General features: G+C 43.6%; 4 protein-coding genes and 1 non-coding gene across 7 annotated transcripts; 4 read left to right on the top strand and 1 right to left on the bottom strand.

Annotated features, from left to right (window-relative positions):
* The first annotated feature begins 7,806 nt into the window (after positions 1-7,806).
* On the top strand, positions 7,807-12,776 carry FRS3 (fibroblast growth factor receptor substrate 3). Of its 3 annotated transcripts, none has more exons than XM_033919330.1 (7): positions 7,807-7,921; positions 8,325-8,447; positions 9,877-10,054; positions 10,203-10,389; positions 10,613-10,774; positions 10,937-11,094; positions 11,253-12,776. In XM_033919330.1, the coding sequence occupies exons 3-7, from the start codon at positions 9,995-9,997 to the stop codon at positions 12,177-12,179; spliced, it is 1,494 nt and encodes a 497-aa protein (XP_033775221.1). In that variant the 5' UTR covers positions 7,807-7,921; positions 8,325-8,447; positions 9,877-9,994; the 3' UTR covers positions 12,180-12,776. The 3 variants fall into 3 exon arrangements, with proteins under 3 accessions (XP_033775221.1, XP_033775219.1, XP_033775220.1); XM_033919328.1 differs by having other exon boundaries at positions 9,874-10,054; XM_033919329.1 differs by having other exon boundaries at positions 7,890-8,009; positions 9,874-10,054.
* Positions 12,777-25,920: 13,144 nt separating this feature from the next.
* Positions 25,921-36,009, top strand: PGC (progastricsin). Its single transcript, XM_033918596.1, has 9 exons — positions 25,921-25,976; positions 26,895-27,033; positions 29,237-29,354; positions 30,376-30,494; positions 32,211-32,410; positions 34,380-34,502; positions 35,095-35,242; positions 35,374-35,472; positions 35,697-36,009. Exons 1-9 carry the CDS (start codon positions 25,921-25,923, stop codon positions 35,847-35,849), a joined length of 1,155 nt encoding a protein of 384 aa, XP_033774487.1. The 3' UTR covers positions 35,850-36,009.
* Positions 36,010-43,327: 7,318 nt separating this feature from the next.
* On the bottom strand, positions 43,328-58,023 carry LOC117347675 (gastricsin-like). Its single transcript, XM_033918894.1, has 9 exons — positions 57,971-58,023; positions 56,844-56,982; positions 55,198-55,315; positions 53,414-53,532; positions 51,049-51,248; positions 47,566-47,688; positions 45,395-45,538; positions 45,172-45,274; positions 43,328-43,480 (listed from the first exon to the last, which is right to left on the bottom strand). Exons 1-9 carry the CDS (start codon positions 58,021-58,023, stop codon positions 43,328-43,330), a joined length of 1,152 nt encoding a protein of 383 aa, XP_033774785.1.
* A 7,556-nt stretch (positions 58,024-65,579) lies between these two features.
* TFEB (transcription factor EB) lies at positions 65,580-97,607 on the top strand. Its single transcript, XM_033918389.1, has 9 exons — positions 65,580-65,696; positions 78,475-78,695; positions 79,114-79,374; positions 80,611-80,691; positions 84,374-84,494; positions 85,752-85,808; positions 87,542-87,617; positions 90,068-90,215; positions 92,270-97,607. The coding sequence occupies exons 2-9, from the start codon at positions 78,504-78,506 to the stop codon at positions 92,663-92,665; spliced, it is 1,332 nt and encodes a 443-aa protein (XP_033774280.1). The 5' UTR covers positions 65,580-65,696; positions 78,475-78,503; the 3' UTR covers positions 92,666-97,607.
* TRNAK-UUU lies at positions 97,402-97,474 on the top strand. The gene has a single exon. It is a non-coding gene; the product is annotated as a tRNA-Lys (tRNA).
* Positions 97,608-118,456: the final 20,849 nt, after the last annotated feature.

Genomic DNA, 118,456 nt, shown 5'->3' with positions numbered 1-118,456 from the left:
TGTAATGTATACTTAAGGTTCCTTCTATCACACCAATTAGTTCTCCATATTCTGTTTTTGTAAGTCACCTTGAACCTATATAGGCATAGCGCGAGCCATAAATCCCAGATTAGATTAGTAATTCTGTTTTTGGTGAGGGTTTCTCTATGTTTTGTATATGTGACCTGGGTCAAGTTTTCTGAAGCTTGTTGTATTTTCCAATTTGGGCCTCTCAATGTTAAGAACATAAGAAGCGCCATCTCCGGATCAGACCTTCAGTCCATCAAGTCCGGGGATCCGCATACACATATTTTTTTGGCTCCACTGTTGACACTATGCCAATCCATTGGATTTCATGTTTTTGCCTATGCCGATGATATACAATTATTGCACCCATTAGTTAATAACAACATAAATGAAATTTCGGCTATAAATAAGAAACTAGATCAAGTGCATCATTGGCTGGACAAAAACAGACTAGCTCTTAATATTAAAAAAACTAATGTCATGCTTTTTCCCTGGAAGGATAGTTTTTCTCTTGTTACTCCTATTTCAATTTTAAACGTTCCCCTTCAATTAGTTAAAAATATAAAAATTTTAGGAGTAATCTTTGATAATAAACTTAACTACCATGACCATATCAGTAGCATTGTGAAAACTACCTTTTACAGATTGCGGAAAATTCGTTCTATTTCTAAATTTCTCTGTCCTAAAGCACTTAATATACTTATTCATTCTCTGGTGATATCTAAAATCGATTATTGTAATTCCCTATTTAAAGGAATTGCTTTACAAGAAATAAAACGACTACAAATTATTCAGAATGCATCAATTAAATTAATAACTAAATCCAAAAAGTTTGATCATGTAACACCACTCCTTAAAAAGGCTCATTGGCTTCCTGTTATATATAGAATTACTCATAAATTATGTAGTTATTTTTAAAACCTTATATAATAAGACCCCAGCATTTTTATTTAGATTACTTATCCCTTATTCTGCAAAGAGAACCTTACGATCTAGCGAACAAAATCTTTTATCTATTCCCTCCCTAAAAATCATTAATACAAGGAGACAATTTATCTTCTCTTGTACAGCACCGCAGACATGGAACGCCCTCCCTATGTTTTTACGGGAGGAGAGTTTGTAAAATTTAAAAACGAGTTCAAAGCCCTAACAATTGCCCACAAGAGAATCTACTCTACCACCCCCTCCTACATAAAATCCAAACTTCCCATCTACAACCCCACTCGCACCCTCCGCTCAAAGTCAGAGACACGCCTATGCGTCCCCCCCGGAAGATCCCTGCTCACAGAAACTGCCCACAAACGATCCTACAGCCACTTCATTCCACACCTCTGGAACCAACTTCCCCCCCAACTTAGACAACAGAACTCATTATTAGCATTCCGTAAATCGGTAAAGACCCTCCTCTTCAATTAAAGATTCCCTCTGTCTCTCCCCCCCTTAAGCCCCACCCTCCACTCTCCTATCTCCTTCCCGAAATTCCAGTATTACCCTCTCTTACTCTTTCCACTAAAAAATTGCACCTATACGCTTATAACTTTCCTTACATGAAACTACTGTATTTCCCCCCTCTCTCTCTCTGCTCAATCCCCCTGTATTTAATTCTCTCCAAAAACTATAAATCCAACCACTAAACCTGTTGTACTACTTATATGTCTAGTTACTCCGCATTGTGTATGTTCAATTGTAAACCGTCCTGAGCTACTGGGAGGACGGGATAAAAATCTAAATAAATAAATAAATAAATAATAAATAAAAAAACTTTCCTTTTTAGAGATGCATTTGCAAGTTAATCTTTTAACTAATTGCTTTGTTTATTTTATTCCCCCTTAATGTCTTATTATCCTTTTGTATTTTCCTTTGATGTCTCCTCTTTTCTTTACAAATTGTATTTCATCCCTCCTTACCTTGTGTTTAACAATGTAAATTTTTAGCACAATAAGTTTATTTATTAATTGTATGGACTGTTTTGTTACCCAACATATGTAACTTTTTAAGTGTACACCGCTTAGAAACTTGGTTTAAGCGGTTAATCAAGCCATCTAATAAACTTGAAACTTGGCGTAATTTTAGTCACCCATATCCCTCTATGCCTCTCGTAAGGAGATGTGCATCCAGTTTGCTTTTGAATCCTAGGACGGTCGATTCCGCAACAACCTCCTCTGGGAGAGCATTCCAGGTGTCCACCACTCGTTGCGTGAAGCAGAATTTCCTGATATTTGTCCTGAACCTGTCCCCCCTTAGCTTCATTCCATGTCCTCTTGTTCGTGTCAAATTGGACCATGTAAATAATTTTTTCTGCTCTATTTTGTCGATTCCTTTCAGTATTTTGAAGGTTTCGATCATATCCCCTCGCAGTCTCCTTTTCTCAAGGGAGAACAATCCCAGTCTCTTGAGTCGATCCTCGTATTCCAGTTTCTCCATACCCCTTACTAGCTTCGTTGCTCGTCTCTGCACCCTCTCCAGCAGTTTTATATCCTTCTTTAGGTTGGGAGACCAATGTTGGACGCAGTATTCCAAGTGGGGTCTGACCATTGCTCTATAAAGCGGCATTATGACTCTTCGATCTACTCGTGATTCCCTTCTTTTTTTTTTAATCATTGAGGGTGTAATTCCCTTCTTTATCATGCCCAACATTCTATTTCCTTTCTTTGCCACCACCGCACATTGTGCTGATGGTTTCAGGGTCCTATCTATCAGTACACCCAGGTCCTTTTCTTGTTCGTTCTTACCCACTGTGGTGTGTGGATTGTCTGCTTTTCATAGATCAGTTTATAGCTACCGTATTTGCATTTTGGTCGTTAATGTTGTTTTTTTTTGGTACAGATGTTTGTTTAGGGTTTTGTGTTATTTAAACATTTGTAGTCCATTTAGTAGAATAAAATATATTTAATACAATCAATCCATAACAGCAATACTTAAGAAATAAAAGAAGCCACACTGCAAAAAGCAGACATTCTGCCACCAAAGTCCAACCTGTGTTGCAAGCCGGTCGTTTGCAGGAGTGAGCATTGCTCCTGCAACTACTGCCCACCAAAGGCCTGCTAGAGCTGGAAGGTGGTTGTTACGTGGATGGTGGGTCTGAGAGGAGCCTAGTTTCGGTTCCAGCCAAACATGGACAGGCATTTTAGGCCAAAACCGAACTTAGACTGATCACATAGTCATAGTAACATAGTAAATGATGGACCTGAACAGTCCATTAGTTATTCTCATTAAAACTACATGATTCAATTAAATTTCAGGCCGCTTTCAGTGCTAAAGACAAAATTCAGTCAGCCTCTAATTGAAAACAGGCATCTTCTGGTTTCTGAAAAGTGAACTTTCCAGATACTTCACAGTGTTCCTGGTGGTGGAAGAAATCTCGGTCCCTGTTGTTGAGATGATGCAGGTGAGGCTGGACTCATTTAGAGTTCTGGTCTTTGACCTGGGGGCTGCCGCGTGAGCTGGACCACTGGTCTGACCCAGCAGCGGAAATTCCTATGTTCTTATTTATATAACCCGTCTTCCCAAAGGAGCCCAGAATGGGTTACAGGAGTACACTTCTCCCTCCATATTTGCGGTTTCAGCAATCGAGGTTTCGATTATTTGCGGTTTTTAGCTTGCTGGCTCCTCCCCCCAAATTTCGTCAGCTTGCATAGAGAAATCGCTGATTCCAAGTGTTTACAGAGAAAATCACCGATTCCCAGAGCTTTCTTCACTGTGTTTTGCCTCTCCTTAAGAACAGGCCAGGTTTCCCACCATGTTATTTACGGTTTCACCATATTCACAATGGTTTTTAATAGAAAACAGCAAATAACATATGAAAAAGTTATTTGCGGTTCTGTTAATCCCCTATCACAGCGAATAGGGAAGGAGAAGTGTACATTCATAGCTTGGGTAGGACAAACTTTAGCGAGACCTAGACTCTTCATCATTTACAGCATGGACAAGGGGTTTAGATTATAGCAATTACAGTACAGACTTAGTGGACATAGGGTGGTTTCAATTGCATATTCTTTTTCCTACAGCAAGTAGCATAAGAAAGATGTTTCAGTGAACAGGGAGCATCTGTAGTCATGAAGGTGCATGCTTTCTTTTGGGAGCTAATGTCAGGCCCTGGCCTAACATGTTGCTATGAAATCATTTTCTCATTGTGTTTGGGGGTATTTATCTAGAAATTTTTCTGTTTCATATAGGGGTCACCATAGCTTTTTCTTTTAGTGCATTTTATAGCCAGATTAGCATTCCTAGAGGTATTTAATTTCTTTCCAAGGACCTGTATATTATTGTTTGACTATGGAGAATTTGAAATTGTATTGAGAGGTTTTGGGGCCTTTTCCAGGTTTATTTGCAGGTCTCCAGCTTTGCAGTAGGTTCGAGTGGATTTAGATTATAGACCTCATGAGGTAGGGAACAAAATGACCAGATCATCTGCATACAGCAAGCATTTGATTTCTGTTTTAGCTCTGGAGCTCAGGATCTGTCCACTGAAAAATAACTGGAAATCAATAACCACAAACACTTGCAGTCTGAGATGGATAACCTGGACATACTGGACTAACTTGTGTATGCTGGACATTATAGACACTTTAATGCATATCTTCCCACAGCCTTCCTTTACAAGCTACCCAGATAGAACCTTGCTATCTGTAAACACATGTATCCTTTGAAATGCTAACCTCGCAGCCTTTTGCTACAAAGTTCTTGTCTCCATTCCCTGCTGGGAGGATACTTCTCCAAGGTTCTGTGGCCATTGTTCATTTGTGCTGAGCTGTTATCAGTGCTGTATGACAAATGCAAGGCATCCTGAAAAGCCATAAAACACCCATAGCAAGTAACAACCCCTGAAGGACGAAGGGGGAGTAGAGACGTAGGGGCCTGGTACCAAGACAGAACTTTTAAACCACAGGCTGGACATTTTTTGCCTGTCTCTGAAGCAAGCCATGGGAACCAGGCATGGCTGGGGTGCTGGAATGTCACCCTTGCAACTTTGTTTCAACTTCTGCATAAGACTGTCTACATTAAAGGACGCCATCCTGAAGATGTAGAGTTGTAAAACCACAAATCAGCATCTGCAAGGTGATAAGGATTCCAGACATAGAGGAAGAAAGTTCACGAAGTGCCCTCTGTTTCTACTCGGGCCCCCCTCCTGGGGGGGAGTGAGAGAGGCGTGGACTGGGGGGGGGTGAAATAGTTAGGTATACATTTTTGTACCAATAGGGAGGTACATGACCAGAGTTCGGGGATGTGCTTTTTGGAACAAAGAAAGAATTTCTCTCTATAAAAATCCATGCATCACAGGTAAAACCAGAGAGATTTACTTGCGTATGCCAGCGGGGATGTGCTAGCCCCCTTCTTCCTTGATGGCTTATTACAGTGACGAATCTTGACGTCGCTCATACTTTGCTGCCACTATACAGTTTTTTTGTGATTTTTTGTTTTTTCCCTCTATTTTTACCATGGACCCCTGACGAAGGTTTGTCCGAAACACGGACCGTGTCGGGTCCCCTGATTGGTAAAAGGGTTTGCATATAATAATTTTTTGTCACAAATAAATTGAGCCTACGTCTTGTACAGATCTGCAGTTTTGCCCCCTGTTCGGCATATCAGTGTAAGTTCTACTCTCCACTGCATAGTCTGAACTGGCAATATAATATTTCTTCTGCTAATGTCTTTGCTGATGTGATTTTGGAAAATACAAAGCCGTCTCGTAGTCATTCCAAGTCTAAGCAACAAAGTTCATGATCTGCAAGCCCTGATGTTAGAGGCAGACCTGGATATTGTTGCTATCACAGAGACGTGGTTCAGTGACTCTCATGGATGGGATGTAAACATACCAGGATATAATCTTTTTAGGTAAGGACAGAGATGGTCAAAAAGGTGGAGGGGTAGCTCTCTATGTAAAGATTGATATCCAAGTGACTGAAATGCAGGGGACCTAGGGAGAGGAAGAAGCGATATGGATCACTCTGAAAAGAGAAGATGGAACTTCTATCTATGTGGGTGTAGTCTACAGCAGTGGTTCCCAACCCTGTACTGGAGGACCATCAGGCCAGTTGAGTTTTTGGGATAGCCCTAATGAATATGCATGAGAGAGATTTGCATATAATGGAGGTGAAAGGCATGCAAATCTGCCCCATGCAAATTCATTAGGGCTATCCCAAAAACCTGACTGGCCTGGTGGTCCTCAAGGACAGGGTTGGGAACCACTGGTCTACAGACCTCAGACTCAATTGCAAGAAATTGATAAAGATCTGATTGTAGTATCCTGTTTCCAACAATGGCCAACCCAGATCACAAGTACCCGGCAAAATAAATTTTATGCTGCGTATCCTAGGAATAAGCACTGAATTTCCCCAAGCCATCTGCTGATGAATGTATGACATGTGTGCTGATATTTGTACTTAATAGCTTTAACATTTCAAGAATCCTGAAGAAATACTGTTGGATTTTAGGAACAGGGGTGGTGTTCCAAGGAAAAGTTTTGCGAATAGCCTGTCGGAGAAGTCAAAATTTAAAAGAAATCCTGTGCCTGTCCATATTACCTACCTTATACCCACTTAGGATAATTGCGGTGGGAGGACATAGGACTAGATACATAGATTTTGCGATGATCGTTTTTACCGACCCGATGCACAAAACAGCTCACTGCAAGTTTTTCCCCTTGCTTGCCCATTTTCTGATTCGGCCTTGCAAATGAGCTAAAACCCCATGGAAAGTAGCCAAGCGACTGATGCACTAACAACGCTTGGCTATATAAAAAAAAACCCAAAAACACAACAAACCCTGGAGTTTTAACTTTCGGAAAAAAAAATGACAGGTCTAGCTAGTAACTGTATTACCGACAGGTCTGTCTGTTTTTTTTCAAAGGCAAAGAAAAAGTCCCCCACAGCTGATAGCCCACCCTCAACAACTCCCTCATGAACTGGCACTGCGACCCCCCCCCCCAAGGAAGCAAAAATGGCAGGGGGATGCCTACTCCCTCTTGCCTGGCCAAATACCCTGTGCCATGCCCCACCCAGGCCTGGACTCCCCCAACCATCCCCTACCCTCTCACCTTCCTCTCAAAAGAAAAGGCACTGGATGCTCCTTACAACCCCCCCTTCCCCCACCCGGTCAGACCAAGGATCCATCTAACCTAGTCTCCTGTTTCCATAGTGGCTAATTCTGGTCACAAGTGCCTGGCAGGAACCCAAATAGTAGCAACATTCTGGATTTCCAAATAATAATAAGATTCCGGAATTTCAAACACAATCCCAAAGAGTGACAAGATTCTGGAATCCCAAAGAAAATTCTAGAACTCCAAATAGTAGCAGCATTCCAAACAGAATCCCAAAGAGTGACAAGATTCCATATAGAATCCCAAAGAAAATTCTAGAACTACAAATAGTAGCAACATTCCAAACAGAATCCCAAAGAGTGACAAGATTCTGGAATCCCAAAGAAAATTCTAGAACTACAAATAGTAGCAACATTCCAAACAGAATCCCAAAGAGTGACAAGATTCCATAAAGAATCCCAAATAGTAGCAACGTTCTAGATTCCCAAAGAAGAGCAGCGGTTTCCTCCCACGTCTGTCTCAATAGCAGCCAACGGACTTTTCCTCCAGGAACTTCGGCCAACCTTTCTTAAGCTGCTTAAAGGCCTCTTTAGGGCAACTGCGGCTAATGGCGTTTCACCCGCCAGCTTTCAAGTTTTCCTCGCGAGACGGCGGCGCGTGCAACGAAGCCCCTGGCAGCGCCCCGCCCCCTCGCCGCTCAGTGGCCAATCGGGAGCGGCTGGCTCTGGCGCGCGCTCCTCCACGCCTCGAGGCGCGTTTCCCGTGCGTCACTTCCGGTCGACGGGCCAAGTCCGCCCGCAGAGGACGCTCTATCTGGCGGCCGCCGTCTCTGCTCCCCGTCTGCGACCTCTGACCCCGGCGAGGAGGCCCCGAGATGTGAGTGCACCGTGCGCGAGCGAGGAAACCCGCGTCTCCGGCGGCCGGACCCGATAGAAGCCTGCTCCCCCTCCCCCCCCCCGTGCAGGTCAGATGCAGCTCTCTGGGCACCTGAAGAGATTCCTCCCCCTCCCCCTCCCGAGGACCCAGAGCTTGCCCAGCCCCTCCCCCCATCTGCATTGAGCCTAGAGCTGAAGGGCCCCCCCTCACCTGACCAGCTGTTTTCTACCTGGGGCTCCCTGTCCTGGAGTTTTCTAATGAATATGCATGCAGCAGATTTGCATGGCTGTCACCTCTCTCATGCATATTCATTAGGGCTAGCCTGAAACCCCCATTGGCTTGGGGTTGGGAAGCACTGAGCTCAGCTTCTTGCTTATGCTGACTTTGCTCTTTCTGCTTGCAGGTGAAATGTGGGACCTGGATCCCGGGAGCCTTAGCAGACCTTGTCACCGTGGCTGCCATGACGCCCAGCAGAGGGGTTGGATGTGGCTGGGTAATAACTGCCACCCTTGATGGCCATGAGCAGGTGAGATTGTGCTTTGACTCCCATCATGGTCTTTTCATGCTGACGAACTAGGAAAGTGTTTGAGGAAACTTTGACAAATGGGAAGAATTAGGAAATATTTTTTAGCTGATTTTATTTAAACTTTTGGTCTTCCACACACTGTTGCAATTTACTGTATAGTGGTGATTAAAAAAACGAACACAGAAATATCTGCAACCTTTACAAAATACGGAGCTAAATTGGTTTTCTGTTCTTGCAGATTTGACCAGGTAACTGCTATGTCAGAGGTTACCTTGACTGTCTTTGAAGGGCAGAATAACCTTTAAATTATGTACTATGATATTCCAAATTGTATGTGAATTACCCTATTACATATTGACTTTCTCCCTGAAGGAGAACATTGCACAGAACAACTGTTTACTCGTAACTTTCCAACTGTGAGTAATGTTAAATATAAACTTCTTTTCCTCTTTGTTTTTGTATCAGGCAGCTGCAATTTGGACTTTGCTCCCTAAGGACATTAGACTTCAGTCACACTAAGGGCTCCTTTTACAAAGCTCTGCTAGCAATTCTCTCACAGCAAATGCAGTGAAGCCCATTCGGTTCCTATGGGATTCGCCACATTTGCTGCATGGGAATCTACTATGGCTTTGTGAAAGGAGCTTTAAATGAGCTTCTGGAAGAAATTGAAAACTTTTTTTTGTTTTCTAAAACTTTGGAAGTTTAGTTCAGCCTTTTCTTTTGGGTTCTCTAAGTCAGAATCTTCCAGTAACTGAATGGACTCTTTGCTGTAATCTGTGATGAATCAGAATTCTGGAAATCACAGAATATAAAAAATGTATTTTACTTTATCAACTGCTTTGTCCAAAGTACTAAAGAGGTTTACAATCAAAAACAGTGATAGGAGCAAAATATGGTAATATTACAATGCAACCTACAATACAGAGCACAGACTCTAAACACAAATGAATTAAAACATTGCTGGAACAACCACGTTTAAAAAAACATTTCAAAAATGAACGCGGTGTCCTTAAGTAATTCTGGCATCCAATGGGAGCCAATGTAACCGATAAAGAACAGGTGTGAGATGATCATTCCTTTTGGTCCCAATTATCATCCTAGCCACTGTATTTTGCACAAGCTGTTGGCTGCTGTTACTCCATTAAAAAAGGAGTTGTAATGAGCCTGCTGTTAATGAATGAACTATCTTCACCAAAGTACATCTAGTCAGAATCGATTTTAATTGGCGTATCATGTGAAGACAGTAAAAACATGATCTTAGAGTTTTACAAATTTGCAGATCAAACTTCAATGCACTGTCACAGTAAAAATGTAAAGTAATAAAATCAGGCAACATCAATAAAAATGTGTCACAAATTTCAGTCCACATTTTGTATTGTATTGACATTACAGTGGTTGAGTCTACTGTCTTTGTGTGTTCTTCCAGCAGTGAGTTATCAGGATTCGTCTATAACTGGAAGGATCCACAAGAGAGGTAATGGAGATGGAAAGACAGATGAAACATGAGCTGTGAGTAATGCTTGGGCCTGCAGGGACTTGCTGACATCATGGGGAGCTGCTGCAGCTGTGGAGAAAGCATCCCAGACCAGCATCCCACCAAATTCAAGGTAATTCAGCCTGTTGCTTGTACTGCTTTTTTTTTCACTCGCTGAACCTATTGGCTCTTTTTGGCCCCTTTAGCTGCATGTCTCGATGGGGTCTCAGTGACCACCTCTGTAGATCCCTGGTAATGCCACGGTCATTTTGGCTTTCCAGGTAACAAATGTGGACGATGAAGGTAACGAGCTAGGCTCAGGATTGATGGAACTGACCCAGACTGAACTTGTGTTACACACTCGGAAGCGGGATGCAGTAAGGTGGCCATACCTCTGCCTGCGACGCTATGGTTATGATTCCAATCTTTTCTCCTTTGAGAGTGGGCGGCGCTGTCAGACTGGACAAGGTGAGTCCTGCCATTTTGTGTAAGGGGAGACTGGCCTGATGGAAGCTGAGGCCATTGGCCCCAGTCACTGAAAACAATATCGTGGAAATGGAGGGCAGTAGCATTCCGTTTCAGTGGTAGGTTTGCCAGTATTCTTAGTGGAGTGGGAGGGGTCTGTGATTGGTATGCACTGAGGGTCATGTGATTGTTGTTATCCTGTTTTCCTCTTGCATCCTCCCTGCAGGGATCTTTGCATTCAAGTGTTCACGAGCAGAAGAGATCTTTAACTTGCTGCAAGAGTTGATGCAGTGTAACAGTATTAATGTGGTCGAGGAGCCTGTAATCCTAACCAGAAGCAGTCACCACTCTGAACTAGACATCCCTCGCACCCCACAGACACCAAATGGTAAGAGGCTTCTCTCTGGGATACTTCCAAATAACAGACAATAAGAACATAAGACCGATTGAAGTGTGCAGAAAACACTAACGCCATGCATGCTCTCTCTTATCTGTCTACGTTGCTACATCTATACTTTGCTATGTAAGTTTTTCCTGCTAACATCCTCAGCTCTGGGCTACACCATCACAGGATTCCCAAATGGATTCCACAGCTTTGTCCGGGAAGGAGGCACTTACTCCACTGCTCGCCCCCCTTCTCTGGGCAGCCTGCGGCATTCATCAGCTGGTCAGGAGCCTGTGCACAGCCTCATAACACCCGAGGAACAGGTACATGTGCTTTGCCCACTGTTTGCTCTGTCCGATACTCTCTTTTCCAGTGCTGTGACCTGGCTAAGGGTTTTCTCATGGTGCTGTCTATAAACCATTCTGTACCATACTTTTATGGGAAAACATATAGCTACCATCTGTTCATTTTTTCCTTGCAGTCCCACACATATGTGAACACAACCAACATGGAGGAGGAAATGAGAAGCCGACGTTGTATGCATTCGCTGCCTGAGGCTACGGTACATCACGGGACCCCCAGTTGCTCTTTGGAAGACCGTAACCCACAGGTCTTTCTGCAACCAGGGGAGGTGAAATTTGTGCTGGGACCAGCCCCCATTTACAGGCGAATACCAATGCAAGCCAACAGCTTCTGCAGACACCACCAGGAGTGCGGGGGTCATGTGTGTGGTTTGAAGAGAGAAGCATCCCACAACAATAACAATGAGTGTAAGAGGGATTACCACCTTCCCCAGTATGCCTACGAGAACATCAATGGTTTGCTCCCCACCAGCAGTCATGCACTGAAACGTGGAAGCAGCCGTGTGAACATTTCCACCAATAGCTGTTCCCACCGTCGCACAGCCCTTCTGCATTATGAGAACCTGCCCTCGCTTCCTCCAGTCTGGGAGTGCCAACCCCTTCATTCTGGTGAGGAAGAAGATGAAGAAGAGGATGAGGATATGATCAGCCCTTCCCTGAATGGCTGTCGTGATGATAACCCCATGCAGAATTACTTGAACACAGAGAGTGGTATGCTGCATGCTGGCCTGCAGCGAGGCAGGGCTCCATCCCACAGCAGCTGTGGACCAAACGTTTTCAGCTTTGATTTCCAGAGACCTTACTCTGAGCCAAGACAGCTAAACTACATTCAGGTGGAATTAGAAGGAAAGAGTGACCTGAAGGGGCAACAGAACCCTCGTATCCCATGCACACCTACCCCCATCAACCCTGTCCGCCAGGCAGACTCGTACGCAATCATTGACCTCAAAAAGACGGCAGCCATGTCTAGCCTGCAGAGGGCACTCCCGAGAGATGATGGAACCTCAAGAAAGACCCGGCATAACAGTACCGATCTGCCCCTGTGAGGCCCCTGGGATTAGACTTTTGTGGCCAGCATATATTCCGTTCTGTAAAGTCATTTCCTTTTCCTTCCCAGTTTCTGTCTCTCTTTCCCACTTGTAGCAGCTCCTAACTGCCAGTGCTCCACCTGTACAAATGCATTTTTTTTGCTGAAAGAGAAACCTTTCAGACTTTTTAGAGAACGTGAAAGGGGGACGCTTTGGTGCATCATCTCCTGCTGCTGACTGCCAAATGTGGGGGAGAGGACATTCAAAGGCCAGGAGCAGTGAACTTTGAAATTAGGGACTGGCGGGGGAGGGTTCCATCAGTGCATCTCTTTGTCTGACCGTCTGCTTTGTTGGGTTTCTCAGTGTTTTATAGATGCTCAAAGTGCTTTTCATTTGTTGTTTAACTTATTAATTTATTTTTTTAATTTATTTTATTTTTGTAAACATTCTGTAGTTGATAACTATTTTTTAAAGTTACAGGCTCATGTCAAAATAAGAATATTTTTGTCTTAAAATTGCTCACAAAGGCAGAAGGGGAGTTTCTCATGAGTAAGATGTTGGTGTAAATGTTTGTTTCCCTTTTGCTCAGGCCTTGAAAAAATGGATTTTCATGAACTGAAGACCCTCCTTCTGATTTGGGATTCACAGGGTCCTCTTAGATTGAGGGAGTTGGGGGTTCATTGGACGTTTTTCTCTTGTTTTGGGTTTGGTGGAGAATAGCAGATTGTTTGCCTACAATTGCAAAAGGTGATTATTCCAACAAAACAAATACATAGAGATGATTCGGCCACAGGTTTTGTAAGATTTTCCCAATGGCCTGTGACTGGTTCCTAAATGTCTGATTTAGGAGATTTTCTCTGTTAGATTTTACATTACGTACTTGACTGAGAAGTGGCAACGTTGCATATAACATAGTCACATGGGCGATGTCAGTCAGTCCAGCAAGGTGGCCAGATGTGTATCTGATGATCGGTGCAGATTCCATTTCTTCAGGATCAGACAACCTCATCTGGGCAATTGGAACATAATACCACAAAAATGTTGCTTTCAACCCTAAGCCTATCTTCCCCTTCCCAGCCAGTAATTTTCAAGCCCTTCCCCCATGGAGGTACGCAGCACCTTTAATCACAGCTCAGGTTTTGAATGTGATGTAATAGACAAGACTTAATTTTTCTCTCTCCCTGCCAGTTTTGGGGCACAAATGTCTGTCTGTCGCTGGTCCCACCTCCAGCCTGTGCAAATGCTGTGGAAAACTGGTGTACACTCTTTACAGGGCCTGGGTTGTGCTTGTGGAAGGTTGAGCTGTCAGTGTTTTTCTTGTCTGGCCAGTGTTTACCAATGTCGATTATGCTTATAATCTTATTTGTCCCAAAGCTATCGCAATGTGGGTATGTGCTGACTTGTCAGCAATGAATCCTGAAAGTTTAGTCTGTTGGATCTGCTGACACCTTTCAGAGTGGCTGGTGGACACAACGAGCCAGTTAGGTTTTCAGGATACCCACAATGACTATGTCTGAGATAAATTTGTACACAGTGGACGTAGAGCATGCAAATTTATCTAATGCATATTCACAGTGGGCATTCTGAAAACCTGGCTGACTGGATTGAGGAACCCTGCCCTATGAAAAATGTATCCTTCTATCCCCCCATCCTCAACCATGGAACTAGACTCTTCTCCTGCCTTCCCTGGAAAGGATTCCTACCATTTACAGAAACGATTCACACTAATTCCCCTGGATGAATGGAAAGGAATTTGACCATTCCTCATGTGTGCACACAAAGGAATGATGTGCCAGTGGATGACATGGAGCCACATTTTCCCCATCATATCATTGCAAAGGAAGTATGTCAATTGCCTTAATTCACAGAAAGGATCTAATATAATCAAACAGCCTGCCTGCCAAATCCCCTGTAGAGTTCAAAGCAGGTACAGAAGCAGTAACAAAGCCAGCAAGTAATTGGCAAATTCAATAACAAATCATAAAAAATAATCAGACAAAACACTCACTTATCAAATAAATGTTTTCAAACTGAAAAATAAGAATCCTGCTGAATTGGATTGAAGAATGTGTAATTGGACACTTTATAGGAAACCTAAGGAACAAATGATACACTCAGGGTCACAGTCCCGAGACAAAGTTTCAGCAATTCTTTACACATTTCTTGTATCTTAGGAGAGAAATCCAGCTGGAAGAGTGGCCGAGTGATTAGGTTTTAGGTTCAAGCCCAGCATTGCTCCTTGTGACCCTGGAACATTTGATAGATTGTAAGCCCACCAGGACAGATAGGGAGAAATACTTGAGTACCTGAATGTAAACCACTTAGGCTATAAGTGGTCTCTGAATATTAAAAAGGAAACCACTTGCTGTGGTCCCTAAACCCACCTCCATGAAATAAGGGAAAGCAAACACTGAGGCTCATTTTCAAAGCACTTAGACACCCAAAGTGGCATAGGTTTGGTACTTTGTGTGTCTAAAGTGCTTTGAAAATGAGCCCCTCTGTTGCCTTCAGACACTGCTGAAAAGAACTTGAGCACAACACCTGACTGAATGCCGGATTTATCTCCCATAAGTTTCTGAATAGCATTTGAAACCTAACCCTTTGCAAAATGTGGTAAAGATGCAACCACAAAATGCAGAAATGTCCAAAATATATTGTTTAACTATGTCTTTGGCCAATATAATTGAATAATAAGGAAAATTCTGAAACCTTAAAATAGCTAAGGCTGACTTTTACAAAGCTTTCTACTGCAAACCATCAAATGCTACGATGCTCACAGACCGCCTCTGGTAGAAACCTCTACTGTGACTTTGTAAACGCAGCCCTAAATGAAATGCATTCCCAGCTTCTATTCTAAAGTCCTATTTCTTTTAACAGTCACAGCCTCAAGTGTTTCTGTTCTTCCAGCATGAGCTAATGATGTCTCCTTGTTACCTAATTCCTATAATAGTGGACAAGTTATGAACTGTTTCTCCAGTAAATCTACAAAGCTATGTCACACAGCCAGAAAGAGTAGTTTAACCATAACCTGCCAAAGTTCCACAGTAGACAACAAATCCATACTTATAACTGTAGAAAATAACCCTGAGGTGTACAGATGGTATAGCAGATGCACCACTACCGACTGTAAGAAGGACTTTAACAGAGGCCTCAGTAGTCACATAGAAACATGATGGCAGATAAAGGTCGAATGGCCCATCCAGTCTGCCCATCCACAGTAACCATTATCTCTTCCTCTCTCTAAGAGATCCCATGTGCCTATCCCAGGCTTTCTTGAATTTGGACACAGTCTCTATCTCCACCACCTCTTCCGGGAGACTGTTCCACACATCTATCACTCTTTCTGTAAAAAAGTATTTCCTTAGATTACTAGTCCTGAGCCCATCACCTCTTAACTTCATCCTATGCCCTCTCATTCCAGAGCTTTCTTTCAAATGAAAGAGACTCGACTCATGCATTTACATCAAATAGATATCATATCTTCCCTCTCCCGCCTTTCCTCCAAAGTATACACACCATTTTAGTAGCCTTCCTCTGGACCAATTCCATCCTTTTTATATCTTTTTGATGGTGTGGTCTCCACAGTTGCACACAATATTCTAAATGAGGTCTCGCCAGAGTCTTATATAGGGGCATCAATACTGTTAGAAGAGACTGTTAAGGCCCTGAGGGCCTCACCAGTGTTTCCTTTTTGGACTACCTCTTACCCATCACTTTTACACCAACATTAATCTTAAAAAAGTAACAGAGAAGTCATAGCTCTTCAAAAGCCCCCCCCCCCCCCCCTGAATTGCAGCACTGCTGCTCAGCTGTAGTTACTGTGCAAGAGCTCCACCTTTTGGTCATGCCACATACCACAGTGTTGCTAACCTTATGTAAGGAAATGTCTAGAGTTGATGGGACTCAATATGACCATGTTTCTGTGGTTGCAATCAAAGTGGTTTACATTTATATATTTAATTAAAAGATTTCTTAACTGCCTATTCCTAGGTGGTTTTACAAGTAGAAACACATAAAATACAAAAAAAACCCAAAATTTATACAAACAACAAATATTTCAAATCGTTCAAAAAGAGCAATTATTTACAGTGTTCAATTGTATGCCTATACAGAAACCATTATAATCTAGAATCGTCATTCATCGAAATGCTTCCATAAAGAGTGTAGTCTTAAGCATTTTCTTAAACTTTTAAAGGTCTATGCAGACTAGTTAATTTATTCCACAGAGTCACTCCTATGTTGGAAATAGCAGAGGATCTTGTATTCTCATAGCGCACTTTTGAGAAGTCTGTCAATGACAACCGTATCACGCCCTCAAATCGCAAGACTCTAAGCAGTTGTTTAGATTGCCATAGCCTGTGATAGATACCAGGGAATCCCTTGGTAAATGACTTTGAACACCAGCACTAATGTCTTAAATACACAGGTAGCCAATGGAGTTTCTTTAGCCACAGTGATATATGTTCAAATTTCCTTACACTACAAATTAACCTCACAGCAGTATTTTGAATCATCTGCAGGGCTTTACATGTACTTATTGTGAACCTAGAGTAATGGAGGGTGAAGTGATCTGCCCAGAATCATAAGGGGCTACAGTAGGAACTGGACCTGGTGCTCTAGGTCCTTGGCCACTGCACTAACCATTGAGCTTCTCCCTCATTCCACCAGTGCCATCAACCGCTTCTCCTTCCCTCTTTTGGTGCTCCAGCTGCAGGTCACATACTCGTATGAAAGAAATATGGTTTCAAACAGCGATGAAACAGAAAATAAGAATATTGCATCCTAATCCCCTTTGGTAAATTGTTCCAAACATTGGCAAACTGATAAGACAATAAGCTAGCCTTAATCTTTCTATATTGGAGACCATTAGCTAACAGAAAATACAAAATTAACAATTTTTTAATGGATATCTTGGACATAGGAAAAACAAAACATGAAAATTCACCAAATAGTCTGGAACTAAATCCATTAGACACTTATAAACTTAAAAAGCATTTAATTCTGATCTCCTTATCTCAAGAAAGATATAGCAGCGCTAGAAAAGGTTCAAAGAAAAGCGACCAAGATGGTAAAGGGGATGGAGCTCCTCTCGTATGAGGAAAGACTAAAATAGTTAGGGCTCTTCAGCTTGGAAAAGAAACGGCTGAAGGAGATATGATTGACATCTACAAAATCTTGAGTGGAGTAGAACAGGTACAAGTGGATCGATTTTTCACTCCGTCAAAAATTACAAAGACTAGGAGACACTCGATGAAGTTACAGGGAAATACTTTTACAACCAATAAGGAAATTTTTTTTCACTCAGAGAATAGTTAAGCTCTGTAACGCGTTGCCAGAGGTTGTGGTAAGAGCGGATAGCGTAGATGGTTTTAAGAAAGGTTTGGACAAGTCCTGGAGGAAAAATCCATAGTCTGTTATTGAGAAAGACATGGGGGAAGCCACTGCTTTCCCTGGATTGGTAGCATGGAATATTGCTACTCCTTGAGCTTTGTCCAATGTATAGAACAATGTGACCTGGATTGGCCATCGTGAGAATGGGCTACTGGGCTTGATAGACCTTTGATCTGACCCAGGAAGGCTATCTAGAAGATTTAAAACTAATTTGGCTGCAGTATTTTGTAGCAGTTGGAGTAATTTCTATTAGAGAATGACACAGGGACCAATTTGACCCCACCCCACAGGAACTCAATTTCTCCGTCCCATCCCCATGAGTTTTGTTCCTGTCCCTGCCCCATTCCTGTAAGCTCTGCCCTAACTACACAAGTCTTGAACACTTATGATTTTAAAGTGGTTGAGGCTTGTACAGATGAGGACGGAGCTTGCAGGAATGGGACAGGGACAGGAAAATTAGTTTCCGTGGGGACAGGGAAAAATTTGACCCCGCGTCTTTCTCTAATTTCCATGATGTCCCATTGATACCTGAATAGAGTTTCCAAGTTTATTTATGATTTGATATCTAAACTAAACTAAACCTTGGGTTTGTATACCGCACCATCTCCATAGTTGTGGAGCTCGGCACGGTTTACAGGAATTGTAATGAGAAAGGATATGCCTTAGAAACATAGAATATGATGGCAGAAATGGGCCATCGATCCAACAAGTCTGCCCACTCGAATAACCCTGCCCCCTAAACACTCCCTCGAAGTGACCCCACATGTTTGTCCCATTTTTTTCTTAAAATCGAGCACATTGTTGGCCTCTACCTGAAGTGGTAGATCATTCCAACAATCAACCACCCTTTCAGTGAAGAAATACTTCCTGATGTCAACATGAAATCTCCCATTCTTGATTTTTAACGGATGCCCTCTTGTAGTCGTAGGTCCTGTGAGGAAAAAGATGTCTTCTTCTACCTCAATACGGCCAGTAACATATTTGAACGTCTCTATCATGTCACCCTTCTCTCTGCGTTCCTCGAGAGTGTATAGCTGCAACTTACCTAGCGTTCTTCATATGAGAGATCCTTGAGTCCTGAGACCATCCTAGTGGCCATTCGCTGAACCGATTCCATTCTCAGCACATCCTTTTGATAGCGTGGCCTCCAAAATTGAACACAATATTCCAGATGGGGTCTCACTATGGACCTGTACAACGGCATTATAACTTCAGGCTTTTGGTTGACAAAACCTCTTTGGATGCAACCCAGCATTTGTCTACCCTTGGATGAAGCTTTCTCCACTTGATTGGCAGTCTTCATATCTTCACTAATGATTACTCCCAGGTCCCGTTCTGCAACAGTTCTTGCTAAGGTGTCATCATTTAGGGTGTAAGTTCTGCATGGGTTTCCACTACCAAGGTGCATAACTTTGCACTTTTTGGCCTTAAAACTCAGTTGCCAAATATTAGACCATTTTTCCAGTAAAAGTAGGTCCTGCGTCATAGTGTCGGGCACAGTTTCTCTGCCCACTACGTTGCACAGTTTAGCGTCATCGGCAAATAACGCAATTTTGCCTTGAAGTCCCTGGGCAGGTCTTGTACAAAGATATTAAATAGGATTGGACCCAAGACCGAGCCCTGCGGCACTCCACTGATCACTTCCGACGTTTCGGAGGGAGTACCATTTACCACAACCCTTTGAAGTCTGCCACTGAGCCAGTCTTTAACCCATGCAATCAATGTTTCTCCTAATCCCAACGAACTCATCTTGTTCAATAACCTACACTATCAAAAGCCTTACTGAAGTCCAAATACACATCATCCAGGGACTCTCCCTTATCTAGCTTTTTCGTTACCCAGTCAAAGAAGCTAATTAGATTGGATTGGCAGGACCTTCCCTTTGTAAATCTGTGCTGGTGGGGATCCCTCATCCTCTCGTTTAGAATCGTATCTAATTTGTGTTTAATCAATGTTTTCATAAGTTTAAAATACAGCTAAAAAATATTAAAAAGGTAATAAAGGCAAAAATTAGCTAAAAAGAAAAAGGGGATTCCAAGACAGATGAAAATGAACACGACTAGAAGGGAAGGCCATTGAGATAAAATTAAAAGAAAAATGGAAAGGGGGATGGGGAAGTACAGGAAGGAAGGGGACGCTTCTAAAGATGCGTTTTTGTTCTGTTTGTGAGATGAGGTCCTTGGTTTGAGGAGGTGTCTCAGAAATCATAGGTGGCTTTAAAGAGGAAAGTTTTAACTTTGGATTGAACATTAAGGGGTCCTTTTCCTAAGGCACGCTAGACGTTTTAATGTGCGCTAAATGCTAACATGTCCATAGGCTGTGTTAGCGTCTAGCGTGCGCTTAAACGGCTTTCGTGCCTTATGAAAAGGACCCCTAAGTAAGGGAATGTCAGCAAAAGCTTCATGAAAGTAAAGCTAATTGCTCATAACTGATGAATTTTATGTCCAACCCAAAACCTTTTTAATGACGGAGTTCATCTGACAATTGTAAGCCAAGAATCCAGGACAGCTGCCATTTTAGATGTCTGCTTTTTTGGCAAATAAAACCCAAACTTTTCAAGGTATGCCGTTAACACAAATCGCCATAACGCCTGGTTTTTCCACAGTTTTAATAAGTGAGATGAACTCCATCTTCAAGAAATTTTGTGAACCAATATGACTCAAATGATTTTCTCCCCTGTCCTTCCAAAGGAGCTCACAAAGGCTAATCTAGGGCAGTGGAGGATTAAGTGACTTACTCAGGGTCACAGGGAGCAGTGTGGGGTTGAACCCACAACCTCAGGGTGCTGTGGCTGTACTTCCAACCACTGTGCCACGCTCTCCTCCAATACAGAAGTAAGCCGAGTATAGAACAATGAAGCCATTGTGGCATCACTGATGAGGTTGGCTCTTATTGGCGGAATGAGGCATTATGACATCAGGGAAAGGGGTTGGGACCTGTATACCGCCTTTTTGTAGTTCTGCAACCACACTCAGTAGTTTACGTACAGGTGGGCTCACAATCTAATGTATCTGGGGCAGCGGAGGATTAAGTGATTTGCTCAGGGTCACAGGGAGCAGTGCAGGGTTTGAACCCACAACCTCAGGGTGCTGAGGCTCTAGCTCTAACCACAACTCAACACTCTCCCAACTCCTTCAAACAGTTGCCATTAAAAAGTGCTGGAGATCAAGAAGAGCCCTGTGGAGCCTCCCCTTCAGTTCCTATGGGCTTTGGTGTGTGTTCCACTGCAGCATCGCTACCATGGCTTTGAAAAGACCCTCTTAGCCTGCCAATATGAAGACAATGTCACCCCTCTTTTTTTAGAAATTTCTCAAACCAAATTTGCAAATGTTACATTTTAAGAGAACAATTTGGCCAGAATTCACTGCAATCCCCCTCAGCCAAAGAAACCCTCCCCTAATGTTGCTTCCTAGTAGAATCTGCACGCATTGCTCTTCACCCATCAAGAACACCATTTATACCCTCACCCACAATCCCACGAGTTGAGATGCCATGGAGTATTTTGCACCCTGAGAACCGAAATGCTGAAAGTTTTATATATGGCTATTTTTATACTCTTAAACTGGGAAAATTTTTGATTTAAATTAAATCACAAGTAGTTATTCTATGAGAAGATAACTTTCCATTATTAAACAATCAAGTTATTCTACGAGTAGGTAACTTTCTGGTTATTCTACAGGTGTTTATTCTGTGAATAGGTAACTGCCCGGTTATTCTCTCTTTTTAGTTTTCTAGATTTCCTGTCAAATTGTTCACTTGACTGCATCTGTAAAATTGATTTTAAAAATTTCCCCCACAATGAACAGGGACCATTTAAAGAATGGGAAAGTTTAATAAGCCAAGAAGGACAGAAGTCTGATTTTCAAAGCCAATTACCAACATAAATTGGCTCTTTGGAATTTCATTTCCCCCTTCCAACCTAGTAAGAGTTCATTCCTACACTTTGTGACATGAGTGTGGAGTTGCTGGCTGTGACTATCTGCTTCAGAATACTTTGTGGTTGAATCATACAGAAAGGAATCCCTTTACTAGTGGTACAAAAATGCTTTTTTACATTGTGGAAATTAAGAACCATAAAAAAATATTTTGATCCTTTATCGTTCAGACTATTGGTACAGGCATTAGTTTTATCTATTTTAGACTATTGTAACATCAACTATTTAGGAGCACCCAAAAAAATTCTAAGGAAATTAAGGATAATTCAGAATACAGCTGTTCGATTGATTTTTGGTTTAAAAAAGAACGACCATATTAGTCCTTATTATCGTTTACTTCATTGGCTGCCTTTGGAGGCAAGAGATTTATTCAAATTTTCCTGTATCTGCTTTAAGCTGATATCGGGATTGTCTCCAGCTTACCTTTTCCTCATTTTGTGTTGCATAGACCATCAAGAGAAACTAGAAACTTCTACTTATTTGCTTATCCAAAAATTAATGGGTATAGATATAAAACCTTCTTAAATAGGATCCTAGCATTTCAAGTGGTAGGCAACAATCTTGGTTAGGTAAATGTATTCAGTAAGCTATGTTATCCTATTGCAGTTCCATGTATATACCACCTGTTCTGTAAAAAAGTATTTCCTTAGATTACTCCTGAGTCTATTACCTCTTAACTTCATCCTATGTCCTCTCATTCCAGAGCTTCCTTTCAAATGAAAGAGACTCGACTCATGCACATTTACGCCACGTAGGTATTTAAACGTCTCTATCATATCTCCCCTCTCCCGCCTTTCCTCCAAAGTATATAGATTGAGATCTTTAAGTCTGTCCTCATACGCCTTATGAGAAAATTTTAAAGGGCTTCGCCTCTTTTTCTTCCATTTACATACAGGGTTAAGTTTAAGGTATCATGTATGAGTATAATAGGCTTTATATGGTGTTGCTCCAAAACAATTAACATCTCTTTTATATATTCCAGCTAATTTTATTGTTACATGGAGTTACCTGTCTGATATCTGCAGGTTCATGAAAATAATAAAGAATGGAGAGGTTGATCCCCAATAACTACTATGACACTATCATGTGCCTTTCCAGGGACCTGTGCCTGTTTCACAGAAAGCAAACATGTATGAGGGAAATTATCACTTGGCAGGAAAGCAAAAGATTACAAGGAACAAGTGTACTTTTTTTAATCACAACTTGTGCCCACTACTCTGCTTTTCTTTCCATGTTGCCTTATCAGTTCCTTTTGGTTCTTCCAGCTGTTGGTTCCAAAAGATATTGTTGGTTAATTACAGTAGATTAAGCACAATTTTGGATCAGAGGGCAGCCCTGGTTTATTGCTTATCTCCCCCCACAATGTCAAATAATTTACCCTCAGTCAGGCTGTCCTTGTTATGTGACCAGTGGCTGTTATTTAGGCAGGCGGTATTTCACTAGAACATTTGAGTCCAACACGAGAGCATCAGTACCACCATCCTCCCTATATTCCCAACATGATGGCATCAGTGAAAATGTGAAATGGAGTACGGAAAAGGCGAAATTAAGACATGATATAGTTGAGCTGAGAACTGGAGAGAAGATGAGAGGCATTGAAAAGGGATGGGGGCAGTGGAGGAGTGAAAAGAGGGGGAAAGGATTTGGGCTTTTGCCAAGTACTAGTGACCTGAGTTGGCCACCGTGAAGATGGGGCTACTGGGCTAGATGGACCATTGGTCTGACCCAGTATGGAAGTTGGATGGATGGTGAAAGAGAAGCCAGTGAAAATGGAGTCGACACAAAAATAAGGTGTAGAAAAGAAAAAATGTTCAAATTTTTTAGGGATTGGAATGTTCCCCATTTTGGAAATGTACGTATTTCTGTTTCTAGAATCAGGCTTCCTCAGGGGTCTCCATGACTCCCTATTCTATATCTAGGGCTGGTATAACATATATTGGGGTCCAAGGCAGAAACATCTGCCACCCTCTCCTCCTCCTCCATTCCAATTCCTGGTCACCTACTCAGTACTTTCTCTCCCTCCTGTCTGTCACATCCTCAACTTATCGTTCTCCACTGCAACTGTCCCTCATGCCTTCAAACTTTCTATTATCATACCTCTCCTCAAAAAACCCTCACTAGACCCCCATCTCTCTCCTTCCCTTCTTATCCAAGTTACTTATGGAGGAGTGTGTGGTGCGGTGGTTGAAGCTACAGCCTTAGCACCCTGGGGTTGTGGGTTCAAACCCTGCGCTACTCCTTGTGACCCTGGGCAAGTCACTCAGTCCTCCTTAGCCCCAGGTACATTAGATAGATTGTGAGCCCACCGGGACAGAGAGGGAAAATGCTTGAGTACCTGATTGTAAAACCGCTTAGATAACCTTGATAGGAGGTATATAAAATCCTAATAAACTTGAAACTTACTTGAATGTGCTGTTCACTGCCGTTGCCTGAACTTCATCTTATCCCATGCTATTCTGGATCCGCTTCAGTCAGGCTTTTGCCTGCTGCACTCCACAGAATCTGCCCTTACTAAATCTTCCCATGACCTGTTCCTGGCCAAATCCAAAGGCCTCTACTCTCTCCTCATCTTTCTCAATCTGTTTGCCGCCTTTCATACTGTTGACCATCATCTACCTCGCTGGGATTCCAGGTTCTGCCCTCTCCTGGTTTTCTTCCTATCTCTCCCATCACACCTTCATTGTATGTAATGATGGTTCCTCCTCCAAAACAGTTCAGTTTTGAATAACTCAAAGTTGTTGAAGGGTTTTCTTAAAAGTTCCCAAGTAAATGATGTTACAGTAATCAAGCATGCTTAGAATAGAAGATTGAACCAATAAGCTGATACCGCATCAAAATATTTTCTGATGGATCTAAGTCTCCATAATACCGAGAAGCATTTTCTAACCAATGCATCCATATGTTCCTCTAAAGTCAGGGATCGATCCAATGTCACTTCCAAAATTGGAAAGACCTGACCATTCAAAAAAAATTGATAAATCTTTGATTTTGTCATAATTCTAGCTTTCCTCCTGTTATGGTGGCTAGGTGGGAAGGTTACCTTTTTCCTGTGGCCTATGATTACTTCAAGTGCTGGGTATGAGGTGTTACTAGTGGTTTGTGGGCTGACTTCGGAAGGAAATGTCATGGTGCAAGCATAATCTGAGTGGTCTAGGACTGAGAGGCAATCTTGTGCCTGGCGTGAAGCTTTTTCTATAGTGGGATACAAGTTAGTGTGTAGTGCGCTCAAGTACAGGAACCAGTTCATCATGGTTTAGCCCCCTTTTTTGGCTTAAGGTCTGGAACTAGTCTGGTGTTATTTTAAATTAGTTCCTGTTTTCCCTGGTTCCCTTGATCCTTCTCGGCCAAAGAGGAGCTGGTGTGTCCAATGGGCAGGACCATGCAGGGCAGCGGGGCAGCAGCGAGAAGAAGGAGGGAAGATGGTGGTATAAGAAAGAGACGATGTCTAAGTTCACATTTATGCTCCACTAGGGATGTGAACTCTTTATGTTGGATTTTTTTCCTTGTGGCCAAAAGAGCAAATTATTTTGAAAGCAATAAAAAAAATAAAATGGCAGATCTATAGGGAATCATATCCTGCATTTTATGTATAGTTCAGGTCAACCCATCTCAATAAAGTTTGGTGATTGTTGGAAACAGGATCTTGGGTTTAATGGACTGGTGCTTTGTCCCAGCCTGGCACTTAGATCTTAATAAGAAGATAAGAATTGCCATACTAGGCCAGACCAAAGTAGCCAACCCAGATCCCAAGTACCTAGCTAGATCCCAAGTAGGAATATATTTGTGACTAGCCGTTGAGAGGTACGCTTTTTTTATCACATCAAAGTAAGATGATCAGCTTTGGCTGGACTCTAGCCAAAAGAAGAACAGTTCAGGGCTCCTCACCTCTGTTTATGGTAGTTCCTTTCATTTTCTCTTCTTTCTGGGGTGGGGGGGGGTTGTTTTCACATGCAAGCAAGCTTGGGGACAATTATTTAGAGTCATCCATCCTCTGTATTTATTGCTTTATTCAAAATTCAGAAAATAGTGCAGTGGGTACAACATTGGTTCATTGGAGCATGACTCTCAGAAAGTCGCCAAAAATGTCGTAAGTTAGGGCCAGTGCAGAGGTCTGACCTAGAACTTGTTGACCTTTATTTAAAGAATCAAAAAATCAACAGATTTCTGACAGGGTAAATAATGTTTAATAGATAGAGGTGTTTGAGCTCATAAAGTCAAACATGTCACTGGAACATTGAAAAAATGTGTCTTTGAATTGATATGTATGTTGACAATAGATAGCACAGTTTGAATATCATCAGCCCAGGAGTGTAAATGCCAATACTGGGATATATAAACCAGTACCTCAACATCCATCTACAACCCAGTTCCCAGGAGTCCACAGTGGTGTCTGAATCTTTTCTCTGGAGAGACAGAGTGGAAAATCTGCTACAATGAAGTGGCTGATCCTTGCAATGGTTTGTCTCCACCTCTCTGAGGGGCTGATCAGGTACGTTGGTTCAACGAGATTGGTGTGCTGTTGAAAAGTGCTAGGGCTGTACATGGCAGCCTAGTTTTAGCTTTTTACACTTCAGAGAACGTGTCTGCCAATGGAGTTAGTCACTTTAATATACACCAATATACCATTGCAATGTGGGTGAAAGAGAACCTCATGCTTGGTATGATCCAGTCTGAAAGCTCAGTGCCTATTAGAAAATACTTTCATCTGCCAGAGAATGTGGTGAAATCAGTTAGCTTAGCGGGGTTTAAAAAAGGCTTGGATAATTTCCTAAATGAGACGTCTATAGGCCATTCTTGAGATGGTTTGGGGAAATCCACTGCTTGTTCCTAGGACGAGAAGCATAAAATCAGTTTTATTACTTGGGATCTAGCTAGGTACTTGGCCACTTTTGGAAACAGAATACTGGGCTTGATGGTCTGTCCCAGTATGTCTACTCTTATGTTATTATTTATTTATTTATTGTAAAAATTTCTATCCTGCTTATCAGCTAAGTGGGTAACAGTCGGTACATACACAAAAGTGACAAACCTTACATATCCATTAATACATTATCAAATAAAACACTTATTAAAACCACCATCTTATCTTCAAATTATCTAGGAGTGCTCTGTTAGCTACTAGTATCTAAACGATCAAGTAAGGGAGAATCTCACAAATAGGGAGGTCTTTGACAATTTCTTGAAAGATTTAACATCTGTATATACTCTTAGTGACCCTTTCATTGAGTTCCAAAGTCTCAGGCCCAGCTATACTGGTTCTTTTCCTCAATTAATCTCATAAGTTTCGATTTGGGATATATCTTCTCCAAATTGGAATCGGATACCATGTGATAGATCTGTAAGAAAGAGAACGAGGGAGTGGTGGAGTGTTAGAAAAGAGGGATCTCAAACTTTCCGATCTCTGCAGGGTTCCTCTGAAAAAGTTCAAATCCATGAGGGAAGTGATGCATGACCATGGAATTAAAGCTCCCAGAGTTGATCCAGGAACCAAATTCCATTTCAATAATTTTGGTGTTGCTTATGAACCACTGGCTAACTACATGGATGTGAGTATTATCACAGTTCTCCATCTCTGTCTCATGTTCACTTTCTCCTCTTGCAAAAATAACTCGCCCTGAAGAGGGCTTTAAACTAGGAGCCATTGGAGATGGAAGAACAAAGCCCCCAGGTAAGTAGAACATTAAGGGCTCCTTTTACTAAACCGTGGGCTGGTGAGATAAATGCTCCAATGCTCATTCAATTCCAATGAGCATCGGAGCATTTGCCTTGCCGGCCCATGGTATAGTAAAAGCTAGCATACATACCTCTATAAAAATGGGAGAAAGGGGCAACATCTGGAAAGCAGTGTATACCAATGCCTGTAGTAAGGGAAATAAGTTTCTGGATCTAGAGGCTGACTTGGATATAGCGGCAGTCAAGGAGAACCATGACTGGGTTATAGATGTACCAGGCTCTAATCAGAAAGGACAGCATAGGAAGAAAGGGAGAAGGAGGGATGACACAGTATTAACGCAACAAAATTGCAAGGCTTATGGGGTAAGGAAGAGGCACTGTGGACTTGAGAGTGGTCATATTGATAATCTTAGGGTGGCCAAACGGAGAGAAAAGGCAATGGCAAAAGCCAGAAGGATGCTTGGGCACATAGAGAGAGGAGGTGATAACGTCTTTGGTGGGATTTCATTTAGAATATTGTCCGCACCTTCAAAAACATTCAAAAAGGATGGAACAGTCCAGATGGTTGGTGGTTTTCCTCATAAAGCCTATGGGGATGGACACTTTGGAGGACAGGTAGGACTGGGGAGATATGAGAGAAGATATTTAAATACCTCTGCGGCATAAATGCACAGGAGGTGAGTCACTCTCATTTGAAAGGAAGCTCTGGAATGAGGGGTCATAGGATGAAGGAGAAAGGGGACAGACTAAGCTGAGGAAATACTTTTTGGAAAGGGTGGTGGATGCACAGAACAGTCTCCTGGTGGAAGTGGGGGGAGACTAAAACTGTATCCGAGTTCAAGAAAGCTTGGGAGAAGCACAGAGGATCTCTGAGGCAGAGTTCGGAAGTTGGTGTGGATGGGCTTTCTCTGTATTTTGAAGTTCCTTCCTTTTAGATTGTAAACCTTGTTCATCTGCAACAGGGCAGTTAAAGGCAGTATAGAAAGTACCAATCAATCAATCAATCCTCGTTTCTGAGTAACTAGTCAGCTATGAGGTTAGTGTGTTTTCTTAAATGCCAGCCTTGGCAGGCACGAAATATCCAGCTAGAGGCTGATTCTGAATATCTGGATAATGCAGTCAGTGCCAGAACTTATCCGGATACTGACAATTCATCTGTTTGCTATCCTGTCAACTCATTTGGACAATTGAGGGTGGCTCATGCTCTATCCCGGCAATGTTGAGATGGTTTGAAAGGCTCCTGCTTCTGAATAACCTGGTCAGTGGTACAGACAATTTTCCCAAATTGTGGTAATCAACTGTTCTAGTACCCAGAAACACCTAATAATGGGGCCAATTCAGAACTTAAGACTGTGTAAGACATCGGTTTCTTTCCAGCCACCCTGCAGAGCTCAGGAGCACAAGAGAACCTGAAAGGTGCTTCGGGTGAGCAGAGGTGGAATGTACCAAGCATCAGTGGCTTGATTGGACTCTACCACTACTAATCACTTCTATACGCAGGAACTTTTTCTGTCCCTAGTGGGCTCACATTCAAAGCTGTTTTTTGTACCTGTGGCAACAGAGGGTGAACTGACTTTCACAAGGAGCTGCAGTGGGAATCAAACCCACCGCATTAAGCTCTCCTCTAGGTCTAGGGTAACAGGTCAACTCCTCTGCTCTTTCCCTGAGGCTCCACCAAATGCCCTTCAGGTAGTTAATCATACTGGGTTCAATATTTAGCACTAGTTGACTAGCGCTGGCTAAATCTTCAACGGGACTTAACTGGATAGTTCTGCTGAATATTGGCTCTGTCCAGGGTGGAGCTGGGAGTTACCTGGGCACTGCCGAGGTTCAGTGGCAATACCCGGACAACTATCCAGTTAACTCAGGAAAGCAAAAAGACTGAATGTCAGTGATTCCCAAGTAACTGCCAGCAGGCTGCTCAGTACCCAGGCAGTACTTGGAAAGGGGCTAGCTCCAGATATCTCACCACTTGAATACTGATGTGAGGCCCCTCCTCCTGCTCCTTCTACCTGCTATTGAGAAATAAAAAAGGTGACAGTGATGGTGATGGACTTTTTCTTGGCTCCTGTCTAGATGTCCTACTACGGAGAGATCAGCATTGGAACTCCTCCCCAGAACTTCCTGGTTCTCTTTGACACCGGATCCTCCAACCTGTGGGTGGCCTCCACCTACTGCCAGAGCCAGGCCTGCAGTAAGTAGCACATAGTGACCGGGAAAGGGGAAAGCAGCTTTACAGTGCTCACAGAACCGCTGCTGCTCCATCTCCTTGTGTACGATGGGTGTTGGTTAGTTGAAGTCAAAGTTATGACATGTACCAGGTGTGAAGTAATTTGCTTCTTCTGATGTCACTTGTTTACTCTTTCCCAAAATTCTCATTTTCAAAGAATGTGCTGAAATCAGTTAGCTTAGCAGGGTTTAAAAAAAGGTTTGGATAATTTCCTAAAAGAGAAGTCCATAGACTATTATTGAGAGGGTTTGGGGAAATCCACTGTTTATTCCTAGGATAAGAAGCATAAAATCTGTTTTATTACTTGGAATCTAGCTAGGTACTTGGGACCTGGGTTAGCCACTGTTGGAAACAGGATCCTGGGTTTGATAGATCTTTGGTCTATCCCACTAGGGCAGCGTCTCAAACTCAACATAAGAACATAAGAAGTTGCCTCCGCTGAGGCAGACCAGAGGTCCATCTCGCCCAGCGGTCCGCTCCCGCGGTGGCCCATCAGGCCCATTGCCTGAGCAATGGTCCCAGACTATCCCTATAACTTACCGCTACTCTTATCTGTACCCCTCAATTCCTTTATCCTCTAGGAACCTATCCAAACCTTCTTTGAAGCCTTGTAACGTGCTCCGGCCTATCACAGCCTCCGGAAGCGCGTTCCATGTTCCCTTTGCAGGGCCATATTTTGGAGTTGGAGGTAGTTGGAGGGCCGCAGAAAAAAATAGTTAATGTCTTATTAAAGAAATGACAACTTTGCATATTTATTGTTTATAAATCTTTCCTTAATTGCTTCTGATAATTTCAGCTATACACAGCTGAAAGCAGTACAACATGCAGAAAGATGCAGGAAAGTGCTTGTGTGAGGCGGGAAACGTTCCAGAACAATGGTAACATATCGAGGGCCTCAAAATAGTACCTGGCGGGCTGCGAGTTTGAGACCAACTCTTAAGTTCTAATGTAGTAGAAACCTAAGTTTGTCCCATTTTCTTTCTAGCAAACCACCCACTGTACAATCCCAGCCAGTCCTCCACCTACACCTCCAACCAGCAGCAGTTCTCCATTGCATACGGAACTGGCAGCCTCTCTGGGATCCTCGGCTATGACACCGTGACAGTAAGTGACAGTTGTGGTGTACTGGAGGAGGTGGACAATGGTCACTTGGGAGTAGAATATTAGGTCAGAGTTCAGACTAATATTATCATATTCTAATGTTAACGGATTTTTTCTTTGATTGCAAACTTTGTATTTATCTAATATTTTTTATTGTGAACCACTTTGGACATATTTTGGGGATTAATTCCAAATTTAAAAAAGTGTCTTTGCTTATTTCTAAATTAGTCTGTACCACAGCCTTAAGGGGAAGGGCAGGGATGAGTTTGATTTCTGTCCCTGCCCAACTCTCTAGACCAGTGGTTCCCAACCATGACCTGGAGGACCACCAGGCCAATCGGGTTTTCAGGCTAGCCCTAATGAATATGCATGGGGCAGATTTGCATGCCTATCACTTCCATTATATGCAAATCTCTCTCATGCATATTCATTAGGGCTAGCCTGAAAACCCGATTGGCCTGGTGGTCCTCCAGGACAGGGTTGGGAACCACTGCTCTAGACTGAAGCCAAAGAATGAGACCTTCCAGGTAGAACTTTAGAAATATTTACGTGTAATGGGGGTTTTCAGATGAAAAAAGCAGCATAAAATATTTGCTTTTCTTTGGAGCCTCCTAAGTTAAACGCCTCTTAGGTGCCTAACTTAAAAGGAAAAATACCCTTAATAGCCTCAATAATCACCCCCCCAAAAAGAAAATTCTATGGAAGATAGCTGCCTATCGCATGGCGCTCAGTTTCTTCTAAAGCCTAAGTGGCCATTTCTATGGGCAGAGCGTGATTCTCCAAAATCGTAGGCGCCTGAAATGTAGTCTTTTAAAACCCTCACCTACATTTCAGGTGCCTAAATTTTCACATGAGCACCACTAGCCGCGATTCTGTAAATGGTGCCTAAGTGTGACTGACACACGGCTGGCGCCATTTTTTCAGCCCCTAAAAGTAAAGTCTCTGAGCTCAAGTATGTGGAGGGTTTCACATCACATCGAACGTTGGAGTTGCGAGAGGGGGAGGCAAAGGGCACAGGAGGGGCTACTCACCTTTCTTCCTAGTGCTGGGGCCTCCTGGCTTTTCCTCTTGAAAGCAGTGATCAATTTCAATGCGGTGGTAGAGAGGCTCTACTGAGTGAGGGAAGGGGCTCAGAGCGTGTGAGACTAGCGATAGAGCTTTCCAACGAGCGTGACACACTCTGAATGAATGAGAAAAGGGGCTCAGAGCGTGTGAGACTAGCGATAGAGCTTTCCAACGAGCGTGACACACTCCGAATGAATGAGAAAAGGGGCTCAGAGCGTGTGAGAGTGAGAAAGTGACACCACATTGAAATGATCTTGAACTGCAGCATATCAAGCAAGATTTAAACTTGAAAACTTGGCCTCATATGCTAAGAATAATAGGGGTCACATTTTGTATTTAAACCTCCATTTCTGATCAGATTAGTGAGTACCAAGGATGTTGTGACTGTTGAGTGATGTTAAGAGGGCTCAGAGTGCCTGACCCAGTGTAGACTAGGTCTCGTGCTTCTAAATGTGGATGGAGGTGACAGCAAAGAGGTTTAATGAACAGGAGACAGTGAAACTGCTGCTCATAAGATTAACCTTACTGGGTCAGACCAGTAGCCAATCTAGGTCACTAGTACCAGTCTCTTGTCAATTAAACCTCTTTGGGTGACAGAACAATTTTTCATGTTGTATCCAGTTCTACAGCCTGGGCTCCTTGATTGCTTTTCAGATCCAGAACATCGCAATCACACAACAGGAATTTGGCCTGAGCGTGAATGAGCCTGGCACCAACTTTGTCTATGCTCAGTTTGATGGCATCCTGGGACTGGCCTACCCTTCCATTTCAGTAGAGGGTGCCACTACCGTTATGCAGGGTCTGATTCAACACAATCTGATTAACCAACCAGTCTTCGGCTTCTACCTGAGCGGGTGAGGTCCTTCTATCCCTTTTCTTTCCACTTCCCACCTGAAGTTTGAGCATCTACATCCATTGTTTGACCTCAAGTCAAGATGAGAACTTGTGTTGCCGTCAAGGAAAGCCACTGATTATTCGAGTTAGGTGTGGCAACTTGATGACACTTGAAATTGTCATCATAAAAATGATATATCCATTGATTAAGTGGGTCTAATCCAGAAAATCACTAACACACAACCAGACAGAGCTGCTGAAAATGTGGCTGGGTCACTGCAGTACTGTCTGGCTTGTACCAAGATGGAAAAGGGTGGAGCTGGGGGGGTCACCAGGCAGCAGTGGCATAGTAAGAGGGGGGTGGACTGCCCCAGGTGCCGTCTTGGTGAGGGCACTGGCACCTCTTCTCCTCTCTGCCCCCCGCCGCATGCATGCCTTCACCCCCGCCCACCATACCTCTAGCTGTTTGCCGGTGTGAGCAGAAGCTCCAACTTATTGCTTGCTCCATCCTTGGCGCCTCCCCTCTGATGTCACTTCCGGGTCCCACGACTAGGAAATGATGTGAGAGGGAGAGCCAACACTGGCTTCGGTAGCAAATTGGAGATGCTGCTTGTGTCAGGGAAGCTAAGCAGGTCCGGTGGAAGGGAAGGGGCGTGCACGGGTGGGGAAGAAGAGGGCAAGGGGGGGGGCGCCTCCCACCTTCGCTACTCCAGTGCCAGGCAGTCTTGATACTCAGTGGTGGTACCTGGATGACTTTCCTGTTAACGCAGAACAGCAAAAAGGCTGCAGAAGTCAAGTGGTAGCTCTCTGGTGATGGTCTCAAACAAGATCATGTTTGATGGCCCTCTTAAAGTTGAGGCGTCCCTTAATTTATTGTATCAAACACAGTAATCTACCATCTCACATGTGTGGATCAAGGGGAAAAAAAGCCTCAGAAACTGGAGCCATATGTACAGAAAATTCTCCAAAGCGCACTGTTTTAGCGTATTTGAAGGGAATAGACTTAGCAAATAAAGACAGGTTGTTCACCCTCTCCAAGGCAGAGAGAACGAGAGGGCACTCTCTAAAGTTGAAAGGGGATAGATTCCGTACAAACGTAAGGAAATTCTTCTTTACCCAGAGAGTGGTGGAAAACTGGAACGCTCTTCCGGAGGCTGTTGTAGGGGAAAACACCCTCCAGGGATTCAAGACAAAGTTGGACAGGTTCCTGCTAAACTGGGACGTACGCAGGTGAGGCTGGACTCATTTAGAGCACTGGTCTTTGACCTTAGGTCCGCCGCGTGACCAGACTGCTGGCCACTGGTCTGACCCAGCAGCGGCAATTCTTATGTTCTTATGTTCTGCTCCTCAATGCAGTCATCGGCAAAAAAACCCTGTGGAATGTTTCTTTTTTTGTTTTGTTTTTTTATAAAGGGTTTTCTTTTTGCCAATGACTGCATTGGTCAAATACGCTTTGGAGAATTTTCTGTATATATGGCTCCAGTTTCTGAGGCTTTTTTCCCCCTTGATCCACACCACAGGTGTCAAAGTCGGTCCTCGAGGGCCGGAATCCAGTCGGGTTTTCAGGATTTCCCCAATGAATATGCATGAGATCTATTTGCATGCACTGCTTTCAATGCATATTCATTGGGGAAATCCTGAAAACCCGACTGGATTACGGCCCTTGAGGAGGGACTTTGACACCCCTGATCCACAGGGGTAGATGGTAGATTACTGTGCTTGATACGATAAATTAAGGGAAGCCTCAACTTTAAGGGCCATCGAATATGATCTAGTTGTATTTGGACCACTTGGCCAGACAACATTTTTTGAATCTTGATGGAGCTCAGGTCAAACTTTGTACCCGGATAGTCAGGGCCAGCTGAGTATTAGCCCCAAGTTTTATTCTTAGGGAGGACAGTTTTGAAACTGATGCGGCTGCCTGAGAGGCTCCCTCCCCCGTGTGTGTATTACGATCACTCAGAATAATAATACACTTGTTGTTCCCAGCCAAGAGAACAGTCAGAATGGGGGAGAACTTGTCCTCGGAGGCGTTGATCCAAACCATTACACTGGACAGATCTACTGGACCCCAGTTACCCAGCAAACCTATTGGCAGATCGGCATTGAAGGGTATGTTGCATTGCCTTTTCAAATATCTCTCCATGAGGGGCCACAATTCTGCCGCCCAGTGTGTATCAATGACATCCATCCCCACCAGCTGACCTTCAACCTTTAATGGGGGGTATCATCAAGCATTTCCAAATGCATTCCCTTTTGTCCTTCAAGCGTGCGGCTCTTCCCCTTATCCACTTTCACCTTTCTGTCTTGAGCCTGGGCAGAGAGGCAGAGTAGTAAGAAAGAAAATGGAAAGACGATGGGGACCATCCCAGAGGTTTCTGGGGGCTGCCATTGGCCCCTGGGCCTCGCATTGAAAAACACTGCACTAGTCTTAGAAACACCCCCCCACACACACACACACACACACACACATACACAAATTATTATCATTTATTGACTTGATATGCCGCAAGGTACCACCAAGATGTCTCCATGAGGTTTACAATAAAACAGCTGCAAAGAGGAAGAGCGGAGAATAAGAGTAGAAAGAAAAGAGAATCAGGAGAAAACTAGTCTGAAAAGGTGGTTTTGAGAGCTGCCTTGAAGACAGAGAGGGAGCTTTCATGTGGCTGGAGCACCGAATTGTACAGCACTTTCTTTGCAGGTTCTCTGTGAACGGACAGGAGACAGGCTGGTGCCGACAGGGCTGTCAGGGGGTTGTGGACACTGGGACCTCTCTCCTCACTGTCCCTCAGCAGATGTTTTCCTCTCTGATGCAGGACATTGGAGCTCAGCTGGACCAAAATGGTGGGGTGAGTTTAGCAGACAATATTTGGAAGGGTTGGAGAAAATACGAAAGGCTTGTAAGAAAGAGTCACAGGGGCTTCAGGATGTGTCTGGGACATTCTTCTGCTTATGGCTTATCTTCTCTGCTCTTTAACAGTATGTGGTAAACTGTAACAACATCCCGAACATGCCGACCTTGAGCTTCACCATCAGTGGGGTCCCCTTCCCTCTGCCCCCCACCGCCTACATTCTCCAGGTATCGTACTTAGAGTCAGGTCTGATCAACGGTGCACTAGGACATGTGTTTGCAAATCAAAATTTGCTTTCTAGGCTCTCATGCTGAGCAGTTACATTTGTGTGTGTAGATCCTTCCCTGATGTCGGGGCTTTTGTGCCTGTTCCTTTCACTGAAAGAAAGCTCCTGCTTTGCTCTGTGCTCGGATTATCCTTTTAAAGTACTTGCTTGGTTTTCCTTTTCCAGAGCAATGGTTACTGTTCCTTGGGTATTATGCCCACCTATATGCCCTCTCAGAATGGACAACCCGTCTGGATCCTTGGCGACGTCTTCCTCAGGGGGTACTACTCGGTCTACGATGTTGGCAACAACCAGGTCGGCTTTGCCACAGCAGCTTAGATTAACCAACCATCTTGTGTCTAAACTGCATGGTTCATTGTCTCCTATCATGCTCTCAGTTCTGTCTGTTCTCCTGTATCATTGCTTGATTTCACAGCTTTAGACGAGTTGATGTCGCACATTTAAATTCTCTTCTGCCAATTCTGGACTCCTGAACATTGTTGGAAATAAAGAAACAGGTCTATATCAAATGACTCCTGTTAGTGTTATTATTGGAGAGATGAATTGGGCGTGCTTTGTCTTCAGCTGGTGAAAGCCTTGGGCAGGGGATTAATATATTATATTACATTTCATCTGGGACTGAGCCTCCATCTTTCTGAGTTTGTCATTTTAGAAGACACTGACTTCTACAGATGAACCTGAAAATGCCTAAGTGTTCCTGACATACAGCATAGTAGATTAATCTTGAAAGAACACAGCATTAAGAGAAAGAGGCCACCGGGATGTGCTCTTTGGGGAGGTGGGAAGACTTAAGGCAGGTTTTAAGGTTCATTGGAGTTTTAGGGATCAAGTGAGGTCTTGTAGATGTTATTCCACTTGGGTATGTAGAAGTGTGGAGGGATTGTCAAAACGTTTTGATGGACAAACTGTTGAACATTTAAGAGCTGTCCATCCGACAGCAAAGTTACACGGGGTTTAAGAAATTGAAGGTCATATCACTGGCTAAATGTTCAGTGAAGAGAATGGGGGACAGGCAAAGATAAAGGGGACGGACTTGATATACTGGTTTTTCTGTGTGATTTACACAATCAAAGCAGTTTACATGGGGCAATTAAGTGTTAAGTGACTTACCCAGAGTCAAATGACACAGGGACAGATTTGTCCCCATCCCCTTGAATCCTGTCGCTGTCCCTGCAAGCTCTGTCCTCATCTGCACAAGCCTCAAACGCTTCAGAGTCTGAGGCTTGTGCAGACGCATTGAGGGGCATAATCAAAACATACGCCTAAGTCTGATTGGGACGTATCGTACTAGATGCCCAAAGTTGGCAGTAGAAAAATGCCCATTCTCAAAAAATACATCTAAAAAAATTTTTTCCCCCCCCAAAAAACGTCTATCTGGACGTACAGGCCATTGTTTGTCCAGACTGCCAGTACATCTATCTTTATACCACATTCTCAACCAAAAATTTGTCCAAGTCCCAAATGCCCAGAACAATACCATTTGGACATCCAGCATTGTGATGGACTGGCCACCCATACATGGCAACACAGCAGTGGGGCACCTTACAGGGCACTGCTGTGAACTTCACAAAAAGGGTGCCACATAAACATCTCACCAGAACTCCCTTATAGGTTATGGTGAGTCCCCCCCCAAACCCACTATACCCACCTGTCTACAACCCAAATAGCCCTTATGGCTGCAGGTGACACCTATATGGCAGAAGAGTAGGGTTTTAGGAGGTTTTGATGGGTACTACAGATATTCCACCATGAATGTAGTGGTTAGAGTGGCTTCTCCTCTCTAGGTTCACTAGCCCACCTCCCAGGCTATTTAAGACATCTGTGTGCAGCTCTACTAGGCTTTCCTAGACCAGGTGCTGATGTTCTGGAGACAGTTATGTACATTGCATCAATTCTTATATACCACAGCTCCCTTGTAGTTCAGTGCGGTTAACAGCCAACTGTGGTATGATCATAACAAATTAATTAAAATATTTACCAAACAAGTGAGTTTTCAACAATTTTCTAAAGACTAGGTAAGAGGTTGAGACTGATATATAAGGACTAACTTGTTTGTCCCACAGAGCTGCCAAAGTTTTACTAAGAATTCATTTGTAAACACATCTCTTTGCAGATGGAAAATCAAAAAGTCGTATCACATTCAAGTGTTTTCTAGTAGCAAAATTGAAGCAATCTAAAAGATAGCTGGGTAAAATCCATTCAAGGCCTTAAAACCTACACAACCAAATCTGAAAACTATTCTAGCCTCTATTGTCAACCAATGCAGTCTATAATAATCCTGTAAAGACTCAATGATATGCCCTGGGACATTAAAGGCAATATGATTCCACGGCCTCCCCACTTAAAAACAGCAAATAAGCTTAAATTTAAATTTTTGGATGAAGGAGCACCCTCAGCGTGGGTTTGAGTAGCTCCTCTGGGGCATTTTTGTACTATAATAATACTGTGACACATGATCTGATCTTTTCAATCTGAAAATCAGTCGTAAGAACATCAGAATAGGCTTACTGGGTCAGAGCAATGGTCCATCAAGCCTGTTGTCACGGTGGCCAATCCAGGACACTAGTACCTGGCCAAAACCCCAAAATACTGCAAGACGACTAAGTCTAGGTTGGCCCGCATCCCGCCCTAAGCACTCCTCCAGATACACCCCTTTCAGCTCTGGGCGCAAAGTCCCGTGATATGTTCAGAAAGTCGGTTTGATTATCAGCACTTGGAAGCCATTTTGTGGAGGCTTCGATACAGATGTCCATTTACAGAATTGTATGTCGCCCAGCGTTCTTATCTGGAGACATGATTGAAACGTTTAAATATATCACGGGCCGTATCGAGGTGGAAGATGATATCTTTTTTTCTTAAAGGTCCCTCGGCCACAAGAGGGCACCTGCTGAAAATCAGGGGTGGGAAATTTCATGGTGACACCAGGAAGTATTTCTTCACTGAAAGGGTGGTTGATCATTGGAATGAACTTCCACTTCAGGTGATTGAGGCCAGCAGCGTGCCAGATTTTAAAAGGAAATGGGATACACACGTGGGATCTCTGGGGGGGGGGGGGGGTGGGTCATTAGAGTGGGCAGACTTGATGGGCTATGGCCCTTTTCTGCCATCATCTTCTATGTTTCTATGTTACCTAATGCCTAAAATGTAGGCATTGCAAATGTAGATCTACTTTTGGGCGTTAGCTGGACATGACTTAGGTGTCGCTTAGGCGTTCCGGAGGCATCCACATATAGGTGAATGGGGCTTTATTTTGGGGGGGGGGGGGTAAAAAGGATTCCAGTTTGGTATAAATGTCAAAAGATATTTAATAATACATTAGTTAAACAAAGCACATGAAAAAAACATATTGCATACTAAACTTTCTAGTTTTGGGGGGTAAAGAGGACTTCTATTTGATCATAATAGAAAAAGATGTTTAATAATGCATTATTCAAGCAATATATATGAAATATATATAGCATACTAAACCTCATTCCCAAAAGATTAAGAAAATAAAAAGAGAATCCCTACTCACAATGGCTGTGGTTCAGAGTAGAGAACGATACGGTGACATATTTCATCACTGTACCCTTCCCTGCAGATAACTATGGGAAACCATCTCCATGTCATTCTTTAAGGAGCGAGGGTAGAATCGGAGTTTGAATGGCCCAGCCACTGACCCTCAAGCCTTGCATTGAAGAATGCTGGTGTAGAAGGACTGAGGTTGAGATAGACACTAAAGAATGGCAAGGGATTATTATCTACGAGAATGGTGATGAATTTTGTCACTGTGTCATTCTCTAGTTCAGAGCAAGTGGACGAGTTTGATGCACAATCTTGACATCATTATGACATCATCAATATACACCTAGATGGCAGAATGTCACTAAAAATAATAGGAACCTCTGCCTGTAAGAAAGCACCTGTGGCTCAGTGGTTAAAGGTACTTCTTCCATCTTCCACTTGTCATGGGTTCAAATCCAGCCCCCCCCCTCCAGTACCTTAACAGTTTATTTTTGGTCTCATAAGAGCGTATGAGTTGTGGACTTTGCCATTTACATTTGCACTCTGTTGTTTCCAGGATGCATCTCACAATGCAGGAACCCCACCTAAAAGGAATCTTCTGTGGCTCAATTGTTAAAGGCACTTCTTCCATTTCCCCAATGTGGTAGGTTCAAGTCCCTAATATGGTCAGAACTATTACTATTATTTTGTAGTGACATTCTGTGATCTAGGTGCATATTGATCGAGGTGGAAGATGTCTTCCTCTTGCCCAGGGGACCCTCGACCACAAGAGGGCATCCGCTTAAACTCAGAGGAGGAAAGTTTAATAGTGACACCAGGAAGTATTTTTTCACGGAAAGGGTGGTAGATCACTGGAATAAGCTTCCGGTGCAGGTGGTCGAGGCCACCGGCGTGCTTGACTTTAAAAGTAAATGGGACATGTACGTGGGATCCCTACATAGCACGAATCACTAGCATCTAGACTTATCGGGGTGGGTCAGTAGAGTGGGCAGACTTGATGGGCTATAGCCCTTTTCTGCCGTCATCTTTCTATGTTTCTATGTTTCTATGATGTCAAGATTGTGCATCAGACACGCCCATTTGCTCTGAACCACAGCCATTGTGAGCAGGGATCCTCTTCTTATTTTCTTAGCCTTTTGGGAATGAGGTTTAGTATACAATATATATATTTTTTGCATGTGCTTTGCATAAGTAATGCATTATTAAACATCTTATGACCTTAATTCAAATTGGAGTCCTCTATACCCCAAAAAAGAAGCCCTGTTCACCTATATGCGGACACCTCAAGCATGCCTAGGTAACACCTAAGTCACATCCACCTAACTCAAGCCTATCTAGCGCCCAACTCACGCTCAAGCGTAGACCTGATTTTGCAAGCAGTCCTCTTTATACCAAAAAATAGAGGATTTAGTATGCAATATTGTATATATATTATTTTTTTTCATGTACTTTGAGGAACATAGAGGCCAAAAGAGGAATTGGACAAGTGTTGAAGGTACTGTACATATTTCATATTTATCCTAGAGAAATGATTGTTTGTGAATCAAGAGGATATAAGCTTGGCTTTGGAATTGACATGTGGTTTAATGGCTGAGTGTGTGGCGCAGTGGTTGGAGCTCAGCACCCTGACGTTTTTGGTTCAAATCCCCCACTGCTCCTTGTGACCCTGGGCAACCGGAACAGAAGAGAAATGTGATAAAGGAGCCAAATGTAAATAGCACATGGGATATAAGCGGTATATAAAGAATTAAAAAATAAATAAATTACTGCATACAATTTTAATGTAAAAAAAAACAGCATAAATCTCCATTCTCACACAATAACATTATAGACATTATTAGGACATCTATGTAATGCCTAAAAGGCGATTCTGCAAAGGACTTCTAACACTATAGACACGCTTAGATTTGCTCAGTGGTGCTGAGCGCGATTCTCTATAGAACCTCGCTCAGAATTTTCCTCCTGGACATAGACGTCCTTTACAGAATCTGCCCTCAAATGTCTAAGCTGATGCCCTTAGGAGGAATCATTTGACTATCACAAGATTTGGGATGCTTACGTCACTTGGCAACAAACTCTCTCTGGGGCAACATCTTCACTATAATGGCTCTTTTCTCTACGATTCCTACCTGCACTCATCCTTTCTTTGGAATTCTAGGGGACGTGGGGGGGCTTCTATTTTGTTAGGGGGGAGGGGGCATAGTTGTGTTGTGCTGTTTCATTACGCATGTGCTGAAGACTAACGATACATCAGTTCTGGCTAATCGCCTGTGTGATTATATGTAAATGTTTGGATTTGTCAATAAAAATATTTGCAAAAAAAGAAAGAAAGGTTTGAGCAAGTTTCTAGAGGAAATGTCATGGAGAAAGACACTGCTGGATATTGGGCTAGATGGACCATCGGTCTGACCCAATATGGCTATTATTATGTTCTTATGTATTTGGGTTCCCTTCCTGCTGCTACTACAGTCAGTGATTGGATCTGGTTCCCTTCTCACTGCTCCTTCCAGAATTCTGTATCATGGGCTCTGTCTCCAGCCACTAGGTGTCACCCTTTGAGGACATTAACCCTCTCCCCTCCCCAAACACACACCAGGAGCTTAGTGCTGCCTCTGCAACTTCCCCGTTGCCGGCTGACCTGGATGTAGAAGGTCACCTTCCACATAGCAGTGCAGAGCCCTGGGCTGATGCTCGATCAAATGAAATTGAATGAGTTTCTGGAGGTTAAAGGGCTCATTTTCAAAGCACTGGAACGGAACTTTGCAAGTCTAAGTGCTTTGAAAATACGCCTCTAAGGTGCTCCTGGAAATTTATACTTCTGGCCCATTCAACTTCTCTGTTCAGATCCAAACTCTTTCCTGTGTCCCTGAAGGAGCTAATTTTACTGATGTTCCAGAGCTTTTACTTTGGCGTGGCAGGACCAGACACCAGTTAAGCAACAGGAAAAAGCCTGAGTCAGATAACATATCAAACTAATGAAACAATTAATAAATGATTCATGCAGCTGGGCGTCATAGAGACAGAGCCACATTTCGTTATCTACAAATGTCTCACTTCTTCAATCTAAATAGGAGCCTAGTGAATGGTTCATGTAACGGGGCAGAGGAAGGACAGAAATACAGAGCTTAACTCCATGGGCCAGATAACGCACCACAGTTCCCATCATCTACATATGGGTATAGTAGATTTCTGTATAGTGTTAAAATGTTTAAAGGAAGCTGTCTTTGCATTCAGGTTTATTAAGATTTCATACCCCGCTAATTGTTTAAAAGATCATAGTGGTTTGCAAGTTTTAAAAAGGAACGCCAATGGTCAATTGGAAAGGTCAGACCAAGAAATCAAACTCACAATTCAGTTGGGCTTGCATTTGCTATAAGATGTTCTTTGGATTAGCTCCGCTATATCTCCTCTCTCATTTTGAATGGTACAGTTCGACTAGGTTTATTTACTTTTCCTAATCCCAAAAATTGCCGTTATAAAAAATATTTTGATCGATCCTTGGCTTATCCAGCAGGTTAGACGATCTGATTCAACCATCTGCATCTTATTGCACCCTTAGAAAACTGGTTAAGACCTATCTGTTCAAAAAATGTGTTACTTGATTGATGACTATATCCTAGTTTCTTATTGTATTTTTCACTATTGAAATATTGTACTGCCTTTCTGAGTGCTTTGTATCCTCTTTATTTTGTGAACTGCCTAGAACTTTTTGAGTGTTGGCGGTATAGAAAAATAACGTTATTATTATTAAGGCTGAAAAGTTAGCTAACTGCAGTGCTAACTTGGGGCAATAGTAAATGCCAATTGAAAACCAAAGGAAGGGAGAGAGGAAGAAGCAAGCAGCAGTGCGGACGGAGTATTGGTGACTTATCTGGAGGATGGGAGACTCCAAAGAAGGGTCAGAGATTGGGCTAGGACTGCTCTCGACACATAACATCAAGGTTGTGTAGTTCCAGGGCTGAAATCTAATAACTGCAGATCCTTATCACACTTTAGTAAACGGGTCTCAATGATATGCAGCTCTCCTCTCTCAATAGTCTACAAATGAGGGTCAAGATCTCTTTCCTTGACATAAAAATCTTACAATAGCTTAAAATCAGACAGAATCCAGAGAAGCTCATTGCTCTCGTTATTTCAGCATCTTCACAAATCCCCCCAACAAGGTTCTTACAAGAAATTACACATAGGTAGACTGAGCCCTAGTCCAGTGACCTTACAATCTAAAAGCTAAAAGTGAAAGGGGGGGTTAGGTGATTACCCCTCCCAAACAGTGAATCTGTCTGGCACAAGCTCTAAACTGCTGTGGCAAAACCAATTTGATTGTTGCCAAAGTCAAAGATGGTGTAATATTCCCGAAGGAAAACGTCACCCAGGATCCACAGAGACTGTCCATTTTGGGAAGACACATAAGTGGAGGAGATGCCAACAGCGCAGGTTCCATTATTCTGTTTAGACAAAGAAAGAGAAATTAAATAAATCACCTGTCTTCGAAAGCTAAACAAGTGAAGCCAGGGTGGTCAGTGGGAGATGTGTGTAGATGCAAGGTAGAGGCTACACAAACAGTGCAAATAACCTTCTACACATGCAAAAAGCAGACACCTCCATTAGAATATTGTTAATGACCAAGAGCGTAATTTTAGAGAAAAGGCGGGTGGGCTTTGTATTGCTACACTAGGGGTTTCTGCCAGGTACTTGGGACCTGAGATGGCCACTGTTGGCCACAGGATACTGGACTTGATGGACCTTCGGTCAGCCCAGTATGGCTGTTCTTATGTGAGCCAAGTATAGGCAATCAAGCCATTGTGACATCACTGACAAGGTTGGCTCTTAGGCATTGGTGGAATGATGCATTATGACAACAAAATCTCAGCTCTGGAATGTTGCTACTCTTTGGGGTTTTGCCTGGTACTTGGACCTGGGTTGGCCACTGTTGGAAACAGGATACTGGGCTTGATGGATCTTTGGTCTGACCCACTAGGGCTGTTCTTAACTTTCAAAGCAAAAGTATGTCAACGACTCCAGAGAATGTCTGTGACCGCATCTGCACCTTCTTTTTGGAATGCATACATTTTCTGTGAATCTGTTCAAATTTTCAAAAGCGGGAGTATAAATGCAAAGCCCTCTCCAGCTCCAGCCCTAGAGACACCTTTGCTCTGTTGCAAGTGGACATATGAATATCACCTGGGCAATTCCATGGAAATCTGTTTCTATAGCTAACCCCTCCCCTTCGTTTTGCTCTTGTCTAACTGCTAGTATTTGCTAATGTCCATGCCCTGACCTGCCCTTGCTCCTCCCATGGCCACGCCTCTGACCCGCCCATGCCCCTCCCAGGTCCACGCCCCTCCCTGGTCCACACCTCTGACCCACCCATGCCCATCCCAAGGCCACACCCTTGACCCACCCATGCCCCTCCCAGGTCCACACCTATGACCCACCCATGCCCCTCCCAGGTCCACACCTATGACCCGCCCATGCCCCTCCCAGGTCCACACCTCTGACCCACCCATGCCCCTCCCAGGTCCACACCTCTGACCCACCCATGCCCCTCCCAGGTCCACACCTATGACCCGCCCATGCCCCTCCCAGGTCCACATTCCTCTTGCAATTGTGTGCTATTGATTTTGTGCATGCAATTTGTAGAATCCTAACTAGGAGCTGTTACAAGTGGAACTGCTAATTAGTGCACATTAACAGCAATTACAGCCAGCAGTTGATAGTATAACTTTACAGATTCAAATCTATGACTTGCATGCTCAGCTTTGTGTGTTAAACATTAAATTGGAGGCAAAGTTTATACAATTAGGGGGGTTATTATAAAACTCCTCCCCTAGCTTTTCCGCAGCACTCTGGGTTTTCTGGTCATTTCTGCCCTTTGCAGACACAAATGCATGTGGATGAACAGTTTCCAGCAAAGCAGTTTTTTGGAAGCAGAATCCACCTTCCCTCCTGCCTCCCTCAACATTTTGAGCTAAGAGCCCCTCCATCTTGTACAGGTAGGGTTGGGATAATCCTCCCCCTCCATCATCCAAAATCATTCTGACCCTTTCTGCTGCCCTTCAGAAGCTCCACTCCTCAATTCAAGCCCTGCTTCCTCTCAGCTCAGCACCCCCTTCTTGTCTCTTACACAAATCCATACCTGGAGAATGTATGCAGAGGGTGCTAATGGGAGGACAGTGCCATTGATGGTGAAGCTGATGACTGGCATCCTTTGCATTTCAGTGCAGTTCACCAAACCCTGTAACAGTATAAAAGAAGACCGGGACCTCATGAAACTGGTGAAAGCAGACCTTGGACAATCAACGTATTCACTGGACAGCTCCCTCTCTTCCTTCTAAAGTTCTGAATCCAAATCCCCCAGACCTACCTCACTATTCTCAGCTCCAATATATGTCAATAGATCCTGCAGGTATTGTTCGGGAACTGTGAGGAGAGAGGTCCCAGTGTCTACAATCCCCTGGCAACCTGAGCTGCACCAGCCAGTTGCCTGTCCGTTGATGGAGAACCTACAAAAACATTCATAAATCAGGACCAACCTCATTCAACACTACCTTCTGCTTGTTGGAAACTTTCAGTTCTTAGATCGTAAAATATTATTTACATGGAATCAGCAGACTGCAACTCAGATTAGCACATGAATAAAAGGGTTACGAGTTGTTTTCAGTTTAGATATCTTGGACAAGGTTTCATGGTGAGCAACAGCTTGAAGAATCGAAGTGGAGTGGCGAATACGTATGTGAGTCAAGAATGTGACTTTACTCTTTTCATCTTAGGCGCTTGTCTCACTATTCTCACCCATTGTATATGCACTCACAGTACACACACAACACATAGTGACATTGGAGGTTTCCAAAAGCCATTGTAAATGTGGGAACTGTAGAAGTTGCAGTATGCCTACAGAGTGTACTTCTTTCACTAATCCAATTGATAATCGATTTTACATTTTGAAATGTTCTACTTCCTGTAAATCAAGCAATGTGGTTTACCTTTTGAAATGCACGTGCAACAAAATGTATGTGGGAAAAACCACACGTCCTTTACACATTTGCTTTAACAAGCACAGATCAGTAGTTTTGAATTCCCGCTGTAGCACACCCCTTGTCCAGCACTGCACCAGAGCCGGGCATGGATCCTGTGCCATTGACCAAGTTTTTGTAGGCCAAAGAAGTGGTGATGTCAATACAACTGATTCTGTGCGAACCACCTGGCCTGAATTTAAAGCAAGTTTATGATCAGACGCTGAGGGTTGCTTGTTGTAATATGTTGGCTACTTTTATTTTTAAATGTTATTTTTGAACGAGTCAGAGTTTGTGGTGTTTTTGTTTTTTTTTAATGAGTTTATTCCAATTGGTCAGTTGACCTGATTGGTTTCTGGAGTTTTCAAGTGGCAAAACTGTGAGCAGGGTCATGATTGGCTATAAACCAGCCATTTTTTATTGCACACAGAGGGCAGAAAGCTAGCCGGTATATCCAGGAGTTTTCTGGTTTCTTTTGATTTTGGTTTTCATTGGTGCTGTTTGTAAAAAATTGAGCTACAAGTGTAATTGGAAAGAGTTATGCTAACACATGTTTTTTTGGAAGACACTTTGATGTAAGATTCTTTCCTGCAGATCCCCTAATGAGGCGGAAGTGAATCTTGTCCCCAGTGGGATCATGGAAGACAAAAGTTAAGGGCCCATCTTTAAATGTTTCTTTTGCCATAAAAATTGTGAAGGGTATTAACGTAGAACAATTTTTTTTCCAGAGAAAGGAAAATGGTAAAACCAGAAGATATAATTTGAGGTTGAGGGGTGGTAGATTCAAAGGCAATGTTAGGAAATTCTACTTTACGGAGAGGGTGGTGGATGCCTGGAATGCGCTCCTGAGAGAGGTGGTGGAGAGTAAAACTGTGACTGAGTTCAAAGAAGCGTGGAATGAACACAGAGGATTTAGAATCAGAAAATAATATTAAATATTGAACTAGGCCAGTACTGGGCAGACTTGCACGGTCTGTGTCTGTATATGGCCGTTTGGGGGAGGATGGGCTGGAGAGGGCTTCAATGATTGGGAGGGTGTAGATGGGCTGGAGTAAGTCTTAATAGAGATTTCGGCAGTTGGAACCCAAGCACAGTACCGGGTAGAGCTTTGGATTCTTGCCCAGAAATAGCTAAGAAGAAAAAATTTTAATTTAAAAAATTTAAATAGATTCAGGTTGGGCAGACTGGATGGGTCTTTATCTGCCATCATCTACTATGTTACTATGACCTACGATTACATCGACCCCATATAAAAGGTGTTTTGAAATTGTGTGGCACCAGAGTTAAGGGGTGTCTGAGGTCCTTTACCCTGTCATTAAATGATGAATGTTGGCAATACCAATTGTGATATTATTTTGGAAGCATATGAATGATCTCCTTCTCTTGAAGTACCTGTGTGTAAACTGCTTTGAGTGTGGTTGGAAAACTACAAAAAGACGGTATCCAAGTCCCAATCCCTTTCCAGATTTGTCCACACACAATGAAAACAGAGAAACATAAAATTCTGGCTCTCTTACTCCTCAATACCAATTTGCCAATATGCTTCTTCCGTGACCTCAGTCCAACAAATGTCACCAGTATAAAGAGTGGGGTCAATTCCTCCAAAAATAATTTCACCTCCATCCTGAGATTTTTCCTGGCTGGAAACAGATTAAAGATGCTTTAAAACAATGATCTGATGAGATCTAAGGGTGAAGTAATAGCCACAAGGCTGATGAATCTTGAACTGTCTTATTGGCGCATTCCTCAATAATACCAAAGAAGAAAAAAAGAAGAGAAAAGGCCTCAAAATACAAAGGGAAGAATGGCAAAAAGAGGCCGCCAGGGAATACAAGTCTTTTATTGAAGTAAAGTCTTATAGTTCTTCTACAAACCTTTTATCTGTTCCGGCTCTGAAGTTTCTCAACACAATGAGGTCTACCATTTTCTCTGTCAGTGCTCCATCTCTTTGGAATAATACTCCGATTCACTTACGGGAAGAATCAACTCTTTACCATTTTAAGATGAAGTTAAAAACATTTCCTTTTCTTGATGCTTTCGAGACCTAAATGCCCTTTGTAGGGCTACATAGTTTTATTCTGCTTTTAGATACCCTCCCTTTTGTTTTTTCCCTATATGTTCTCTTTCTTACTTGATAAATTGTAGTTCTATCCTTCTTCCCTTTTTTGTTTCTGTTTAGTTTTAAATGTTTTTAATAATGATTATTGTTTTAAAGGATGTATTGTTATTCCATATATGTTTTTAAGACAATGTTCATCGCCTAGAAGGCCGACTGGGCGGTATATACAATTTTTAAATAAACTTGAAACTCGAAATGTATAAAAAAACAAACAAGTGCCATCCCACGCCATCACGATTAATATTGTCCCCTGAAGAAGGTGACGCAGTCGCCGAAACTGGGTCCTAGTTGGGATTGCGCTAGTTTGTGTTTTATACATTTTAAGGACTTCACTTCAATAAAAGACTTGTCTTCCCTGTCTGGTTGTGACGTCTCCAGGGCCTCTTTTTGCTGTTCTTCGCATTCCTCAATACGACATATAAAATACAAAAGTGGAAACATTACACTTTCTTTCTTGTATTTTTGAGAAGGTCATCAATAAAAACGATTGAAAATAAAAGAACCGAGAGTTGTGAAGTTACCTGGAGAGTCCAGAAGCCTCGTCTCCTGAGCAACTGTAGTCACGGCCTAGGCTGAGGAAATAAAGGGAAATCATGTGAAAAACATCTCTTTGTAGTTGGTCTAAACCAGTCTTTCTCGAGTCGGTCCTGGAGTCCCCCCTTGACAGTCAGGTTTTCAGGATACCCACAATGAATCTGCATGAAAGGAATTTGCATCTAATGGAGGCAGTACATGCACCTGAAAACCTGACTGGCAAGGGGGACCCCAGGACCGACTCGAGAACCACTGCTCTGAACTTCCTGGATCGGTAGCATGGAATGTTGCTACTCTTTGGGGTTTGCAGTACATAGGGCCGAAGGATATTTCTTAAACCACTTGATGTTATTCAAAATAGGTAAAAATATATACCTTCAAATTTCTTGTGTTTTTTTTTTAATTTAATGATCTAACTAGACTAATGTTATATTTTTGCAAAGCCCTCAGATGCTAAACTAGGAGGATGGTATATCATACAATGTAAACAGATTTCAGTGCATAGGACCTCACATAACATACGTTATCCCAAGTCCACATTCTGTTCAGTTTTCAAATAATCATTTATACCGTAGCCTCCGTCCCTTCCCTTAGGGTAGTTGTCCTTTAGGAAGCCAGCGTTGGCCCAATTTTCTGTTAAAGATAAGTGTTGCTGTTTCAAAAGCTTTAAGCTAGAGAATTAAATGGTAGAAATCATTATGTACGGGGTAACCAAACTTATGATTGAATTAGAGGCATTTTTTAATTAGAATGAAAAGAGAAAAATAATTTAACGAAGGGAAGGAGGATATGGTATAAATGATTATTTGAAAACTGAACAGAATGTGGACTTGGGATAACGTATGTTATGTGAGGTCCTATGCACTGAAATCTGTTTACATTGTATGATATACCATCCTCCTAGTTTAGCATCTGAGGGCTTTGCAAAAATATAACATTAGTCCAGTTAGATCATTAAATTAAAAAAAAAAAACAAACAAGAAATTTGAAGGTATATATTTTTACCTATTTTGAATAACATCAAGTGGTTTAAGAAATATCCTTCGGCCCTATGTACTGCAATTATTTCATTTTGGACAGGATTTTGATTGAAAAGGATCCATGTTTCTTGTTTTTGACTCTTTCGGTTTTGGCCACTGTGAGAACGGACTACTGGCCTTGATGGACCATTGGTCTGATCCAGTAAGGCTATTCTCAAGTTCTTATGGGAGCCAAATATAAAGCTCCTTTTGCTAAACTGCAGAAGAGCTTCTTACTCATTCAATTCCTGTGAGCATCAGAGCATTTACCTCACTGGCCGTGGCAAGAAGCTCTTCCGTGGTCCAGAAAAACCCAGCGATAATGCTACAGTCTAAGTGACGCGATCCACCATCTACAGCAGGTGTTGGTGTTGCCTCTCTCTAATAACACTTTCGGCCCCACACCTAAGAAGTAACATCAGAGGATCAGCCGACACAATGTGGGGATCACATTCGTGCTGTTGCTCCCTCCAGGAAAATTAAAAAGTTACGGGGAAGGGAAGGGGGCGTGTTCATCTGCTGGTTTTGTTCTGTGTAGCAGTGTGCCTGATATCCTTAGTGTGTGGTGTGCATTAAGGACATAATTACTTGTATAGCATTTTCTTCTTTTTTATGAGTGTATGAGATTATAAACTAAGACTGTGTACAGTGTGTAGGTGTGTCTTTGGGTTCTGTTTTGTGCCCGAGACAGGTGTGTAGGATGTCAGACTACTCTAAGGCCTATTTTGGGGGTATTGGTATGGCCTGAGTGCTCACATTGGAGTTTGTGGTTGTGGCAATGTGCTTAGGGAAGGTGTGGGCACATGTGTGTGGGAAGGGGGTTTTGTGTCTTGGGTGGTGTTCCTTCATCAGCTGCTTCTCTTATTTTCCCCTCATCTCGGAACTGAAGTGCTGGGAGAGTAGGGGTGAGGAGCAGGGTTGCTCGTGGAATGGACCAGAGGTCAACATTTTCCACTGTGTCCCTCGGAAAACATTGTACAACGTTTTACAAGGTTGTTTATCCAAAAGGACTGATGCAGTGTTCCTAGTTTATTTGGTTCATTTTACTGGTCCATTTTCTTCATGTATGTCGAATTTGATACATTTGTTTTCATTGCTTTAGAGATGATGAACTACTGGTAATCCTTTTTTTCACAATTCTTTGCACCATTCTGGGTACTGGGAAGCATGAACCGTCTGGTTGGACTGATTCTGAGGGTCATCAGATGAAAAGTCCCAGAGAGACGTTCTCTTGTGTGGAACCTTTCGCCCACTTCTGAACTTTACAGAATGAAGACCAACATGTGTACGAAAAGCTAAGGATAATTTGGGAGGAAAGGAAACATTACCCGTTCAGGTAGACGCTGAAGATGGGTGATGTAAGCAGGTTCGCTTGCATCATACCCTCCAAAACCGTGGTAGCACTGTCTACTGAAATGGATGGGTAGGCCAATCCCAGAATCCCATCAAATGAAGCAAACACAAAGCTATAGCCAGGCTCACTCACGCTCAAGCCAAATTCCTGTTGTTCAATGGAGGTGTCCTCAATCTGAAGAAAAAAGAGAGCTAAAACAGAAACCAAAAGGCAAATGGCAGCTTTTCAGTACTAATATAGGGGGGGGGGGGGGGCGCTGGTAGCCTTTTGTGACTTTTATGAGGTTTGATATTATTATTATGTTTTATGATAGTTGTCATGTATGTGATTGTGACTATGTTTGTACCTTGCTGTGACCCACTTTAGGAAAGGCGGGAAATAAATAAATACCCCACAGTTGAAAGAGAGGAGAGTCAAACTCTTTTCTTAGCTTTCTAAAAAGCAGAGCTGAAGGAAAAGACACTCTTTGACTGCTTATCTCTATGTGAGGAAGGGGATTTCCATGTTGTCACAAGGCGGCCCCTATGCCTAGCGAGGAAGCCTTGCCAGAAGAGGGAAATGAGGTTAAAACCTTTGAAAGTATTCCTAAGCCTGCTAAGGAGAGTCCCAAAGCAGTCCCTAGGAACACTTACAAGCCAAGCCTTCCAGCATGGAAACCTCCTAAAGCAGGCAGATCTGGTTTAGCTTTATCTAAGCCAGTTGTGGGAAAACAGACAGAAAGACTACATCTCCCAGCAGCCAAAGGGCCAGAGAAAGGAAAGAGCAGGAATGGAATATTGGCCACACCCAAACAAGCTCAAACTGGTTTAGGCCAGGTGAGAAGTTCTCTGAGGTCAGGCTACCCTAACACACCTGCAGGGGGGACTAATCAGCTCCCTGCAATGAAAGAAAAGGGTTTAGTTTTCACACAGGGCCAGCTTCAGAGTGCCTACCTACTCCATACCCAGCAAGTCAGAGCCACACAGCAAAAAGAAAGCAGCCGACTCCAGCCACAGAGAACCAGAAAGCAAGAGTCCACCTCATAGCAATAAACTCAGGCAGAGGTTTGTGATGAAGAAGCTAATGATCAGGTGGATTCTGGGTTTGTGCAGGAGAGTGAAATGGTGGATAATGACGTTACCTATGATATGGAAATAGAATGCTCCGATTTGCCCAGCTCTGAAGGGCTGGACATAGGCTGAGAGCCATTGCTAATAAGGGAGCTGGAGGGAAAAGGAAAGTCTGCTCCAGTTTATGGAAAATGTTGAAGTTTTGTTTTGAACTTTAGCTACAGGCCACAGGCAGCCATTTTGTTTGGATCTTTCCAAGCTGATCCACTGAGGGAAAATTATTGGAGAGGATCCCACCCTTGGGGCATTAAGCCTAACCCCAAGGGAGTTTTGATTTTGTTGGAATCAGGTTTTTATGTTTTGGCTTAATCTGCAATTGTTTTCTTTGCTTTGTGAATGCTGGACTTAAGCACAAGGTAATACAAACCTGAGAATTTATTTGACATTTGTTTATTCTGGTGAAACAATAAACAGTACCCAAGAAAATTGCACCCAAAGTTTTGAACTCTTATTTTGAGCCTTACCAAGCTACCCAACAGCTTCGTAAACCGCTCAGCCGAGGTTTGTGTGCACTGGGTTAGGCCACTTGCTGAGCCCAGCTTGGCTGCACCCGGTCACACTATTCACTGCATTTAGGGTTTAGATCGAGGAAAAGAGCCACCAGTTCTTCTGGGCTCTTTGTAGCGTCTCACGACTGCCTTGGTACATCATTAACAAAGGACAGTCCTGGAAAACCCTGGAACTTCATGAATGCAGCTCTGGAGGAACATTTCCCTCCCTTTCCAACCCTTCCATTTGCAGTCTCATTCTGTGTAGGCACAGTCAGAGGGCTTGGAAGTCTGTGCATCTGGGCCAGATCAATCACAGCAGATGTTCAATAATATTCTCAAAGAGCTGAGCGTGTTAACAACTTGGTGGTGGGGGGGGGGGGGGGAAGCAGTCGTTTAGTTCTGTAAGTCTGAGTGCGAGGGAACGTCTTGTTCCTGTAGGACAGTGGCTGGACTTATCTGTGCAGAAATGGAAGAGGTTTCTTCATTTTTTAAAATGAACTACAGTAGCCTTTTACTAATGCTTAGGGTACGCTAACGGTCATTAGTATACAGTAAGGGTCAAGCGGCCCTTGGGAATAAAATGGAATGCTCAGCATTCAGCTTAGTATCTAAATTGTTTTCTTTTTGGTGGCCAGAGTTAAAATGTTTGATTACCCAAATATGTTATACATCCACTTTCCACCCTTGGGTGTCACTAGAAAACAGCTTCTTCTCTCTAGTTACTGAAACGGTCACTTACTGTCACGGTGTCGTATCCGAGGATCCCGGTGAGACTGCCGGTTCCGTATGCAATGGAGAACTGCTGTCGGTTGGAGGTGTAGGTGGAGGAGTGGTTGGGCCTGAATCGGGGGTGGCTGGCTAGACAGAAAAGAGAATACAGTAATTCCATTTCTCTCAACTTATCCTATGGTGTTGCTTCCAAGGTAATTGGTCGGAGAGATGTCTGGAAAAATGTGGAAGATTAATTAGGAGTTGGTAACAAGAAGCTAAACTGTTCCAAATTGTCCAGGAAGAGCCAAGGAGCTGATCGCTTCTCTTTAAGGTCCTACTGCTTCCAAATTGTCAGCAAGGCAACATTGAGAAACGGAGACTTGTCAAATAATTGCCTCTGTGAACTGTAAACTCATTGTTATGTTAAGTTAATCAGGTTTTCTATTCCACCTTTACCTATTCAGTTCAAGGTCAGATTACATTACAAGAGGTTGGGTCAGTTATCCAGGAAATTACAATGGACAGATTGACCTGGACAGGTAGATCAGCACAGCATAGTTACAAGTTGAAGAAGGACATCGTTGGTGCATCATGATGTCTTAGGAGTTGCATTAGACAGTTTAGTAAAGGGCTTTGACAATTTCCATTTCAGTTACTTCAGGGTTGGCTCCCGTTTTTGGACTAGAAATGCTTTGAAAAGTTTTCTGAACCTGAGATAGTGGAAGTGGTAGTTGATTCCAGCATTTTGCTAATTGGTATTGGATGGAGAACTAGGGTTACCAGACGTCCAGGGGTCCGGACAGTTTTTCAAAACCTGGCACTTTGTCTGGGTTTTGAAAAGCTTTCCTTCGTGCAGAAGGGCATCCGCACATACGACGCAATGACATCACGCGTTTGCATGATATCATTGTGTCTCATCCGCGCATGCGTGGATGTGCTGCCGATGAGAACAGGCAGCGGGTTTGGAGGTGGGCCTGGGGGGCGGGTCTAGGGGGGTCGGAAAATCTGGTCATTTGCCTGGTAGACTTTATATTGTTGCATGCTGGGAATTTTAAGTGGCAAAGACTTCTGGTGCAACATCTGTTGGAGGCTCCCTGGAGTAGGTAGTTGGGGGCAATCCCTCTCGAGATTTTAAAGGCAGTGATGCCTAATTTAAACTTGATCCTTGCGCTTACGGGCAGCCAATGTAGTTTCATATAGTAGGGCTGTAGATGTCCTGATTTCCACGGTCCGTATATATGAGTCTTCCTGCTGCGTTTTGAACTAGTTCCAGCCGCGAAAGCAATGTTTTAGAGCAAAGAGCTCGTATTTCATTACAGTAGTCTTTGTTTTTGGAATTGTCGTCATCTCAGATTATTACGTTCAAAGTTATTCTGTCTCATTCTCATATGATTCTTGCTGCACAACTGCGGAACAGCTTAAATGCTTTAAATAATGATTATTTTATGTTTAAAAAACTTTTGAAAACTTATTTATTTGAAAACTCTGGATGTGGTGAAATATTTTGAATTTCATGCAATCATTTATTATTTCCTCTACTCCACCTTGAACCTAATTTAGGGAGTTGGCAGATTAGAAGTCCTAAATAACATAACATAAATCAAGGAGCTTTGCATTTTGAGCAATATCTCACCTGCTTAAAAGTACAGTAACCAGGTGCACGAGATCCTTCCTAAACATAGCCTAGAAGTTCTGAGCATATTATCATCACCTTTACGGACGCTTTCTAAATGCAAACAATCTATCGCTGTAATTAGAGGCGGTCTGAGGACCCCAGTAAAATTCCCAGCCAGATCACCCTGCGTTACTCACTGCACGCCTGACTTTCACAGAAGATGGAGGCCACCCATAGGTTGGAGGAGCCGGTGTCAAAGAGAACCAGGAAGTTCTGAGGAGGAGTTCCAATGCTGATCTCTCCGAAGTAGGACATCTAATCAGAAGAGAAGGAATACATTTTGTTGGTTTCTGGTAGAAGACTAAGGCTTTCCTCCTGGACTTCTTTCTATTATTTTGCCCTGGAAGTGGGTTTAGATGGCTCTGTCTAAGTGTTGTTTTCCTTTAATTCTATGTTTTGGTTCAAAGCAATTTTCTTTGGAGATCTTAGAATGTAGAATTTTGCAGCGGTAACAAAAAAAATGGAATTATTGTACAGCTAAGAAGCAATTATGTTCACACTTTTGGAATAGATGACAAAGGCCCACAAACGTTCCCAGAAAGTTCTGAAATCCAAATTTCAGACTGGATATCAATCAATATAATCATTTGTAACGTTCAAGGCATCTCTTTGGCCTTTAGCTCTTCACTTCCTTCTTCCTGATGGCTACTTTTCTTCTGTGTGGGGCAGATTGAAATCCTTTGTTTCATCCCTTTCCCCAACCTTTTTCTTTTTATTGTTATCCCTGATTCCCCTTTTTCTTTCCCCATGTTCTCAATTGTTTTCCTTTACGTTTTGTCTTCTTTCTGTTCTTACCCTATTTAATTTGGTTTTTGTTTTAAATTTTAATTGTAAACTGCTTAGATTTGCCTTCTGGTTTTGTATTTGCTGTATATTAAATAAATTGAACTTGAATATTTGAAATAATTCACATGTAATCCACTTTACATATAGAGAAACCTGTATAAAAATTCCTTCCTCTGTGAAATGTTCCTTCCCACCCTAATTCTTGTTAACCGTGTCGAGCTCTGCGAATGTTGAGATAATGCGGTATACAAACCTAAAGTTTAGTTTAGTTTAGTTTAGGTTTGGGACGACTTCCCTATAAGGAAAGGCTAAAGCTGCTAATGCTCTTCAGCTTGGAGAAGAGACGGCTCAGGGGTGATTTGAGAAAGGTCTATAAAATACTGAGTGGAGAGGGTGGATATGAATCGCTTGTTCACTCTTTCCAAAAATACTAGCACTAGAGGGCATGTGATGAAGATACTAAGTAGTAGATTTAAAGCAAACCAGAGAAAATATTTCTTCACAATTAAACTCTGGAATTCGTTGCCAGAGAATGTGGTGAAATCAGTTAGCTTAGCGGGGTTTAAAAAAGGTTTGGATAATTTCCTAAAAAAGAAGTCCATAGACCATTCTTGAGATGGCTTGGGGAAATCCACTACTTATTCCTAGGAAAAGCAGCCTAGAATCTGTTTTGCTACTTGGGATCTAGCTAGGTATTCGTGACCTGGGTTGACCACTGTTGGAGACAGGATACTGGGTTTGATGGATCTGTGCTCTGTCCCAGTATGACAGTATGTTCTTATGTTTCTGTAGTAAAGGAATATGGGTAGGATCTCTCATTATTTCTCAGAACATACTCGAGGGTTTATCACAAGCATAGAGCAGATATGTGGAACACATTTTGGGATCAGTGTGATTAATGTTTTGTTCTCATGGACTACATAAAGGTCTTTGACCTCCTCGGAAGTCATTTTAGAGAAGGAAAGACAGTGCATGAGCCCAGGTTGCTTTTACCTACCTCCGCGTAGGTTGATAAGGGTTCATTAGTGGCCTTTGAAGCACTGAAGCCATACTTGGTGCCTGGATCAACCGTGGGTACCTCTAGTCCCTCTTCTTCCATCGCTTCCCTTATGGACTTGAATCTTTTCAGAGAAACTCTGTGCAGGACAAAACAAAGTGGCTGAGTGTGAACAAAAGTCCCCCCCCCCCTTCTTTCCTCTTCCTCAACTAAGTCTTGTAAATATTTGGAAATAGCCACATTCAGACATTTTGCAACATTTTTCTCCTCATTTTTCAAACCAATTTGCAGGCTGGTGGGCCAGCAAGTCCGTCTTCAAAGGAAGACCCTGCATAGGACTTTCAAAATGAAAAGGCCACGTGTACCTCTGTCGCCTCCTTTTTGCCCTGGATAAAGGCAGTCGGGCTGTGGTGAGTACAGGTATTTTAGCCATAGAGAGAGCTTTACATTACGGTGGCTGTATAATTTCACTGCCACGAGTGCTCAGGTGCTGATGTTGATAATATCACATAACGCACAAAGTCAGACCTGCAGTTTGGCTCTTGCTATTTCACCATATGAACTATGTGGAAAGCCCTCCTCACTCTGGTCACATAACCTTGTGCTGGATAGTAACATAGGGCCATGTTTATGGGGTGGGACAGCTTTAACTGGGGTTTACTATATGGCCACTCGAAATACTAAGGAAAGAACTTATATAATCACTCGAGCTTCTCAAAATATGTCCTATCAGGAACCATAAGGGGCCCCCCGAGACACTGCACTTATACACACGTGGCAAACATACCCATTACTATATGGCCCAGTGGCTATTTACTGAGGTAAAAATCTTTAATTGCTTTTCCAATTCATAAACATATTTTCACATTCTAATAATTTCTTGTGGCTACTTTATTTCATATACAAGGGGCTGCTGAAAAGTTCTCAGCCCAATCAACAAAGTTAGAATAGTGTCCATCGAGGGCTATGGAAGAAAAAAAAGCGGAAATTCACTGGACCAAGTGTATAGCCCTTGATGGAGATTGCCCCAACTTTGTTGGTTGGGCTGAGAACTTTTCAGCGGCCCCTCGTAACATTGTATTGATAAAAATCTCATATCCTAACTTGTGCCACTTGCCGAGACTCACCTCAGTCCATTGGAAAGTTGGAGGCAGGCCAGCACCAAGAGTAGATACCGCATGATCTTTAAATCTGATAACCACAAGTTTCCAGTAGGAATTTTTACCAACAATTCAGGTGTGTTGGAAAAAAGTTCAGATAAATCCAAGAAGAAAACGCCTTCGTAAAAGACTTGAGAAAGGTCAAGCACAGATTAACAGTATCACCTGCAGCTTGCTGCCTTTCTCTTTTATATGCCCCGGTTCATTAATTTAGACCCCGCTATCACCCCAGAAAATGACAGCTGAAGGATAACACTGGAGCCCCCCGAGTTCCAAACTCAAAAATGCCGGACAGCTATTAGTCAAAGCAGGCTTATATATCCATGTGCTTGCCACCCACACAATTGCTGGCATCTGTGCCTGCCACCCACTGCCAAGGTCTATACATTATACAAAGACACAATACACTCATGTGTGTCACCAACCGTTATCTGATGCCAGCTTTCTAAGTGATTGGGTAAACCAAGAAACAAACTTCTTATCTGCTTCTAAATGCACCAATTTGAACCCCCCCCTACTGCCTCTGTATGCTTCATTTTTTGTTTCCTGTTCATGATAACCAGCAAAATCTACAGAAGAAGAGGAAAACAATGACCTAGCCAAAAAGTGGGATTCACTCCAGGTATAAGACAGTGTATTCTCACTTCCCTCTATTTTCAAAATATGACCATTAGGACACTCCGCGCTCATGTAAACCTTTTCTGATGTTGTGCAATGATAGAGTTTAAGTTCATGTCCCTTTAATAATTTTAAGATGTCACAAAAAAGAAGAAGAGAGCAGCACTGCTATAGTTTCCAAAGGGGAGTTACAAATGACTGGAGGAAAAAGCCTCAGATAGGAGCCCTTCCACCACCACAATGGTGGTCCAAGGTGGTCGGGCGTAACACCTCACTGGCAAAAAACCTCCAGACCGACTCCCCGTAGTAAAGAACTTAAAGCAGGGCGGCGGTGCAAAAAATAGAGGATGACAATCCACTTATCTAAATTAGTAGATCGGTACACCGACGATGGCCAGCGTTTCACTCATCTGCTGCCTCAGGGTGTAAAGAAATCCGATCTTTTGATCCTGAGATGCAGTTTGCGTCCTATCTTAAGTTTTGATCGGATTTCTTTACACCCTGAGGCAGCAGATGAGTGAAACGCTGGCCATCGTCGGTGTACCAATCTACTAATTTAGATAAGTGGATTGTCATCCTCTATTTTTTGCACCGCCGCCCTGCTTTAAGTTCTTTACTACGGGGAGTCGGTCTGGAGGTTTTTTGCCAGTGAGGTGTTACGCCCGACCACCTTGGACCACCATTGTGGTGGTGGAAGGGCTCCTATCTGAGGCTTTTTCCTCCAGTCATTTGTAACTCCCCTTTGGAAACTATAGCAGTGCTGCTCTCTTCTTCTTTTTTGTGACATCTTTTCATTTCAGTGAAAGTGTTTGTTGTAATATTATTGAGTTTCACAATTCCGAGTTTTTTCTTCCTTTAATAATTTTATACATAATCGGAATAAGGAGATTGACTGCTAATTTTTTCTTGCTGAAGACACCAAACTGGGTTAAGATGCCAATAACACTTAGAATAAAATTCTGTTAGGAAAGGCATTGGACATCCTGAGGACTGGAACGTTTGGTGGTAGTTACGTTGAGATTGAAATGAACAATTGCATCTAACGAGAACAGGCCAAAGCACATAAGAACGAGCTGATCAATGAGGATCAAGTCAAGGAAGACTCTGGGTGACCACCTAGATAGACTTTTTTGTCAGTTCTTCTCCATCTTCGGTTTGTCTCTGGAGACTACTCAATGGCGCATTCATAAATCGATGTGATTGAATCAATCCATCCTGTTGCTTCTCTTTCAATTCTTCTTTGCCCTTCATTCTTGCCATGTTCCTTCTCTAAGGAATCTAGTCATGACATAATGTGGCTCATTTTCAAAAAAGATAGATGTCCAAAAGACAGCATAAACATCTCAAACTATCTTTCCCCTTGTTAAAAGGCGTCATGTATGCAGGTAAATTAGGGAAAATCACTGAGATTTGGAACAACCTCCCTGCCCCGCTGCTGAACCTAGGCTCATTCCAATTATTCCGAAAGCATCTGAAAACCTGGCTTTTCTCCAAAACTTAAAGCTATTTATTTAAAATGTAAAGCTAGCTCTCCTCTTCATAACCTCTAATTTCTTATTATGTCCTTCCCTCATTTATTGAATTACCTGTAAACCGTGCCGAGCTCTATCTTTATGGAGATGATGTGGTAGACAAACTTAAGGTTTCGTTTCATTTTGTTTTAGTTTAAACCAGCACTTGGACATCTTACTAGTCAAAACGTCCAAGAGGACATTCTCACAACAGGCTTTCTAGATGTCTTTCTGGTCAATTTCTTTCCAGAGAGCCAAAGAGAATTACTGCAGAAACAATGTATATGATGCCAAGTCTTTAATTCCAACACAACGTTGTTATAAAGTGGTTCAGGGTCCCTTCCCTGTTCCACCATTACAAAGGTGTACCACTTTATAACAACCTTGTGTTTGAAATAAAGACTTAGTAAAGCATTTCATTGACTCATTTATTATTGATACCAGTTGCTTTACTATATCCAATATCTTTTCTGGTTTCTCCTTGTTTGATATATTCACCTTGAACTCATTGCTTGGAAATAAAGACTTGGCATCATATACATTGTTTCTGCAGTAATTCTCTTTGGTTCTCTAAATTTCTTAAGGGTTTTTTTTGGGCTTGTTTAGGACTGGGATGGTGAAACTTAACAAAACGTCTGGGGCACCATGTCGATGTTTGGGGCTAAATCTGATGAAAACATTTCCCAAACTGACCAGATGAGCAATGGAGGGATTACGGCATGACTCCCCCAGTGGTCACTGACCCCCCCTCCCATTGTTGCTGAAGATCATGGACTGCTTATCTTCCTTTAACTTGACTCTGTTTCGGACATTTGAAGGTTATACATTTTCCATAACACAATTTCTCTTCCAATACCAAGTTTGTTTTGCTTATCAAGCCAGTCTCTTATCTTTGTAACTGGAGAGGTGATAAGACAGAGTACAATTCTGGGGTTCAAAAAGGGACTGGATGACTTCCTGGAAGCGAAGGGGATTACAGGTTTACCTTACAGGACATTGAGCGAATAGGGTATGGATATTTTAGGTTAGGTAGGGAACACTTTCAGGTCATGGACCTGGAGGGCCGCCGCGGGAGCGGACTGCCGGGCACGAAGGACCCCTGGTCTGACCCAGCAGAGGCCATGCTTATGTTCTTATGAATAGATCCTGACAAGTGTGCAGAGCTTTTAGTAGGAAAAGGCTGATAAAGAATTTATTCCCAGCTTCCATTCAGCTAATTCCAGACTTCCTGGTGTTTCAGAAAAGCCTGAAGGCATATTTTTTCCGACTGGCTATTCCAAATCCGAGTAATGCATAAAGTGGTGGCTATTAATTTGGTACTAATTGCTTTAGGCCTAGGTTTGGGGTTATAGGTTATTGTGCATTGTTATGTTATGTTAATTGTGTATATGCTGCTGTTACCTGCAGAGGTGTTTGATGTTTGGGCTATAAGTGTTTTAAATAAAACTTGATATTCCTAAAAAAGAATTATCTCTATGAAGACCCTTAGAAGCAGAATGAAGATGAAAGGAAGTTTAGGGGCTGGAATAGTAGGGGGGGGAGGAGGCAGTGTTACCAGTATAAAGGAGAGAAGTGAAGTTTCTGCTTGGGTGGTTGGTGAATTCTCTTTTGCCACGACTCGGAAGTGGAAGTGGCTTATCCTGGCACTCCTGTGCCTTCGCCTCTCTGAGGGGCTGGTGAGGTGGGTACCCAAGTGAAGACAGAGCAGCCATCGCTACGATGACCCGAGTCCCTTCCTGCTTTTTTTTTTCTCTTTAGAGTCTCCCTGAAGAAATACAAGTCCATTTGAGAGGAGATGGAAGAGAAGAGACTCTTGCTTCAATAGCTTTGCAGTTGCTAATGATTCATGGTTCTGAATCCCCCGAGTTAACCGAAACCATTGCCAACTCCCAAACTACTATAAAAACCTCCTTAGCTTAATTGATTGCCAGATAAATGTCTTCATAGCCCCCTCTGCTATGTCCTCATGACAACACCACTTCCTCCTTAGATCTACCACGTTTGTTGAGGGGCATTTTTGATAGAACGTCTAAGTCCAACATCCAAAAGTCGAAACAGGGAAACATCCATTTTCCAAAACTGCTACACGTCCAGTTTCTTTTTTCAAAAATGTCCGATTTGGCCTTCAGGACATCCAACCTTAGCATACCTAACTTTTGTTGCCATTTGTGACCACAAAATCATCCAAGTTCAGAATATCCAAATCCAGATCATTTGGATATAGGAGGGGACACATAGACATAAAGGGTGACATAAGTACATCTCACCATAACCCCCTTCTAATGTATGGTGAGCCCTCCAAAACTCCCCCAAAATGTACAATATCCACCTCCTGCAGGTGGTACCTATATGCCAGTATAGTAGGGTTTTGGTGGGGTTTGGAGGGCTCGCTTCCCACCATAAATGTAGTGCTTAAGAGTAGCTTATGGGCCTGGCTCCTCCTCTCTGCGGCTCACTAGCCCACCCCCCAGGCTACTTAAGACACCTGAGTGATGCTCTACTTGCCTTCCCTATATCAGGTGCTACTAGTCTAGAGACAGATATATACTGTTTCATTCAGATTTGGGGGGTGGGAAGGGGTCAGTGATCACTGGGGGAGTGTGTCAGTTTGGGTTCCTTTTTGGCACTTAGACATTTTTAAAATAGATTTAGCTCTGGCCGTCTAAGTTATGCCCTGGATACCTTGGGAAATGTTCAATTACACTGGCCAGCCCTCATTTTGCTGCCTCAAACGTTAGACCTGTTTCTGGGTAAATTTGACCTGCTGAGGCCAAATATGGCACCAGTTTTCTCCTATCAGCTCTAGTTTTTGAGATACTGAACATGTGCCATATACCAGTCTTCACTCTGCTCGCCCATTAAAACATCAGGATATTTTAATGTAGGGTTTAAATTAATATCTTGTAAGCATGAAGGAAACGGCTTAAAGATTAAAAGAAAATCTACTTATTTCATACCAAAAGCACAAGTTTATGATACAAACTTTCCATTCATTTGACTTCCGAGTGGGATCTGCCATCATGTGTGCCGCATCTGGAGTACTGCGTCCAATTTTGGTCACCATATCTTAAGAAGGATATGGCGTTACTCGAGAGGGTCCAGAGGAGAGCGACACGTCTGATAAAAGGTATGGAAAACCTTTCATACGCTGAGAGATTGGAGAAATTGGGTCTCTTTTCTCTGGAGAAGAGGAGACTTAGAGGGGATTTGATAGAAACTTACAAGATCATAAAGGGCATAGAGAAAGTAGAGAGAGACAGATTCTTCAAACTTTCAAAAAATAAAAGAACAAGAGGGCACTCGGAAAAGATAGAAGGGGACAGATTCAAAACGAATGCTAGGAAGTTCTTCTTTACCCAACGTGTGGTGGACACCTGGAATGCGCTTCCAGAGGACGTGATAGGGCAGAGTACAGTAATGGGGTTTAAGAAAGGATTAGACAATTACCTACTGGAAAAGGGGATAGAGGGGTATAGATAGAGGATTACTGCACAGGTACTGGACCTGTTGGGCCGCCGCGAGAGCGGACTGCTGGGCACGATGGACCTCTGGTCTGACCCAGCAGAGGCACTGCTTATGTTCTTATGTTCTTGGTATTGTTTTTATGTCTTGGTGAAATCTTTCACCTTGCTCTTCGCTTAAGTCACCAAGGTTCTCTGGAAAGCCATCTGAGTGACTCATGTTACAGCCGAGCCAGTGGAAATGAAAGAGCAGATCCTCTACTAATTCTGCCTTCTTGTTGCCCAAGGCTTCCTTTTACAAAGCACGCACCGGATTAGCGTGGGCTATAGCGCGCGTTAGCCGTAAATCTACCGCCTGTTCAAAAGGAGGCGGTAGCGGCTAACGCGTGTGGCAATTTAGTGCACGCTAATCCTTGCGTTGAGGCCCTAGCGTGGCTTTGTAAAAGGAGCCTCAAGAGTTTTTCACAACAAGAACAAATGAAGACCAGGCCCAGGATTCGATTTCATTCATAGATGCTATGAAATGTGGGTCATTTATAAGTTGTCTGGTCTGTGGACCATCAAAAATTCCTGCCTTCAGTTTTTCCAGGGTAAGTCCACGTTTCAAAGCCTTTACAAATTGTTTCATCAGGCCTAGCGTTATATGTAGTGGTGGCAGTGTGAGAAGAGGAGGTAGGGAGGATAGCTGGGGGGAACTGGAATGTTTGAGGAAGGATCTGCATGATGTCATGGGGGAGGGGAGGAGCCTATTAAACGGTAGAGTCTGTCATATCGAGCATCCGAATTTTGACGACGGTTCTGAGCTTTGTATGTTTTCAGCATGCATTTGTCCAGGATGCTATAAGAGAAGGCCGAATCCCTTGACGTGTCCAAATGCATCTATGGAAAGCAATCAGGCCAAGTGGGTGTGTAAGAAAGAAGGAAATTAACTAAATAACCCAGGGTTTGGGCACCAAAACCAGAATTTTATATGGATCCTGTGTGGAAATAGGGAGACAGGCTTTGGCCTTGAGGAGAGGGGAATGTGATCATAGCAGTGACACTGTGAAAAGTTTGCCCAAGATCCCAAGAACCAGCCGTGGGATTTAAACCCTGGCTTCCCTGGTCCTTATCCCTTTGCTCTCCCTCTTTCTCTTCAACACCCAGTTCCAGAAATATGGCCCTAAGACAGCTTTTACAAAACAGATCATAATAATCTCTAGAAACATAGTTATCTGCTTTTATTTTGGTTTTGCCATCCCTCATCCTGTGTGGCGGTATTTAACAATAAAAGTTTATTATTAAAGCATACAGGAAGTGCTACAGTGGCTTCATCGTTAGAAACCTGAGCAAAGGATCTTTGGATGGGTCTGTAAAATGCAGGCTCTCCCCTGTAGTGAATTGCAACTCTAACCAAACCCCTTGCTTTCTCATGAAGGAAAAATGTCACCTTGCTACAAGATGTAATCTCTTCTATAACCTCTGTTGTACGTCTCCAAAACACCAATATTTGATTTCACTTATTCAAAGCTTGCACCAAGTTCTCCTAGATGGACCCCGATCCCATATCTCAAGAACTAATCCTTATCTCCACCCCCTCAATAAGGCAGCAGTGATATGAATAGCTCAATGACTAAACATCATACACGATCCAAGAAAGTCAGATGAGAGCGTTCTTCAATCTTTTAGAGCCAGTTTTAGGCCCTTGAGCTTGCTTTGATGGGTAAATATCTGTATATTTTGTTGTAGTGGCCGAATCTGCAGGCACCCTTTCACCCCCCCCCCCTGGACCCAGCACCACCAGGCAACCCCTTCCCTCCAGAGACTTCAGGAAAGCTGTCCTATGACGTAACAGTGGGCTTTATGACATCACAGAGCGCCAGGAGTGAAAACCCCAGAAAAATGGGGACCCAAAACCCAAACTGCAAATTGGTCGGCCTCCGGGGCCAAATGCAAAGCCAGAAGCTTCTTTCCGGCCGAAACTACAGTTCCCGGCATGCTCCGCGCGGGGGAGGGGGCGGAGCGCGCGAGTGACGGGCACTGGCAGCCGGAGGAGTGCGACCGGGACAGGGGGCACCTGGCAGCGCCCGCGACGTCCCCTCCCCCGAACCTTCGGCCCGGCGGGTAAGTAGCCCTGGCGAGGGCATCGAGGCGGGCAAGGGGCAGAGCAGAGATGGCACCGGGGCCGGGCTGGCTCCGGCCGCCTTGCCCTTCACGGGACTTCACCCTGACTCTCAGATGCCCTTGGGGAGGGCACTGGCATCTCACTTGCAAATGCTGGACTCTGAGCCCAAACCCTGGCTCTCTTTTCTTGCAAGCAACTGGGCTTCACATGGGCACAGGTGCCAGCGTTAGCAAAGAGACAGGCGGGAAAGAGGGAGCGAGACAGCTGGCAACGGGGGCTGCAGGAACCCCCAGCATTTCAAGGCCTTGGCAGGAGAGAATTTCCCCCCCTAAGCTCCATCCTCGCTTTCAAACCCTATGAGCTCCGATTGTGATGTCATAATGCCTCATTCCACCAATGGTTAAGCTCCGCCCTCATCCGCACAAGCCTCAAACACTTTATAATCCTAAGTGGCAACATTCTAGAGCTGAGATTGTGATGTCATAATGCCTCATTCCACCAATGCCTAAGCTCCGCCCTCATCCGCACAAGCCTCGAACACTTTCAAATCCTAAGTAGCAACATTCTAGAGCTCAGATTGTGATGTCATAATGCCTCATTCCAGCAATGGTTAAGCTCCGCCCTCATCCGCACAAGCCTCAAACACTTTAATATCATAAGTAGCAACATTCCAGAGCTGAGATTGTGATGTCATAATGCCTCATTCCACCAATGGCTAAGCTCCGCCCTCATCCGCACAAGCCTCAAACACTTTCAAATCCTAAGTAGCAACATTCCAGAGCTGAGATTGTGATGTCATAATGCCTCATTCCACCAATGGCTAAGCTCCGTCCTCAGCTGCACAAGCCTCAAACACTTTAATATCATAAGTAGCAACATTCCAGAGCTGAGATTGTGATGTCATAATGCCTCATTCCACCAATGGCTAAGCTCCGCCCTCATCCGCACAAGCCTCAAACACTTTCAAATCCTAAGTAGCAACATTCCAGAGCTCAGATTGTGATGTCATAATGCCTCATTCCACCAATGGCTAAGCTCCATCCTCAGCTGCACAAGCCTCAAACCCTTTAAAATCCTAAGTATTTGAGGCTTGTGTGGTTAAGGAATGTGACAGGGACAGCAACAAAACTTGTAGGGATGCGACAGGGAAATTGAGTTCCTGTGAGGACTGGGACAAATTTGTCCCCATGTCATTCTCTAATTGGGAGTAAAAACTAAGCAGGCTTTTCCCCCTACTCTGACTCAATCTGCCTTTTAAACTTCCAGCCTGCTGCCTCTTGTGGCTTTCAGAGGACCCAAAAAGCCCATCTCAGTTTGCAGAGCAAAACCCACATTTCCACCTGAGAGAAAATCAGGGAAATAGGTCAATTGTCTTCGTCTCCCTTCCTATTGTTTTTCCCCTGAATTAATGATTTTAATACTGAATGTAACCATTAAATAATTTTCCTTTTGTTTCATTATAATTTGTAGAAATACCCTCTAAATGTACTGTAATATGTATATATAAGATTATTATTTTTTAATTTAATAATTGTAAGTATGTTACCAAAAATTTTTTATTTACTTGTACATCGCCTTGAATTTTGAATAGGCGATAAATCAAAATACTTAATAAACTTGGTAAACTTGATAAACGGCATAATCCTGAGGGAAAGAGAAGAAATAGCAGCGAGGTCTTTCATTTCCTGGTCTAAAAACTGATCTGTCTATCTTCTGTCCATACTTCATCACTCTCTTCCCCTCTTTAACTTTGTAACTCTTTGGGGGTCAGTGTTCAAATGCTTTGCCTTTGAACAAAGTCCACAGGTTCCTCTTAGTCACGGACTTTACACTACATTTGAAAGGGACAGTGTACACAAACCTCTTCACTTTGTAATTTTCTGCACCTGCTTCTTGTGGGTTGAGGTTTTAGGGGAAAACTAACGATGTGTGCACTTAAAATCAAATCAAATGGCGTTATTTTCCAATTCCACCTACAGACTGCCAGAAATACTCCCTCAAAGGTGCTGGAAACTTTTTTTTTAGGGGGAAGGGGCACAGTGTTAGTCTGGAGAAGCAAAACTGACAGAGTTGGTGGCACTTTATAGAATAAGGCAGGTCACTGGACAAAGCACACATCTGACCAGGTGTCCACTAGTGCCTGAAAGCTTATGTCTCATACATTGATTAGCTGATAAGGTGCTACCAGCCTCTCTTATTTGTGGATCTTCCCCCTCCCCCCCCAACACACACACAAAAATATAGCTCAGAAAAAACCCAGGTGTCCTGGAAACACTAAGCCAGTGTCAAGAAGGAATTCAAGAAATATAAAATTCTAATTTAACTTTGGAATTCATTACTGGAGAATGTGGTGAAAGCAGTTAGCTTAGCAGGGTTTAAAAGGGGAAAAAAAACCCCGGTTTGGATAATTTCCTAAAGCAAAACTCCATAAACAGTTATTAAGATGGACTTGGGAAAATCCACTACTTATTCCAGCATCAAATCTATTTTACTCAATACAATACAATAAATCAATTTGTAGACTGCATAACCAGGTAGTTCTATATGGTTTACAAAAGGTTATAAAAAATACAAACTTGGGATCTTGTCAGGTACTTGTACTCTTATGTTCTTATAAATGCAGGCTAAAGCAAAAATATAAGGTACATAAGAATAGCCTTATTTGGTCAGACCAAGGGTCGATCTACCCCAGTATCCCATCTTCACAGTGGCCAATCAAGGTCACAGTTATCTGGCCAAAACCCAAGGAGTAGCAACATTCCATGCTACCGATCCAGAGCAAGCAGTGGCTTCCCCCATGTCTTTCTCAATAGCAGACTATGGACTTTTCCTCCAGGAACTTGTCCAAACCTTTCTTAAAACCATCTATGCTATCCGTTCTTACCACAACCTCTGGCAATGCGTTCCACAGCTTAACTGTTCTCTAACTGAAAAAAACTTTCCTCCTATTGGTTTTAAAAGTATTTCCCTGTAACTTCATCGAGTGGTCCCTAGTCTTTGTAATTTTTGACGGAGTGAAAAATCGATCCACTTGTACCCATTCTACTCCACTCAGGATTTTGTAGACTTCAATCCTATCTTCCCTCAGCCTTCTCTTTTCCAAGCTGAAGAACCCTAACCGTTTTAGTCTTTCCTCATACGAGAGGAGTTCCATCCCCTTTACCATCTTGGTCGCTCTTCTTTGAACCTTTTCTAGTGCCGCTATATCTTTCTTGAGATAAGGCCTCGGCGTAGTAAGGAGGTTGCGGGGGAGGGCTGTCTGCCCTGGACGCAGACACCTCTCCTCCTCTCCACCCCCCTCTTCCCAAACCCCCCCACTGATGCCCCTTCCCTTGTACTCTTTAATTTTTCCTGTGCGAGCAGCATTACGAACTTGCTGCCTGTGTTGGTGTCGCTTCTCTCTGATGTCACTTCTGGGTCCTGGGCCTAGGAATTGACATCAGAGGAGTAACTGACATGACGTAGGCAGGAAGTGGAAAGGGAAGGGGGCCTGCACACGGCAGGGGAGGTCGGGTGCCCCTATGCCACTGGAGAAGGCAACCAGAATTGAACGCAATATTCCATGGAGCGATACAGGGGCATTAGAACAGTCTTAGTCTTGTAACGATCCCTTTTTATCATTCTTAGCATCTTATTTGCTTTTTTCGCCACCATTGCACATTGAGCAAAAAGTTTCCGTGTATTGTCTACGATGACATCCATAGCTAAGGTAGACCCTAGCAGCTGTTACATATGATTTCTTCAAGTTCAATTTATTTAATATACCACAAATATAAAACCAGAAAGCAAATCCAAACAGTTTACAATTGAAAATTAAATAGGGTAAGAACAGGTGAAAGACAAAACGTAAAGGAAAACAATTTAAAACATGGGGAAAGAAAGAGGGGATCAGGGATTACAATAAAAAGAAAAAGGTTGGGGAAAAAGATGAAACAAAGAATTTCAATCTGCCCCACACAGAAGAAAAGTAGCCATCAGGAGGAAGGAAGTGAAGAGCTAAAGGCCAAAGAGATGCCTTGAACGTTACAAATGATTTCTCTGAACGAAGGTAAAAAGGCCAAGAATTCCAGATTCTAGGCATCAAGTTTATTTAAAATTTGATGCAAGCGCTTATAATAATATTTCAAAGCAAATTACATATATTAAAAATAAGGGGTAACAAAAACTCATAATTATATTTGTCTGGTTGTAAGAAAGGTTTGGACAAGTTCCTGGAGGAAAAGCCCATAGTCTGTTATTGAGAAAGACATGGGGGAAGCCACTGCTTGCCCTGGATCGGTAGCATGGAATGTTGCTACTCCTTGGGTTTGGGCCAGGTACTAGTGACCGGCACTGGCCACCGTGAGAACGGGCAACTGGGCTTGATGGACCATTGGTCTGACCCAGTAAAGCTATTCTTATGTTCTTAACATTCACAGCCATCCTATGTTATAATTCTCTCAACCTCTCAATACCTGTGTCCCAGACACTGAGGCCCCCCTCCCCTCCCTGGAGCATTGGAGAATGGAAGGCTGACAGTGAATAGCCCCCTCCCCTTACTTTATAATGGCATTCGTACCACAGGGCAAAACACTGAACTCCCATCCCCCCTTATCTCTCACCCTGCCCTCCGTAGTTAAATGCCTGAGCTAAAAACGGTGCTTGTGAGTCACTGAGCCACTCGCTGTCTCTCTGTCCTGGCAAACACAGTCCCTGAAATTCCATAATCGGAGACCTAGCAGAAGCTTTTGGGACCTGAGAACGTCCTCCCCAAATAGCAAGTTTTGCAGAGCAGCTTCCAGGACTCACCACTGTCCCATCCCTCTCTCTCTCTCTGGCACTCATCACTGTCCCTCTCCCTTCGTCCTCCATCCCTCTCTCTCTAGCTCCCATCACTGTCCCTCTCCCTCCACTCCACTCCCCATCCCTCTTTCTCTCTTCCTCTCTCCAGCTCCCATCACTATCCTTCTCCCTCCATTCCCCATCCCTCTTTCTCTCTTCCTCTCTCCAGCTCCCATCACTATCCCTCTCCCTCCATTCCCCATCCCTCTTTCTCTCTTCCTCTCTCCAGCTCCCATCACTGTCCCTCTCCCTCCACTCCCCATCCCTCTTTCTCTCTTCCTCTCTCCAGCTCCCATCACTGTCCCTCTCCCTCCACTCCCCATCCCTCTTTCTCTCTTCCTCTCTCCAGCTCCCATCACTATCCCTCTCCCTCCATTCCCCATCCCTCTTTCTCTCTTCCTCTCTCCAGCTCCCATCACTATCCCTCTCCCTCCATTCCCCATCCCTCTTTCTCTCTTCCTCTCTCCAGCTCCCATCACTGTCTCTCTCCCTCCACTCCCCATCCCTCTTTCTCTCTTCCTCTCTCCAGCTCCCATCACTATCCCTCTCCCTCCATTCCCCATCCCTCTTTCTCTCTTCCTCTCTCCAGCTCCCATCACTGTCTCTCTCCCTCCATTCCCCATCCCTCTTTCTCTCTTCCTCTCTCCAGCTCCCATCACTGTCCCTCTCCCTCCACTCCCCATCCCTCTTTCTCTCTACCTCTCTCCAGCTCCCATCACTATCCCTCTCCCTCCATTCCCCATCCCTCTTTCTCTCTTCCTCTCTCCAGCTCCCATCACTATCCCTCTCCCTCCATTCCCCATCCCTCTTTCTCTTTTCCTCTCTCCAGCTCCCATCATTATCCCTCTCCCTCCATTCCCCATCCCTCTTTCTCTTTTCCTCTCTCCAGCTCCCATCACTGTCTCTCTCCCTCCACTCCCCATCCCTCTTTCTCTCTTCCTCTCTCCAGCTCCCATCATTATCCCTCTCCCTCCATTCCCCATCCCTCTTTCTCTTTTCCTCTCTCCAGCTCCCATCACTGTCTCTCTCCCTCCACTCCCCATCCCTCTTTCTCTCTTCCTCTCTCCAGCTCCCATCACTATCCCTCTCCCTCCATTCCCCATCCCTATTTCTCTCTTCCTTTCTCCAGCTCCCATCACTATCCCTCTCCCTCCATTCCCCATCCCTCTTTCTCTCTTCCTCTCTCCAGCTCCCATCACTGTCCCTCTCCCTTCATTTCCTTTCACTCTTCCTCTCTGGCTCCCATTACCGACCCTCTATCATTCTCCCTCTCTCTCTCTGGCACTCATCATGCCCCCTTCCCTCTCTCCAGAACGGGCCAAGTCATCACGGAACATCTCATCGCAGCTGTGCTGAAATGGCCACACTGAATCGTCCCATTCCGCAGTCCTCAACCTCAGACCCTACGAGTCCCGACCTGTGCAGTTCTCTTCCTAAAGAATGTGTGAGCTCTGGAGAGCATGGCGTGGTGGTTAGAGCTATGGCCTCAACACCCTGAGGTCATGGGTTCAAGCCCTGCACTGCTCCCTGTGACCCTGTTCAAGGCACTTAATCCCACCATTGCCCACTGGGACAGAGAGGGAAAATGTTTGAAGTACCTGTATGTAAACCACTTGGAGTGTGGTTTTAGAACTACAAATGGCAGTACACAAGTCCCAATCACTCATCCCCCCCCCCCAACTCTCATCACTCTCCCTCTCCACCTGTCTCTCACCATCCTTTCACTCTCCATGGTCTGTTAGTGAGAAAGACATGGCAGAAGCCACTGCTTGCCCTGGATCGGTAGCATGGAATGTTACTGCTCTTTAGGGTTCTAGAATCTTTTGTTACCCTTTGGGATTCTGGAATGTTGCTACTATTAAGGGTACTGGAATCTTGCTACTCTTTGAGATTCTATGTGGAATGTTGCTACTCTTTGGGGATTCCGCATGGAATGTTGCTACTCTTTGGGGTTCTGGAATCTTGATGCTCTTTGAGATTCTATGTGGAATGTTGCTACTCTTTGGGGATTCCGCATCCGCATGGAATGTTTCTACTATTTAGGGTTCCGGAATCTTGCTACTCTTTGAGATTCTATGTGGAATGTTGCTACTCTTTGGGGATTCCGCATCCGCATGGAATGTTGCTACTCTTTGGGGTTCTGGAATCTTGATGCTCTTTGAGATTCTATGTGGAATGTTGCTACTCTTTGGGGATTCCGCATCCGCATGGAATGTTTCTACTATTTAGGGTTCCGGAATCTTGCTACTCTTTGAGATTCTATGTGGAATGTTGCTACTCTTTGGGGATTCCGCATCCGCATGGAATGTTGCTACTCTTTGGGGTTCTGGAATCTTGATGCTCTTTGAGATTCTATGTGGAATGTTGCTACTCTTTGGGGTTCTGGAATCTTGATGCTCTTTGAGATTCTATGTGGAATGTTGCTACTCTTTGGGGATTCCGCATCCGCATGGAATGTTTCTACTATTTAGGGTTCCGGAATCTTGCTACTCTTTGAGATTCTATGTGGAATGTTGCTACTCCTTGGGTTTGGGCCAGGTACTAGGGACCTGGATTGGCGACCGTGAGAATGGACTACTGGGCTTGATGGACCATTGGTCTGACCCAGTATGTCTGTTCTTATACTCTCTAATTTCTATCACTGTTTCCAGGGATGGTGCAGTGGTACTGGGCAACCTAGGTGAATCTATCCCCCCCTCATTAAATTACAGGCTCCTAGTCTGCTTCCCCCAAACATTGTGTGTGTATGTCTATGTTTCGCACACAAAAATAAGGGCAGATTCCCAACGTTGTTTACTCAGGTAAATGGGGTCTCTGAAAATACCCCTACCCCGTTCCTGCACTCATTGATGGTTCTTTGAGTTTTTATCAGAATTAATTGCTTTTCTTTGACTGCAGCTGGTCATTGCTCCCCTCCCCCCCCCAAAAAAAAAAAAGAAGCTGCCTCCCTAGGTGACTTCCTAATCTTGCTCCCTCTACCTTCTATCAATTTTGCTCTTGCTTTGGCCCCTATGACTGTTCCACTTCCTTCTTCGTCTCTTCCATTCTCCCACTCTCCCACTCTCTCTTTCTTTCTTGCTCTGGCTTCCATCACTTTTCCGCTCATTCTTGCTTCCTGCATTGTCTCTCGCTTTGGCTTGGATCCCATTCTCTCTGGCTTCCTTCCTTATCTTTTGCTCTCGCTCGGGCTCCCATTGCTCTCTCTCATGCTGCCTGCATTGTCTCTCTTTCCTTCTTACTCTGACTATAATGTGATCCCTGAGACATTGGACCTAAGCTCGGTGTTTTATCAATGCCAGCTGTGAGATGTGATGTCTGCTCGTAGTAGAGGTGTTGCCATTTCTTGTGGGACATGTTTGGCTTTTTGCTTGCTCTGAATTCCAGGAGAGGTCCTGTCCCTACAGGAGGAAGCTGAGCTGAGAAATAACTCATATGAATGAGGCTTCCTCCAACTTCCTCTCTGTCAGCCATGAAATGTAAAGTGATGTCAATGCTCAAAACAGGAAACTGCATCTTTCAAAATGTCTGAGAGGTGCCAGAGCAGTGAAGGGAGCACCAGACTCGCCACACAGACACTCACTCGAAGCCTCTCAGGAAGGTTTCTGGTCTTTCAGAGCAGGATGGCAGAGGTTGGTATCTCTGTCTGGCTGCAGAGAACTCAGGGCCCCTCTGTATCTTTGATTTTGCAACGTGAGAGACAAGACTGTGAACAAAGGAAAAGCGATTCACATTGGGAAAAACAACCCAAATCAGTTACCAGATGCTAGGGTCTACCTTGGGGGTTAGCATGCAAGAAAAAGATCCAAGTGTCATTGTAGACAATATGATGAAACCGTCTGCCCAGTGTTCGGTGGTGGCCAAAAAAGCAAACAGGATGCTAGGAATTATTTTTTAAAAGAGACTAAGAATGTTATAATGTCCCTGTATCACTCCATGGTGCGACCTCATCTGGAGTATTGCATTCAATTCTGGTCTCTTTATCTCAAGAAAGATATAGCAGCACTAGAAAAGGTTCAAAGAAGAGCGACCAAGATGGTAAAGGGGCTGGAACTCCTCTCGTATGAGGAAAGCCTAAAACCGTTAGGGCTCTTCAGTTTGGAAAAGAGATGGCTGAGAGTAAATAGGACTGAAGTCTAGAAAATCCTGAGTGGAGTAGAACAGGTACAAGTGGATCGATTTTTCACTCCGTCAAAAATGACAAAGACTAGGGGACACTCGATGAAGTTACAGGGAAATACTTTTAAAGCCAAAAGTTTGGTGATTTAACCTTAAGTAAATCCATGTTGGTTTGGTCTCATTATTTCACGCCTTTTTATATGCTCTATATGAATGTTGTTCTATATAATAGTCTCTACCGTTTTCTCCAGCGCTAACATCTGTAATTTCCCAGATCACCTCTGGAACCCTTTCTAAATATTGACGTCACATTGGAGTTCTGGCATAATGTCAGACCCCAGACCTTGCCTCATATAATGGATTGGGTTGAATGACACTACTGGGGGTGGGTTTCTATTATTTTTCATGTAGTGTCTTTTTATAGCCAGTTTAAAACTCCCTGAACTGCTCAATCTCAGGCCAAAGTCTGTGTATTGTAACGTGTGTTTCAGCTGTGTTGGAGGTTTTTAGTTCTTTCTGCAAAATCATCATCCAGGACTTTTACTAGAGTTAGTACTTTCTCTTCTGGTAGATCTCTGGAGTGGGGAACAAGATAAAGCAGTAGATTTGCTGTAGATAAGCAGAACTAAAGCTCTTTGAGGTTAGGGTGTGTTCACCGAATGCAGCTTTTTGGGTGACTCCTGCCCTTTCTCTGCACTTTCCCCAACATTTCTGCTTCCTTCTCTGCAGGGTGAGGGCGGTTAAGGGCTCTGACAGTGCTGGAATTTTACTCTTATGGCAAAGAATTCTGGGAACTTTGGGATTTCTCTTGATAGGGACAGGCTTACATTTCTGCAGTTAATGTTTCTGAAAAATTGTAGAGAGAAACTTCGAGTTCAATCAACTAAAGTCCAGTGTTACAAGAGACCCTTCTTTGCAGGACTGAATTTCTGTGCTCTCTTTTCCCCGGAGACTTTCCTCTTCCTCTCCTCGGTGCCTCCTGACTCAGACCGAAAGCAGAACTTGCAGAGATCCATGAAGCAGAACTGAGCTTGTTGCAGTTGCCCTGGTTTTTTTTACCAACCCTCCCCCACAGCCCACACAAGCCTGGGCTTTCCTCTTTGTCTCTTTGAAATGTTTTTATAATGAAATATAACCTTCACTTCACATGACTGTGACCAGAACAATCTTCATGCATTTCCTGAATGTGAGGACGATGGTGCAGAGCAGGTGGTGGGTACCAGAATGTGTCAGTGTGTTTCGTAGGCGAGAGCTCTGGAACTCATCTTGTCGAGAATGGATATTAGAATAACCATACTGGGTCAAACCAGAGGTCCATCTAGCCCGGTCTCCTGTTTCCACAGTGACAAATCCAGGTCACAAGTACCTGGCAAAAACCCAGATAGTAGCAGCAATCCATGCTACCCATCCCAGGGCAAGCAGTGGTTTCCCCCATGTCTGCCTCAATGGCAGACCATGGACATTTCCTCCAGGAACTTGTCTAACCCTTTCTTAAACCCAGCTATGCTTACTACTATTACCACATCCTCTGGCAACAAGTTCCACAGCTTCTGGAAGAGGCTGTATGAAAGGACATTCTGGAGGTACAAGGAGATATGTGTTGATAATAGATTTAGAGGCAAATGGTTCTAGAGCAGGTTTCATTTCACCAAGCTAATGGAAATGAGCCATTATTGGAATAATTTTTATAACAACAGGTTCTAGAGCAGTGTTTGTCAACTCGGTCCTGGTCAGGTTTTCCTATAGGCTAAGGCTCTTTACACCTGCATTGTGAGGTCATAGAGCTTTATGGTTCTAGAAACATGATGGCAGATAAAGGCCAAGTGGTCCATCCGCAGCATCGACCATCTCCTCCTCTCCCTATTGGCTAAGGCTCTTAACATTGCATCTCTGCTTCCTATAGGCTAAGGCTCTTTACACCTGCATTGTGAGGTCATAGAGCTTTATGGTTCTAGAAACATGATGGCAGATAAAGGCCAAATGGCCCATCCACAGCATCCACTATCTCCTCCTCTCCCTATTGGCTAAGGCTCTTAATATTTGCATCTTCTCTTCCTATTGGCTAAGGCTCTTTATACCTGTATTGTGAGGTCATAGAGCTTTATGGTTATAGAAACATGACGGCAGATAAAGGCCAAATGGTCCATCTGCAGCATCGACCATCTCCTCCTCTCCCTATTGGCTAAGGCTCTTAACATTTGCATCTCCTCTTCCTATAGGCTAAGGCTCTTTATAACTGCATTGTGAGGTCATAGGGCTTTATGGTTATAGAAACATAGAAACATGATGGCAGATAAAGGCCAAATGGCCCATCCAGTCTGCCTATCTGCAGCATCCACTATCTCCTCATCTCCCTATGAGATCCCATGTGCCTGTCCCATGCTTTCTTGAACTCGGACACAGTCTTTGTCTCCACCATCTCTACTGGGAGACTATTCCATGCATCTATCACCCTTTCTGTAAAAAGTATTTCCTTAGATTATTCCTGAGCCTATCACCTCTTAACTTCATCCTATGCCCTTTCATTCCAGAGCTTCCTTTCAAATGAAAGAGACTCGACTCATGCACATTTACATCATGTATGTATTTAAACGTCTCCATCATATCTCCCCTCTCCCGCCTTTCCTCCAAAGTATACATATTGAGATCTTTAAGTCTGTCCCCATATGCCTTATCACGAAGACCGCACACCATTTTAGTAGCCTTCCTCTGGATCAACTCCATCCTTTTTATATCTTTTTGAAGGTGTGGCCTCCAGAATTGTACTGAATATTCTAAATGAGGTCTCACCAAAGTCTTATACAGGGGCATCAATACTTCCTTTTTCCTACTGGCCATACCTCTTCCAATGCAACCTAGCATCTTCCTCTTTTGTGCATGAAAGTTCTTCACCCTTTAAACTGTGCCATTCCCAGGTAGAGTGGGGACCAGCTGTGGTGCAGGAATCGGGTTTGAGAGGGGAGCAGGAATGAAGCGTGAGAGAAGAACTTGCACTTATGCCATGGAAGCACAAAGACTGCTCTTTAGAATTTAGGATTAAACTTAATCGATTGATTGCCTTTCCTAGAACACATAACCCAAGTCAAAACACAAAAAGGATAAAATCGGGCCAATTACATCAAACCGTGTAGAAAAAAAACACCAAAATTAAAAACCAAAAATAGCAGAAGGATATGAGTCATTCCACGCCAAGTGGTCCAGAGCTCTGCATTCGACAATCTGAGAAATGGATGGCTACAATTGATTCAGAATACCGCTGCAAAATTGATTTATGGGAAGAGCAAATTCCACCATGTGACTCCTTTGCTTTTGTGCCTCCATTGGCTCCCGGTTCATCTCAGAATCCAGTTTAAAAGTACAGGCATCATTTTCAAAATTTTATATGGTATTTTTATTCCTCTTCTATGGAACGTTTACAGATTGTCTTATGCAAGAGGCTCTCAACAATTTAAACTTTTCCTCCCTTCTAGGAAAGGAATTAGACTTTTAAATTTTCTCAATTATGGAACGAACTCTCTTTAATTTTGAGATGTCCCAGTCCTTTCCAATCCTTCCATAAATCTTTAAAACTTTTCTATTTGCTAAACATTTTGAAAATTAATCTCCTTCCAATTTGAGCAAATCTTTGTTAATTATTGTTAAAACCGTGTTGAGCTTCCTCTGGTTGATGACCTGGTATATAAAGGTAAGTTTTAGTTTAGTTTAGATCCAGAGTTTTGAGGCCCCTTTACGAGTATTTTTTGTATCCATGGACCCTCCTTGAAACTGGACCCATAGACCTAGAACCTGCTGGATCTTTTGTTGCATGAGAGTTTCATTCTTCTCTCTGCCCCCTTGCAGTGAGCTTGGCCAGAGGCAGCAGGAGCACGATGGCGTCTCGTATCGGTATGCGGATGCAGTTAATGCGGGAGCAGGTGCAGCAGGAGGAGCAAAGGGAACGGCTGAAGATGCAACAGCTGCAATATATCCAACAACAGCAGCTGCCGGTCACATCCTCTCCTGCCATCAGCACTCCTGTGAACTTCCAGCCCCCTCCTCAAGTGCCCTTGGAGGTTTTAAAGGTGAGTCTTGATTTCTTCCATTCAGGAGTCTCCTGAGCCGCCACGGATGCAGACATTTTATTTTTCACTCTAGAAGTCATTTTGTAAACGGCTTGTACAGAGTCTCCTCAGGCAGGGGTTACTAGTACTATGAATTATTTCTATAGCACAGAGTCACAAAGAAGGAGGAAACAGTCCCTGCTCGAAAGAGCTTACGATCTAGACAGACAGGATGCCAGAGTGGGGGGCTACAGTTAGGAGGGATGGTTAATCTGCTGGCTAGGGTGTGGTTTAGGGTGGAGTTTAGACAGAGCATGAGAGGAATCATTAGTCAAAAACACAGGTACGAGCTTCTCATATGCCCAGGTAGGAGCAGCCAAGGGGCCAAAGTTGCTGCTTGCAGTTCTGCCTCTAATTATTTCTCCTGTTCATGATTCAGGTTCAGACACACTTGGAGAACCCTACATCGTATCACCTGCAGCAGTCTCTGGACAAGAAACTTCGGGACTATTTCTCCGATACATATGGCAATAAATTTGCAGCGCAGGTTAACTGCATGAGACCTCCGACGAATCCACCAGCTGCTGCGATCTCTTCACCAGGCCTGAGTGGCAGCCATGTCATCTCCTCCTCAGCGGGTAACAGCGCCCCCAACAGTCCAATGGCGATGCTGAACATCTGCTCCAATCCCGAACGAGAGGTCAGAACACATTACACATGAGGCAGGACTTCAACAAGCTCCGTTGGGCCATTTAAATCGCCTCCTGCCACCTAAGGGGGGATATTTACTGGCATTTGGCCAGAGAATGCCACTGAATATCTCCACAAACTGCCCAACCAAAAAGTGGACATAACAGGGGAACGCTGGCAGCAGGAGCCCCGGGTTATGCAGGTGCCGTCACCTACATAACTTTCTTTTATTTTTAAATATGGTTCCCTGATCCCCTTTGGAATGCTCCCCCCTGCCATCCAGGTAAGCCCTCAGATCCGCCTGTATCCCTGATGGTCCAATGGTGGTTGTTGGGAGGCGGGACCACACACGGCTCCAAAATGGCTGCCGCAGCAGCTTGCACTACAACGCAAATATTGGCCAGGCCCGTATAAGCTCTGGCACATTCAGCCCCCAGTATTCAATGCTGATGAACATGGCCTGGCACTGAATATTGGGAGCTAATTTAGCTGGCGATGGAAAATGCTGACTGTCACTGGCTGAATATCGAGAGGGAGTGGATCTAAAACCAATTCTAAAAAGTATTTTTTCAGTCAAGGCAAAATTGGACTCTAGAATCACAATAGAGTTTAAAAAAGGTTTAGGTAGGTTTCTAAAGGACAAGTCCACTAACTGTTATGTAACTGGATATTCGTAGAGGTCTCCAGCTTTGGGAATGCAGTAGGTTTCTCTTTCATGGGCCTCTAACTGGCTGTCATTGGAGACAGGATGCTGGGCTCAATGGTGGTCGTCTGACCTAGGACGGCATCTTTCAGCTTCTTGAAAAAGGAAGTTGAAAGGTCCATGATGGGGGATCAGTCCCACTTTCTCCCAGCAGAAGGTGCAGTAAGACAGTGTTTCTCAACTCGGTCCTGGAGTCCTCTCATGCCAGTCAGGTTTTCAGGATATTCACAATGAATATGCATAAACTTGATTTGCTTAAACTGCCTCCATATTCATTGTGGATATCCCAAAAACCTGACTGGCAAGGGGGGACTTCAGGATCGAGTTGAGAAACACCGCACTGGGAGATGTGGAGGGATCAGAGCTCTACCCAGCAGGAGACACCACAGGGGATGGTCCAGCTTTTCTGACTATAAGGAGATCCCAGATCTGCAGTCTCAGCCTCTGCCAGCAGAGGAGCTGTTTGCAATGCTGGATGAGGGGAGTGACTGAGGCTAGACTTGCTTTGGCCACATTGATTCAGTGCTCCACTTTCTCTGGCAGATGGATGATGTTATCGATCAGATCATGAGTTTGGACGATGTTTTTGGATTCACAGATCCTGCTGCCTCCATGCCTAACACCGTAAGTGTTCGCAGTCACTACCTGTCTTCATGTGCTTGTGTATAAATATGGATCCGTCAACATACTTGTATATGTACTCACCCCTGTGTGTGTCTCTTGCTTGTTTGTAGGCTCTATAATTAAGAAAATACAGTATCAGTGGGTGCTCATCTCAACACTTGCATTATGCCAGAGAGCGCCTCCTTGTGGTGTTCATAAGGATTTTGCCCCTCCCAATTTCCTCTTTTATTGCATATATGTCACACTGAATAGTTTCCGATCTGTAAACATAGTGCAATATTGAACAAAGGCAACCTGAGTAAATGCGAGCATGACATGGTTTTTCCATTATAATGTCATTTATTTAATGAATAAAGTAATCCAACATCAGTATCACCCCTGTGAGAAAGTAACTGTCCCCTTACTTAGTCAGCTGGTTGGATACAGCCAGGCTTGGTTGAGCCTTCCCTGTTGAATCTATATATTGAACCAAACTATGAGTCCCTACAAGGTTTCTACAAGAATGCTATAACTCCAGAAGAGATGTAGAAATATTTCAGTTTAGAAAGGATTGCAAAGCTAGTTCTGATGCTCTGGGACTCCACTGAACCACAGTGAAAACCACTATCTGGAGATCGAAGTGCAGTATCTGTTTCTGTTTGAGAAGAACATTGCTCTTAGCTGAAACAGTTCTGCTCAGGTTGAGTCTGGAAGACTTACATGTGTCATGCCTATGCCATCCTGTCCAAGTGGCACCCAGAAAATGCCCACAGAAACATCATTGAACAGAGTTTTGTTGTTAGTGGAACTTCCACCAACAACATTTTGCCGTCCTTGTACAAATCATCCTCTCCAGACTAGACTACTGTAACTCCATCTATTTAAGTCTAACCAAAAAAAGTCTCCAAAGACTTCAGCAAATTCAGAACACTGCGGCCAAGCTGATCTTCACAAAAAGCAAATTTGATCATGTTTTTCCACTTCTGTCCAAACTTCACTGGCTTCCAGTAATTTCCAGGGTTCATTTTAAATGCGACTGCCTAGCTTTTAAGATCCTACATAGCATCCTCCCTCCCCTAATTCCACTATCTTGGAACTCCTTGAGTCCTGATTCCACCAGATCCACCCCAAAACTTAAACTATCCTTCCCCACGCTAAAAGGTATCCTCTTTATGGGAAAATTAGGGAAATCTCTCTTCTTCAGAATCACTGAGCTCTGGAATAACCGTACTGCCCCACTACGGAATCTGGGCTCCTTTCAACTATTCTGAAAGCACCTGAAAACTAGGCTATTCACAAAAATGTAGTGCTCTCTTCCCCCCTACACTCAACCTCTAACCCCATTATGCTGTTCCTTCCTTACATTAAGCTCTTGTAAACCGCGCCAAGCTCCATAATTATGGAGAGGATGCGGTATATAAACTTAAGGTTTAGTTTAATTTAGTTAGTGGAAGGATGCAACGATGGGACAGTGTTAGCAGTGTTACCTTTCTGGTCATATAATAATAATAACTTGCTCTTGGCCAAATCCAAAGGCCTCTACTCCATCCTCATCCTTCTTGATCTATGCAGCTTTTGACACAATACTCATCGATACGCTGGATTTCGGGGCTCTGTTATCACACGCTTTCTTCCTCGCTTTCAGCGTGGATCCTGCTGTCGGTCGGTCGACCTCAGGCCAGAGTGTTATTGTGATCTAAGACCAACATCCTCACACATCCATTTTCCTCTTAGGTTTTAGCATAATTAGTGGTCTCCCCAGTTCCCTCCTTACCTCATATTTCAAACTTGTCACTTAGGTTCCTCTTCTGATTTTAATATTTTTTTATCTGATATTAAGGTTTCAGGTTTTTATTTATATTTGATGGATCACTTATTCAAATTACTAAGCGATTTACAGCTTCATAAAACGGGTTACAATAAGTAAACAATAAACAAAAGTCTTAGAACTAACAATTTTAAGACGTACACGAAATGTAAGGATAAAGGGGTAAAGTTACATCTTCATAACTTAAGAGAAGAGAGAAAATAAGGGATGAAACAATGGGAATCTGAGCCCTAATATTTAACATAGTAACATAGTAGATGATGGCAGATAAAGACCCCGAATGGTCCATCCAGTCTGCCCAACCTGATTCAATTTAAATTTTTTAATTTTTTCTTCTTAGCTATTACTTGGGTTCCAACTGCCGAAATCTCTGTTAAGACTTACTCCAGCCCATCTACACCCTCCCAGCCATTGAAGCCCTCCCCTGCCCATCCTCCACCAAACGGCCATACACAGACACAGACCGTACAAGTCTGCCCAGTAACTGGCCTAGTTCAATCTTTAATCTTATTTTCTGATTCTAGATCCTTTGTGTTCATCCCACGCTTCGTTGAACTCAGTCACAGTTTTCCTCTCCACCACCTCTCTCAGAAGCGCATTCAAGGCATCCACCACCCTCTCCGTAAAGTAGAATTTCCTAACATTGCTCTTGAATCTACCACCCCTCAACCTCAAATTATGTCCTCTGATTTTACCATTTTCCTTTCTCTGGAAAAGATTTTGTTCTACATTAATACCCTTCAAGTATTTGAATGTCTGAATCATATCTCCCCTGTCTCTCCTTTCCTCTAGGGTATACATATTCAGGGCTTCCAGTCTCTCCTCATATGTCTTCTGGTGCAAGCCTCCTATCATTTTCGTCGCCCTCCTCTGGACCGCCTCAAGTCTTCTTACGTCCTTTGCCAGATACAGTCTCCAAAATTGAACACAATATTCCAAGTGGAGCCTTACCAATGGCCTGTACAGGGGCATCAACACCTTTGTTCTTCTATTGGTTATGCCTCTCTTTATACAGCCCAGCATCCTTCTGGCAGCAGCCACTGCCTTGTCACACTGTTTTTTCGCCTTTAGATCTTCGGACACTATCACCCCAAGGTCCCTCTCCCCGTCTGTGCATATCAGCTTCTCTCCTCCCAGCATATACGGTTCCTTCCTATTATTAATCCCCAAATGCATTACTCTGCATTTCTTTGCATTGAATTTTAGTTGCCAGGCTAATTGCTTAGGTAATTAAAAGTGAAATATGAAATAAATGTGTTCCCTGTCCATAGAAGCGGGTTTGGTTATTAAATAGCGCTAAGGCATTTAACGTGTCTTTAAATGCCGGTTTCAGGTTCCACTTTGCATGGTGGTTATTGCAGTGTAATTTTTCAGCATGAAGGTCGTCTTTGCTCCATTTTGTACGTACTTTGCCCGCAATAGCGGTTATTAGCTCAGGGAGCCACGCTGAATGCTCCATGCTACTTCCGACGTTCATATCGTGATTTAGCAAAAGGGGGTTGGTTTTGGCACAGAGTTTGCTGCTCCTAGTTTTTGTGGTATTTTGTGTGCGCAGTTCCAAAGTTTAGGTCCCCACATTATGGAATTATCCCGACAACATCAACACAGTGTTTAGGGGAAGATACAAGCTACCTCCGTATACCGGGGGTTATTCATTTCCTTAAAAATGCTGATGTACTGCCACACAGAGCCCGTCTGTCCAACGTGCTTTCCAAAATCACACGTCAGCGCCAGTGGTGAGATGTGCAGTTATTTCCAGTTCAGTGCTAGAAAGCCAGTGTTTTCTATTTTCTCAGTATTTCCTGTTGTGTTCATACGTCATATCCTGCAGCTCATGTTTGGTATGATGGGGACTCGTGTGTTTTTTTTTTGTAGCTCATGTTTTCCAGCAGTCACACGGATCTGTGCGGTGATGACCCCCGTGTGACAGCATCTCTCATTGGTGTCACCAGTAATTCCTGCCCACCAGATCTCAGTATCAAAAGGGAATTGACAGGTAAATGAGGTGTGAGTCTGGATGTAATCTTGCCTTAGCTCAGTGCTGGCACAGGCCACTTTACTTTCTGTGCAGGGCTCACTTTTTCAGTGGTCATCTAATTGCTGTCCTTTGCTGAGAGGAGTACCTCTGGTCAGTTTTCATATGACAGAACATAAGCTTAGCCCTTTCTATGGATGACCAGGGCAATACTGAGCCCAGGCGGTCACTGATTACAGAGGTACACACTAGAGAATGACATGGGGACAAATTTTCACGTCTCGATGAGTTCTTTTCCTATCCCTGCCCCATCCTCACAAGCCTCAAACCCTTTAAAATCATAAGTGTTCAAGGCTTGTGCAGTTAAGGCAGAACTTACAGGAATGGGACAGAGACAGAGACAAAACTTGTGTCATTCTCTAGTACACACTGCTGCAGACATAAAATGACCCAGTTTGGGCACAAGTGTTGAAAATGTGGGTCTTTGGTGGTGCTGGAAGTTGTCTGTGTGGCCCGTCAATATTCAGACTAGTTCCTGGATAAAGGTGGGGCAGTCTTTGTACTGTTCAAATTTTTATCTGGGCACTTGCCTAATTAGCAGACTAAAATTCATCATGAACTGGGTAAGTCTTGGCTCTGCTCTGACTCTGCCACCAGACCTCTGTGGCACTCTGTGCTGAGATTTAGTGGCACTCTCTGCTTAATAAAGGAAGAGGATTTATTTAATGTCCCCTTGAGATCATTCCTGGATCCAAAAGCAGACCAACCTAGAAATATAGCACAAATTTGAATTGAAACAAACACATGTGCCTGACATGATGTCTTCCCTGGAAGACAAGTTTACTGTTATGCTAGAGAGATGGGTGCTTTTGGACGATACCTCTGTAGTTGGCCTCTGACACAGCCTTCTGTCAGGCATATGTGTTTGTTCTCATTAAAATATTTCTCTCGTCGGGCTGTTGCTTGTTTTGCTGTGATTATACCGCAGGATTTCAGAGGGGGGAGGGGTCACGTAAATCCTTTTAAATATCTACCCCTGAGTTCTAGAGTGAACCACTGACTCTCTCACCAGGGTACAGGGTAATGAAGGAAGATGATTTACATTTCTGGTCTCTGCACAGTGGTGGTTGGTTAACATCTCTGGCCAAATCTAGTCATCAGGTTAACATGAGTCTTCATTTCTGCTGGAGAGAGTGAATGACCTGGAGGAGCTCGTGAGTGCAAACACACCAGACACACATGGGGTACTACAGCTCACACTCTCCATTTCTCTTGTAGATGCAGAGAACAGAGCGATAGCCAAAGAGCGGCAGAAGAAAGATAATCACAATTTGAGTAAGTTACATTTAAAATCCAGTGTGAGGAAGGCAGAGCTGGGGAATGCTGAAGCTCCGCCAGCCACACCTCTCCTCCTCTTGCTGCTTCAGGAAACAGGAAGCTTCAAGCTGTCAACGCTGGGACTCCTCACGTGGGAACTGAGCATGCTCAGGGAGTCCTGGAGTTGGCAGCCGAGGCGCATTTCCAACTTCCTGTTTTCTGCAGCAGCAAGAGGAGAGGAGAGGCTCAGCAGTGAAAATCTTTAGCTGGTGGGGCTTCAGCATCCAATGGCTGGTTACATTCCTGGTCTATAAATGCAGAGTATGAGGAGAACTGAGGGCCAGATTCTCAAAACTTTAAGGTTGCCTTTAATGCAGTTGCTAAGCTAGTTCAGTGTCCGATTATCAAAATGGCTTACCCTGGTCTTTTTGGAGGTTCCTGGCAGTCTCCAATTCGGCTCATCAGTATTTAAAAGAGCACTCTGGTGGATTCTTCAACATTTCCGAGTGATTCTCCAATTTAGTTTTTGGTGACAGGTCCGGGGATGCCGGTACTGTAAAAAGTTCATCTCTGGCGTGTGTTTTGACTGTGGCTCTTGGGGAAAAAAACCCTACATGATTCACATAAATTAGAGTCTTTTTTTTTGGGGGGGGGGGGGGAGTACGTGTATTATAGCCATGTCTTCTGTGTTTCTGGCTGTGGTTCATGATAAAATATGACATTAAAAACAAATTACAAGATTTATATGAAAGTTTTGGGGGGAGAAAAGGCAGGTCTTATGCGCGCTTGTTGAAAGTTGACGTTGCATCTCCCCTCACTTTCCTTCATCCAATAGCTCTGGCATGCCTATGATTGACACACTGCTTACGGCGTTGCTTTTCCCGGCGCATGTGCACATTTACGCTTCTTTCGTGGTGTATTCTGCGCATGTGCTGATCACTATCACCAGCGAACCTTCGCTACTCTCCACCTACCTCATTTGCATGCGTGAATTTTTGAGAATGACTCACCTTTTTGAAATCACTACAATAATGGCTGCGACAGAAGCCCATCGGTTTTTACCGCAAAGTTTTGAGAATCTAGCCCACGGAGAGTGTGAGGAAGGCTGAGAAATTGTGGAGACAACAGAGCAAATGGAATGTGTGGTGCAGTGGTTAAAGCTACAGCCTCAGCACCCACACTGCTCCTTGTGACCCTGGGCAAGTCACTTAATCCCCCCATTATCCAAGATACATTAGATAGATTGTGAGAGGGAAAAATGCTCAAGTACCTGAATAAATTCATGTAAAACCGTTCTGAGTTCCTTTGGGAATGAATAAATAGTGTGGAAAGTTTCAGCCTCTGATAGGCAGAGCTGGTATTGTGACATCATAATGCCTCATTCCACCAATAAGAGCCAACCTCATTAGTGATGTCACAATGGCTGGCTTTTGCTACATTTTCTAGAGTGGTGCAGTGGTTAAAGCTACAGCCTCAGCACCCATGCTGCTCCTTGTGACCCTGGGCAAGTCACTTAATCCCCCCATTATCCAAGATACATTACATAGATTGTGACAGGGAAAAATGCTCAAGTACCTGAATAGATTCATGTAAACCGTTCTGAGCTTCCCTGGGAGAATGGTATAGAAAATGGAATAAAAACATAGCTGTGTGTTAAATGCCAGATTAAGGCAGCCAGGGCTCTGGGAATGTGGTAGAAATGTCCCTAAGGGATTCCCAGATACTGATCTGATTGTCTTTTCTCTCTTCAGTTGAGCGAAGACGAAGATTCAACATTAATGATCGTATTAAAGAGCTCGGGACGCTGATCCCAAAAGTCACTGACCTGTAAGTAGCAACTGCATGTTGAGAAAAGTGTTCAAATCTGGCTGCCCGGATACAAAGACAGAACAAGTGGATCTTTTGATCCGAGGCATTGTGCCAGGTCTTAAAGGAGAAGTCTGAGGACAGGTTCATTGGCAGCTGCTTTTTCGACAAGTCATTTATCCAGAGCAGAAAAGAAGATTCAGGTCCGGAAATATAATCTAAAGCGTTTTTTCCGTCCCCTGGCCTGCTTGGTTTTTATTCAGCCCAATGTGTGTCCAGAGAATCAGTCCAGAAAGAAGGAACCGTGATATTGTTTTGTAAATGACAAAGGTAGAATAAGGTAACATTTTTGGTGCCTCTGAATGGATGGACAGAGATGAGGCAAAATACGATTTACAGACGGAGACTTGTTCTGTACTCAGAGGTAGAGCTAAGAAATTTAGGCACCAAGATGATAGAAACCTAGAACCATGAGAGCTGATTTAAAGGCCAAATGGTCCATTCGGCTAAGTACGATTTCTGTGGAGTCCCCTGTTTAGCTGTGAAACAATGCCAAAGGCTCACACTTCACTTTTGGCACTTAGGTGCTTAACTCCTGCGCAATGAACACCCACGTCAACAGCCCCCTAGAGGTTGGCACGTTCTAGAACAGCAAGTAGGGCCTAGATGCACTAAAAAGGATCGGTAAGACTGGGGGGGGGGGAGTCTGCTCTGATCCGATTCCAAAAGAACTATTGATGCACTAGGAAGTTTGCATACAAATGATTCACACAAAGGTTTCTCGTCATCCCTGTCTCTCCCCTCCGATTGATCCCTGTGAGAGCAACCCTCGCACATGTGCAGAGCTGGCAGGGGATGCCCCAAAAGCAGCCTCCTGCCACTCAGCTCTTTGGGGTAGGAAACCTTTTTTAAAAAATTGGCACAGATGCACGCACAATATCTGCCCCATTAAAAAAATAAAATAAAAAGCACCCCTCCCCCCACCGATGACGGCTCTCCCCGATGACCTCCAAAAAACGCGGCACCAGGAATCCCCCCCCAGCACTAGCAAAAATCAGCAGGAAGAATGGCTAGTCCCTCTTGCCATGCTGTCCCCCTTGCAGCAGCGAAATGGCAGGAGAGATGCCCACTCCCTCCTGCCACTGAAGGTCCACCCCTGCCCCAGGTGCCCCATGCCAACAATCCCCTTCCCCCACAAAAAAAAAGGCAGGAGGGATGCCCACTCCCTCCTGCCACAGGAGGTCCCATGAACCTCTTCCCCCCCTCGAGCCCCCCTCCCATACCTTTCAAGGAACTTGGGAGCACGAGGGATGCTCAGTCACTCCTCCAAGGCCCAGCTGTCCAAAATGACAGGTTATCCCCTCCCCTTTTGTCTCTATATGTCTCCTATGTCTTATTGTGCTAATGTCTTCCCCTTTGATTTTAATAGTTATGACCTTGTACACCGCTTAGACAATTTTTTAAGCGGTATATCAAATTTTAAATAAAACTTGAAAAACTTAGATGTGATACACGGGGAGGGGCCTAAGGCCCTGATTGGCTCAGATGCCTCCCAAGGAGAGGGGCCTTTGGCATCTGGGCCAGTCAGGGGTTAGGCTCCCGAGATGCAAGGGGGCTGAGTCTAAGGCCTTGATTGGCTCAGTCAAGCCTTTATAGGGGGGCTGGAAGGGGGATGTTAAGGTATGTTTGAGGGGCACCTGGTGTGGGGGTGGGCCTTCGGTGGCAGGATGGAGTGGGTATCCCTCCTGCCATGCGTGGGGAGCGGCATGGCAGGATTTTTGATAGCTCGGGAGGGGGGGCTTTTTTCATTTTTTTTTCAGTGGGACAGATATTTTGCATGTGCATAGTACATCAATTGCATGCTTATTTTGCATGGGGTTTTAGCTAATTTGCATGGCCAGATCAGAAAATGGACGATCAAGGGGGAAAACACGCGAAGAGTCGTTTTGTGCATTGGGTCGGCAAATGTGATTGCCGCTAAAGCTGTCAAAACAGGCTTAGTGATGATCGCTGGCTGTAGTGCATCTGGGCCTAAGAGAGTTGGACTCAAACTGCTAATTAGCAGCAATTGACACCAATGCAAGCCAATGACTGAAATATGTGTGCAACCAACCTTATTGTTTGAATTGCTCGTGCACGAATTTTGGGCTCTCAAATGTATATTATTAGTGTTCAGTGACTAAAAGTATGGGCAGAGGTTTCAGAGCAGGAGAAAGGCGTGGGGCGGAAGGGGCACTGGGAGTCCTTCCTACTGGTTGGGCTTTTTGAACTAGAGATCACAATCCGTGTATTCTGACTGATGCTCTAACGAGTGAGAGAAGGGGCTCAGAGAGGGTGAGAGTGAGAGAGCCTTCACTTGAGTGTCACACACTCCTAATGCGTGAGATTTGGCATCTCTGTGCCTTTAACCCCTTCGGCCTCTTGGGCAGAGGTTTGGGTGACTTTACAGTTCCTCTCGCTTTGTTCCCCAGGGATGTGCGTTGGAATAAAGGCACCATCCTGAAGGCTTCAGTTGATTACATTCGGCGTATGCAGAAGGAACAGCAGAGGTCACGGGAAGTAGAAAATCAGTCGAAGAGGCTGGAAATGACAAACAAACAGCTCTGGCTTCGTATCCAGGTAAGAAGAGAGAGACCCGCCAGTTAATTCCTGGAGACCAGATCCAGATGTGCACTGGTGCCCAGCTTGAGACACGGTGGTGATTACTGGAAACCAAATAGACAGAAAGTAAACACCTCAAGGCCTTGTGGAAGAGAAATCGTGTGGTAGGGAAATGACATTCAGAAGTGACCTCTAGAGGGCAGGAGTAGGCCTTGCAGTCAGGGCTTCCACGGCAGGTGTTCAGGTGTCAAAGAGTCTCCTAGACGAGAGCACAGTTGTTTTTTTTCAATCTAATACAGCTAATTGCTGACCTATGTCACTAAATCATTTAAAAAATATCCCAGAGAAGCAAAACAGTCCCGTTTCTGTTTACTGAAAGCATGCAGAAAGAGGCACTCCTTATGTTCCTTCCTGAACTGAAGGTAGTCAGTTTGGATACGAATGGAGTAGGTAGCACGTTTCAGAGAACAAGACAAGGCATAGTAAATGCAGCTCCTCGTGTGGATGCTCTTAAGAGACCTGAGTTCTCCCAGTCTAAAGCAGGGGAGTATACAACGAGCTAATATCTAGATCAGAGGTGTCCAACCTTTTGGCTTCGCTGAGCCGCATTGGCCGAAAAAAATGTTTCTGGGGCCACACAAACATGCAAACGCTGCAGCAAGACAGAGGAAGGAGCCGGCAAGACAGTAAACACCCGGGGGCAGCAGAGGAAAACACTGCATCGCCCTTGACCGGGGCCACACAAAATACTTCACTGGGCCGCAGGTTGGACACCCCTGATCTAGATTATTCTAGTGGTGTAGCCGGGACTCAGTGGGCCCTGGGCGGGAGGATCGAGATGGGCCCCAGGTATGTGTGCATGCGTGCGCGCACCCCTTGGATCCAGCCCCTCACCTCGCACTTAGCTACTTATCTACTCGTTGGGTCCTCCACAGATACAACATTGGAGACAGCACTAAAGGCTGCCTCTCTGACCAGCGGGACTTTTTCTCTGCTGCATCCGGCCCACTGGAAGTTGCACATGAAAGAGGATAGGTTCCTCTGGCCAGAAAGGAGCTGAGTGCAGGGGGCAGAGAGGTACCAGATCTAGGCATGAAGAAGGGAGGGTTCAGCTGCAGGCTATGCCCCTGGATCCTCCGAGTCTTCCCAGACACACACCTTGAATGGGGTCCTAGGTGCAACTGACAGCTAGTGGCATTTTGTAATTTGCTCACTCATCATGTGATGTGCCTTAGAAGGGGTACACGATATTTGTGGAGGTCTTAGGCAGTTCTTTCTCCCCTCCCCTCTTACTCCCATCCCCACTGCTTCTGCTGTTTCCCAAGTTACAGCAGTCGCACGACCCCAATTTTCAATCACATGTTGTTGCCTCTGCTGCCCTCCCACCCCAGGACAGGAAATGATAATATATAAGAATTAAAAAGAGTCAAAAACAATAGCAATATGAACCACGTAAAACCAGATTTGATACAGAAGGGAAAGAGGGGAAGAAAAATTACAATAAAAAAAAAAAAAAAAGAAGGCACAGATGGGAAGGAGTATAAGAAATGCTTCTCGTCTTGGAGCAACCAGGAAAGGGGGAGGACAGCAGCATGGATGAAAGGGAGGGGGGAATACTGGACACGAGAGTAGATAATAGAGTTGTTGAGAGACTGGGGAATAAGAGGAAAGGGAATAGGAGAGCCGGGGTAAAGGAAAAAAATAGAATGCTGTAGGAAGATGCAGTTAAAAGAGGGAAATAAGAAAAAATTAAATCTGGGCAGAAAGGCAGAAAAATAAATGGAAGAAAGCTTAAAGGAATTGAAGACAGAGAAGAATGACAGAGGAGATGGAGGAAAGCAGAAACGAGAGCTCAGACTAAAATAATTAGAATAAATAAAATGTCCAGACAACAGAAGTAGAAAGTCATTTTCTTTTCTATTTTGTGATTAGAATATGTCTGTTTTTGGAATCTCTACTGATCAGAGCTTGGGGATACACAGTTGAAATTTGTTTGACTTCGGGAGAACTTAGCTTGACATTGAGAATCAGGGACTGGAGCAGACATTAACTTATTTGCCTCTCTTCTGCAGGAGCTGGAAATGCAAGCCCAAATACATGGACTGCCCACCTCCTCGCCCTCTGGCATCAACACAGAAGACCTGGCACATCAGCTCATTAAACAGGAAATGAGGCAGGAGGAGAGAGCCCTGGACCCTCCACAGCATGTGCCTCCTCTGCACTCTCCATACCAGGAGCTGAACTTTGGCTTCAGTGGCAACAGTGCTGGTGACTTCCAGAGCCAGCTGGCTGCAGACCCTGAGACTTCCTTTCCCTCCTTGTCCAGGAAGGAGCTGGACTTGATGCTTTTGGACGACAGTCTGTTGCCACTGGCAGTTGACCCCCTCATCTCAGCCATGTCTCCAGAGGCTTCCAAGGCCAGCAGCCGTAGGAGCAGTTTTAGCATGGATGATTCGGATGCACTGTGACAGCAGAAAGACCCCAGACTCCATAGGAAGCCTTGCCATATGCCAGGAGGCGCTGGTGAGGTTGCTTGAGATAGGCTTACACTGGCACTTAGGATAGGAAACTCTTCTTTCTGTATTCTGGGAGGCCACCAGGAGCAATTTGGGAGTGTGGATCAGGCTCCTGGCGAGAACCTGGTCTGAGTTTCATAAACCAATTTCACTCTGTGCAATCGAAAGTGATTTTAACTGCAAAAGCAGTGACGGTCACAAATGGGCTCATGCACTGCCACACCTGGACAGAATGACACGCAGAGAGTAGCGTCACACCCCACAGCACAGAGCAGGCCAAAGGTCTGATTTTCACTGGTCATTGTTGAAGTTCTGCCCGGTTACTTCTGTCACAGACAGAAAAGAAGTGCAGTTTCTTCACTTGGGGGAGGGGGGTTTGATAAATAATGGAAAACAAGCCTTACTGTGCCATTCCTCTTTTGTCCCTGAGCAAATCTCAGGATCTTCCTAAAATTCTGTTCCTACTCCTGTCTTCTAATGTATGACATTGAAGGTTAGGTTAAAGCTCTCTGTGATAAGACAGAGGAAGGGATTGGTTCATGTTCACACTGATGTGCCTATATACACAACGGTTACAGACTGCTCAGCGCTCTCCCGTGTATGCTATCTATCCCCATTGGCCTTCATCTTATGCCCCCTCAATCGAGAGCTTCCTTTCAAATGAGAAACTCAACTAATGTGCATTTACGCCACGTAGGTATTTAAACGTCTCTATCCTATCTCCCCTCTCCTGCCTTTCCTCCAAAGTATACAGATTGAGATCTTTAAGTCTGTCCCCCTACGCCTTATGACGAAGACCACGGGACTGATTCCATCCTGTTGATATCTTTTTGAAGGAGTACGATTTTGTAAACGAGGTCTCACTGGAGTCGTATGCCTGGGCTTCATCACCTCTTTTTTCCTGTTGACCATTCCTCTCTCTATGCACCCAAGTATTCTGGTTTTTGTCATTGCCTCTTCTACTTGTTTGGCCACCTTATGATCACCCTCAAGTCCTACTGTCTTTTGTACACCGAAGTACGTCTTCCCTTGGGTTTTTGCAGTCCAAATAGATGACGCTATAGTTTATTTAATTTTGATAAACCTGCTTCTAAGAAATTTGTCAAAGGGGTTTACAAATACAAAATTTAAAGGAAAGAATTTCATTAAAAATAGAAAGAAATTCAAAATGCTCATCTCAGTATATTAAAGACCTCATTGACCCCCTCCCCCTTTTTACAAAACCTCGGAAGCGGATTTTAGCGCAAGCCGGCATACTGAATGCTCAAATAGTGTCGGGAGCAGCGCAGAGCATTCAGTGAGCTGTCTTGCGTTGAAAACCACTTCCAAGGTTTTGTAAAAAGGGGGGTTAAAGAGACAAACACCTAAACCATCCATACCATAAGCCAGGGGTGTCCAATGTCGGTCCTCGAGGGCCGCAATCCAGTCGGGTTTTCAGGATTTCCCCAATGAATATGCATGAGATCTATTTGCATGCACTGCTTTCAATGCATATTCATTGGGGAAATCCTGAAAACCCGACTGGATTGCGGCCCTCGAGGACCGACATTGGACATCCCTGCCATAAGCAGACAAAGCACTCGAACAGAAACACACCTCACAATATTACAGCATGCAAATAACAGTCATTAATTCCATCCTATCTCAGGTAATCCACAGACCAGGGCATTAAGAAGCCTAAGGCATTTCCAAAAGAGCATTCCATAATGAAAGAGTGACACAGGACTTGGTTCCCAGAAAACCCAGTGAATACCAAAAATGTGAATGCGGAACCATTGATCCTATGGGAAAAGGGGAATAGGTTCCTTTGCGACCCTGTTTATTGCACTTTTTTGATACCTAACACCATAAAGGTACCATTTTTTGTACCCTTATAAAGAACAGCTTGCTTGTTTTATTCTGCATTTTAAAAATATATTTTATACATAACATAATATTTTATTTATATACTGTAATACACCAAACAGTTTAATGTAGTTAACAAATTAAAAATAAAAAACTGAATATAATTGGTACAAATACCAAAATACAAGCATAAAATTCAATGTTCTTTCATAAATTTACGTCTTCAAATGACGCCTAAAGTGCGTAGACGATGAAGAGGACCAAATAATTGGAAGCAACTCTTGGTTCAAATGAGCTGTTTGAAAAGACAAATAACTTTCCAACATAAGCTCTACTTATTCTGCCTCGTAAAGAAGGGAAAGAAAAAACCGAATTACTGCGCAGAGTTCAAGTAGGCCCTGCAAGACCAAAAGCATCCATCATATAATTTGGTAACAAACCAAACAAGGCCTTGTACATAAAAATGCCAGGTTTAAAAAGTTAGCGGGCCTCGATTGGGAGCCAATAAAGTTGCCTGTAATAGGGCGAAACCTGATCAAACTTTCTTAGCCTAAAACTAAGACGAACGGCTGAATGCTAAACAATACGAAGCCTATTAAACTGTAATGCTTCTGAGGGCGTGTAAGGTAATCGAAGATACTAAGGGATCCTTTTATCAAGCCACGCTAGCCGCTAACGCCTGCCTTGAGCAGGCGGTAGTTTTTAGGTCAGTGTGGGAGTTAGCACGTGATTAAAAGTCACGCGCGCTAATCCTGTTAGCGCGGCTTGATAAAAGGAGCCCTAAGTATCAATGATTGACAAAATATTCAAAACGAAAGAATATCAAGTGAGGCAAATCCCTTCCGTACAACAGCATCTACTTGGGTTTCCAAACTTACGGTAATTTCTGACCTAACATCATTCCCCAAATTTTTGTACCCCTTATAATAATACTATTTTCATTCAAATTTGAAGAATTTGCAAAAAAAGAACGTAGTTTTCTCAGGGTTCATCCATTTTTCTACTACATTTATTACCTCATCAACTCGTTTGATCTCTTTTTTGGTGGTATAACGGAGATTGGAAGAAGGACTGTGATGCCGCGTTTGTTTTGTTGGTATAACGATACTCGCGAGTCGCGCATTGCTGTATGAATCTCCTCATGGGAATATACTTTGCGTGACCCTGAATATGTGAAAATGCCCATAAATAGCAAAAATGGATTACGTGAATAAGAGAATTTGTGGATACGGAAACGGAACACGTGGAAAACGAGAATGCATTGCAGCTACGGATGGTGGTGGAAGAACAGTGATCGGAGTGGCCTGGTCAGTTTGTACAGAGTAATCACAGACACATACAATGAGTTTTGATCCATATAGGCCAGAACCATCGTTTGAATGGGATTTTGTATTGGACATGAATCAACGTTTTACAGAACCAAATCGACAGACACAACAGTCTTATGGCTCCATTTTGCAGTATTTGAAGCCATTTAATCCTGCATCGATGGCAGTGCAGTAATTTCTGTAGGTCTGGAATTAAGTAAGGCCTGAATTGACATGTGAAAAGAAATGTCATCCAAGCAATCTCTAAGAGATGAAAAATCCCTTTCTAATTCCTGTGAAAATCAATCTAGTGAAAGAAACCAGTCATCGTAACTGTCCCCACCTCCAGGACATCCACCCTATCGGAGATTTTGATAAATCTTATCAGACAGCCCTTCAGACTAAGTATTGATCCTTGTGGCACACACTGGTAATACCCCTTTGCTCTGAGTGAATGACTTTTACCATTAGCCTTGTTCATCTTCCACTCAGTCAGTTTCTAACCCAGTTGGTCATTCTAGGGCCTATAGTCAGGGTCTTCACTTTATTCATATTTCGCCTATATAGAACCATGTCGAGGTCTTTGCTGAAATCGATGTACTTGATGTTTAAGCAGAGGCAGAGTAAGGGGGATGGGGGTGTGCGGACCGCTTGGTGGGGTCACTGGCACATCTGCTCCTCTCTTCCTCTGTCCCTTTGTGGCTCTTCACTACTGCGAGCAGCATCTCTAATGTGCTGTTTGTGCTGGCCCTGTCTCGCCCTCTGAAGTCACTTCCTGATCACAGAACCAGGAAGTGACATCAGAGGGAGATCCGAGGCTGGCATGGGCAGCAGGCTGAAATTCTGCTCACTCCGGCGAAGAGTTAAAAAGGTAAGTGGGGGGTGTTGGAAGGGAAGGCACGCATTTGGCAGAGGATGGGGAGGGAGCAGGGGCAGAGAAGAGGGCTAGGGGGCACCTCCTGCCCTCACTGTCTAGCACTCCACCTTGATCCAACTCTCTGGTCACCCAGTCAAAAATGAATGGGATTCTTCTGATAAGACCTGCCTCGAGTCCTCCAGTCCATTGAATTCCAGAAACCTCACTGTTTTAGAAGCGCTTTCATTAATTTACTCACCACAGAATTCAGACTAACTGGTCTGTAGTTCCCAACCTCCTTCTTGCTTCTGTTTTTGTGGCCAGGGACTACATCTGCCCTTCTCCAGTCCTCCCAGACTTTACCCAACTCTACAGACAACTTCCCTACGTTCCTTCCGTACCCTCAGATGTTTGCCATCTGGCCCGATCGCTTTATCTACCTTTAGATTAGTTATCTCCTCCCACAGTCTTTGTTACCAGAAGATGTGGTTACAGCAGGTAGTGTACCTGGGTTCAAAAAAGGTTTGAGCAAGTTCCTGGAGGAAAAGTCCTTAATGTGCTATTGAGATAGAAATGGGGAAGTCACTGCTGTCCCTGGGATCAGTAGCCTGGAATCTTGTTACTCTTTGGATTCTCCCAAGTATATGTGACCTGAACTAGTCACTGTTGGAAGAAGGAGCGTCTAGATAGCTCAGTCGGTACAGCATCAGACTTTTAATCTGAGGGTCCAGGGTTCAAGTCACTGTTTGGTCAACAGTGCCCTTTGCTAGAAGGATGCTTGGGTACATAGGGAGAGGTATGGCCAGTAGGAAAAAGGAGGCATACGTCGAGCTCTACGAACGTGGAGATGATGCGGTATACAAACCTAAGGATTAGATTAGATTAGATTAGATTTAGAATATAGTGTACACCTTCAAAAAGATATAAAAAGGATGGAGTTGGTCCAGAGGAAGGCTATTAAAATGGTGTGTGGTCTTCGTTATAAGGCATATGGGGACAGACTTAAAGATGTCAATCTGTAGACTTTGAAGGAAAGACGGGAGAGGGGAACATAAGAATTGTCACTGCTGGGTCAGACCAGTGGTCCATCGTGCCCAGCAGTCCAGTCACGCGGCGGCCCTTAGGTCAAAGACAAGTGCCCTACTTGAGTCTAGCCTTACCTGCGTACGTTTTGGTTCAGCAGGAACTTGTCTAACCTTGTCTTGAATCTCTGGAGGGTGCTTTCCCCTATAACGGCCTCCAGAAGAGCTTTCCAGATAGAGACATTTAAATACCTATGTGGCGTAAATACGCATGAGTCGAGCCTCTTTCATTTGAAAGGCAGCTATGGAATGAGAGGACATAGGATGAAGTTAAGAGGTGATGGGCTCAGGAGTAAACAAAGGAAATACTTTTTTTTACAGAAAGGGTGGTAGATGCGTTGAACAGTCTCCCGGTAGAGGTGGTGGAGACAAAGACTGAATTCAAGAATGTGTGGGAGAGGCACATGGAATCTCTTAAGGAGAATAGGAGATAGTGAATGCTGTGGATGGGCCATTTGGCCTTTATCTGCCATCATGTTTCTATGATACTGGGCTACTGTGGGCTAGATGGACCATTGGTCTGACCCAGTATGGATATTCTTATGTTCATATGAAAATTGTTTGAAATCTATCACACTTCCAGTCTTTTATAACTTATGAAGACTAACCTCCTTTTTCTTACCTTTTCAGCTACTATTGAGAACCAAAGGGACCTTCTATACCTCTTATTTTTATTTACTTTTCTTACAAAATAGTTTGCGGTCCTTTAATAGCTCCATTCAATTCTTCCTACTTCTAAATGTTCCCATCTAGACGACAGTTCCATGAGGTAAACCCCCATCTTGATAAAGTTAGTTTGTTTGAAGTCTAGAAGCTTCACTTTTGAATGAACCCTCTCCACATCTGTCTTAATATTAAACCACACAATCTGGTGATCACTGGATACGAGATGATCACCCATTATACTGTCACATTGGAAACTGGGACTGCATTTTGGTAAGGGAATGGGGTAGGACAGAATGTATTGCCTTTCTGTGGTTACAATCAAAGTAGTTTGCATATTATATATGAGGTATTTATTTTGTACCTGGGGCAATGAAGTCACAAGGAGCTTCGGTGGGACTTGAACCCAGTTGTTCTGGTTCTAAGGCCACTGCACTAACCAGTGGGCTACTCCTTCCTTTAAGAATTTTAATCACAATTAATTGCACAATTAAAGGTATTGTATTTATATATTTATTTTCCACTGAGGAAAGGGATCTAGGACAGGTGTCAACATGGAGAATGTGTTAAAATCTTCCAGTCAGGGTATGGCAGCGGCCAAAAAGCAAACAGGATGTTAGAAAATAGAGAACATTGTACGCCTCTGGGGTGAGATCGCATCTTTGTTCACAGCATCCCCCCAAAAAACAATTAATGGCAACTGAAGTAATTGAGAGGATGGAACTCCTCTCGTATGAGGAAAGACTAAGGCGGTTAGGGCTCCAGCTTGGAAAGAGATGGCTGAGGGAAGATATGATACAAGTCTACAGAATCCTGAATCAATTATTTACTCTTTCATAAAGTACAAAGACTAGAGGACACTTGATGAAGTTACATAAGAGAAAATATTTTTCACTCAAGACATAGTTAAATTCTGGAACTCATTTCCAGAGATGTGGTAAAAAGCAGCTAATGTATCTGTGTTCAAAAAAGGTTTGAGCAAGTTCCCGGAGGTAAAATCCATAAACTGATACTGAGGTAGATCTGGGGGAAGCCCCAGATCTACCTGGGATTGGTTACATAGAATCTCGCTACTTTTTGGGATTCTGCTGGGTACTTGTGACCTGAACTGGATGGACCCTTGATCTGATCCAGTAGCGTGACTTATGCTCTTAGGTGTGTAAAGTCTTGTGAGAGGAGGAATAAGGTATATTGCGAGTGTGGGTCTCCCAGTGAGTACAGGAATAATCTATATTCCGCATTTGTAGTGTATCAGATATGTATGGCTTTTTTTTTTTTATAAGTTGTTTTTTAAGCCACCCTGCTTTGATTTTAAAATTTTACTATTTTATAAATGTACAAAATAATGAACTGGAATTTTAAAAATACATTAAAATATATTTATTTTCGATCTCTGAGTCTCTCTCCATTTTCTGTGGGAAAACAGTGTTTCTGGTTAGCACAAAGAACTGGACTTGGTGTAGCAGGAGAATGCCGTCAGGGACCGCAGATACACTGAGAATATTGTCATAGGTGTGTACATACTGCACCATTGTCCTCCTGATTCCATTTCCCTTTCTCTTATTTCTCCCTTTTCATTCTCCTCCTTACCTCTTCTCTGCTGTTTCTCTCTCCTCACTCTGTTCAGCTTCCCTTTCTCCTTCTTTCCCACCTTTTCTCCTTCCTGTCTCTCTTTCCTGCCCTCACCTACATCCCTTTCTCCTGCTTTTCTCTCTCTTCCTGAATACATTCTTTTTTCCCTTCTCTCCTCCCTCTCCCACCTCTCTTCCTGCTTCCTTGCTCCCCCCTCCCCCTCCTCTCTGTCTATCAAGTGTCTTCTAGAGAGCAATTTGATTGACAGCACACGACTCTAGTTGATTTTCTTTGGCACAGAAAGAATAGAAATTAATTTCCTGCTTCATTGTTGCAGCATCTCATTTCAGGCTTTTTATTCTGCACAGATTAAACTTCCCAAGCACTGAAAGAAAGAAGAAGACAAGAAGACCTCTGCCTTTTCTGTTCCTCTTCCTACCTGTTGGGGCGATTGCAGAGTAGAAGCAGAGGGTGGCGCTGTTGGTGCATGTGCTGGCTGGGACCAGGATGCCTTCCTTAGCTGGTGAACACAGAGCCTGTCAGATCATTTCCCAGGCGAGACAGACCTGAATTCTCTTGAACGGACTCTACTTCTTAGCTTGGTAAAAGCAGTTAGAATAGCTGGACTTTAAAAAAGTTTGGACAGGCTCCTGAACCAAATGGTCATAAATTAATATGAAATTAAATTTAGGGAAAATCCCTAAGTCACTTATCCCTGGGGTTGGTAACATGAAATTTTGCTAGTTGTTTGGAAACAAGACTCTGGGCTTAATGGACCTGGGCTCTGACCCTGTATGGCTGTTCTTATGCCTTTCTGAATATTTTGGTAAATTTATATACTTTTTTAAAAAAATTCTTTATCTATAATTTTTTCCATTAATCAAACAAGCATAATCAACATACTTGAATATAGATTCACAAAATTAAATAAGTATCATATAACAGGGGGGGGGAAGAAGACCCCCCTCCCCATCAGAAAAACATATTATTATTTAGTCCACAAATAATGTGGAGTCAAGAAAGAAAAAAAGCCCCCTTAAATACCATGAACGCATTCTAAGAAGACTCAGCCGCCGGCAGACCTGTTATGAGCTCCCCACCTTCTCTAGCTGCAATAAATTCCAATAATTGTTTAGGCTTAAAGAAAAGAAGATTTGTTTCCAGCATGTGTAACAGAACACTTTTCTGGAAATTTCAACACAAATGTGGCGTCTTAGGGCCTGTTTTACAAAGCCGAGTTAGCGGCCCCAAAGCCCATAGAGATTTAAAGGGCTTCGGGGCTGTTACTGCGCAGCTTTGTAAAACAAACCCTTGGTCTATAGGCCAAGAAGTCCCTTCTCCGTTGCGTCACTTGTGAAACATCAGGAAATATATGTATCTTGGAGCCCATAAATTGAGCATTAATATTTCAGAAATAAGATTTAGGCATTAAGTCTCTATCAAATTCAAGAACAAAAGTCACCTCAAGGGAATTTTCCCCAAAATTTGTCAAATTAGTTTTACCTCCAGGAACCTCCATCAGTTGGAGCAGAGTTAACTAAATTAGCTCTTATTATTGGTGGTAAATTTTCTACAGGAATCAACAAAGTTTTGCGCATATATTTACAGACCATTTCGATAGCTGAGATTATGGGTGATCTAGGAAAATGCAATATTCTCCGGTTATTTTCCTTTGATCATTTTCCATTTTTTTCTGAATGTCATTCTATCTTTAACCTGAGTAATCTGTTGTTCATGTTTCTGAATGGTCTCACCATCCTCTTTCAAAGGTTCCACCTTTGCCTTGATATTTCCACAATCCATCCTGCGTTTTTTGAGCATAGAATCCATAACTTCTATTGCTTTCCATATTTACCGCAGGCGGTTTTACCTCCCCGGCGTTCCTTGTTCCTTCAGTCTCAATGCCTGAGATTGTTGTTAAATCTCCAGCTTATTTTGGTAAATTTAAATACATTTTTTTATACAAAAATAACAAATGCAAAGGTTAATGATAATTCCTAAAGTCAGGAAATAGGTAAAGAAATTTCAGCCATAGAGAGGGAATTAAAAAAAGAGAAAACATTGATAGTAGTATCAAATAAAAAGGAAGAAAGAAATATTAGAACAGAAAACCTAATCAATTGAGGAAAACCAAGCTAATTATCCAAAATCAAACTCCGCCCCCCCCTTATAGTAAACCGCAGCAGTGACGGTGGGCGCTAAATGCTCTGATGTTCCCAGCGCCACGGTAGAAACCTCCACTGCCACTTAGTAAAAGAGAGCCAAAGCCCTTCATTTGAATTGTTTCATTTTAATCAGCTGGAATTAATGACAAACTTCTTAAGGAGTGACCCGTAACTGCTTTGGCTTCTTGTAAAACAATCCATTCTTAGAATTGGGCAGGATCAAAGAAAACATCTTATTTCCAACAGGTTTCCTGGGAAAAAGAAGAAGAAAAAGAGATGCCTAAGGCTCGCTCTTGTGGCTGGAGTTGCAAAAACCCCTCCCAGAATGCTTTCCAAGGCTAGAAAGCGGAATACTGGGTCCAGCATCCTGTTTGCACACTCAGTGGCATAGTAAGAGTAGGAGGTGCCCCCATGCCTTCCTCTCTGCGTTCCCCCCCCTCACTCCACACTCACACTCTCCCTCCCCCTCTAAATTTTCACTGGTGCAAGTGGCTTCTCCAGCATGCTCCTTGCGCCAGCATTGGGTTTCCCTCTGACATCACTTCCTGGTCCTGTGATCCGAAAGTGATTCAGAGGGGAATCAGGCTGGTAGGAGAACTTGCTCATGCTAATGAAGTTCTACAGAGGTACGGGGTTGGGGGCAGTGCTGCGTGCATCTGGTAGCGCTGCTCTCTCGTAACCCAACCCCCTCACATGCCAGTTTGGTTTCTGGTTTATTAAACCTGATACATTGCTTTTCTCATGAATTGAAATGGTTTACAATAAAAGATTAAAATCGCTAAACACAGAAATGATGGAAAACACATTAAAACAGGGAAGCCACAAACCTGATACAGTAATATTGCAATCATTTGCACCTTGAGAAAAGCTGGATAAGGTTAACCAGTTCTCAGGCCTGATCCATTCTGCATTTCTTCCCAGTAGGTAACTAAATGTTGCCTTCCAACCCAAAGGCTTTGAAGCCTTTTTAAATATCTTTCATGCTTCTTTCCTGCCTTGAGTAGAGAGGATCCAGAGTCCCAAAGCTCACAAGCTGGGTGGGAGAATGCCAGCTCGCAACATCTATAAAGTGCAGTGAAATCTGGGCTTAGCGCTTCCTCCAGCTCTGCCCTGGTTCCAGTCACACAGCTGACTTTCCCGAGCAAAGCTCAGTATCCAGGAATTTAGGATTATTTACCACCTTTTTGGAGAAATTCAGCCACCAAACTTTGTGTGCTCGTTCTCAGGCCTCCCAGATAATGGGGTCTAGAGTAGGAGGGCCACTAAGTTATATGGCTCTAGAAATGGAGGACTGAGATATCTGGGTTCTGTTTCCATAGAAAGCAATGGAAGTACAACTCGCATGTCTGAATCCTTCCTCCTTTTTCTGGAGCTTTTTGGTAACCTTAACCCAGTGGGGGATGAGAAATGAGAGCCTGTTTGGCATCCTAAGAGAGCATGGGAGTAGGGAATAAATTCATGCCATCTTTTGGGGGAAGTTGGAATAGAATGGGGAGTGTTCCTGAGGGAGAATGGGTACGGCATGGATACAGTGGCTGGGAAATAGGGGAAGTGCAGGATCTGTGTGTGTGACTGGCATGTTATCATACAGTAGACGTGCTGTGTCCCTCTGCCCTTTCCTTCACCCTCTTATAAGGGGCAGTGATATTAATACAATATTTAAGGTGCATGGTGCGTCCTGGATGGAATTATTAATGGAAAGGAGCCGGCTGGCCCTGCACAGAAACCTGCTTACAATTAGACACTGATTGCTGTAAAGGTCAGTGAATTCAGATAATATCCACAGGGGGAAGAGAAATTTAATACCATTTTAGTGAATTAATTAATTATAATATTATATCAGCTTGGGTTCTTTTCCTGAGTGATTAAGGGAATAATCTGTCTTAGAAAAGGTTCTCAAAAGTCAGCGAGAGAGAGAATGTGAGATTATGGGGAGAAACAATTTAATGTCTGCGAGAAAGAGAAACGACGTGACATTGATCTGTTTCTTTATGTTTGACCTTAGTGCATTCGATTTGATATATTTGTGGTTTTCCTTTTGTGAAGTGGCAAAGGTTTGAAATGGGTCTGTGTGGATGAGGTTCGTAGAAGAGACTGAAGGAGCAGAATCTGCTCAGGCCTAACTTTAGAAAACATTTCATCCCCGAAAGACTGGCAAATGCTTGGAAGAACCCACAGAGGCAACAGCGTGATCAAGACAGAAACACTTAGGGACGGTTGGGGCTGAGGGTCACCCCTCAGTTTGGGAGGATCTATAGCCAGGGCTCATCTTAAATACTGCTCAATTTACTTCCCATCACACAGACAGCTGAAGAGAAAATTTCTCTGCAAAAGAAGAATGAGTTTAAATAAAAGGACCCTGTAACGGCCACCCAGCGTTTAAGGAGTATGTAGTCTAATGAGAATGCAAAGTCCGAAGCAGAATATGAAAGGAAATTGGTTGCAAGGTTGATCACAACTCATCCTTAATGAAACATTTCCAACACCCACAAAATCTCTAGAGCCGGAGCCAGGTCAGGATTTCAGGATATCCACAATAAATATGCATGAGATAGTTTTGCATCTCAAGGAGGCAGTGCATGCAAATCCATCTCATACATATTCATGGTGGATATCCTGAAAACCTGACCTGGCTCCGGCTCTCGAGAACCGGAATTGCCTACCCCTGTACTACATCAAAGGTGCTGCTAAGGTCTAACTGAAGTATTAAAACGCTAGTGCCTTGACTAAACAGGCAGTGGAGATGGTCAATGAAAGAAGCTGTAACAGTTTCCGTACTAAACCCAGATTGATAGTTATGAAGGATGTTGAATTTGTCTAAATACTGAACCGGTTCTAGGTTAACCAGACCTTCCATCGTTTTACACAATAAAGGTATACTTGCAATAGGTCTATAATTTGTCTTAACAGATATAGATGAATGAGAAACTTGTCCATTTATACAGAGTTGACCTGAATGTAATTGGGGCATTTTTCATGTATCGAGTAAACAATTTGATTTATTAAACAGTTTATTGAATTGTTGCCAATCTGGAATGTCAAATTGAGTCCAGAACATGCCAGCTCTTAAACCTTCTCTCAGTTGCACTGGTTAAAAGTTGGGATAGCCATCGATAACAGACTGTAAACTTACTCTTAACTTGCAGATTTTATTATTGGAAAATTCTGCTAAAATATCAGCAGATGGAGGATTTTCAGTACTTGATCATGTTATAGCTGTCGTATCAGTTAAGGTGTTAACTAGTTTACAAGATCATGAAGGGCATAGAGAGGGACAGATTCTTCAAACTTTCAGAAAATAAAAGAACAAGAGGGCATTCGGAAAAGTTGAAAGGGGACAGATTCAAAACGAATGCTAGGAAGTTTTTCTTCACTCAACATGTGGTGGACACCTGGAATGCGCTTCCAGAGGGCATAATAGGGCAGGGTACGGTACTGGGGTTCAAGAAAGGATTGGACAATTTCCTGTTGGAAAAGGGGATAGAGGGGTATAGATAAAAGATTACTGCACAGGTCCTGGACCTGATGGGCCGCCGCGTGAGCGGACTGCTGGGCGCGATGGACCTCAGGTCTGACCCAGCAAAGGCATTTCTTATGTTCTTATGTTCTTATGTAAATCATTCTCTGCTATTGATCTTAACTGTACCTAATTTCTGAGCATAGTAATTAGAACGTTTATCTTTAATTAGATTTTTATAAATTCTTAAATTGCATCCCCAATTTAACTTATCTTCCTCATTTCCAAATTTTAACCCGATCTTTTCCACTTTTCTTAATTTCTGTTTAAAGGCTAATAGTTCAGCATCATACCAGTCATTTGAGGGCTTTAGTTTTCTTTTGCGTGTCTTTAGTGGGGCTATTTCATCTAAAATCTGTTTACTAAACATTTTCCACATAATTGGAAAATTTGCCTCAGAATCCAGTTTGAAAGTTACATCATGATGGTCCCAAAACTCAACTGGATTCACAAATCCTCTGCTGGTCACAATCTTCTAATCTAATCTAATCTTTAGGTTTGTATACCGCATCATCTCCACGTTCGTAGAGCTCGACGCGGTTTACAGTAGGAGAAATAGGAAGGAACTACAACAGAGGGTTAGAGGTAGAAGTGGGAAGAAAATTTACAGGACTTGGGATGCCAAGATATAAGAGTTTCCTCGATTCCTAAGTTGGAGGGAGACTTACATTTTTTGAGAAAAGCCAGGTTTTCAGATGTTTGCGGAAAACTTGGAGAGAGCTCAAGTTCCGAAGAGGGGAGGTAAGGTTGTTCCAGAGCTCAGTGATTTTGAAGTGGAGGGAGGTCCCTAGCTTTCCTGTGTGGGAAATGCCTTTTAGCGAGGGGAAGGATAGTTTTAATTTGTGGGAGGATCTGGTGGTATTATGGTTTGAGGAATTCCAAGAAAGAGGGATAAAGGGAGGGAGGATACCATATAGGATTTTGAAAGTTAAACAGGCGCATTTATAGTGGACCCTGGCGATTATCGGAAGCCAGTGGAGCTTGGCCAGGAGCAGGGAGACATGGTCAAATTTACTTTTAGCGAAGATTCATTTAAAGAGTTAAGTTGAGGTAGTCGCTCCTGCCAATCTAGTCTAAAATTACAGATACAATGATCTGACCAGATAGAATCTTTCCAACTTGCCAGCTTAAAGTCAATTTTGGGACTCAACAACTCTTTGGAGGAAAAATTAATCAAATCTAATTGGTGACCTTTTTGATGCGATTTTACTGGCGTAGGTTTGAAAAAGCCCAGAGAGGTTAAAAAAGAATAACGATCAATTGTATCTGCATTTCATTTTGTTCTAGGTAGATATCAAAAGGTTATAAGGCCCCACCATTGTATTGGTGAGGAGAAATTCACAGAATTCTTCCTTCGCATTGTTCCATTTCTTGGGGGGAATATCAAATAAAGTTACTATTAAAGCATCGTCTAACTCAGGGCTGCCCAAATCCAATCCTCGAGATCTACTGGCAGGCCAGGTTTTCAGGATATCTACAAGGAACATGCATGAGAGAGAGAGAGAGAGAGAGATTTGCATATGAAGAAGGCAGTGCAGGCCAATCTCTCTCATGCATATTCATTGTGGATATCCTGAAAACTTGGCCTGCCAGTAGATCTCGAGGACCGGACTTGGGCAGCCCTGGTCTAACTTATTCTTTAAAATCCTACAAGTTAGAATTTCTAAATCCACAGTGGATTTTGAGTCTAACATCCCAATTCCAGCATCTTTCAAATGTTTAGCAGATTGGAAATAATAATAATAATTTTATTTCTTATATACCGCTGTACCGTGAGGTTCTAAGCGGTTTACAGTAGAAACAGAAGAAATGCAATAAGTAAGATTAATTAAGATGAAGAGAAAGTACTTAGAGTTCCCTGACTGTCCCAAATCACCCCTTACTGCTTATGATGGTGTTTCAAAGTCTCTCTTAGTGATTTTGTAGGCCTTTCCTAGGTGAAATGATTCCTCGTGATTAATTTCAGCCTTCAGTATTTCTCTCCCTGAGCCCAAAAAGCAAAGAGAATGTTAGGAATTATTAGGAAGAATCAGAGGGATATCGTAATGTCTGATCACCCCATCTCAAAAGAGGTTCAGTGGAAAGGCTAAAGAGACGGCAGAGGGAGATACGAACCAGGCTCTGCTGACATCATTCGATATCTCTGTTATTTGCATGTTCTTCCAGGCTGTCAAGTACTGAAATAATATTTTTATGATTGTTCTACAGAGCTGTTCAGTGGGAATATTTCTGAGTTACTGTTGTACCGTGTTAATAAGAAACATCTTTTCTGTCAGATGAAATATGACAGCTTTGACTGAAGTATTGACTTTATTTTTAACAGCACATTGTGAGTTTGTCTTTGTAGCTTGGTAATGAAAGATTCATATGTTGCAATTAGTTAAGTGTTTTAATATCTGTGTCATATTTGCAATGCGCTTTGGATACAATCAGAAATAATAAACTATAAACTATGTTAGTGCTAGGACTAGATTTCAATTTGCCATTTCCAAGTTTCCTCTCTCATTGTATGAGTTTGTATTTATTCTTATACAATATTTGATAATTATATGATTGTTATGCTTTTAAGAAAATTTTAAGTTGTTTTTTTTTAAACCAGCAGTTGCACCACTTTGGGTGAATCTCTTCATAAAAATTCCCAATAAATAAAAAAATACAACAAAAATCTAGAGTGGAATAGAATGGGTGAATGTGAATTGATTGGTTTATTCTTTCGGCCTGCATTAAGTTACTTTTAAAACCAATAGGTGAAACTGTGCTTTCACAAGCTCTGGAGATGTGGTAACAAGAGTTAATGGTTTGGATAAGTTCCTGGAAGAAAAGTCAACCATTTAAGCTTGCGTTTCTGAAGTAGACTGCCAAAACTGTACAGCTGTTCAAAATAATTTTGCAGCTGGTTTAGATTCTTTAATTTGTATTTCTTATCTTTTAATTAGTTTGTATTCTTTGAGGGCTCCTTTTACTAAACGGCGCTAGAGGTTTTTAGCGCAGGCGGGTGAGGTCAATGCTCGGTTGCTCATGGAATTGACCTCACTAGCCCAGAATCCTGCCACTTTTTGGGACTCTGCAGGTACTTGTGACTTGGACTGGCCACTGTTTGAAGCAGGAATTTCAGTCTTTGACCCAGGAGGGCTATTCTCACATTTTGAGTTTCTTGCTGGTCCTTCAGGGGTTACCAGTGATCCCTGGTTGCGATAAGTGCTGGGCAGGTGAATTATCCACTGACCCTCCATTCCAACTGGGACTTTTCCCTTCTCTAACTAAGCTTTAAGATCTTGTGCCTTAGGGCCTCAGAGTGACTGCAGGTGGGAAGCACTTATGGCTCCAGGACTGGTTGGTTTTCCTTACTTCTCCCATAGTTCCTCGAAGCAGGGAGCTAAGACCGTTGGGTTCCAAGGTAAGGATCCCTGCTCCTCTGTATCCTTCTTAGCTGGACCCTGCTCTTCCCTTGTTCTTAGGTTTTGTTCCCCTCCTAAGCTCACGGCTGAATCCTACTGGATCACACTCTCTGTATATACCTGCTCCTGTGGCATTTAGGTTGGCATCTGTTTTCTGGAGCAGGAGTCCTTTGTTTTCTCAATCTCGGACATTCTTGGTGGTCACTGTTGCCAAAGTGCTCTGTCATTGCTGTTGGAGAAAACGTTGTCTCAGAGTTGACTTTATAGACTGGATTTGAATCGCTACACGTTCTCCTGATTTCCTCAGCATAATAAGTGATTGATTTGTGACAAGCACACATTGATATTATCAGATTGTCATCTGAGACAGGCACCAATGCCGAAACACAGACTGTGTCGGGTCTACAGCACTTTTCAATCCAATTTGTGACAAGAGACTATGGGCTAGATTCACTAAGGACACCGATAGTGTCCCGACCACTTTGTGACCCAATTTTCCTCCGACCCGATTCACTAACCTAGTGGCTGATCATCCTCTGATCCGATCCAAACCACGCATGCAAATGAGGGAGAATGGCTTATAAAGTAGGCAGGCAGCGTTTCACTAACAAAAAACTGGAACACCGACTGGGCTGGCCGATCAAGAAACATGCAGCTGCTGGGGACCAGTTGCTCACGTCCTTTCCGACTGCATCTCCTGCTCTCTGCCCCAACTCTCCTGCTCTCTGCCCCGACTTGCCGCCCTGCTTCTGCCCTGACTCGTTGCCCTGCTTCTGCCCCAACTCTCCTTGCCTTCCCCGCAGTGCGAGCCCATGGTTTTAACCCGCGGGTTTAAAGCGGGTTAAAACCATGGGCTCACGAAGTATAAAAGTTAAAAAAAGGCCGCTGCTCTGTAAGCATGCACAGACCATCTACAGATGCTCTGCGCATGCGTTGGGGGTCACTATTCAGTGATCCGTGCAGTCTGTTGGGTGCGTGATTCCAATCGTCCCCATTTGCATGTGGACGTGTCATGAATCAGCCCCCTCGGCCACGGATCGGATCGGTAGGGGAGTTTAGTGAATCTGTCCCTATATATAACTGACTGTTATTGTTCTTAATAAATATTTATGACTTGATTTTGTCTCTGTTCCATCTCCACTTTGGCATTCTCTGTTTATATCCTTGGTTTTTGACTTAAGCCACCGAGAGAACATAATGTTAGCAGGGGACGTGAACTGCACAGTCAGAGAAGAACTTGCCATTGGGGTGGGGGGAGGTGGGGGGGATTGCAGGTATTTTAGCAGGCAACTCAGAATGGTTTACATTAATTTATTCAGATACTCAAGCATTTTTCCCTGACTGTCCCGGTGGACCAACAATCTATCTGGGGCAATGGGGGGGTTAAGTGACTTGCCCAGGGTCACAAGGAGCAGCGTGGGTTTGAGGCTGTAGCTTTAACCACTGCACTACTCTAGAAATCAAAACATAGTGAAAGTGAGCGAGGTATAGGACAATCCAGCCATTGTGACATCACTGTTGAGAATGAGCCATTGTGACATCACTGTTGAGATGGGCTCGTATTGGTGGAATGAGACATTGTGACATCACTGTTGAGATGGGCTCGTATTGGTGGAATGAGACATTGTGACATCACTGTTGAGATGGGCTCGTATTGGTGGAATGAGACATTGTGACATCACTGTTGAGATGGGCTCGTATTGGTGGAATGAGACATTGTGACATCACTGTTGAGATGGGCTCGTATTGGTGGAATGAGACATTGTGACATCACAGGATCAGCTCTGGTTATCAGAGACAGAAACTTTTATTTATTCAAATTTTTATGCTTTTCTCCCCAGGGAGCTCAGAACGGTTTACATGAATTTATTCAGGTACGCAAGCATTTGTCCTGGTGGGCTCCTAATCTATCTAATGTACCTGGGGCAATGGGAAATGTAGTGATTTGCCCGGTTCGTAGTCATTGCGCTGAGTTGTCTTCACGCAATTAGCCGCGCGCTTTTGTCTTGCCACCGATTTGCCCAGGATCACAAGGAGCAGCTTGGGTTTGAACCCACCCCCCCAGGCTGCCAAGGCTGTAGCTTTGACCACTGCGTCACACTCTCCCCTAGTGCTATATCTCCATCGATTCAATCCACCCTATCACTACAATATAACTTCCTTCCACATCTATCTTTCATTTATGCAACTCTCCCATCCAATGTTTGTCAGACCTTTTCACGATGTGATCAGCCGTTGGCATGGATCATTTACCTCCCGCTGACTCCTCTCTCCTTCCACCTTTACCTTTGGTTCTCTTCGTCCTTCTCAGCAGGCCAGGTTGGGAGCAGGCGCCCATGCTCTGATCTTTCTCACCCCCTGTGGTTTTGCTCCTGTTCACCCTTCCTTGGGGTAATGTAACTTTACAAGCAAGCTTTATGAACTCCTGAGCACATATTTCAAATATTCTGAGGCATTTGTCTGATCGGACGGTGAAGGAAGGGCCAGACATATCCCTTGTGTTTGTCCACAGACCTCAAGTTTCCTTTTGGGCCCTGGGCCCCTCCCTTCCTTCTTCCAGCAGAGCCACACAGAAACTGCTCTCTCTTTGGCTCTTAAATTAAAATTGATGACATGTGGAAATGAGCAGTGAGAGTAATTTGACATGGCACTGCGGCCGCTAATGAGTCTCTTTAATGGCATGAATAAGGAACTGACGGTTCACGTGTCACTTCACAGGCCTCACTGCCGTGTAATGGCCACAATAAGTGCCTCTAATTATATCCTGTCACACAATGCTGGATTCCATTCATAGTGGAAAGAGAAAGGCACACACACATATTCAGACACACAATTACACAGAGAGGCAAGCATACACATACGTATCAGAGTGACCCAAACTCACACATAGAGACGGTCAAAGGGGTCATACAAGGCAATTGCCCCTAGGCCTCAGGCCAGAGCAAACCCCTTGCCTATTAACTGGTGAGTCTGTAAACAGAAGAGCATGAGGAAAATGGGGGTGGGGTGGGGAACATAGTCATTAGACACAAGAACACATTAGCACATACGTGCGACGTTTAAGTGGTCGTATTACTCTTGGGAAAACTGGGCTCTTCATCAACTGTTAAACTTTTAAGGAACCAACAAGAAGGATAAACAAGTATCACCTGAGCCTCCAAAGTTACAAAGGGTCAGACTGATGAAGGGATCTGCGTGGAAATAATAACATCGTAAATGACGGCAGATAAAGACCCGAATGGTCCATCCAGTCTGCCCAACCTTACCCTCTCTTTAAATTACTGATTTTTTTTTGTTTTTAGCTATATCTGGGCCAGAACCCAAAGCTCTGCCCAGTGCTGTGCTTAGGGTCCATCTACTGAAGTCTCCGTCAAAGCTCACTCCAGCCCATCTAAACCATCCCAGCCTTTGAAGCCCTCCTCAGCCCATCCTCAACCAAACGGCCATGTCCTGGTCTTAGTTCTTCAGTATGTACCATTATTTTCTGATTAGAGATCCTCTGTTTTCATCCCATGCTTTTTTTGAACTCCATCACTGTTTTCTTCACCACATCTCTAGGGAGCACATTCCAGGTATCAACCACCCTCTCCATAAAGAAGAATTTCCTTACATTACTCTTGAGTCTCCCACCCCTCAACCTCAAATTATGTCCTCTGGTTTTACCATTTTCCTTTCTCTGGAAAATATTTGAATGTCTGAATCATATCTCCCCTGTCCCTCCTTTCCTCTAAGGCAGTGGTTCCCAACCCTGTCCTGGAGGAACACCAGGCCAATTGGGTTTTCAGGCTAGCCCTAATGAATATGCATGAAGCAAATTTGCATGCCTATCACTTCCATCATATGCAAATCTCTCTCATGCATATTCATTAGGGCTAGCCTGAAAACCCGATTGGCCTGGTGTTCCTCCAGGACAGGGTTGGGAATCACTGCTCTAAGGTATATATATTCAGGGCTTCCCGTCTCTCCTCAAAGGTCTTTTGGTGCAAACCTCCTATCATTTTCGTTGCCCTCCTCTTGACCGCTTCAAGTCTTCTTATGTCCTTCACCAGATACGGTCTCCAAAATTGAACACAATACTCCAAGTAGGGCCTCACCAACAACCTGTACAGGGGCATCAACACCTTCTTTCTTCTACTGGTCACGTCTCTCTCTATTCAGCCTAGCAAACTTCTGGCAACAGCCACTGCCTTGTCACACTGTTTCTTCACCTTTAGATCTTCAGACACTATCACCCCAAGGTCCCTCTCCCCATCTGTGCATATCAGCCTCTCATCTCCCAGCCCATATGGCTCCTTCCGATTTCTAATCCCCAAATGCATTACTCTACACTTCTTTGCATTGAATTTGAGTTGCCAGATATTAGACCATTCCTCTAACTTTTGCAGATCCTTTTTCATGTTTTGTTCCTGCGGGGATGGAGAAAAATTTGCCCCCGTGTCATTTTCTACACCAACTTCTTATCAAAGGGACCTTTTGCACAGTTATTTAGCTGTTTGCCTAACCCTGACCTAACACTGAGCATTACATTCTGAAACCATTTACTGCATCAGTGTACATGGTATTTCTATTGGGGAGTTTTCTTTTATATTGATCTTGGTTTCTCTTTTCTGATTTTCTCCTTTTACTTTTCTGAAACACTTCCTTTCTTTTCTTGACATCTTTCCTTCCTCAAGCAGCCACTCCTTCCTTCTTCCTCACCATTTTCCCTTATTCCTAGATTTCTTATCTTTCAACCATTTCATTTCACTCCAAAGTTGAACTGAGATCCCTGCATGTAGAGGGAGTTACTGCTCAAGCCTCAAACGCTTTAAAATCCTAAATCGCAACATTCTAGAGCTCAGATTGTGATGTCATAAGGCCTCATTCCACCAATGCCTAAGCTCCGTCCTCATCTACACAAGCCTCAAACACTTTAAAATCATCAGTGTTCGAGGCTTGTGCGGTTAAGGCAGAGCTTACAGGAATGAGACAGCGACAAAACTCATGGGGACAAGATGGGACGGGGAAATTGAGTTCCTGTGGGGAGTGAGACAAATTTGTCCCCGTGTCATTCTCTAGTTTGGCGGAACATTGCTGATCGTGTGTAAAATCAACCTTCACAGCACGGCTACTCCATTCCGGTCCTTGAGGTTCAGAGGCAGGCCAGGTTTTCAGGATATCCACAATGAATATGCATAAGAGAGATTTGCATACCAAGAAGGTAGTGCAAGCAAATCCTCTCATGCATATTCATTTGGATATCTTGAAAAGCTGGCCTGCCTCTGGACCTCAAGGGCTGGAACTGAGTAGCCCTGCTGTGAAGTCCTATTGTCTGGATCTTCCAGTGTATTTGGTGCCCATTTTTAAAATTGTCCCCATAGGGCAAGCAGGGTCCTGTGTTTTTCTAGGCTTGCTTGATGAGTGCGTGCTCCAGGCCTTTAAGTGGCTGGCAACACCTCTGCTTTTTTTTTTTTTTTTTACATAACCCAGCACCTCTCGGACTTCGGTCACTGTCTTACTATCCTGTGTTGCTATGCTCACATTCTCATGGTTAGTGTACACTACTCATATTCACCCCATTACTTTGTTCTCTGTTGAACTTCTGAGCCTCAAATACCTGCCTTCAGCGATGAATTAAAGGGGGTATCAGGCAGCATTCACATAAGGGCCACATGGTGGGGGGAGGCATACAGGTTTAGATTAGGATATAAGATGGAGAAGGAAGGGCACATGACTTGGGGCTCTTAATTTATTCCTCCATGTCATAACACTATATTTGCATTCAGTCTTTGGTTACCAAACTTGACCCTTCCTGAAGCTTCTCTCAGCTCACTGGAGTGTTTGGTCTCATTATAGACACAGTCCAAGGCTACAAGGACATCAGGGCTCAGAATTTACAGCGGGGTCCCTCTGTTCTCATTCCCCCAGGGGAAGAGCTTTTCTTGAGGTCTGCCTGGCTTCCCACCCCATCAGCTGATTTGCTGCAGTAGAGGAAGTTCCAAAGTTCTCACTAATTAAATCTTAATTGACACTACACTAATTAACTTCTTAATTACTTGGAACCACAAAATTAACAGAACACAATCCATGCTAATTGTTAATTATGATGGCAAAGCTCCACCCATCTTCCTCTTTCTTAATGCAGAGATTGTGGAGTTAGAACAGAGATACTATTTCTGTGGTCACCGCAATATCCCGATAAGAACTCCAGTCCCTGGAATACCCCGATTAAAATGGTGGTCACTGTATATCCCATTAAGCACGGTCATCAGAATACTCCGCTTGATACGATCATTGGAATAGCCTGATATTCAATGGAAACTTCTGGATAGCAACTAGCATTGGATATTCAGGTATAAGTTCAATCTCTTCCTTTTTAACCCTGGTGTATAAACCTGATCCTACTGGGACAGGTCGAAGGTCCATCAAGCCCAGTATCCTGTTTCCCATAGGGGTCAATCCAGATCACAAGTGCCTGGCAAGATCCCAAAAGAGTAAAACAGATTTTAGTATAAAATTACCCTAAAAGTGATTTAAATGGGGAAAAAAATCATATTTAGCTTAACAGGAGGCAGTTTACTTTCCCCTCTAAGAGATGGTTGTGGGAGTGTGTGGTGTAGTGGTTAGAGTTACAGCCTTGGCACCCTGAGGTTGTGGGTTTGAATCCCACTGGGCAAGTCATTTAATCCCCTTTGCCCCAGGTACATTAGATAGTGAGAGACCACCAGGACAGATAAGGAAAATGCTTGAGTACCTGCATAATTTGTAATCCGCATAGAATTGTAGGATATGCAGAATATAAATATTTTTTTAAATGGTTCAGTGTGATGACAAAAGAGGTCCTTGCAAATGTCAGTACATGCCAGTGGCGTAAGGTGAGGGATTAAGTGAATCCCCAGTCCTGCTTTTCTTATTTTTTTGTTTACTTTCTGCTAGATCAGGGGTAGGTAACTCCGGTCCTCGAGAGCCGTATTCCAGTCGGGTTTTCAGGATTTCCCCAATGAATATACATTGAAAGCCCAGTGCATGCACATAGATCTCATGCATATTCATTGGGGAAATCCTGAAAACCCGACTGGAATACGGCTCTCGAGGACCGGAGTTCCCTACCCCCTGTGCTAGATGCAGTGTGATTTGTTGAGTAGGCAGCCAGCTCAACCAGTCAAACCATATCAAACAAAATAAACAAAATGAAAAAGCAGGGCTCTAGGGCTGGGGATTCTCCAAACCCCCTGAAGGCCCTGACAGGACTGATCCGAATTTGATTGGCTGAGCAGCTTCTGCCTGTTGCCTGCTCAACCAATAAAATTCAGAGCCGTGCCCTCAGGGCCTTTAGGGGGTGGGGCAAATTTCCTGAAGGCCCTGACCACACACCACTGGTACCTGTAAAGAACAATGGTCAAACTGGGCGAAACTGGGACCTTCTACTTTCAGGTTGTACCAAATTTCATAGGAGCAGGACCTTCCTATCTCCCCTCATTTATTGATGTGTGTAAATATCTTACCATGCATTAATGTGATTGAAAAATGTTCAAGATGCAGCTGCATTGTTTAAAAAGGAGTCTATTTATTAACTATGCAGTTGAATTAATTAGTAAATGAGTTCCTCAGATTGTCAAATTTTTGGTGTGGAGAAATTTGTTAGGTTTGCATTTGAAAGAAATTCACCCAAGGCGGTGTACAGCGAGAGGACTCTGGACATAGGTGATAGACCGAGTATTAAAAGTATTAATCTGCTAGTACTCAGGCTGACCGTGTCACACGATACACAATTAAACATCTTAACATCGACAGCAGAGGTGGAACATAGATGAGTAACAGGACTTTAGACAGAAACAAGAGTGACTAACTTAAAGGAAAATGTGCAAACAATCTCCCTAGGGTGGGAGTGGATCGGCAAGTGTGTGTGACTAGCTGGTTAGTTGTTTCTCCCAGTAAAGCCTTGGGCTTAGTGCACCTGAAATATTACTCACAGGGAGCTCAAATTTGGGAAGACAGTAACCCCGACACCTCAGCTCAGAAAGGAGATGGCATCTGATACGTTGCCTTTCTCTGGTTACAGTCAAAGTGGTTGACATTTTAGATACAGAGACTTCTTTAGTGGGTTCTCAAGCCACTGCATCGACCATGAGGCTACAACTCCACTCCAATGAGACAGAAGTGATTAACGCAGCTGGTTTTAGTGTCAAATCTGTTTTTATTGCTAGACAAACATACATAACAATGCAAAAAGCAAACCAGAGCGATACAAAACAACAGAGCAAGGCATGTACAGCCCATCCATCTTATATAGAAAACAAAACCCAACCCCTCCTCACCATACAACAAACTCTAGAAGTCTCACCCCACCCCAGACCCACCCAACCTCCACCTCAGACCAGGCCCCATAATAATAGTACTATTTGTAAATGCCATTTCTTCCAATATAATCTTAGTAACAAAATTAAACTACACAAAGCACACTCTTTCCCCCCCTTTTCACAGCATTTCTTCCTCTCTCTTCCACCCCTATTGGCAACATGTCTCCCTCTCTCACTGTCCATCTGTCTTTCTCTCATTCCCTCCCTTGCTGCAAAGGAAGTGGGGAAAGAGAGAGAGAGGGATCCATGGTGCTTCTCTCCAACTCTCTCTACTGCCACATCCAACATTTCTCCCTCTCTTCTTTCCCAGACTGTGTGCAGCATCTTTCACCCCTGCCAACCAATCCCATAACCAACATTTCTCCTTCTATCACCCCTCTCCACATCTCTTCCTCCATCCATCCATCCATCCATCCACCACTACATCCTTTCTCCCTCTCTCTCCACCTCACTCCTCTCTCATCACCATATCCAACAATTCTCCTCTTTCTTCCTTTCCCCATGTACACCATCTCTTTCCCTCTCACTCAGACCCATGCTCAACAATTCTCTTTTTCTATTCCCTCCCCCACCTCAACATCTTTCTCTTCCTCCCTCCATCCTATGTCCCAAGTTCATGCCCCCTCCCTCCTTCCCAAGTTTATGCCCCCTCTTTTCCTTCTGTGTCCTAACACATTCCCTCTCTCCATTCTGTGTCCCAAATTCATGCACTCCCTCCTTCCTTCAAGTATATGAATCGATTTTCCATACAGAGTTACCCCCTTTATAGGATACTTTGGCAACAGCATGGCAAATGTGTCATGCCAATAAAGTTAACCCATGGATTTGGATTTAGTTAATTGTACGTGAAAAACCAGAAACATCCAACTGGGGAAAAGGTTTGAGATTAACACGATACGAATTGTGTTTTGGCCGTGAGGATCTGCCTCAGGAATCTAAAGCAGAAAATCCAGCCTATAACAGACCGACACGCTAGACAGAAAACGCACACTTCAGCCT

Source organism: Geotrypetes seraphini, chromosome 13, assembly GCF_902459505.1.
Source record: "Geotrypetes seraphini chromosome 13, aGeoSer1.1, whole genome shotgun sequence".
Taxonomy (NCBI): domain Eukaryota; kingdom Metazoa; phylum Chordata; class Amphibia; order Gymnophiona; family Dermophiidae; genus Geotrypetes; species Geotrypetes seraphini.
This window is presented reverse-complemented; position numbering and strand designations above follow the sequence as displayed.

Excerpts from the sequence above, each read along its gene's own strand:
- FRS3 (XM_033919330.1), top strand. The coding sequence starts at position 9,995 with ATGGGGAGCTGCTGCAGCTGTGGAGAAAGCATCCCAGACCAGCATCCC. Across the intron at positions 10,055-10,202 it reads AGCATCCCACCAAATTCAAG|GTAACAAATGTGGACGATGA; the intron begins GTAATTCAGCCT and ends TTGGCTTTCCAG. Across the intron at positions 10,775-10,936 it reads CACCCCACAGACACCAAATG|CTCTGGGCTACACCATCACA; the intron begins GTAAGAGGCTTC and ends TAACATCCTCAG.
- LOC117347675 (XM_033918894.1), bottom strand. The coding sequence starts at position 58,023 with ATGCGGTATCTACTCTTGGTGCTGGCCTGCCTCCAACTTTCCAATGGA. Across the intron at positions 56,983-57,970 it reads CAACTTTCCAATGGACTGAG|AGTTTCTCTGAAAAGATTCA; the intron begins GTGAGTCTCGGC and ends TGTCCTGCACAG. Across the intron at positions 45,539-47,565 it reads TGGCAAATTGGTATTGAGGA|GTTCTCCATCAACGGACAGG; the intron begins GTAAGAGAGCCA and ends ATGTTTTTGTAG.
- TFEB (XM_033918389.1), top strand. The coding sequence starts at position 78,504 with ATGGCGTCTCGTATCGGTATGCGGATGCAGTTAATGCGGGAGCAGGTG. Across the intron at positions 85,809-87,541 it reads GAAAGATAATCACAATTTGA|TTGAGCGAAGACGAAGATTC; the intron begins GTAAGTTACATT and ends TTCTCTCTTCAG. Across the intron at positions 87,618-90,067 it reads ATCCCAAAAGTCACTGACCT|GGATGTGCGTTGGAATAAAG; the intron begins GTAAGTAGCAAC and ends TTTGTTCCCCAG.
- PGC (XM_033918596.1), top strand. The coding sequence starts at position 25,921 with ATGAAGTGGCTGATCCTTGCAATGGTTTGTCTCCACCTCTCTGAGGGG. Across the intron at positions 35,243-35,373 it reads AGCTGGACCAAAATGGTGGG|TATGTGGTAAACTGTAACAA; the intron begins GTGAGTTTAGCA and ends GCTCTTTAACAG. Across the intron at positions 35,473-35,696 it reads CCACCGCCTACATTCTCCAG|AGCAATGGTTACTGTTCCTT; the intron begins GTATCGTACTTA and ends TTCCTTTTCCAG.